At 49.0% G+C, this 141,339-nt stretch overlaps 6 protein-coding genes across 6 annotated transcripts in view; 3 read left to right on the top strand and 3 right to left on the bottom strand.

Annotated features, from left to right (window-relative positions):
- Positions 1-16,739, top strand: part of SLCO2B1 (solute carrier organic anion transporter family member 2B1) — a gene marked incomplete at its 5' end in the record, with an annotated part of 23,418 nt that extends 6,679 nt beyond the window's left edge. The window contains 8 exons of the mRNA XM_088534940.1: positions 943-1,051; positions 5,994-6,158; positions 7,783-7,975; positions 8,781-8,940; positions 13,107-13,276; positions 15,303-15,367; positions 16,047-16,167; positions 16,531-16,739. Of these exons, the coding sequence (XP_088391066.1) occupies positions 943-1,051; positions 5,994-6,158; positions 7,783-7,975; positions 8,781-8,940; positions 13,107-13,276; positions 15,303-15,367; positions 16,047-16,167; positions 16,531-16,705 (1,158 nt within the window). The remainder of the gene's footprint in view (positions 1-942; positions 1,052-5,993; positions 6,159-7,782; positions 7,976-8,780; positions 8,941-13,106; positions 13,277-15,302; positions 15,368-16,046; positions 16,168-16,530) is intronic.
- Positions 16,740-81,132: 64,393 nt separating this feature from the next.
- On the top strand, positions 81,133-82,182 carry TPBGL (trophoblast glycoprotein like). Its single transcript, XM_088534939.1, has one exon. The coding sequence runs from the start codon at positions 81,133-81,135 to the stop codon at positions 82,180-82,182; it is 1,050 nt and encodes a 349-aa protein (XP_088391065.1).
- Positions 82,183-88,689: 6,507 nt separating this feature from the next.
- PGM2L1 (phosphoglucomutase 2 like 1) lies at positions 88,690-116,284 on the bottom strand. The gene is made up of 14 exons (XM_088534915.1): positions 116,089-116,284; positions 106,082-106,249; positions 101,276-101,382; positions 99,439-99,523; positions 98,393-98,476; positions 96,718-96,911; positions 95,585-95,774; positions 95,256-95,350; positions 94,269-94,449; positions 93,764-93,857; positions 92,971-93,100; positions 91,011-91,200; positions 90,296-90,429; positions 88,690-88,820 (listed from the first exon to the last, which is right to left on the bottom strand). The coding sequence occupies exons 1-14, from the start codon at positions 116,197-116,199 to the stop codon at positions 88,718-88,720; spliced, it is 1,866 nt and encodes a 621-aa protein (XP_088391041.1). The 5' UTR covers positions 116,200-116,284; the 3' UTR covers positions 88,690-88,717.
- Positions 116,285-121,841: 5,557 nt separating this feature from the next.
- On the bottom strand, positions 121,842-123,195 carry KCNE3 (potassium voltage-gated channel subfamily E regulatory subunit 3). Its single transcript, XM_088534943.1, has 2 exons — positions 123,133-123,195; positions 121,842-122,169 (listed from the first exon to the last, which is right to left on the bottom strand). The coding sequence occupies exon 2, from the start codon at positions 122,154-122,156 to the stop codon at positions 121,851-121,853; it is 306 nt and encodes a 101-aa protein (XP_088391069.1). The 5' UTR covers positions 122,157-122,169; positions 123,133-123,195; the 3' UTR covers positions 121,842-121,850.
- A 1,311-nt stretch (positions 123,196-124,506) lies between these two features.
- Positions 124,507-127,248, bottom strand: LIPT2 (lipoyl(octanoyl) transferase 2). Its single transcript, XM_088534938.1, has 2 exons — positions 126,780-127,248; positions 124,507-124,760 (listed from the first exon to the last, which is right to left on the bottom strand). The coding sequence occupies exons 1-2, from the start codon at positions 127,246-127,248 to the stop codon at positions 124,507-124,509; spliced, it is 723 nt and encodes a 240-aa protein (XP_088391064.1).
- A 6,465-nt stretch (positions 127,249-133,713) lies between these two features.
- POLD3 (DNA polymerase delta 3, accessory subunit) overlaps positions 133,714-141,339 on the top strand; it is a 22,195-nt gene continuing 14,569 nt past the window's right edge. The window contains exons 1-6 of the mRNA XM_088534941.1: positions 133,714-133,789; positions 134,077-134,132; positions 134,881-134,983; positions 137,383-137,422; positions 138,261-138,393; positions 140,870-141,122. Coding sequence (XP_088391067.1) covers positions 133,730-133,789; positions 134,077-134,132; positions 134,881-134,983; positions 137,383-137,422; positions 138,261-138,393; positions 140,870-141,122 — 645 coding nt within the window. The 5' untranslated portion in view covers positions 133,714-133,729. The remainder of the gene's footprint in view (positions 133,790-134,076; positions 134,133-134,880; positions 134,984-137,382; positions 137,423-138,260; positions 138,394-140,869; positions 141,123-141,339) is intronic.

Below are 141,339 nucleotides of genomic sequence, written 5' to 3'. Positions count from 1 at the left end.
CCGTTGCTGCGCTGAGGGTAACGCATCAGAAATGCCTTTGCTGGCTCCAGCCAACCAGCTGAGAAATTGTTGCGGTTTCCCATGGATCAAATAAAAAAGCATTCCCATCTGGACACTTTCCGCTATTATAGATGTGTAGTAGCAAATCTAATCTAATTAGTACGCTGTATCCAGTGATTCCCTTGGAAGCTCATGGGGCAGGAGATGGATGCACTTCCAGGAAACCCTTCTTCGCTCATCCTCCCTCTTGCTCATGCAGGGACTGGATGCTAAAGCAGTTGGACTCTTGCCCGAGACGCATCCAGCTCCTGATGGAAGCAGGGATGATCTTGGGCATCCCGAGTCTTTCTCTTTCTCCATACTCTGCCTCCCTTTGCCCATCAGCCCTTCTCAGCTTTTTGGCTCAAATTGCACACAAGGTACATCTGGCTGCAGGCATTCACATCCAGGTCTTGCATGTTCCTGAATTAGTAGGTGAAAAGCTGTTGGCACCAGCTGCAGCCCCATTAAAGGAATAACCAGAGCCAGACAGAGCTATGTGACCTCCAGTTCCCATGATCTGAGGAGGAGGAGGAGGAAGAAGGCAGAGTTGCAAGATCTGGTCCTGTCCAGCATCAGGACCAGAGACAGGAGGTCCCATCCCTGCTGCTATTTGGTGGGAGAAAAGGCACAGCAAAAATGCCAAGCCCATGTAGGGGCTACTGGTGAGAGGGACCAAGTCATTGCAGCTTGATGCTCAATGCCCCAAAACTGAGGGGGTAGCATGCACCCCATGCCCCAAAATGGGGTGAATTTAACCCCCATTGGGTGGATTCTGCCCCGAGGTCTCAGCATGTTGCTCCAGATTTTCTCTGCTTGCATCCCCCTGCTCACAGCGACCCAAGGGACCCTTTTCCAGGCTGGGGGGACCATGCAGTGACAGCCTCTCTCATGTGTCCCCAGGTGTCAAGCAGGGAGGAGAAGCACAGCAAGGAGAGCGAGGACGCGTTCAGCCAGCTCCGCTCGAGGTCCGAGCACATGCAGAACATGTCTCTGATCCAGTTCATCAAATGTAAGTCAATGCACGGCCCCACTCGCTGCCCTGGACCCGGGAGGACATTCCTGCTCTTACGCAAATGTCCTGGTTTTGGTAGCAGACCTGGCCATGCACTGTCTTGCTGCACACAGCTGATGCTTCTCATGGCCCTCATCTGAGCAATTCGGTTCAGTTTGTGCAGGATGCACTCAATCCACTTCAATTGGCTTGTTTAGAAGCCATCGGCCTCTGAAAATCATCTCAGGCTGAAGGGAATCAGCTGGGCTTTAATCCGCGAAGGCAGCTGCTAAGGGTTATTTTCAAGGAAATACTCAGCTCTTTGGCAATGACCTAAGAAAAGCGATCCTCTGACATTAACCCGAGTTAAGCTGCAGGTTTTCTATTGCATGGGAATGGATGCAATGGTTGGATGGGATTTCCAGCCAGGATTTGCTCTTTGCTTTGGAAAAAATAGCTAAAAATGAGCTACCTGCTCCTAGGCGAAGACAGATCCTTGTCTCTACCACAGTGCTGAGTTTCAACTGAAGGTTTTCATCAAGCCTGCTGAAGCTGTGCTAATATTTCCTCAATTTTGAGTATTTGTGCCCTAAGAGCCTACAAATGCCCCAGTGTCCATAACTTCTGCCAGCAGCACAATCCCCCTTGAGACACCTGGGAAATGCATTTCCTTCGCCCTCCGTTCCCAAGAAAACACTCCCTGAAACTAGAAACAGGGCGGTAGCTCCTGTGCAATGTTGCAAGCAGAGATAACGTGGGTGAAATCAAAAAACTTCAGTCCTAGCTCATCGAAGGGCCCCATGAGAGAGAGTTTTGCCCCCAGGTTTGTGATCCCCCTTTTTCTTCCTCCCAGTATTCCCAGCTCTATTTTTCCTGTGTTTCTTTATGCACTGGTTTTCCTATGTTTCTTATGGTTTATGAAAACAGCATTTGGAGATTTTCCAAACTGCATCACCTTCGATTTTATACTTTGGGTTGATTTAAAACAAAACATACAAACAAAAAACATTTCCATGCATAGAGGACCTGCTCTGCAAGCACACAGGAGTGTTAGGAGACAGGCAGTGCTATCCCAGCAGAAGATACCAACCAAAGCACTTCCCTTTCCCTCATCTCTTGCAAGAGAAGGAGCAATTGGTTTAATTAGCTCGTTGTTATACCTGTGGCTCTTCTCTGTCTCATGAAAAACAATCTGTTTTTTGGCAAAGGGCTGGAGATGGCAAAGGGCAAGGAGGAGAAGTGGTTTGGACCTCACCTGCTTGCTGGTCCATCTCAAGGAAAGCCATGTACCTGGAGCTACCTGCAGTCTTGGTGTCACCGCTGGGATGGGGAGGGTGATATTTTAACTTTGAAAACTGGTTTCGTGCTTTCACATGGGACATCCAGGATGGCAGGTAGGATGGCCAGAAATTTGAAGGAAAATAAGGAATAACCCACTTGGGAGGAAGGCAGAGAGCCTGGACTGCTTTCCTTCCGGAGCTGATGTCTGGTGAAAAGGCAGTTGCCTCTCTGGACCTGGCTGGAGCCAAGGGGAAATTCCAGGTGTGGAGAAAGCTGCTGCTCAGGCTGTGATTCAGCAAAGGATTGAGGCTGCTCCGTGAGCAGAGTAACAGGGAGAAATGTTTTTAGAGCTTTCTTAAGGGCTTGGCTGAAGCAAGCCTTAAATTACTGAGTTGACCTGGAGGAGAAAGAGACGCTCAGAAACGCTGCTTAGTCACATATTTCAGCTCAAATGATATTTCAGCTCAAATGATGCAAGATGAAATGTGATTATGGAGGAGGAAATGCATCGTGTCGCTTGTTCTGTTGCTTCAGTGCACATGGACATGACGGAGAGCAAAATCCGGCTTCAAGGAATTCCTGCTGGGAACGAACCAGAATGGTTTGGAGTCGTATTCCCTGAGCTGTTTGGTTGTCCCAATGTCTCCCAAAGCTGCCAGCAAGCTTAGAATATTCCTGGGACCAGGTGCAATGAGCACAGGGAGGAGTTTGTGAGGCTGTGGGAAGCGTTCCTCAAGGACAGGAAGAGGTTTTTCCATTCATAGCCACTGGCAATAACAGGATGGAGCTGTGCACACAATAAATATTCAAGCAAAGCTTTGGGGACACTTGCAAACAAAGAGGTCAATAACCTGAGAAGGGAGCAGGCTCCAGGCACTGGAATTATTCAACACCGGGAGAGTCAGAGCATCAGGGGGAAGGATTTTGGCTCTCATCCAGGTGCTCTGGATGACATTGGGCTGCTCCCTGTACTCGCTCCTTCTGGAGCTGCTCAGAGCAATAGAGAAGTGGGATTTAGCTATTTCTCACTCATTTCCATTGCTAATTTCCAGGTGGCTGCCGAAAACACCTGGGAGGATGGTTGGCTTTGCCTGTACGCACTAGGAATTAAGCCATTAAAGGCAATCTTCAAGGCAATTAAAATACTTGGACTTGTCATTTTTCTATGATGCCTAAAGATGCTTTCAAGAATATTTTAAGGTTTTAAGATTTTTGTTCACGAATTGCTTTTAGCTGAGGGAAGGACTTTGGGCTGGTGCTATCAGGAGGGCTGGATTTCTAGTGAGATGGTGATCGCAAAGGACAGCTCATTCACTGCCTCCTGCTGCTTTCTGTCATAGCTTCAGAGTGGGAGCTGACTTGGGGTGGGAGAGGGGGGAACAGTTTGATTGAAAAAGACCAGAAATATCTAGGGGAAACAAATCTCTCCTTGTGAAAGATTTCCAGTGCCTTGTGTTAAATCCAGAATTAACTCTTGCGAGATATTTTGGCAAGCACATTGGGGTTTCCTATTTCCCATTCAGGCTTCCTATTTCTCATTCATTTAGGATAAAAACCAGGCAGGAATATCCTTCAGAAAGCGTCATCTCTGCAGATACTTGAGATCTATATCACCTGCCCTTGGTGAGACCTTGGTCTCATCTAGATGATGTTGCTGTAGTAGGTTTTCTACTGCAGACGTCTCATTGCAGCTCGTTTTCTTGTTTGTTACTGCTGTCCTCCCTGCTTTCTGCCATACCCATATGCTGACTTCCTTCAACTTCATGTCCTGTATTCATGGACCTGTTTAGTGCCCTAAGTTTGATGCTTCCCCCAGCATCCGTGTATATAGCTGTTTGCATAACCCTAAGAGAAGGGTACTGAGCCAAGAAGGTTCAAAGCTTCTTCTCACCGTTGCAGAGGGACCTTTGCTCTTGATGTAGCTTTGTGGCCAGCTAAGTAAAATGCCCAGCTCAGGGTGACTTCCAGACAAGCTGTCCTGGGTGCATTCCCTCAACATGCCTGTGCCAGCGCAGATATAAAGATAGTCCCAATGTTTGGGAATTGCTGAGAATTAGCACTGTTAATTTATGGCCAGCCCTTACATTAATCCCTCCCGTTAATTCCTTATCTCTGCTCCAGCATATGGGCTCATAGCGCTTTCATCTGGGAAACTCATCAGCTGTTTGTATAAAAGTCACCCTTAGCTTCACCCTTTGCTTGCGGGTTGCGAGGCTGAATGAAGAACAAGGGGAAGACAACAGTTCAATGGAGCAGAGGCACAAAGAGAAAGTGGTTTCCAGCTTTGCAGGGGGAGAAAATAGCTTGGAGCAAGGAAACGGCATCATTGCAGCTGGTGGGAGTCAGTGACGGGTGTCTGAATTCCCACGTTGTATCTTTGCTGAGCAGGCTGAAGATGCCTTTTACCAGCTGCTGGGGCATTTTTCCATGTGCTTCTCACCCGTAATCAAAAAATGCACCTGTGTGATGGAAATGAAAAGGACACTGAAATTGCAAATGCAGCAAACAAGGAAATTAACTTTATTTAATTGCTTCCCAGCTACTGCTCGTGTGCATTTTAATAGAAGTCTTGCAGAAAGCTTCAGGGTGAGGGGATGAGAAGCTGCTTTTATTTGGGTGGTGTGTGTTAGTAGTTTTTGCATGCTGTCAGTGCTGATTAATGTAATATACACAAGAGACTGCATCCAAGACACGGTGCCAGCCTCTGCTTCGTCCTACCAAGGCAAATACCTGTCGCTGCAGGGTGAGTTCACATGTTTAACACTGTCATAAAAACATAGTGCAGCCCTCAGGATTTGCCTACGGATAACACAGGATGATGGAGTGTTTTCCATATTACTCTCGGCCATTCCAGTACAGTCCTCACTGTAGAGAGGATGAGATGGATCGTGTTTACAGAGGCTGAAAAAATATCTCAAAGCCCCTTCCCTTTCTCCTAAGGCTTAGCAGGCCCTTGGCAACCCTAAATAAAATTTTTTGGGGTATGGCCTCAAGGTGGGCTGTCAATTTGCTTGGGCTAAGAGGCTTCGTCATTTACCAGCACGCTTCTAAGGGGTTTATTTTTAAGAGTTTTATTTATCTGTATGATTCAGACCTTTCATCCCCTGTCTGGGCACACGTGTGCTTAGAGCTGTACCAGATTTAACGTGCTACAACAGAAAATAAATGTGACCAACCTTAGCTGCAAATCAGAAGAATTGAGAGATAGAGATGCGCTCGGCAGGGATGAGATGCATCCAGAGAAGAGTTATCCTCTGCTCATGCTCACTTTGAGGCTGGATACTCTTCTCATTGAAAACCCTTTTTGTTGCTTCATCTTTTTCAACACCTGGCTTCCGCTGTTAATTCACCATCCCATCTTCAATTCCTGGCACTGATGGGATGAGCTGCCAACTTCTTCACCTCTTTCTCTGCATATTGATAGGGGAGCCTGGGCAGCTTTAACAGGACACCTCACTCCTGGTGCCAGCAGAGATGGAATCTACTTTATGTTTAAGGAATTCCTGTTCCTCTTAGTGCCTGACCAGATTTTCTGGTCTGTGGGGGCAGCGAACATTCTTACAAACTCACCAGGAAAGGATAGCAAAAAAATTCCAGGGAAGTGCAAAGATTTTCCACTTTCCATGGAGCAATAAATTGCTTTTCCCCCCTTCTGTGATTTTCTTCCTTTTCCTTTCAGATTTTCCTGTGGTCTTGCTGAGGAACCTCCGGCATCCTGTCTACCTGCTGGTGGTCTTGTCTCAGGTCAACCTCTCTGCCATGGTGGCTGGTTTAGCGACATTCATGGGGAAGTTCCTGGAAAGACAGTTCTCCCTCACAGCATCTTTTGCCAACATGATCATTGGTAAGTGCTGCTGACACGCTTGGGACTTGCCAGCTTTTGAGCATTTCTTGGAAAATAATCTGGAGGCTACTAAGAAACTCCTTTTCCTCTGGAGCTGCCAGTTTCCTGCTGTCCCCTGGAGGTATGTACTGAACAAGGTCTCTGCCTGAGTGATTTTTCAGGTACTAATTTCCTTCCTTTACATTGCAATCTGAGCTCGCTATAATAAAGCCTTGCAAGACCCGGAGAAATGTTTGTTATATAAAGCTGTTTGCTATAATCAAGGAGAGAACATTATCTTGTGTGAGAGGGAAAAAAAAAGGCATGAAAAACATGCACCTTTTTTTAATAGGAATTAGTCACACTGAGCACTGGGTTAAGGGTCTTGGAAGTGGGACTAGATTATGCCCAGAGGTCCCTTCCAAGCTGAACAATTCTGTGATTCTGTGTTGTAAGAAGCAGGTAGTAAAAAAAAAAGGAAAAACTGCAAAAATGCATGCATACATTTTGCAAGACAAAGAAGACCCATTAGACTTGTTGTGCTAACCTTTTATAAACCCTTCAAAACCCTTGCTATAATTAACTAATTTCTCATAACAGTTAGGCTAATTGCTGGCTGTTGATATCGTTGCAAAGGAAGGATGAAGCTTTAAGCAGTATATGTTCTTGTGAGATTAGACTTCTATTGCTGTAATAGCCATAATGGCTCGATGGGCTGGGATTGCACTGTGTAAATTTATCACGATAATAAAAACACAAAGAATAAAGCTGTACTCTTACAGTAAGTTAGGCGAGTTGAAGAGTTCAGAGGTCTAGGCAATAGATGCAGAAGTATTTGCAATCATTTTAAACAAATAGTGTGCATTCCTCCGAGTAAGGAATTTCTAAAATCTTTAGCAAATCAGATGACAATGAACAGACTGAAAGAAGGGAACAGGCTGGTAAAGCTCTTGTGCAGGCAAAATATAGTCAGAAACCATGAAATCTTTTTTTATTTTTGTTTTGTTTTTGGACACATTATTTCATCAACAGTTTCATTATGCAGAAATAAAGCATCCTCTCCGAGTTTACTTGATATTTTCTCCCATATTCCCTGAAAGATTGCATTTTGAACGATTAACTCTATCTTTTCCATGGGACGTGATGTTTGGATGATTTGGTCCCTAGATCTCCCATTTATCTGTCTAGAATGGGAGCCTGCTTGCAGTGAGATCCTGCAAAACTGCTGGTTTTGCTCTTAGTGTTATTCTGCAAATTTGGTATGCTGCAGATCGTTGGTGCTGAATATTAGGAAACCAACAGCAGATCCTCTGGGCCTTCATTGCAAATGGGCCAATAGTTATTCTCTTTTTCCTGCTCAGAGCTTAGAGGATAAAAATCAAGCTCTAGGTCCAAGCTGTAACTCTTAGCCCTGGGCTGCAAGGCAAAACAAGGCACTTTTGTCTCTGCAGTCTTGACTTGCTCCATCTCCAAAATGGTGTTTTCTTTGCAAGGCTCCTTGAGCTAGTGGTGGATGATGCCAGGAGCTATTTTTTGGGTAAATGAGCTGGCGTTGAGTCCACTCAGAGGCTGATGTAGGAAGCCAGCAGGGAGATCACCATTCTTTTGGGACAGCAGCTCTCTTACTCTTGGTGCCTTCCCCCAGGTGCTGTGAACATCCCCGGGGCCATGGTCGGGATTGTGGTGGGTGGTGCCATCATGAAGCGGTTCCAGATGTCCCTGAGGCAGTGCGGCGCCCTGTGCATCCTCGGCATGTTCCTCTGCGTGGTCCTGGCTTTTCCCCTGCTCTTCCTCGGCTGTCCAACGCAGAAGGTCGCTGGCGTCACCTACAGTGGCAGGTACCAAGAACTCAAGCTATGTGAGGTGACCAACAGTGCATCCTTGTCTCACTTTGTCACCTCCAGTTGGACTCCTCAGAGTCAAGATTGGAGTTTGAAAGTTAGGCAGAATACTCAGAAATTCGGTTATTCCCTTATGAGAAACCATCCCTTATGGTGATAGAACAAGGCTGGAAATGATCATGGTGGGGGAGGTAAATGGTGATTCTGTTGCATTCTTGCTCACTCTAGCTTCATTGACCATGAAACCCAAAGTGAATGCCATTTTGGCACAAACAACACAAGATGAACATTCATCTCAGAAAATGCAGAATATAATTCAGGGACTAATAATCTGGCAAGAAGTCAGCCCTGGGCTAATACCTGGGAGGCAGGAATACTTCCCCACACCACTGGAATGCAGGCAGGACCTTGCCTTCATTTAGGGCTCCATCCAAGCTTCCATAAACCCTTTCAGTCAGATCCTTGAGATTTCAGTGATGTTGGATCAAGCTCATCACCTCTGAGAGCACCGTGTTGCTCTATCCTTAGGACTCCACACTGGGAACTGAAAGATCAATGTGAAGCAAGTGCAACTCCCTCAATCACTTATGGCCAGTCTGCTTTTTCCTGCAGAACAGGGGCTGTGAGGGCTTATAACAGAATTTCTGTGGGTCCCTTAGACGTTACATATGTGGATGGTTCCGTGTTAAGCAATCGAGTGTTTCTCTACTAAAATCTATTCTTATTTTCTGCATAAGATATGTATATCAGCGATGCTCCTATAATACGTACTAATATATTCTCTTATCTCTTTCTGGTACAGCTCTGGATATGAACACCACGCTCTGGAGTGTAACCTTCACTGCAACTGCCCTGAGAAAGCCTACAACCCCATCTGCGGCTCTGATTCTATCGAGTACATCTCGCCGTGCTACGCTGGCTGCGAAGTCATAAATATTGATGCAGTTAAAAACACAGTCCTGGTGAGTCATTCCCCACTGCGCTAGTGTCCTGGCTTGGGTTGGCGAAAGAGGGATGACCAATGCGGTGCTTAAGGCTGTCTCTGAGGCTCTCTGGCATCTTCATGCCCTTCACTCTTAAACTGGGACCTGTAAGGTCTCCTTTCTTGGCTATGGTGGCATAGGAGGACGTGCAGTAACAGAAGGCTGGGCCAGTTGTAGCACCCAGTGTGAGCCAGATCAGCCTCTGTGGATGCCCCTGGTCTTCAAGGGATGCCCACCTACACCAGGCTTCTGCTTTGAACTGCTCCATGGAAAGGGACTGGTGGAAACCAGGCTCTGATATAGGCAGGTTGTGTGAAACAGCAGCAGAAAAGACACAAGTGATAGCTACAGGAGGAGAAATCAGTGTGTGACTTATTTTAGTTATACTGCCTGCCACCATATACATCAGGCATCTATAGGTTATGCATAGGGATGAAAGGAAAGGAGGTAAATCCCACTTTGGGAAACTCAGTTAGCAATTCTGTATGCGCTAGGAAAGCCATGCGCAGATGGACTGTTGTCCCAGTTCACATAGTGTGACATTTAGCACAGTTCCTATCCCAGCTTCCATGGTTTCTATCCCACTCATAGGCCTTCAGATGTGCAGAATAAAATATCACAGCCTTGTTGTGATTTGCATGTCCATAAGCAAGACTGATAAAACCAAGTATCTGCATGAAATTCAGGGGAGAGAGCCTTGATGTAGGCTAGAGAAATGGGCTCCAGTCTTGACTTTCCCTCTGATTAGCAGAGGCCTGGCCAGGTTTATCTAGATGTCCTGTGCTCCTTTTCCTCTGGTTCTTCCTGCTCATGTCCATAATAATCCCAGCAGAGCTGAGTTTTCATAGTGCCAGTTGCCTATTGAGCCTCCAGGCAATACAGCTCTACAAACAAATAAGAAGGAAATTTCTGCCAAGCCAAACACCTAGCTGAAAAATGTTACTGGTTCATTTAGGGTAAGCAGTTTTCCTCTCCGTTCTTGGCACAGGGAGTGATTGTAGTGTGAGACTGGCTCGGCACTCTTCTTAGCAGCATTTTGTTAATTAACAACACTTCATTCTAATAACAATTATGTTTTCTGCCAGAGCTTATTCCCAAAGCTGCCTGTTTGCAGCCTTGCGCCAGCCTCGTGCACGATAGTCTTTTAGCTTAATCAAAGTCGATGCCAGCCCTTTGGCATCCCTCATTCCCAAATCTGACCCATAATTGTGTAATTATTACCTGATGGTGGTAGCTACATGTTACCATAAAACAAGGATTCTCTTTAACTGTGCAATTACTACTTACTAAAGTCAGCGATTGGTCTTAAGTGATTCGCCGACTCGTTCTTTCAATTCCTGCTGGACTTTGACCAGGAAGCTTGTCCAGTTTAAGCTGTGCAAGAGCTGCCACCCAAGGGCTGTATCTCCCTATAAAAAAGCCCATCCCTACGGCAGGGTGCAGCTCATGGAGCCCATTGCATCCCCCAGGAACGCATCCCCCAGGGATGCTGCAGGCAGCGATTCGGCCACAGATGCTGCTCTCTGCTCCTACAGAGCAGCTTATGGGCCCACTTGATAGGCTATGGTTGGTTTTTTGTTTGTTTGTTTGTTTTTCCTGAAGATAAAGGTATAAACCCTGTCCATGGCTGCTCAGCAAGAGGAAACATGTGCATTACACGGGGTGTCTGCCCTGCTGCTAGTTAACCTGGGTAAGGGTGTGCTGCTTTGGCACCATTCAAGACAGCAGTTATCTCAATCTTAGCAGCTGAACTTCATCCCACTCCCACAAAACCTGCAATTTTTGTACTCGGCCTCACTGCAGTCCTTTCCAGGGAAAAGCCCTTTCCGGGTTGTTTAGTGCAATCTCCGTTTTAGTGCTGTCATGAGCAAGTCCTGGACACATGATTTGCTCCTTGCTTTTCCTGATACCCCTCAAATCTTAGTCCCAGGGGCCCAAGTGCAAGACTTGGCCAATTTTGCACAAGAGCAGGAGGTTTAATGCTGACAACTTTTCAGTGCTTTGCCATTTGTTTGGGCTCAGCACGATCTGCTGAAGCAAGGCCCCCATGCACTGGATTCTCCCTGCTTGCAGGCAGCACGCACCCCAAAACTTGGAATGCTGGAAAGTCCCAGCTGCGGAGGAAGAAGGAGAAAATAAATAAATAAAGCAACACACACACAAGCCACTTTCTCTTTTAAGGGAGCAATTACCAAGTATTACTGTCAGGGATGTCTGGCATAGCTGAAAAACAGGAGGTTGGCTGCACGCCAGCCTGCTCCTGCCTGGAAACCGCAACCCTCATTTCGGGGCTCTGCTGGGTTATTTTCTGCTCCTGTCCATGTGATTTGGGACCCCATGGTTTGCCCAGCGCAGGGACCAGCCTGGTGCCACATCAGCATCACAGTGAGGCTGCCCAGACGCTCGGTTAGATGCCACTGGACCACTGCCAGCATCGCGGTGAGTCAGTTCCCCGCAGGGTTTTGCAGCCGGGGAATTGCTCCTGGGCCTGCAATCCTTTGGATTTTGGGGTGAAAGGGACTGAGTTCTCTCTCCTGACTCTAACCCAGGCCCTTTTCCCTGCTTGGCCTCGGCAAATCACTTAAATGTCTCAACTCTGCATCTCTGTGAGAGAGTGTTGGGGGTGATTGCGCAGATCAAGCGAGCGTTTATTTATCTAATTGCATTTTTGTTAACCACTTTGGCCCAAATTCATCTCAATTATCGTAGCCACTTATCTGCAGAAAGGACGGATTGCTCTCTGGAGACCCACTTCTCTCTCAGTGACTGCAGAAGGACCCCAGGCAATGAGTTTGCTTGAGTGCCTTTTCGATGGCTGGAGGAGATAAATCCCAGCCTTAATTTAAAACGTTAAATCCTCTTTCCTAGGGCTGGAAGGAGGCAACGTGTCACCTCTCATTGCAAATCTACCCCTTTGCTCTTTTTGTGGAGAGGTTCCTTATGATTCCCTAAGCGATGATGTAGGAACAAGCCCTTGGGAGACCTTGGATCGATCCTGCTTCTGGGACCTCTTTTTGGTGAATTGTCACCCTGTTGTGAGTCTGTTCCCCTCCAGGATATCTGAGATTGTGCTCTCTATATTTAAAGTTCTGTTCCAGAGACTGAGATTTCTTGTTTAAAAAAAGAGAATTTTGAGAGGAAAATCATATCCTGTGCCCAGGGGCATCCTTTCTTTGCTCAGGTGGTGCCAGCTATTTATGACCTTCTCTCCAAGGTGAAGTTTTGCATTTCCACCCAGGGAAGTGTTTTCTGACTCAATATCTCACTGGATTTTGGCTATGTGAGAGCAGGAGATGGATGTTGTGGCCCAAGCCACAACCCATTTCTCACCCTGTCCTGCCAGGGATTTTTGGGCTTGTCCGTGTAGCAAGCCATGCTCCCATGAGATGTTTTAAACCATTCCCAGATGCAAGGTTCTCCCTGGCCATGGATGGGCTAGCTGGTCCACTTCTAGGTTTGGTTACCAGCCTGGGTAAAGGCGTTCCCAGGGGTCTATCCTGGAGAAGACAGAATCTGGGAACAGGGAGCAGAACCCAACCTGTTCCCCCAGAGATTTCTGCCAAATTGTGTGACAAGATCTTTTCCAACCATAATGATTCTTTGATTCTGTGAGCCATCAAGCTCACATCAGGGTTGGCTGTTCTAACTGCTGCGAGTGAGATTCTTCCAGAGTAGATGGAGACATGCCAAGAATCCAGATTTATGTGAGATGCCGAGGCATCTAGCTGACAGATGATGACATTAAAATAAACCTATGCATAAGCATCCTTAACGCACAATGGATGTGAAACAGAGGACAGAAAACACAAGACGAAGCACAGGAGGAGTAGGAAAGCACTGCTGGGGCTTGCATGGACAAGGCAAGGGTGCATCTGGGTGCTCCTAAAAGTCAAGAGAGCTCAGCCAAGGCATTGCAGTAGCCCATCTCCCCTTCCCTATCGGCTCACACATTTTTTGCATGTGTTTCTTTCTAATTTTTTTTTCTTTTTGGTATTTTCCTTTCTGAAATATCTCATGCTAATCGCTGCTAATTATTTACAAAAAACCCCCAAATGCTCCTCTCCTGCCCCTTACAGCTGGCAAGTCTATGTGGTACCTCCGATGTCTTGGTCAACATGAGCAGCCTCTGGGTTTTGTCTTTCCAGAACTACACCTACTGCAGCTGCATCTCCGAAAATGGCCTTGCAGGCTCCGCCAAACCCGGGACCTGCGGTACCAGCTGCTCCCACCTGCTCCTCCCCTTCGTGGTGTTGTCCTGCGTGGCGGGCATCCTCGCGAGCACGTCCCACACGCCGTCCTTCATGCTCATCCTGCGGTGAGCAGAGCGGAGAGGACACTCCTTTAAGTAGGGTGCACTCCAGAAATGGCATCGAGAGGCTGAGTTTGGGGAAGCGCCGCTGGAATGGGGGTGGAAGGTTGGGTGCAATGGCCAGGTGAGGTTATTGCAACCGACAGGACATGTCCAAGCATGCATGTCCTTGGAACAGGTTGCCCAGAGAGGTTGTGGAGTCTCCTTCTGTGGAGATCTTCCAAACCCGCTTGGACACAGTCCTGTGCCACGTGCTCTAGGTGACCCTGAGTGTGCAGGGGTTGGGCTAGATGCCTCCAGAGGTCCCTTCCAACCTTAATGATTCTGTCATTCTATTCCATCTTCTGGACTAGGCTTCAGGTGGAGCTGTCTCCATACCTCATCCCCTCTCACTGTGCCTCATCCCTCTCTTTGCATTAGAGCAGATGCCCCAGGCTGGGGGGGAAATGCAGAGCATCCAAGCAGGACTTGCTCTTGCAGACCCCACATTAGCAGAGCTCCTGCCAGGCTTAAGCAATAAGGGCTCTTCTAAGACCTCGTTAGCTGCTGCTGCTAACGAGACGTTAACGCCCTATGGAGTTATGCAGCAAATAGAGGTTTCAGGCACCACAGGGCCACCAGCATTGCTCTTGGTGGCACGTGGCCTCTATCAGCAACTTCAGGCAAGGAGCAAGGTGGTTGTCCCCCATGCACGCCACCCACTACGCAACCACCCACCGGTGGGGCTTGCAGGAACCCCTAATTTTTGCCCCCGTTCATGTACATAGCACAAAAATCCTCTTTTGGATCCAGCAGCTGCTCAGTTCCTCTGGCCCACCCACGGCGGATACTTCAGTAATGAGATACGCTATTAATGCCGTGTTAATTTAGCATGGCAGCGTTTTGGCGCTTTGTCATGCAGCTCCACGTTGAGCAGGGAAGTCTAATTGCCTGCCTTCCTCCTGAGAAGTCTCACTTGAGCAGAGCCTCGCTTTTTCCTAAAAAACAGCCTCCGAGGAGGGCATTAAATGGGATTAAGCAGCTGAGGGCCAGCGAGCAGAAAGGGTGCCAAGGCTCTGCCCAGGACTTGGCCAAGCTGGGAAGCTGATCCAAGAGACCAGCCTGGAGCTTCAATAAGCTCAGAGCTCATTGCTCAGGGCTAAGACACCCTTCTGCCTCCCTGCAGGCTCCCCAGATCTGCAAAGGGAATGTCTACCAGTCCGTAAATGGTATTCCCAAGCACCCTTTCTCCATCAGAGCAGCCAAAACAGATGTTTTTGGGGGAAGAGAGGCAGTACAACCTATTTTTACCTTGACCCTAGGTCAAATAGGTTCAATAACTGTTTATGCCGTATTAATTTAACCATGCATACAACAGCAATGAAAGCTGAGCTCTCTGGGGTGTTGTGAGTCTGGGGGTGCTCTACTGCCCTGTCCCACTGCATGTTTCTCCTCTGAGGTAAGAAAGGACCGCAAAATGGTCATCTTCTTGCTACCATTGTGATCTCCATATAGGAATATAGGTACATTTGGGTCATTTTGTGTGACCTTGGCAGGAACCACAGTCTAAAATACTTCAGAAAACTGAAGGGCCAGCAAAAATATACCCTGGGACAGTGCATTGCAAAGAAAAAGCCACTTCCTGAATGGGTAAATCACTTTCCTTTTTCTTTCACAAGCACGCTTTGTATTGCTTGTACTTTGCAGAGCCAGGGGCTCCATTGGCATCTGCCTGTGGTTTACTCATAGGCATTCTTTAAATTAAAAACAGGAAAAAAAAACACGACACTTGGCTGAGCACCTCCCTTCTCCTGCAGAGTTTGGTCGGATTTTAAGGCCAAAAAAAGACTGTGGCAAGCATCTAATGAATGAAACGTCACTGCTTTTGCTGACGTCAGTGGGAAGAGTCTCAGGTCCTTAGCGTTTGGGCAAAGGGGTGGCTTTGTGGCTGAGGTGCCCCAAGGGCTTGCACGGTACCGGGGAGGAAAAACTCTGTCCTTCCTTAAGGGCAAGAAGGACACACTGAGCCCTCTTTGGATTTTGTTTTTTTCAGGAGCGTCCAGCCTGAAGACAAGTCGTTTGCTGTTGGGATGCAGTTCATGTTGCTGAGAGTTTTAGGTAAATTAAGACATATTGAGGAGTCGGGCTGAGGATCGCAGCAGCTGCTGGAGATTGGTGTGGGGCTGATCCCTGTGGAGACCTGGGGCTGCAGAAGAGCTCAGATATGTTTTGGGGAGGCAGGAGGAATCACTGGAGAGTCCAGGATGCTCCTCGCTGCTTCCTCTTGTCTCCCCAGTTGGTTCCAGCTCTCTCTTCAGTCAAATCTACCCTACTCTGGTCTTAAGCAGTGTGACTCTGAGCTGATTTAATTCAACAGTGTAGACAAAGTCACAGACATCATTAAAATCTGCCTGGCTTTTTTGGAGGGCAGCTGTTGGTTGGGTTTGCCTCTGGCATGTTGGAGGCTGCAAATCAGGCCCCATGACCCAACCAGGTATTTTTCACATGGAGGAAATTCATTTTAATCCCAATGTCACTCAAATGTACCACTGCAGCTGTAGGAAGGAGTGTGCCTCCACGGTCCAGGAAGGAAAAGGGCATCATTCCTGGTTTGAGCCATGGTCTTGCATCCAAAATTAGTGAGAAATGAGGAGCTTCTCACCACTGTTCCCCAAAGTGCGCGTTAAACCTGGTTAAGCACCTGGATCTGCTTAGCACATCTTGGAAAATATCCCGGATGGGGCTATCCCTGCAGAGATGCTCCCATGACACATCCCCTCTTCCCCTGTGCTTTCAGCGTGGATGCCCAGCCCGGTCCTGTTTGGCAGCGCCATCGACACCACTTGCATCCTCTGGGAGAAGAAGTGCGACAAGAACGCCGCTTGCAGATACTACGACAACGATCTCTTCAGGCACAGGTAGGGCCTCCAGGAGCCCCCATCACCAGTCCCTTTGGGCTCAAGCTCCTGTGATGGAAACGGGACAGACAGTGGGAACGAGGTATAGGGACAGAGGGCAGTGTGGCATCTTGTGCTCTCCCACGTGCTGAACCCCAGTACATGTCCCTTTTCCATAAGATGGGATCCAGTAACACCATGGAGAAGCCCATCCCAAGCCATTCCAGTTTCTTCTGCTCCTCCTCTACAGCCATTTCTTGAACCATGTTGGATGAGACCCATGGAGCCCATCCCCACATTTGGGGTTTGATGGGTGCCCAGAGACTTGGGCAACTACTGTGCACCCAGGAACTGCCCCTGACTTCTTGTGCTTCCACCCCACAGGTATCTCGGACTCCAGCTTTTCTTCGAAGTGGGAGCTTTGCTGTGCTTCGTGACTGTGTATATCATTCTCAGGCGTCAGGAGAGAGAAGCTCGGAGTGTAGCAGAGACAAAGACAAACCCAGAAAAGGAGAAACTGGCAGGAAAGGCCACAAAGAACCCAGAATCCAAAGTGTGAAAAGATGTGAATGGCACTCCATGTGCCCAGGAGGGAAAGCCAGGTGGATAACCCCTCACTTGAACTGTGAAGGATGGATGCTTGGAGCAGCCGAAGACAGGACTGCATCTAGGTGGGCTCCTTGTAGTCTGCCTGGAGAGTCTTCCTACACACTATCCTACACCTGCATCCATCCAAATGCTGCAGCTGAACGTTTGCATGGATCAGGCCACATACATTAATCTTTGGACACTGCAGTCCTCCGGATTTATATTCCTCTAAGCATTTGTTCCTGCTGACACTCTCAAAGGTGCCATCATCGAGCATTAACCACACAGCTGAATTATTTTTTATTAAATGCTTTTTAATAAATGGTTTTGTACTGTACTCATATGTCTCTATGAGTGATGGACTGTCCTCACCCCCAAATGCCAATTATGTCCTGCTCCTTTCTCTCTCATGGTGTTAGATGGTCTCTCAACTCTTGAAGGCATCGTCCAGCTCCAAGTGACATTGATAGGACTTTTGTCCCATGCTGGGGACCATTGCCCAAAGCAGCTCGCACATCTCAGCTGCTGGGTAGAGGTTGCTTGTTGCAGGAGCTGGATGGTAGGGGACAAGAGTAAAGGAACTGGGGCGGAGGATTAAGGAAGGTGGACACCAAAAAGAGCTGCAGATCCCGTCCAGGAGAAAACAGAGCTGTGGTGCTTTGGCAGCATGGCCCCTTTAGGCAGTAATAATAATCCTCACCTTCAGATTATCCACACTTGCCAAAGGGGGTTACTGAGGCATGTGAGCATTAATCCTCCTTCCCGCTTCCCACCTTGAGAGCAGCAGAACTTTCCCCAGAGCCCCTTTTTCCCGGGCCAGCGAGGTCGGTCCCTCCACAGATTGGGCAACGCTCGCGGCTAATCCATTTGACCGCGGAGCTGGAGGGTTGTGCCGCGCTTCTCCAGGCGGTCGCCACCGGTGGCAGCTCTAATTACGGGCTGAAGGTTGAGCCTGGTTTTATTTCAGCTCAGCTATTTCCTGCATTCCTTCCATCTGGGGGTTCCCGTCCACCCAAGGGCGAAAACGGCAGCGCTGGGCTCGGGCCACCAGCGCAGCACTGCAGCCCATGGGGTAGCTTGGCATCTTTGGCTTTAGAAGGAAAAAGTCCAAATACGCAGAAAAAAGCAGAAATAAACAGCAGGGAATAACCATTAACTCCTTGCACCCTGCCTATAAATCACATATTAAGGGTGTCTACCGTGCACCTCAGTACATTGGTGGAGGCTATAAAGGATGCTGGTCAACTGCCTGAATTGGGTATTTTGCCAGTTTGTTTGCCCAACCGTTTTGAGAAATCAAATTAATTTCCTTTAGGACAAGGGACTAAAAAAAATAATGCAGTGTATTTTGTTTATTGAAGAGGTGTTTAATAGAGAGCTCAGTACTATTCACAGGTACCTACACCGCAAAGTGACTTCTGGCATAGAAGAGCATGTTAAAGGAGACAGACTCGAGAGATGAAGCTAGACCATTCAGACAGAACAAGGAGCATACGGAGTTTTACACAATTTTCAAGTTTTGAAAGGCTATTTCCAAAGCAGACGTGCCAGCAGGTGTGGGATTGCAGAGGGTCTTTGGATGAGATTGGCCATGATGCTCTCAGGGGTCCCCCTGGCTCTCTACAGCCCAGGGATTTGTGAGCAGTTTGCACCTTCTCTGCACTCATCGGCCAAGAAGGGTCCTTCTCAGCAGGGAGCAAGTCCTTGGCTTGCAAAGGGTGTCTTGCAACGTTCAGCACAACCTCAATCCACTGCAGGGTACTTTCCAAACCACAGCAAACTAATAACAACCTAATTTGTTCTGAACATCATGAAAAGCTGAGGGCTGCAAAGTGCTCTGGTAGGAAAAGCCTTTGATTGGGTTAGAGGATGGCTCGGGTAGGAGGAGAGAATCAGAAAGCCTGCAACTTCATCTCATTAGACCAGCCAAGCTCCAAAGTGGCCAAGACCACCACAGTGAGCCCCACAGCAGCCCAGGCTGGGAAGCAGCTAGCAGACAGGGCCACAGCACCAGTGTCTGCATTTCGGGGAGCCAATGCAAAATTTTGGGATGTAAAATTGCTGTTATCACTTTGCTGGTTTCATTGACTGTGTGATGTGCTGCTGGCAATGGCCAGGACAGAGTCAGAGTCCCCTTGCATAGCACAGGGCTCGCAATGCCTCAGAGCGAGACCCTCAGCTGTGTGAACCAAAACCTTCCTGAAAGCCCCCAGATTGCAGCAGCTGCTCTTTAATCCTCATGATTAACAAGCACCCGCTGAAAAAGCAGCCAGTGGGGCTGTTTACAGAAAAGGGAAAGCAGGGAAAAAAAAAAAAAAAAAAAGCCCTTGCACTGCAATTTATCTTGCAAGTTTGTTCACAAACAGCATCATGTGAAAACAAACAGTGGGTTCAACTACCTCCTCAGGATTTGCGTCAGATTTCAGATGTCGGCAAGACTGCAAAGTTCCTCATCCACTCAGCTGCAATGACAGCTGAGCTGCCTGGGTTGGTCCCAGATGCAAAAGCCACCAGGGTATGGACTCTCTCCCAGCACTGCCTGTGCTCCCTGCTGGGGTGAGGACATCTATTTTCCATTTGGAAAACTCCTATTGCATTGTATAGAGATTTTTTTTTCTTGGGTGATGCATTAACCAGTGAAGACTGGGTTCCTCCTTTTCTTATCACCTCTCCATCAGTAGAGGGAACGTAAGGAAAGGAGGGTTTGGAAGGAGTTTCTCCCTCTGTGGTGCATGTAGGCAGGAGGGCTGGAAACCAGGCAAAGGAGAATGTCCCATCAGGAAAACGTGCCCTGCGCTCGTACCCTATGCCAGGTTTTCCCATGGGAGATATTCCCCTGGAAGTAGTTTAGAATAGATTTTACAAACCATTGGAGGAGATGGTCTCTCCGGGGTAAGAGCCATAAATTGCCTCGGGTAGGATGGCAAAGTCCGCCCAGCTCTTGACTCCATTGAGCCTTCAGGCTACAGGGAGGGCAGAGGAGATAAGCTTGAGCAGAGCTAGAAGAGGAGACAAAGCAATTTCCATCTTTAGGGAGGCTCTGCAGGTGCCAGCGCAGCCATGCAAAGTGTGGGGAAGCTGCATGGGAGGCATGGCCCTAGTGAGGGCAAGTAAGCTGGTTATAACAGATGAACTGCAGGAGAAGATCTGCAAAGCTGGGAGCTGCTTTTGCCTCTCTTAAATCACAGAATGATAGAATGACAGAATCATTAAGGTTGGAAGGGACCTCTAGAGGTCATCTAGTCCAACCCCCCTGCACACGCAGGGTCACCTAGAGCACGTGGCACAGGACTGCGTCCAAGAGGGTTTGGAAGATCTCCAGAGAAGGAGACTCCACAACCTCTCTGGGCAGCCTGTAATCACCCTGTTCATGTCAAACGCTCATGGATTCGGCCGTGGTGCACAGCAGCCCTTCGTCATGCTCTGACCCTCTGTCCCCAGAGGCGTCTCCAGCCACCAGCACTCACTGCTGCCCTTCACAGCTGCAGTCCCAACTAATGAACGGAGGTTTCCATCCCTTGCTCTGATGGATCCTCCTCTTCTATTGTCACAGTCCTGAACCTATTTTCTTTTGGCAAATCAAGGCTTACTCTGCCCCATGCATTTTCCTTTGAGTTCCTACACACTTTCTGTACATGACGCACAACATGATCCGTGGCACCCAGGGCACAGTATTAAAGTACCTAAAGAAGCTACCCTCTGCCACCCTCAAACCAGAAATGGATGAGACACTTGAGGAAAGAGTGTCTCTGGCTTCTTCCTATGTCTTCATATATCAGTACTCATTTGGACACAGCTAGGACTTCTCCAGGACTGACTGGAGCAGAACTGTGATGATACTCAATGTTAATACAGCTGGAGGGCAGTTTCCCTCCGCAAAGCCCCATCACTGTTGAACTGATGAAGCCTGAGCACATCTGGCCCTAGGGCAGGGGGTTTGTGTCCAAGGTAGGTGGCTCAGTGAGGGGCCACGTCCAGGAGAGGTGGCTGAGAAGGGGTGAGACCAGATGCAGGGATTACTGAGACACTTGACAGGGTCACACATCAGAGGAAAGGGGAGAGGGAGGAACTTGAAGAGTTGTCCTGGGCCATCTGATTTCCTCAAATCAGACCAAAGCCCATTCCTGATGAACGCATGCCTGATCTGCTCTTAAAAACCCACCAGAGTCCATCCCATCACTGCACTGTTTAATCCTGTCTGTTGCTCCAGAAGAGGTTTTCCTCATTTCAGTCTCTTCTGATGCACTTGAAGCCCGCAGTTCCTTGTCCTACCATGTGATTGTGGATGATCAGGGGCCTGGAACATCTGCCCTATGAGGAGAGGCTGAGGGAGCTGGGCCTGTTCAGCTGGAGAAGAGAAGGCTGAGAGGGGACCTGAGCAGTGTCTAGAAGTACCTCAAGGGAGGCAGTGAGGAGGATGGTGCTGGCCTCTTTTCACTGGTGGCCACCGACAGAACTAGAGGTAATGGCCACAAACTGAAGCACCAAAAGTTCCACAGGAACTTAAGGAAAAATTTCTTGACAGTGAGGGTGCCAGAGCCCTGGAACAGGCTGCCCAGAGAGGTTGTCTCCTTCTCTGGAGATCTTCAAACCCGCTTGGACGCAGTCCTGTGCCACGTGCTCTAGGTGACCCTGCGTGTGCAGGGGGTTGGACTAGATGACCTCTAGAGGTCCCCTCCAACCTTAAGCATTCTATGATTCTCTTTGACTTTTCACTACTGGAAAAGAGGCTTCTTGTCTTCCCTCCAGCTAACCCTTGCTAAGTTAAGCAAGGCCATCTCCATCAGTCTTCCCCAACCATGTTGTGCAGATTTCTGCCTTGGCTTTTTGCCCTCCCCAGGGTTCAGCAGCCTTCCTGGAGCAGGCAAAGGAAAGGCTGAGAGGGAATCCAAGCCCCATCCCCAGCATCCCCTGGCTGGGGGCCAACACTTGCCCTGGCAGTGCGCGTGGCACCTATTCCCAGCCAGCCGGAGGATCCTCGCTTCACTATGGGTTCAAACCTCTGCAAACTGAGGAAAAAAATAATAATACATCTGCAGAATTTGCCAAAGACTCAGTGAATTTGGTTCATCCCTATCTGCATGGGTAGGGAAGGAGCCAGGGCATTTAGAGAGCGGAGAGCTACTTTACAGCTAAGCTCATTCTTCTGGAAAAGAAGAAAGTTAAAGCTTTTAAACACCCTAGCACACCTTTGGTCTATTTATTTCTGCTATTTCCCTCCCTGTAGTGCTCCTGGCCACCTTTCTGCAGCAGTCAAAGCCCAGGTGATTTCTCCTGCTGCTTGCTTTTAAAAAGAAGGCTTTTTGTATGAGGGGTATGAACAGTCCCGTGTGGATTCAGTGACTATTTGCAGAGTACCAACAAAAAAAGCACATCAAAACCTACTGAATATTTCCATTAACATCCGCTTGAGCTGCCCCCAGCGGCCTGAAATCTATTCCCACAAATTGCTCATCAGAGAATCACAGGTTGTAGCTAAAACTAGGAGAATCCCTGTGCCTGGCAATGGGGTAGGATTGCACAAAACAGGGAGGTGGGAGCCCAGGCACAAGTGTGGAAATGAGCAAGGCAAAGAATATATACATATGTATGTATCTATATCTATAGAGATGTTTACATAATTATATTTATGGTAGAAAGACTCAGTGTAGCAACACCTGATAATTTTCCCCAGGGACCTGTGAGGATCAGTCAAGGAATCCCTGAAACACTATCAATTAACCCTCAAACATGAGGTTTCCTAGAGGACCTTAAAAGGGAAAAGGGAGAAGTCAGGGAGATACTGGCCCACTATTTCAGCCTCCATTCACCACCAGGAAGATGCTGAATCAGCTATTAATCTGCATAAAAAGGCTTGGAGAACCATATCATGGATTGTCACAGACAGGTCACATCAAGTCTATTTAATTTCTCCCTTTGGCTGGCCCACCAAATGTGGAGAATTTGGGCCATGACTTGACTTCAGTAAAGATTATGACATTACCGCTTGATTTTCTCATAACTTAATTATCAGCCATAAGAAACACCATGCAGAGAGAAGGAAAAGAAGGGGAAAGAATGTGCTTGACTGGAAAAAAAAATCACTTTGAATGGTTATGGGTAGTTTACTGCCTATCCAAAAGAATTTGTCTAGTAGAATCTCATAAGGGTCTCCTGTCTCTGACATGAATCAATATTTTAAATAATGACTTGGATGATGAGATAAAAAGAAAAAAAAAAGAAAAAGCAGTTAATAAAATTTGTGCCTGAGGTCGCAAGTTCTGCAGATGTCAAGATTAGAATTCAAATCAATCATGATAAATCGGAGAAATGGCTTGAGATCAATACGCTGGAATTCAGTGAAACAAGTGCAAACGACTGTGCTGGAGAGGGAGAGCTCAGATGCAAACCGAGCATCAGTGACACCCTGCCAAGGGAGAAAGCAAATCCTCTCTGAGCAGCACTAAAGGGAAAGCCCCCTTAAAAACCTACTCTGCATTGATCAGGGATATGGTAGTTACCTCCCATACCATGTTGCTGTAAGAAGAAAGATCAGTTATCGTCTAGAAAAAAAAAAAGAAGAGATGAGGTGTTCAATGATGAGCAAACCTGGCAGGCAACATATTCAACACGGACACAGGAAAGGCATCCCCAAGGAATAACTCCTTTTCCTGTGCATCTTGCTGGCAGGTGGAAGCCCTGAAGCCAAGAGTCCATTTGGATGATAAGAGGTACTAAGATTTGATTACTAAGATGGATCTTAGTATTACTTAGAATAACATAAGGGACAGAGAACCTCATACCTCAAAGCAGGCTCTGTTGGCTGGTGAGCAGAAAAGCTTGGTTTGGGGATTTCTGCTATCATCCCTTGCAGTATGTGGAGAGCTCCTGCCTCATACATGGGTGGTTTGACCTGATGTTGTTAGTTGTGCAAGATTTCAGACCCCAAGAAGTGCTACTTCTTGCAAGGCTGGGCTTTACCTGCACAGCAGCAACTGCACCATCAGAGAAGGACTGAGAAAATCATCTCTGTTAACCACTTCCCCAGTGATTCCCCCTATTCCTTCCTTTGTTTCCTGCTCTGAAGCACTGCATGGCATTTGACTGTCTTTTTACAGAGTTGCTTGCATTGCAGTGCTAGTTACCTGGATCAGTTTTTCCTTGCAGATTTGTGGCACCAAACAGCAGAGAACCTGACATTTATAAACCTCTCTTTGCTCAGCTGAACCTCAAAATACATTTGGGGGGAAAAGAAAAAGAATTGATAAGTATCTAAGAGTGGCCACACCATCCATGGGATGCAGCCCCCTTGGGGTGACCTCCCCAGTCCTTTGGCAGAGAGAATGACAGGACATGAGGGATACAGCAGACACCTGAACGCACAAGGACGTGTGAAAAAGCAAAATGTGCTGGGATTTGGCCAAGATGCTTGGTCTTCATCACAAGCGCTTTAAAGCTTGCATCATCCCTTTAAATTAAACTGACATTCAACAAAATTCGCATGCTGCGCTATCTGGAGAAGGTAAGATCCCTTGCACTTTGAGACATAAAACTATGTCCCCACGGTGATGAATTGCATGCATTTTCCTACTAATTTCTGAGCACCTTCCCTTTTCTTTTTTCCAGTTGTTCTTTCTTGAAGGTCCAAGACAAACAGAGCAGAATAAATCAGGAAGTTTTTTTTGTGTTTGAAGACAGGTTGAGTAATGATTACTCATGAAATACGAAATTCATCTTTGGGGCTTAATGTACTTATAATGAAGTTGTGCAAAAGCTTGTTGTTGAAAGTCCTGAAATTACTGGGGCGAGGGGACAACATTCTTTATCCTTCTAACCCGATAAGAGCTGACACTGCGTCATTGAGAATAGTCCCATTTTATCCTAATCTGTTGCTCTCAGGGTGCTGAAGGACAGAAGTGCTCTCAGACAGAGCTGATAAAGGCTGTCATAACATTTTAATCCCCTCTTACCTAGCTTTTCTAGTTAAAATGTCATTTTCTAAGGAGACCAGAACCTGAAATAGTTCCAAGTTCTGCACAGTTACAACTTCCCAAGCCAACAAGAGCATCTGTCTCACCGTTGAAACCTTTTTGCTCTTATTTGCTGTTATATGTGTTAATAAAAAAGGCTTCCCTTTCCACACACCCCACCTCCTACCTCTCATGGTGCAAGGACCAAACTATACATTGACCAATGGATATAGACAAACTGCCTTTGAATATTTTGTGGGAGTTTGTGCACATTTCTAATGGTGGGTAAAAACAGTGGGATTGGGTTTGCATATTCAAGAATAGAATTTATTTGCTCTTGGCCTGATGGGTACCTTGTTCCAAGCACATCTGAAATGCCCACAAATATTTTCAAGTAGATTTTGCATCGGGCAACCCTGGAGGAAAATGGATATTTGGAAGAGGTGGTACCTGTGAGCACAGAGGCTGCCATGGTAGAGGAGTGTATGCAAGGATGCAATAGGAAAGACCTCCACAGCGCAGAGATGGTACCTACACATCCAGGACTCAATGTGGCAGATGTATAGAGAGAAGGATAACCATGGCAGAACCTATGGAGAACCCACACAGAGTTGGAGGAGGGACAAGCGCTGGGGAGGAAGGGTCATGAAAGACAAGGGTAACACTGCTTATCATCTGTTGTGTCCTCTACTAAAAAAAAAAAAAAAAAAAAAAAAAAAGTTTGTCCTTCAAGAGTACAAAAGACACATCTTAAAACCAGTTTGCATCACCAATCAGGAACACTTCAAGAGAGACAGGGAGATCAGGTTGCCCATAGAGGTTGTGGAGTCTTTTTTCTTGGAGATATTCAAAAGCAGTCTGGAAACAGCTGAAGGGATGGGATTCAGCCTTCACATTAAGTCTCCTACATGCAGATGTACATTTGCATTCTCTACGTGAACTGCTGCAGCCCTCTTTAGAGTCTAGAGGGGCAGATACACGTCCAGTTCAGAGACAGGGTCCTAGAATGCTGAAATAATTATGTTCCCACCTACTCCATTCAAACAGAGCATCCCACAGCTTGGATTGCTTGTTAATAAGAGGAGGGGAAAGGATCAATTGACAGCAAAAACAAAGAGATGAAATGTCAAGTGAAGTGGGAAGGGATCTAGGACAAATCAGAGAGCAGCAGGGAAGGTGCAGGATCCCCCTCGACTCCATCTAATGGGGCTCCATCACATACCGGAGCAATGCTGATGAGTTTGGGCATTTTAAAGACGTCCACATCCCCATCAGCCATTGGGTCCCTTTCCCGAGAAGGGACTTTGGTCCCCATCAGGAGACAGCAGCCAGGCTGCTACTGGCAGGTTTTGCTCACCACACACAGGCAACTTCATCTAAAAGCTTTGGAGTGAAAAACTTGGCTCCTCAACTCCTCCATCCGCTCCATAAACTCCAATTTTTATTAGTTACAGGAATGACAACTCATTGCCAGCGCGTCTACGTTGTTTAAGCTGCTCCCTGATGTTCCCAGTCACCGTAGAGAGCAGCTCTACCCTTTGCTTTTTCATTCGAGCATACTCCAGCACAGACTGGAGCGGTCACTGGGGAGCGAAATGAATGCTCTGTGCATGCGGCACGGCTGTCATAACAGAGATACAGATAAATGCTTCTTGCACAATCTAATGCAGCTGGGTAAATCAAACCAAGGAGAAACAGGAACCTTCAGGGAAGACCCAGGCATAAAGTAAAGGAGCTCAGATAAGTAATACAACATGGCCCTGAGGACCCCTGCGTTCAGAGGCCATGGAAACGGATGGGAGGAAGGTGCAAAGGTGCCAGGGGACAAAAGGAGAAAGTAGATGAGCTGGGGCAGGAATTCAGTGTAGCATGTGCACAGACACACAACACAATTCATGTGCATGCATGTGCCAAAGACACCCTTAAAATCCACAGTTCTTAATCTTCATACCAGCTCTAACTTTGGAGAACACCATGATGTGAGGCAGAGAGGACAGTTCAGAGGAGGTGAAATGATTCTGTGACTTTCCTGTGCTCCTCAGCCCCACTGAACACATTTGCACACATTTGCAGCAAGGAGGGGTCCCGGTGACTGTGTGACCTCTACGCTCCCCCAAGCAAGCTGGTTGCATTATTGTACCTGAATCCACACATCAGCCAACAAAGAGCACATTCAGAGAGTCCAGGAGCCTTCAGATATGGGATGCAACATGCCAAGAGCACTCAGGAGACATTGGGAAATCCAAGGAGCATCCACCACTCCTGGTGAACTTCACTGGCCAAAAGCTGAGGTCCTTGGTTAGAAATTGTAGAAACCAAACTCGCAGAAGGACAAAGATAAATATGAACCCTCTGAGCTGTGTGAGCCCTCAACTATGTTATAGGCTCATTAAAGACTCAGAATTTGATCTCGAGCCTTCTCCAAGAGTTCAAAGGGCTCTGTGAATAGAGGAAAGACCTGAATGCTCTGCACTTGGGTTGCAGATCTCTGCAAAGAGCTGTTATTTGTCATGGCTTGTACGGCCCAAACACACTTGCCTTTAATGTTAGCATGGCCAAAGCCAGGGCAAAAATATCTCTTTGTTTGGTGCTAGAGTAAGTAGGCAGCAATGGTATATGATCAGTTGAGACTATAACTAAAATGAAGAAGAAGCAATTTAAGCGAAACCGAGGCAGATTTACAGAAGATTTCTCTATTTATAATTTGCCTGCAGCTCTCAGGACTAAGCAAGAGTTTAATGGTGAAATTTGGTCAAAAGTTAATGAAAAAATCCATGAGAGGGGATAGTTCCATAGCTAGGAACAATGAGGAGCTGCCACTTCTCTGCTAATCACTCTGGTGTCCCTTCACTCCCAAGTCCATCTTTGACTGGTACCTTTGAAGCTATTCAGTAGCATGGACCAGCAAGAAAAGTCTTCTATAGATATATGGGCCTTAGCACTCTTCGGCAGACCCCAGTTCACCTCTCATCACTCATATCACAAGACACGGGCTGCTGCCTGCTCTTTTCAATTGCTTCAGCCTTCAGGAGTGAGGTTATTCAAATACAAGCAAAAAGAAACCTTCAAACAGTAAAAATCCCCCTGCTCACAGCTTCATTGCTCCTTTCTTATATCACCCTTGCTCCAGAGGAGATTCAGACAAGTAATTTCCCACGCCTATGAATCATACTAGTGAAAATAACCCTTTTCAACCTCTCTAGGCTAGTGTATATATAATATTTACACAGCAGGAAAGGAAACCCCAGTGGAAAAAGCTTGTGTGCCTCAGCCAGCAGCGTCACTTATGTACCTGGCTGCATGTGCAGTACCTGATGGATTAAGTAGAACGGCTTCCAAGTGCCCTTGGGAGCTCTCTGCTCCTCCAGGAGAAGGAGTCTGGATGCCAGGAGTGAGGTGGTTCCAATCTCATTGGATGTTCATAAATAGATTCACATGTCCTCTATGCGATATTTTGCCTAGGCAGCTTTAAGTGATCCTAAGTATGAAACATCCTTAAGTTTCCCGAGAAAGCAATCTGCAGGTGGCTTGCAGAAGAAAGACTCAGCAGAGCAGGCAGAAAAGGAATGGAGATCATATTAGTGTCATCCAGCTTGTTTTACAGATAACCAGGAGTAATCAACTTCCCAGGGAAGTGGCAATGCCATCATGGCTCGTAGCTGTAAATAGGAGTAAGAGAAAGTGGTTTTGAGGGCTGGAGGGATAGAGAGGTAAGGGGCAGGACTGGAAGTCTGTCCCTAGCTTCATCACTGCCTCCTTGCCAGTAAATCACTTCACCCTTGGAGGCTCCAGATCCTCCTCTGTGAAGATGGGGATGGTGGTTCCTCTTCAGCCCTGCAGGTGCTAGACCATCCAGGCTTTCTGAAAACTCATCCTTCTCATCCATATACATCAGCCAGGGTGTCCCAAGACCGCGTGGCTGATAACCCCACATGACTTCTAGTCCACTGTGTTTTGTCTGGGTGAAAGTAGGGACCTGCCAGGCTTTCCTCAGCACTACGTATCTCCTTGCAAGTGAGGAGATCTGCAGGAGCTTTTGAGTGCCAATATACCTTGTTGCAACCTAGTGGGAATGATTAAGGACAACTAGAAAGACCTTCTTGCTCTTGCCTACCTTACTGATCTCTTCTAATGCTCCAGTTGCAACAACGGCATCCCAAAAGCCACCACTGGGAAAGAAGACCAGGAGCTCCAGTCTATTAGGCAGTGTGAAAGCACCATTTCTGTAGGAACTGAGGTTCCCAGACTCATCTTCTAGGAAGGAGGCTCAGATGCAGACCCACATAACAGCTGAGGTTGAAAGGAGCCTTTGGAGATCATTGAGTCTGGACTTCCCATTGCTGTGTTGGTGCATTGGGTGCAAGCAGCCAGGACTCCAGAAATCCATCCTCAACCTTTGCCAGGAGCAGCCCGCAACCAAAGAGCCATGCCAATCTTGCCATGAGATTGTTTCCTCTCCTCTTTTGACATTTCTTAGTAACTATTTTATTCTTTCTAGCCTGGAAGCACAAAGTGCAAATAAAAATGTCAGCATGCCTGCCCCAAGAAAAGGTAGATTTATGCAGACTTGTATAGAATAGTATAAATGTGTGCATGCTTCCTGTGAAAGGAGCAATAGCCTTTTCCATCATATAGCACAGCAGTCCTTGCATTTTTCCCCTTCCTCAAATTAGCCAGCCCTGACTCGTTCATGCCATGAAATGCATTCCAAGAGAGCAGTGTTTTACTTGCTTTTTGCTTTCAGAGTAGAAGCTATGGTAGGATACGCATCCTCTAAAACCGACAGGAGATTTTCTGCTTGGTTTTCATCTCCTCTTCCAGATATTTGCCTCTTACCCACCTATCCCTGGATGCCCAGAACTGTGTTTGGGTGGGCTGCTCTGCAGCTCCATTCCCTGGGGTTTCTCACCATATGAGTTGCCCTGGGGTACCGAAACCACCTGCAGAGCTTGAGCATCTGGTATACAAGACATCAGAGAATCCTCTGTTCTTCAAGATGGGCAGCTGGAGACCAGGCAGGATGTCCAAGGGCATCTCAAACACCTCATTAGGCAACTGAATCAATTAGTGTCACTTAAAAGGGAGACCCTGAGGGATAAAAGCTTATGCTTGTTAGTTGCAGTCTTAAAGCAGGTTCAGAAACTAGACTGCAGCCTCTCAGCATTTACCATCTCCCTGAAGCTCCATTTCACTCCAATGCACTTGGATGCTCAGAAATGGTTGTCTGCACTAAATTGCACAGTGTGCATTTGATCTCTAGTAAACCCCTGTGCAACTGCATTTGCTCACTGCCAAAGGCTACGTCTGTTAGTAAATAAAACGAGTCTGGTGGCACAATCTGGCCTGTGCCTGCCTGGCTGGACTCTTCCCTCAATGACTGGCTGCATCCAAACCGCTTTATTGGCTAAGATCTCTGGCCAGTACTCTCCCTCAAACAATCTTTAGGTATGGAGTGGAATCAACACAAAAAAAGTCAAGAATCAGCCAGTGATTAAGCTATCTAGATGATAATGGGTAAACCCTGGAACTCCTGCTAAAGTGGAGAGCTGCGGAGGGGATAGGTTTGAGACTGCGTATTTCACTTCCACATTTTCCTCCCATGACAGGGAGTAAACTAGATCAAGGAAATAAGATTTCTGTAAAAAGAGATGGTGCCATCACACCATGAAACCACCATATGTTTTGTAGCCTCCTAGGACACCTCATCAGCTCCGTTGGGAATTGCCTCCTTTCCAAGCACACAACGGTCTCCCTCTGAATCTGGCAAAACTGGCTCTTTTGGTCAAAATAAAATCAGCAGCAGCCTATGGAGGACATTGCATATCCTGCAATCCATAACATTGCAGGAATACTCATCAGACTAAGTACAGCATAGAAACCTCTCTGCTGCCATGGAACTCCTTGGGCCTATCTACAGTCAAGGAAAGAGCATAGAGATTCCTAGTTGGAATTTGCATCATTTTAAAGCAAGATTCTGTGATGATGACTCACACCCTACATAGCAGAGAAGCTGACCTGCTGCTCCAAAGGCATTCCCAGCATGTAGGGCATGGGTATGGCCTTCTCTCCCACTAGGCAATGTTCCCACATCCATCCCTATCCAAGAATTTAGGAAAAGGAGGATTTCTTGGCGTATTTATTTATGCCTTGTTGTGGCCTGGAGAGGAGGAAGAGAAGAGTAGAGTGCACATAGAGACAACAGGGAATGTTAAAGACTCTCAAGAAAGCTTTGGCACGGCTGTATGAGCTGTTTTCCAACCTTGTGTTAAACAGCTTCTCTTTAAGGAGCCTATAACCATCATTTTTTTCTATTATAAAATGAGGATATGAAAACTCCCAAGAAAGCCATCCTCCTTCCTGCTCAATGTCCTCATTTACCACGGCGGGGGCAGGGAAAAACTCCCTGCAAGTTGCTAGCTGTCTGGTATCTGTCAGTTTGCAAAAGTGCTGGCACAAAGCTCACAGCTGGTGAGTCCCCAGAGAGGACAACTGGGACCTGCTGCATACGTGGACGGCATTTCTGGGGTGCTTTCCGTCTGCTGTCCCATGCTCTGTGCTTAAATACCCCCAGACTTCTTCAGGCACTGAAAGAATAAGTAAATTCAAAAATCCAGAAGCACGGGGTGAATCATGATGTGGCTGACACAATTCAGAGCTTTTTAGTTGCTGCTTTTGATTAAAGAGAGCTGCTGGTTTGTACATGAGAGGTAGTGACTATAGAAACCTGGGAAAGGAAGCGAAGTAGGTAGGAAGATGATGGAAACCAAAACCAAAACCAAACAAGCAAGCAAACAAACAAAAAAACCCACAAAAATGTAAGGTCTAGGAGGAGAAAGACACAAAAGAGAAATCTTATCCGGCTATCAGGAAATAAGGAGGTGGCAGAAGAGGAATGCATGACACTCACTGGGTCTCCGTCTGTGTCTGTTGCTGCCCTTTGGGGCAGAAATACAGGCATTTGTGCTCTCCTGAAGTGAAATATGTCAGGAGAGCATTCAACACCCTAAAGCTCCAAAAATGAAAGCAGAACATCAAGATGAATTAAAACCAGCTTGGGAATTGCTTTTTTTGTTGGATGATAAACCCAGGGGAAAACTTTCCATCAGAACTGATATCACTCTTGGCAGGAAAAAAAAAAAAAAAAGACTCATGATTAAAAGCAGAAAAGACAAAAAGGTCCATGATCAAAAAAGCCAGGAGCTTGCTGTTCAGGGCACCTTGCAACAACCTCATTTGTATCTCCCAGTCCTGCAGCCCTGGCCTGAAGGATGCTGTCCATGGCCAAGTGGAGGTGACCTCCTGCCATGCCATCCAGCACCTCTGGTTGTCCAGGCAAAGCCCAGATCCTCCCTGGAGGATGAGCAGCTCCATTGGCAGCAGCTCCAAGTCCCTGTGGGACCTCACTGAGAAGGGAACTGGCTCTCCTCCTGCAGAATATCTCCCAGGGACACTCCTAGCAGCAAAGAGAGAAGGATGGATGGGAAAATCCAAGCCAGCAGCCTCCAGGGCAATGGCAAAAATAACAAAAAAAAAATAAAAAAGACAAAAATGACAAGAAGATCAAGAGGAATGGTAAAGGACTCATCTTTTGGAAGGAAATCAGTGTCACGCTTTCCCTGGAATTGAGCATTATTCACTCCCATCAAAGCCTGATGTCCTTTGCCAGCATGCAGCTGCAGGTCAAAGCAAACCAATACCACGAGCAGAAGCATCAGAGGGACCCAGACTTGGGCAGGGAGGTGAAGGGGGGTGAGTCCCACTTTGCTCCACTCTGCTTTATCACAGATTTTGGACCATATCCAAGTACCCTGCATTGCTTGGATCAAAAGGGTGTCCATCTAGGGGAAGGCAGCAGCACTACAGATTGCTCTCTGTGTGCCTGCAGGCCGCCATGAGATGTGCAATCTTCTGAGATTTACCTTTTTTCTTCTCTGTTGCCTTTTTATAAATATATAAATATATGATTTCAAAGTGAATCACACAGATTAGGAGCCTGTGTCCAGTGCTCATGGGCAGATGGGTGCAAATATGGATGACAAAGTCAGGAGATTACCTAGGGACAAAGTTAGAAGAGTGCATAGGCTAGAGTGGCTAGCCATCCTGTATAGATTTTTCTACCTCAAGTGACTTTTTAGACCTTGTTAGAAATCCTTAAGTCCAAGCTGGTTGCATCCAGGTGGAAGTTAGAGGCTTTGTGACACTACAAGAATTTTCCTTCTGCTTCCTTGGCCAACGTTTCCACCTTGTCCTTTCTCTTCTTGGCTTCTTTCCTCTGTCAGGTCTCCAGCAAACTCTGAGCAAGTCTCCTCTTTGAATGTAAAAAATATCTGTATTATTGATTAACAGAAAGAAAGAAGGAGAAATCTTGGTGCAAAAGAGGTCGCAAAAGAGCTGTTCGAAGCAGGGTATGTGTCGGGCACAGGTCCAAGTTCTGGTTGCATGTCAGCTATTACACTGGGGATTTCCAGAAATAAAGGGATAAACAGCTTCAGATGGAGACAAAATCTTCAAGCTGGAGCTGTAGAAGGCGTATAAAATGGAGCTGGATATTCCAGGCCCTTTCCGTGCTCTTCACCCTAAATATGTTCCACAGCCTCTGCTAGGTCACTGCAGAGCTCCATCACTCCATCACGGAACTGGGTCCACTGAAACCATCTCAATGTAGAAATAAACCCATTACAAATGTGAAGGTTCCTTATGGAGAAAAGCAACCTCAGACACAACTGAGATGAATTCTTTATACTGGAGGATACTGAGGCTTCTAATGTATTGTGAATGAGCCTGAAGTAGCTTAGTTTGTAAATTTTGACCCTTAGAAATCTTTGTCTTGAGCAAAAGCAGATCAAAGACTTTAGAATTTGGTGCAATCTTTAAGAAAACTTTTTTCTCTCTCTCCAGAATTCTTCAAATATATGGCCCGATTTTCATGACAAACAGCATACCCTATCCACTAATCACCCTTCTCCAGCAGCCTGGCCAATTGCTCATAAACCTTCCAAACTCATTAGTTCCTTCATCACTGACAAAACCTGGGTTCAATGGTTTCCAATGTTTTCTCTTGTGAGCAGAGAATTGACTCTGACCTGTTTCATTTGTACAGCAACCAACTGCTTGTCCCTAGTGTTGCTCTCCTCTGGGTCAGTTGCGTCTCATTCTCTTTAAGTTTTGATAGATGAAAGGGCTCTTGGCATAGATGAATTACACATCACACTTTTGGATAGCCCAGAAGCATCTTAATTGCTTTCCTGTTGTCATACATCCTCAGCCTTTCTGTGACAGCAATGTCCCCAGCGCTGTCACCATGTCCCTATGAGTGAAATTGGTCCTGGAGAATCACAACCCATTTATCTCCCTGATCTTGAAGCATGAAGCCTTGATGAAATTCACACAGTGCCATGATCGCTGTCATCATCTGACTGCACGTGCAGCTTGACTGCAGCTTGGTCCTGTCCATGCAGCAGAAATATCCATCAGGCCATGATGTCCATCAGATTTTGTCGGTCTTCCTTGGGCATGCACACACCATGGACAAGGGAGGAGATGACAGCAGAAGCAACACTTGGCCTCTTCTTCCTTTACAGCCCATGGCTGGACCATTGTGTCTGGTTTCAACATGTCACTTCAAGGACGACTTGAAGAGTCAAATGGGGGAGAATAATCAGAGGCCCAGAAAACATGAGCTGCTGGGAAGGAATAACGGTCAATTAATCTGAAGGAAGAGGAGATACAATAGCTGTCTTCAATTATGTAAAAGGTCATTGCAGAGAAGGAGGCATAAAATGCTCTTGCCGGGACGGGATGAGGAGTCAAGGACTGAAATTACAGCCAGGGACAGTCAGGCTAAGATAGTTCTCCTGGTGATAAGGAGAGTGCAGTCCTGGAGCTGAGTGCTCGTGGAGAAAGGGAGGTTTTAAGGTTTTAAGCCAAAGGTCAGGCAGGGTTGGGAGCTCCCAAGCCTGTTTCTACTCATCAAGTGCATATTCTGGTCTCGCACGTCCCAGATGGCCACAAAGTTTTGCATCCCTCAGAATCCAAGCACAGAGAAGAGGTAGATCCGGTGTCCAGAGCCAGCTCCTGAGGCGGTGCAATGTGATGGGGCACAGGTGCTGTGCCACCTACATGTAGAGGGAAATCTACGAAATCCTCTATATTTGTCTACCAGAAAGTGCAAGAAAACCCCCAAAATGGGGCCTGTCAAGCAGCACCACGCTCTGCCTTGTCCAAGTGGGCTACAAATAGCCTGTGAGCCACCAGTTGAGCACCGTGGTGCATTTTGACATGGTGAAGCTGCAGGATGTATTAGGGGGAGAAAGCTGTGCAGGGGCAGGGAGATGCTGTCAGCTGTAGCTGTGCTCAGTCTGAAATAATGGATCTGTTCCTGAGGTTCACACATTAAAAGGGTGCAGAAATAAATAGGAGAGGCTGCAGGGAAGAGCTGTAAGGATGATTCAGGAGCTGGGGAAGCATGGCATTGCAGCAAGAAATGAAAGGAGTTCTGGCTATGGAGATTATTATATAAAGGTTAAGAGGCTGTTAAATTACTGCCTGTACTTGCCAGCAAAGGCAGAGGAGGTCTGATACATCCACGCAGCTAATGGCTAACAGATAACCAAGGCCAGGAGCTGCAAGTTAAAGCCAGCAACGTTCAAACTGCAAATAAGGTGCGTGTTTTTAACACCGGGAGTAATGAGCCATTAGAGCAGATTGAGGTTGTGGAGATTTTCCATCGCCCGAGGAATTGCACGGCACTCTGGAAACACCCGCATCGCTCTCCTGATGACCCGCGTCAAGCAGCAGGTCACACGCTGATGATCGTAATGGTTCTTTATGGCCTTGAGAAAATTGCTGAGTTTCTGAGCGGGGTAATCGGCAGCAGGGAGCCTCTCCATGCGCCTCCCGTGCTCTGCACTCAGCGGGATGCTCTCTGATCCTGCAGAAGGGTAGCAGGGCATGGTTGTGCTAAGCTCTCTCCTCCTCCAAATTAGAGGGGTTCATCTGTTGGCCTCTTGGGAGCTGTATCTGTGTCACTCTGCTTGGTACCCAGGTGCTATTTGGAGAAGTGCTGCCTGGCGCAGGCAATGCGCTGCTGGATGGGAGCCAGCAATTAGGCTGCCCGGGTAATTGTGGGTTGCTTTCCTGAGAAATTGGTGTAGAAAGCTCCTCTGCCACCCATGTGCATCAGCACTGCGCAAACCTGCAGGAACTGTATCTTTCAGCAGTGCTTCAGTTACTGGCCCTGCTATCCTGAGCATCCTTCCCAACAGGGTTTTGGGTAAAGACAGATGTTGGAAGCAACAAGTGTTGGAAATCCCCCATGGAGGAGGAGGAGGTGGGATCTGCCTCTTCAGGGAAAGCCAAAGGAAGGCCAAGAGGCACAAGGATGAGAGCAGGGAATACCGAAGTCATCCGAACAGGAGAAGTCAACCTGATATGGGGCCATCTCATGTAGGGTGAAGCAGCAGATGGCAGAGGGAGAGATGGTCTCTAGCCTCTCCAAGGGCTCTTTGGAAATGGGATATTGGGTGAGAGAGGCCTTTTCCTTGCTGGAAATACAACAATAATAATCTCTAAAAGAGGAGATTAGTGAGAGTCACACAGCAAATTCCTGATGTGGGTTAGATGAAGAGGGGCTATCTGTCCAGCTGGATGCTTTGGCTGACATCAGTTGCATTATTGACCCACATTTCCACTGATGACATCTCCATTTTCTGTCACTCCAGATGCCTTTTTTTTCCAGTGTCCAAAACCAAAACGGATGGCCCTGCCACAAAAGCCAGAGCACAACTTTGCTTACAAGCTCCCAACCAGCTTTTGATGGCATCCATCATTAATTAAAACAGAGACAAAACCTGCCAAAAAAAAGTCATTAGCAGTTTAGCAGAGGGTCAGAAAACAGGTCATTGACTTGCTTTATCACAGCTCCAAAAATCTCCGAAGAATACAGCACTTTAGATTAACTGTGGGGGGGAAAATGGATTGGAAAATTGCAGTTAAGTTGATGTCATAATTTTGAAAAAAAAGTCAGGTGCTCCGTTTCAGCTGTAGTTTTTCCTGACTTTAATTGGTCTCTCAGTTCCCCTTGGCTGTATTGATAAAATGCTGCCCGTATGAAGACTATAATTAGCACCAGTTTAAAAGGTACAAACTTTTTAAAGAAAAAAATAATATGAACAAGACTGACTGCAAGATTTTTTTTTCTTTTTAATCTTCTGAAAGCTTTGGGTAACAGATCAGTTCTATGAAAGAGTGAGGTCAGATAAACAGGAGAGAAGAGCAAAAGACCATCTCATGATGTCTAATTGCAGACCCTGGAAGAGTTTAGCAGAACCTCTCAGCTAAGACTCATTGGAACTCATTAGCTGGGTTATCGCTTAGCTATGATCTGTGCATAAAAGTGTTGCAGCCCTCACAGATACAGAAACGAACTGAGCTAGGGAAGGAAGGAAGTCCTTCTCATGGCAAATGCAAAGGAAATCGCCCATCCATTGCTCCTTTGGAGGAGTTGTACCTATTAACGGTCCTTTATGAAAGGCCCTTTCCTATCTGGATAACTTGGAGGTTTCTAGTGCCCTACTTACCTTGCTCTTCAGAGACAGCATCTAACCAAGCATAGCTGGATCAAAGTTTCTGATTAAGGTCTCCAAGGACTGAGCAGGTCTTCACGCCCTTGGTGTCTGGAAGATGTGGTGGTACTGGGCACCAGGCGGTGGGGATGTTTGAGGAGCCTATGATGGGAAAAAAGTAGGAGAAATTTCTGGTCTTCTAAGGGTTTGCTTTCTGGTGCATTATAGCCAATTATTCTTCCTTTGACTGCAAGGGAAGGTGTGGGTCTGCAAGCAATGCCATCACTGAAGGACTAGAGCTGTGCAAACCCTTTGCCCCCAACATCAGGCTGATTTCAGCAATGCCACCACTCTCTTCTGGGTGTTTATACCCTTCAGATTGCTGTTCACAGCCACTGGATTGTCCTTTGCCATCATTCACTTGAGCTTTACATATTTAACTCTTTTAATCTTCCACCAATAAATCACTTTCTAGTAACCTTTAATCATTTTCAATGCTGCCCTCAAAAATCCCTTCAGCATGATGACACTCGTCAGCTACTGAGTTAATTAATAGATGGCAAGAGATCTCCTCCAGCGTGAGGCAGTGCTTGCTGGCCAGCAGTCTGGCAAGTGCAAAGGAAAGAGAGAAAATCATATTTAACTGTTTGATCATGCAGCTGCACATGTCCTAGGAAGTCTAAAGACAAAGGGAAGAGCAGAACTCTGCACTTATCTCAGAAGTGGCATGAGCAGATGGACACAGGGCTGTCAGAGAAGACCCAGGATCTATGGGGACCTGTGTCAGGCTAGTCTAGCAGCTGTAGACCAAGGGGATCGTGGTATGATACCTCCAATTTCATGTCTACAACTGGGAGCTACTTTGAGACCCAGGGGGGACATAGCTGCCTATGCACAGGCACCAGTCCTGGCCCTGCAGACTATCCTATCTCCTTTCTTCCCCTGGGAACTGTCTCAGATCCATCCTTAGATGTCAATTTTGGCTCACGATGACCTCGTCTCCTTAGAGCTGAGCTGCTTTGCATCTACTGAAGATGAAGTGCCACAAAGAGAAGTTTCAGGCTATGCTGAGCACAGGGAACAGAGGGTCAGGGCCAAGAGCCTTGTCGGATTTCCCCTGTAATAACTCATCTTTGGAATGATTCCTCTTCTCCCAAGACATACCCACTTTTCCTGTCTTTAGAAAGGAGAGGGAGCTCAGACCAGGATTTTGAAGCATGGTTCAGGAATAAGTGGGTGTCACAACTCTGCGCAAGGCCAGCTACAGGCTAAGGACAGTGGAATGAATATTACTAAGAGGAAGATTTATTAACCTCTTGTTTCCTTTTTTCAGCACTTTCAAAGTCACCTAGGTACTTCTGTATCACTTCCAAAAAAAGTTGCAGGTGCTGATAACATCTGACATGTCTCTGATTTACCGACAAACTGCTGGAGAAAGAAATCAGAGATAAAGGAAGCCAATACAATCAGCTACTTGGTGCAGATAGGTTCCCTGGAGACTCTCTCCAGAGCTCCATGCCCTCCAGGGTAAATCACTCAAGCAGCCTGTCTTGTGTCATGACGCCTTGGGACACTGCTCTGCGACAAACCTTGAGCTAAGCAGTCTTGAGCCTTGCAGGGATTACAGCTGAAACATGAGATTATGGACCTAAAACATGAGTTATATGAGGTCCTTGTGACCCCTGGCAGAACTCCAAGATTCACATGGAAATCTGTAGCCTTCTCCCACATCTCTGCCCAGCGTCTTTGTTCAAGAACCTCACCAGGATCCTTCCAGTTTGCCTGTAACCTCCCATTTCTCCCAGCCCATGACCCAAGGAGCAACCACAGGTCCTAGGTCTGTACCTATCTAGTGCCTTCCCTGGGAGAGAGATGTACATGAGAAAGATTATCTCCTCCTGCCCTCGCTCCAACTCTGCTTCCCATTCCCAGGGAGTCACCTGGAAGGACAAGTGAGATTCAGTGGAGAGCAGGAATAGGCAGATGTGTCAGACCTGCAACATGCCAGGGCTGTGCATGGCTTCACGAGATATCGACAGGGAACCCTGTCAGCTGACAAAATGAGCTTTTTCATCTTCCTGTAGGTTTATTAAGGAAAACTGCCCACGCTTCAGTGGAGGGAACCACTCTAGCAGCTGGTTTTATGGTAAAGCAGATGATGAACAATTGCCAAAATCTCTGACAGCATCTCTGAATCTCTTGCTGCAAGATCCTGACAGTCGTCCCAAAGTTTTTGCCCTCTGTTTTGCACAGGAGATGAAACATATTCGTGCAGATGCTATCCATATGAAAGAAAATGACAGCTGACACCTTGGTAGGCATCAAGTCCTTATGCTTCGTCTGGGGGCTCAGACTAGGAGAGGTAATAATCTTCAAAGATGATATATGAAGTAGTTGTGCTCCTTTGTGGTACAAGATAGATAGACAAGGTAAAAGGACCCACCATCCAAAACAAAGTCCTCAAATTACAGCAGCCAGGAGAAAAGCTCCACGCAGAGGTCAAGCAAGGGTGATTTTGCAGGGGACTGAAAGCAACCGCAGAGTTTGAGTGGGTGTTTTAGTGCAAAAGTGCAGACAAAGCCAAAAGCAGCAGAACAGCAAGGCTGGAAGGCACCAGGGAGCTATGGACAGCCAGAAAAACATTTACGGCGCGGTCTGGAGAGGCTCTGAGAACGAGGCTTTGGGGTTGACAGCTGGCTAGTTGTGGATGTTGTGCAAGGCCATGGCCCTTGGCTATCATTTCATCATTATATGAGCTGAAAGCAAAGGAGGGTTAGGATGTCTCCCACTCCTCATCTGCTGCTGGTCAGACCTTCTTTGCAGGTCACTTCTCCAGCAAGTGGCTCTTTCCAGGGTAGGATCCTCATGGAAGGGCAAAAAAACAAAATGATCCAATTTAAGAGAAATCTAGCCTAGAATCCAGCAGCCTGGATTCCATCACTGGCATGCCCAGTCCTCCCCTCAATATTCCTTCCCCTTAGGAAAAAAGCACCAAAGCAGGTATCGTCTCAGTGGTCACATGGATAACAGGACTGTCTGGGCATATCACACATTGGTGTTATTTTTTTCCAGAGATTTATGCCACCGGAGAAAACCAGTCTCATTCAAAATAGGGCAGGAGTATTTAGGGAAGGCCTGGATACCCTTCTTGAGAGGGGTAAGGCAGGGAAGGTGAAAGCTAGAGGAAGGACTAAGTATCTATTCTGCAGAAGTTAAAGGCTGTGATATGGACATGGCTTGGTGTTCCCAGCAGTTCCCAGCGATTCCCACTTCCATTTGCACCTCTGGACTTATGAGCCTGTTGTGGACCCTGGAGCTCAATGGGAATATCTCTCTGAGGAGAATTAAGGAGGAAAGAGCTATGTCCTCTCTTCCTGGTCCACCCTGGTGACTTCGGAATTGGTTATTTCTCTTTTGTCTGCTTTAACACCAAATGACACTTGGCTCCCCAGGGTCCTCTCCACGTCTGGCTTTCACAGATAATCCCCATTTCCCCCAGAAAAGCAATTGCTTTTATTGCTTTTATTATCGTTCCCTAATTTGACACCAATCCCTCTTCTCTCTCGTGGACAGGATGTTCTCCATCCTCTCACCTACAGCAACTGCTGTGGAATCACTCCTGCCTTTGTACCATGAGCTCTTAGAGGGTGAAGGAAAACCATTCTGGCTTTTTATTGAGAGATAAATTCCATTTGTCCAGACTTATCCCATACCAGGACTACTACACCCTTCCCACAGGATTTTGGGTGGCCAAATTCACTTGGAACTTGGCTTCTCCTGGGGAAAGACTCTTGAGCACTGGCAATTGGACTCTCCTCCATCTCCTTTTTGGTTACTGTCTACCTTGCAAGCACGTCCAAGGCAGACATGCATGCACAACCATTCCCCCTCTCCAGACAGTGTTTGACCAGAGCAAACTATCCGCAGCTTCTGTCACTGAAAAGAGCAGCAGGTCCGTGTGGACTCTACTGTTTGACCGCGATCAATATTTGCAAACAGCTGCACGACATCTCATCTCTTCAACCTGTGAGCTCTTGCAATTGGTGTAATGTCTTGTGGTGGCTTGGATACAGGTTGGGCACTTCCTGGAATTGCTAAATCCACTCCAAAAGAGTCCCCTGGAGCAACACTGAAGCTCAAGGGGGCTGAAAGCCCTGGGGCCAGCAGACCTAATCCACAACCCAAGGGAATCCTCAGCACTTCTACTGCTGGAGGCCAGACAGGATGCTACAGGACAGCTCAATCAACACCATCAGTATCCATACAAGTGAAAGTCGGGATGACTTTCACCAGCAATAAACCCATCTCTGTATTTTGCATGCAGCAAAAAATAGCCCCCCAGACTCTGCTAAACCTTTTTCCCAAACATCTCCCCATCCTTGCTTGGATTTGACCCTCGTGCTAGAAGACGCTCAAAATCACAGCCATGGAGCATTGCAGTGCAGACCGTGCCCTGGCGATGTAACGCCCCTTCCCTCCGGCTTATTAAACACAGCGCTGCTTCAATGCTGAGTTTTGAAGCAGGTGGCTTAATCCTTATCAACAGAGGAAAATTTCATCAAACAAGCAGCAGTGGTGAAATGGAAATGCAAAGATGCATAATTCATAACAGAGCAGGTACGGTTCAATAGGCCCGGCAGAGGCAGGGCCCTCAGCGGCAGCCAGGCTCTGCACCTTCTTTTCCACCCCAAGGATGATGTCAGATTGCCACGGGATTAGGCGGACAGAGGTTTTTTGAAAGCCCTTTGTTCTCCCCAAGGCTCACTGCACATTCAGACTCCTCTGCTCGCAGCCCAGGTACAGGATGAGCTCTGTTCTCGGAGCAACTTGCAGAACCTGCTTGGTATCAGGAAGAAAAGGGCTTATTTACACATAAATGAGAAAGGCAAATCTCCACAATAGACACCAGCAGTGGCAAGGAGCAGTGTGTTATTGGCAATTTTTTTTCCCCTGCTTTGCAAATGCAAAGATAACCCTCCCCTTTCCCCCCATCCTCATCCCTCCCTCATCCCACTGGGCTGGGGATACAGCCCCAGGAACTGGTACTAATCCATGCACGTGCAGTGAGGGCAGCCCATGACAGCCACAAGAGACCTTTATCTACCCATGGGAGAAATTTATCCAGGGATGGGGAAGTGCACGAAGCCCATGGCAGATCCCCCACGCTATGGACATCCTCCTGTGACTGGGAGATATCCCTGCCCAAATCCACCCTGGACATTGCACAGACGTATAAAAACATCTCACTCCTACTTAGGCTTCCAGATCCCTCTCATGGGCTCCCATCTAGTCCTGACATTTACCATTCAAACAGACCAACCGTGTCCTTGTCCTCCTTGCAGGGAAGGGTCCCTGAGCAGGGACGCAAAGGGCCAGGCTTGCAAAGTACGTAGCTTCATTTCAGCACCAAAATGTAAATCCCAAGGGGGATTCAGCATGGAAAACTCCCCACAGACCCATGGGTCCATCCCTCCTACATGTCAGGGAGGAAATAAAAGGGGAATATGAGATGCAATGTCTTAAGCAGGAGACCTTCGACACAACCTCAGGCCTAGCTGCCCGTCCATCCTATATCTCTTTCTGTCTCTCCTGACCAGCCTTGTCCCAATTCCCTGCTGGCAGGGCTCCTTGTAAGCCATTTTCAGCTGCGGACAAAGAGAGCAAGAACAATTTCAAAACCAGCTTCCTCCAGCATGAAAAGTTCTGGCCGATATTCCCCAGCTCCCGCTCCAAGTATGAAAACACCCTTCCAGGTTTTTTCCCACAGCGACCCGAGGGAGGGGAGTTTCTCCCTCCCACGCTCCCATTCATTCCGGACACTCACTGCGGCCGCTGCCAAGGGCAGACGGAGCGCGTGGCGCTGCCGGGAGGGATGGTGGGCTGGAAAGGGGAGGACACAGCGAGCACTGAGCCCGCAAGTGCCTCCAAGTGAGCGCGGTGCAGAATTGCTCCCTGCAGAAGAGTTCTCCGCACAAGAGTACAGAGTTATTTGCTTTCCCCCCTCCTTTTTTCATCGAGAGATGCTTAATTCCTTGGTTGTTATTGAGAAAAGCCTGGTCTTACTTAATCACCTTGCGCCTTTCCAACAGCAGCAGGGGCAGCATTTCCTTAGGGGATGAGCTTGCTCCACAGCAGATTCCTCTTAGCTCTTTCCAGCAGCTGATTCATTGCAGCCTGACCAAATGAGCTGCAAAGAAGTGACCAAGCACACATTTAGCAGCCTTCTGGCAACCAAGCATGCATTTAGCATCCTTCCAAGCGACCAAGCACGTGTTTAGCATCCTTCCATCGGGACATCAGCGCTTGCTGAGGGCTCGAGAGCCCTCTGCTGTCCACCCATCCGGCACCACCAACCCAACCACCCTGGCCAGGGATTGAAGGCAGGGAGGACATGGCTGGTGTCTCGTATTCCAGTGCCTTGGGAGAGGTTCATCAGGATCCTGGCAGAGATCCTGATGCAACAGCCCACTGTTTGCTGTGGCAACCAAAGTGTCCTTCAGTAGGTGCTGAAGGAGATCCATGGTGCTTTAGTAGATACAAGCCTGGCGAGGACTTGGAAAAGACTGGGAAAAGGGAAAGGTGAGGCTTTCCAGTGTTCAGCATGAAACTCCCCAAAACCACTGAGGTCTGGGCAGCTCTTTGTCCCACGCAGCCACCACACTACCTTGTTCAGAGCCTGTCTCAGCCACAAATCATTTGCAAAAACTGTACATTAATCGTGAAAGATGCTCTACAGCAACTAGCTAATGAGCCATTCTGGTCCATCAAACTCATCCCAGACCAGTGCGGATCCCACAGGACATCCCTTTGGACACATCTAAAGCTCTCCTTGAAAAGCACGAAAGATTTTGTGCTTCCAACCTTGCTCCAGTCCCAAGGCTTTCAGGTCTAGGAGTCATCTTCTAATGACAAGTCTCAACTGGGCTACTCTCCATTTTGCATTACTCTAGACATTGTGACAAACAATCTATGGATAGTTAATATATTTATCTATAACACGTGTATTAAATGCACACATTACATATATGAGTGCTGTGGCAGTTACATAATCCACACAACTACTAGAATGAAGTTTATAACATTACGGTGGGTGTATATATATATATATTATATATATTTTTTTTTTTTGCTCATCTACCCTCACACACACAAGCCTTCACCCTATTTTTGTATTATTGCTGTGGTTCTGTTAGTGCTATTGCAAGGCTCCAGCAACAGTGTGCATCTGGAGCGCAGGGCAGCATTTGGCTGGATTCAATAATTCATATCTGCATAAAACCGGCCTAAATGGTCAGAGGGAGGATTAAACACAAAGTCGTCCCCAGAGCCAAAATCGTTTGCTCATGCTGGCTGCGTTACCTTAGCCAGCAATGAGACTTTTACTGTTTGTTTTATTAGTAGTCCATAAAAGCCTCGTTATACAATTCCGCTGGTGATACATTATTTATAGGTGACACCTCCTTATTTGGATTGATTAGCTCCCTTTTTTGGCCTTCTTTTTCTTCTTTTTCTTTTCGGATGCATGAGGTTTCTGCCTCTCCAGAAGCAGGGCTGCTACTCCGCTCCCTGCCTTGCTATTCCTAGGGAGACCTGCGATGGGACAGCCAGTCTCTAGCCCATGGACAGGACACTTCCCCATGCTCTGAGTCCTCAGCATCCACTGGGCCCTTGTGGAATGCAGTGCCTGCTTGTCAGAGGGGATCCCATTCCAGGAATCCTAAAGGCTGATGCTGGATCCAGCAAAGCAGGGACCTGAGTCCAGGTACAGCTCAGAACAGGCAGCAACGGTCCCAAATCCACACGCTTCTGAGCTTGAAGCTTCCTTAGAAATGCAGATCTGCTGACAGTTTTCCTGAACACCCTCAGTTTTTCCTAACTGGCCAAGGACCCCAAGGCTAGGCCACAGCTCCTGAGCCTCTGGAGTCGGCAAAAAACGGGTTGAACTGGGAGGGATTTTGTCCCTTTTGCCTTTCTCCATGGTGCAAATCACATCCTCTGATCTGACCGTGGGTATCCCACGAGCCCCTTTAGAATCCCCTCTCCAGCCTTGCAATAAATATAGTATCGCGTCCTCATGTGCAGGGAGAGGAAGATGGGCAAGTCGCCACACTTCGCCTCCACTGAATCCTGCTGATTAATGCTCAAAAAGCGAAATCTAATGAAACTGGAATGAGGATCTGTTCCTATTTGTATCCTTTAATGGATCGTGATGCCGAGGTGGCTGGTTTCTGCATGTGGAAATGGAGGGCTGCGGTAATGTGACAAGAATTAATGAGACATAACCAGGCTCTCATATAATTAAAAACAGGAATTGCAGGAAAGATGGCTCATGCGAAACAGTGGGCCAGGGTAGGGGAGGGTTGATTAAAACTAGTGACTGGCTACAAATGATTAGATTAAAATCAATTAACTGTAGAGTTGCTGTCTGGCATATGGAAGGATAATTCAGTTACGTAACTGGCAACGGGATTTGCACTTTGCAAATGCTGTTTCAGTAAATCAGACCAAGCCTAGGCAACCTGGTCATTTAACAGGAGGCGCTTTCGATTTCTGATTTTGGGAGGAGGTTTGGTAACATAAAGCAAGGAGGAGCCCACAGCAGCAGCGGATGAAAAGTGAGAAAGTCCAAAGACCTGCAAGACGATGAGATGCCTTTTTTATTTGCAAAGAGGAGCTCTTTTCATTAGTCTTTTAAGGGCCACTTGGATTAAGGCGGCATTAGCGGCATCCGGTGCTGCTCCGCTCCGCAGCCTCCCGGCCTCCCCGGAGCCTGCTGGCTGGTGGTGCCATTAGCGCTAATGCAAGCACATTACCACACTGGAAGGATTCCTGCCTTGCAACAGCCCCGATGACTTCATTTCTTCTCCTCTTTAAGCACAGGCACAAGCAGGGAGATGGAAGTCTGCAGGGCAAAGGCAAGAAACTGCTATTTGGGCAAATGGCTCCAAGGTGGCCTCAGCTCCTGTCCCAACTCTAGGACATTTTGGACGGACAACCAACATTGCAGACAGCCACTTTCAGACCAGAAGTGGTGCATTGCAGCAGGGTTTCCTGATGAGAACACAGATCTGCTCATCTCAGATACAGCTGTACTGAAGTTCAGTTTCTTCATATATGTCTTGCTTTAAGCAGCCTCTTTGCCAGGTGTCAAGCCAAGGTTCTCTGTGACCAGAGAAAAGTCCAGACACATCCCTCACCTCTATCACTCCCCATAGCTGTGATCTGAAACCTGGAAATGGCTACTAAAACATCAGGGTGGTGCAGGACAGATGTTCCAGGGGTACTGGGCAGATGTTCCAGAGGTGCCTGTTTGGGCTCATGTACCTGAGAGTGGAAAGTTCTCAGCCCCACTAACCACAGAGCACCCAGCACGCTTCCTGGAATGTGCCTAATGTCCTGGTGATGAGTTGACTTTGCCCCATCCTTTTCTAGAGGAATTTTTCTCTCACTCTGGTGGAAATACGTGTGTTTTCTGTAGAAATGACGGAAGTAGATTTAGGTCAAAATTTACTATGTATAGAGCAGAGGAACATCTCCTGAGCCATCTGCCATGCACCAAAGCCAAACTCTGCTTAGAGGCTGCTGAGGCTTTAAAAAAAAAAAAAAAAAAAAAAAAAAAAAAAAAAAGGAGATTGACTGGCTTTCATTCAGGGCTTTCAAACCCACTTCTGCTCTTTGCAAGGCTGTTTAAACATGGCCCTACTAAGCTGCTGTCCATCATAAATAAGCTTGCTGTTGATAACAAAGTTAACCCTACGTCTGCCTTACTGCACTAAGAACGATGGCAAAGAGTCCCTTGGTTTGAGTCCCAAAGTTGAACTCAGCTTTGTCAGGGAGAACGAGCAAATTTTCCATTTTCTGCTATACCCTCCAAAAAGATCCTTGGGATATTGCTGTGTCAGATCACAAAACAAGTTTTATTTAAGGAGCCAGCATCTTCTTCACTCATTCTTGCGTTTGATCATTATTCATTAGTGCAAAATTCTTCTTTCAGCTATTCCTCTCGGGCCAACATGTCCGCTTCATCTCTCCATGCTCCATCAATATCCCATCTGTTTCCACATCTCTGCTGAGATTTTTTTCTTCTTGCCCATCCCTCCTTCCCTTAGCTGACATAAAATCACCAGCGTGCACGGAGATACCCCATGCCGTGCACGGGGATGCTCCCCAAAGTGCAGGTGCCCTCCCAGGCCAAGGAATTGCTGCATAAATCCCTCCCCGCTGCATGGCAGGGCTGCAAACACTGCAGGCTTCAGAATAAAATCTCTTTCATTGCAGAGAGATGGATAATCATTTCCCCTCCTGAATGAGATGCAGCAGATTTATCGTCCTGACTCAGCCACCAAGTTTATGCGAAGGAAGTAAGGTCAGGACAGAGTTTATAAACTCTGTCGATACGCCTGCTCTAAGAGGTTTTCTTCTTTCTGACAAAACAGCTCAGCGATGCTGGTTCCTTGTTTGATGCCTTTAATAAAAGCAGAAGGACAAAGATGCCTCAAAATAATTCACTCTCCTGTACTGAATCACGGCAGCAATCCATACTGGGGGACCGTCTGGGTGCTCTCACAGCTGATATTGGAAGATCACTTGGTTCTTCCCAACACAGAAGTCAAATTAAACAATTAACCCAGGCAAAAAATATGTTTTCCTTTCCCTTTTGCAATTCTATACCTCTATTTTTTTTCATGCTCCAAAGCATTTTTAGAAATTTGTCAGGAAGCCAAATCATCTTAAAATTTGTTCTGGTTTTATTTTAAGAGAGGACAATAAGATGTTCTGCTTAGGGACTTTTTTTTTTTTAATTATATTATGCTTAAACTAAAACACTGAAAAGTGTTTCCAAAATGGAAAATGAGCCTGTTCCATTTCAGCATTATATGGGCACTTCGCTCTTGGGATTTTTCCTGAAACTGCAATTTGTTGAAACTAAACATATCCAAGAAATATTAGTCAATGAGCCCAAATTCCCCTACAGGCACAAAATCTTTATGAACATTGGTGATTAGCTCTTTCAAATAACTGTATTTAGATGTTGTTGGCATTGTAATGGAAATAGACTCCGTAGCATCTCCTGCCAGAGATGGCGAAGACCTGGTGAGTCATCTTGTCCCCGTCTCCCTTTTCGGGGACTTTTCCTTCCCCTGGAGAGGAAATAATATAGACTTTGCAGTCTCTTGGTCACCTCCAGGTGGGCAGACTTACTGTGCAGCTTCCTCCCAAGTACATGGTGGTTTGTAGAGAATATATTCACTCTGGACAGGTGTTTGCAGGGTAGAGACTGCTTCTAAAGCCAACTGGCCTTGGACAAGTCAACCAGCTTTGCCCCGGCTGGAGAGTCAAGGAGTAGGTTCCTTTGGGTTGAAGATACTCCAAGAAAGAAATCAAGGGCTTCTTGCAAAGCTCACTGAAGGCAGTGAGAAGACTCCTTTATAACAAGTGGCTTTGGGCTAGACCCCAGTTAGTGTAAGAGCCACCACCAAGGACATCTAGTGTGCTTTCGCTCCCGAGTCACTGGGACATGGACTTCTAGCACGCTTTTGCTTGCAGGTCACTTAGGAGCAGGTTTGTTATTTATAAACATCTCAGAGCAGATTGTGGGGATATAAACGCCTGAAACATCCCCGTTTCTGATGTACACTGAAAATACTCCGGTAGCTCCATGCCCAACAGCTCAGCTGTGGAGAAGCAGAACCTCTCTCCAGATGGTGAGAGCCACTGTCAGCTCAGATAGAGGGATCACACCTGAAATGAAGATGCAAACCGGCATGTGGCAAGGTAGACATCCAAATTATTTGTGATCCATGAGCTCTGTCACTACCTGTGAGCAATAGCCCAGTAATTGCCTGTCATAAACAAACCCCTGCTGCACTTAATTGCGAACCTGGTCTAACATGTTCTGAACGAGGCTGTTGGCAGGGACAAGGGGAGAGGCAGCTGCACAGAAGTACCCACAGGCTGCCTGGGATTGGGGACCTGAAAGAGGTCCCACAGAAGATGCCATTTCCAGGGCTTGGGAAAGTACGGGATGAGCCAGCACTGGTGGCTTTTATTCCTTAACATGAGGGGGTTGGTGAAAGCTCAGCAGAAACTCAGACTCTTGTGAGATTTCTCCCTCTTGTCTCTTTTTCATCTAGGGAGATGGAGAAGCTGAAATAAAGCAAAGTCTGATTCTACTTTTATCCTAGGAATATTTGCAGCTCCTGCAACCAAGATGCTGGGGGGAGTAGAGAGCAGTGACGTCCTACCGTGGCCTCAAGGATACTCTGCAATGTTCAAGAAAGTCCTTAGCCTTTTTGGTCACCTAATGCTACCGATCCCTGCCTCCTGCTGCAATGTTTGACTCTGCACTCTGCCCCGTCTTGGGCACTACTGCAGGTCGTGTCAATCTTCCCAGGAGGACTTGGAAATCTAGAAGAATTTGTCAGAGCAGCAGCAGTGAAAATGATGTGTGTGGCTGCAATGAGGGGGGAGGGTGTGCAGAAGTTGTTGCACCTCCTCCTATCCTAGTTCCTCTCTACAGATGTGTCCTTGTGTGGGTACAGCGGTGGGAAGGGTCATAGTGTGGGGAGCAAGGACCATGCACCTGGCTCCACTGCTGCCTCAGCCTGGGGCTGGATTGAGGCTTCCTCTCCCCCTGAAGGTGCTCTTCTTCTGAGAAGAGACCATTCCTATACCCCATAGGGGAAAATATTTGGAGATGTGTAAGCGGGGAAGCAGGGAAGCAAAGATGGAACTGGTCATGGACATATCTCATCCAAAAGAAGTAGCCACAGCTGCAAAAGTCACCCCGTCACCAGGCAGGTACAGCGCTTGCAGGAAGGCACCCCAATGCTAAGGAAGCCTAAGGCATCCTAAGGAATGCTGTGTTTATGGAGAGATATTCATCTTCCCTCAGCAGATTGACTTGGAAGTGTCTGGAGAACATTGCAAGCCTGCAGGTTCAGGGGCCAGACTGTTCACCATGCATGACTCTTCTTATCACTTTTTTCCTATTTAACGTGGTTGAATAATGAAAAGAATCATTCAAAAGAATTACTGCCGGGTCCTCCCAGGCAGCTGCAGGCTTGCAGGAGGGATGGCGGTCAGATCTCGCAGTGCAAAAGGGGTCACGGGTAGACAGCAGCCAGCCCTAACTCTTCTCTTTTAAGAATGAGTTGGTACTTTGGTACTTCATTTGTACTCTATTGACTGCAGAGCAACTCCCTGTTATGGTAACTCACCAGCCCTTATTTTACACTTCTTATTTACACTCTCCAGTGCTAATGTTATGATACTTAATGGACCGCAAGGCACTATTTCACCTTCTAAATATACACCCCCATAGTACTGCCTGAACTCCCTTCATTATATCACGAGCTGACTGCCGGCATCAATCACAGCTCTGATAAAGAGAAACTGCCCTCGTATCATTTCATAGGCTGTGAAGAGTCCGTGATCTTAGTTGTGTTGGAGCCGGATGAGAGAGGGGGCATGGAACAGAAACCTGCGCTCCATTAAACATATGCAACAATTAATTAGGATTGCAGTAAGTTCCTTCTCATTCTGCAAGTACTACATGGCAAAATACTGCAAATAAAGGAGGAAAACAAGGGAGCAGCTGGGTCTGCATTTTCTGGTGCATTCTGCAGCATAGCCCATTCCCACAGGATTTCTTATCTCAAATGCTGCAACATGTATAATCAAGGAGTTGCTCAGGTTCAAAAATAACTTCCCCAGGAATGCCATAGGTTCTCAGGTCCCATCTCAGGACTTTTGCAAGAAGGGATTCAGAAGATACCAAGGATGCTACTGTGCACAACTTTATGCACAGAAGTGCATGGGAGAAAGCCCAAAGGCTGTTCTCCAGAAGCTCAGGTCATCATCTCCCAAGCTTTGCTGAACTGAGCTCTCCATGACACTGAAGCGATGATGTGGAGAGCAAGGATAGACAAAAAAGGGCTTTAAGCCAATCAGGAGCAGCTCATAGTGGCAAGACAAAAAAAAAACACAGTTGCACCAAAGCTTAGGAAAATCGTCCCTGTGGCAGCATTATAGCTTGGCTTGTGACAACATTGCACCTGCTGTTATGCTGCAATGCAAGATAAGTCTCCAAACAGCAAGAAAAGATGTTCTGCAGAATGAGCATGAGAGAGGAAAGCACATCACGAGATGAGGACCCGATCCTCTTCTGGAAATACATGTTGTACCAGATTCTGGCTTCTGCATGGATCTGCAAGGCCTCCATCAACATCTCACCTGGACTGAGAATGCTAAATGAAAAATTTCTCTTTGAAGTGACTTTTAAAACACCCATCTTCAGTTTGTAGACATGCAATGACAATCAGAATTTAACTTCTTCACCTTCTTGTGCCTGAATTGTTAATGAAAATAAGAAAGCAAACTTTGCTCAGGGTGGATCCGTGGGAACCTGCACTCCAACCCACCTGTACTCCAAATCAAGGAACCACAGAAGTCCTGGGAAGGTCACCACTGCTCAAGCCTGAACAGGTTGTGTCTTATTGTTTACAGTTGAACATGATGATCTTAAAGGTCTTTTCCAACCATAAAGATTCTATGATTCTGCTCACTGCTCTTGCAATAGGTCTTCCCCATCTTTCTTGAAACGCAGCATCAAAAGCAGAGACCTCACTGAACCTCTATCACTATAATTCCACACAGAAGAAGACAACGCTACTTCTTTTGTGGGTCTGGGGCCATAAACTGCTTATCAGGGAGTGACACCTCACATAATACCTGGGACTATTGAGATAGTTCTTAACTTCTTTGTAGTAGGGCAAAATGCAGGAGCAGAGATGTTTCCCAGCTTCTCCCTGACTAACCCTGCTCAGGCATCTCCTTGCCTAATATATGTTTATTGAAAGGTTTGTTGCTGCATAGTCAAATGCACCATGCAGCTAGAAATCTCACTGACATGTTTATGTATTTTGTACTGATAGCTTTTAGCAAATCCGGATCTTTTTTCTTTTTGCCATGTGGAGCCACAAGCATGAACCCCATTTAATATGAGACTTGCAGCAAGGGGATAAGTCTATATCCCACTGTTAAACTCTGATAACAATCACCTCCTCTAAGCTCTGCTTTCCAAAATAATAAAGCCCTTTTCTCCTACAACAGCATGGAGCTTTCTGGCAGCAGACGATCGCTTTAAGGGTGGAAGCTGAGTAAATAGGACCAATTTGTGTCATGGCTGGAGGTTGGTTGCTTTTTTAGCAAACAAATATTAGGAAAGTGCTGCGTGCAAATACAGCATGTAGTCTGCTCCCCTTCTCAACAAACCCACCTGCCCTCACATCCATGGCTGCACCGTGTAAATACTGACAACATGACCCATTTTGAGTAGGTGTCATGATATTTACAGTCAAGTGAAGACAAAGAGGATCTCTCCATAGCACAAGCCATTGATCTATCATTTGCACCTTAGGGAAGCCAGTGAATAGAGGAGAAGCTTACTGTCTCTCTGGGATAGAGGGATCATGGACAGCAAGGGGCCAGGATCATTCCTTGCAGCCCATAAGACAAGACCTTGCATGGCAGGGACATTGTCACTGTAGAAACTTTGCAGTAGAATCGCTAAAAATAGACATAACAGGGAGAAATGGCACACTAGTAGGGCAGAATAACACCCAAAGTCAGGCACAAATTGGTTAAATAATTCAGCATGGTCTGGAACATGGGAATGGCAGAGTGCACAGCCAGAAATAGGAAATCAGGGCTAATAAAGGCAAGTGACAGTGGAAAATTCATTAAGCATTTTTCAGACAAGAACATTTTGCCACTCACAGTGAAAAAAATCAAACTAGAAATGAGGGAAATGTTGTTCTGCAGTTTTTTTTTTTAATAGGAACTATATAAGAGCTGAAGAAACATTTGATTAAAGCCTGGGAGGAAAGCCATAAAGATGGGAGAACACTCTACAGCCCTAATGTCAACTTTCTGGGTCCCAAATCCATCGCTCTAGGTCTTGCCAATGTAAATCCTCCTGTACTGGGGAGTTTGGAGCTGTAATGAACAATTTCTAACCTTGAGGGCAGCTCACAGATGAGAATCTGGGACTGGATACTCCTTCTCCTACAACCGATATTGCTTAGCCAGTTTCTCAAGCCTGTACCAAGTCTTCCCTGCTTGCAAGCAGTTGAAAATTTAGCAGTGCACGAATTTCAGAGCCATCTTGCCCTTCTGGGTGTCCCCACCTGCTCATTGGGTCCTGCCCAACTGAGCTCACTGTAATTTATCGGTGCTCATCTCCCTACATCCCTATGTTGTCCCCTACGCTAATCCTGAATCTAGTGCTGAGCATCGTCACCTGGCCCTGACCTTGAAGCAAAAGTCACATTTTGTCCTTGCATAGCAGCCATCTCCTGCACATCTCAGGTCTCTGCAGGCCTCAATTATTAATGACCAGTCGCTCACGGTAATGCACGGTTTAGAGAGCATAAATCAAGAGCTCCCACGTGCTCCCTCCACCACGAATGGGCCTAATCCAGCACTGCTGGGAACTGGGACAGCCCAGGGAGGGCTTGAGTGCCCCCTTTGATTTTGTGTCATGGTTTAATGGGGGTTAAAAAGGAAGATTTACATCTTTAGAGATGACCAGATACCTCAGGGTAACTTATCTCAAAAAGCTTCTGGTGTTTGTGGTCGCTGACTAAGGTCAAGCTTGGGATATCTGCAAGGGATGTGTGTTCCCACCTCCTCATTGCACCAGAGCCCTTCGCACATCACCCACCACATCCCTTGTTCAGCAGCCCACCATAGCCTAGTGCCATCACATAAGGAGGACTGCACTGCTAAAACCCCCATGTCTATAATTAAAGCCCACCAATTCCACACAGCTTTCCCAGGACATGTTCCCTCTCCAGGCAGGACCAGTTGCACCATTTTCCACTTTCCAGCTGCTTTGGAGGTCTCCAGGCCTGTTGTTTTTCCATCCTGGGCATATCAAGCCCGTGTCCCAATGAATTCACACTGCAACAGGAAAACCCATTGGGATCTGCAACCACAAAACCTTCCTAACAGTAGGAATGGAGCGTCTATAGGACAAAAACAAAACAAAAAGAAAACAAAACAAAACAAAAAAACCCACACATATTTTAAAGCAAGCAACTTGTGCTTCTGTCTGTCTCCCACATCTCACTCTGCAGTATTCAACATGTTGAATACTTTCCCAGCCAAGCCCTGCTTCTACAAAGCTCCTTCTGCACAGGCAGGGCAACTCTTCTCCTTTCTAAAACAGCCCAGGTTCTTCTCATTTCCCATATTCCTATGCTCATTCCTGCTGTTTTGGTTGTCTCCTAAAAACTCCTTTGGCACCGGTGGTCTTTTCCCATCCTCCACTAGAACAAGCATCAGGAAAGCCTGAAATCCCGTGCAGTTGTGCTACAAGGGGGCAGTTTGCACAGGGTGTGCGTAGCTTCTCGGGAGGTGGGCATGGAGGCAGAGTGAAGGTGCCCATCTGTTTGCTTGGAAGCAAAGGACAGGTTTGAAATCCTTCCAATGCAAGACTAACAGATGCCATGAAGGAGCTGACACCATCGCCTGCTTCGGGGCTGCTCTCCTGCCTCCCTGCCGTTAACAAAGCATATGCTCCCCATCCATCCTCGCAACAGGTGAGTGCCCAAGGTGAGCGGCTCATTGAATCTTCTTAATTCTTCAGCAGCCTCAGGGAGCTTCTACTTACAAGCTGAAGCAGCTGTGCACGAGCTGGCTTCTACCCCTTCCTTGCATGTTTATTACAGAGATGCAGTAGCTCTGTCTTGGCCACACGCTGCTGCTTTCCTGCTGGGTGACACTGCCCCAGAAAGGACAACAGATCCTTACTGGAATACATCTCCACTCCTGATTTTCTGCAACAAGGAGATGTGGCTTTTCTCCATATGACAGCTTTGAAACAGGGTAGCAACCCAGGATGAGTCTAGGCAGGCGTATAGGTCCAGAGGGAAGTCACTTAGGTTCAGTGTATGCAGAGACACTTTTCCAGCAAGGTTTGGATAAAGGAATACCATGAAGCAATCGGTTTCTGGCACAGGGTGCTGAGGGGCTTGGGAACTCAGCAACCTTGGGCAATTCTGAGAACAGCTTGGCCATGATACCCTTGCAGAACATCAGCTCCTTTCCTTGGATGAGACACAGGGGACGTGTATTATTTCTTCCTTTATTTGTGCCTCATTTTTTGAGCTCTTCTTGATCTCCCAAAACTTCCACCCCAGTTGCTGCCATGTCTATCACCAAGGAGCCCAAAGAGGCAGCAGCATCCTCACCACTGATGCACATGTGTCTATACTAACCACCTATATGTCACTACTGTCTGCACATCCATTTTCCAGCTCACTCACTCGCTGCTTTGGGGAATTTAGAGGCAGGTCTCACTGCTTTCTTTGGTTTTTTTTTTTTTTTTTTTTTTCCAGGAGCAAAGCACTGGTGCCCCCTGAGGGCAAACTTGTTAAGACCTTCTTAATAAGAAAATCCTCAAGTGCAAAGATCATAGGGATCCACCTCAAAGCGCCAGGGGATTTACTGGCAGACCTTGCAATTATCTGTGCTGCATTTTGTTGGAGGCAAGACTCCCTATATCTGTATCAGATGCTACCGCCATTTCTTCTTCACTTGTCCTCTTCTCACCAAAATATCTTCCTCTGAACTCATAAGTCTATAAATACACTCCCAAATCCTTCATTTAGCAGCAGGAAAGGCCATTTGTGCCACCCTTTCCCTCTCAGTGTCTGCAAACTCCACAGATTTCTTCTGAAATTTAAAATATCAACTACAATGAGGGTCTCCCTGAGAGCCTGGCGTTTGCAGCAAAACACACGTGAATCATCCAGAGTGCTTGCCAGCAGTCTTGTAAGGACAAACCAGAGTGGTCATGAGCTAGAAATGAGAGGTGTTGAGAGGCTGAAATTCAGCTGGGTAAATGCCTGGAGCAGTATCGCAAAGGGACAGAAAAATGGGTTCCCTGCAAGCAATAGCTTCTGCCTCTACCATGAGGGAACTGGAGGAGTCTTCTTATCTCAGCTGTGGCTGTGAACTCCCAGGAGACAACGTCTTGTGGAATAGGGACAAGTGGAAATTTTAATAGGTTGTGTATTTGTTATTGGTGTTGACCAGAGGAAATATCAATTTTCCACCCTTTGGGAAATTCCAACATCTGTCCCTTTCCCCAGGGGAAATGTCAAAATAGAGAAACTCTTCATGGAAGAAGAAGGGCAAGGAAAAAATATTAAGCAATATGAGAAAATCCAGCTTTTGCTTACTTGGCTCTGAATGAAATTGGCATGGTCGGTCCAGAAAAGTCATCAGACTGGAAATGCAAGTGTTTCACAACCCTTGTCTGCCTTCCAGAGTGGACCACATCATCACATGGAGCTCACCACTGTCTCATCAGGACTCTGCCTTGGCTGGTGGGGGAAACAGGAGCGCCAGGCTCCTACAGCTCCTCAAAATCCTCACAGAAAATGTCACTGATAAATGGTAAACCAACCTGAAACAAAACACCGTGATTCACAGAACAGAACTGACTCTGGGTCACCTCAAGGTACAACGAAAACCCTGCTTCTCTTTCCGTGCTGAAAGAGAAAAAAAGCATTTCAGTACCATGTCAAACACGGTGACAACAGGAGGGAATTTCTCCATCTGAAACATGGCAGGGGGGCTCTTCATGCTGAGTTGCTACATGTCTCCAAGACTGCACATGGGCGCAGGCCGTGCTTTATATGTGCAGTCTTTGGTTTGGTAACCCCAGGCTTGCTTATGGATGGTGGTCTGGAGACCTTCCCACCTGAAGGGAACCACACCAAGGGTGCATAATACATCATCTGAGAAGGTCTTTGCCAGGTGGGTCATGGATGTTCATCAGGGATAGCTCCGTGGCCAAGTGTTGGCAGATGGAGCAGCTGTGGCCCTCTCTGAGCAGGGCAGCGGAGAGAAATGAGGCCAGGTGATGAACTCAGCTCTGGTGCATCTATTAACCTCTCCAAGAGGTTAATGTGTGCTCTCATAGTCAAACATGATCTTTGGGCTGGTGACATTTCCACCAAAGAGCGAGGAAATAGGTCACATCCCCTGTTGGACCCCATTAACATGCACAAAGAGCAGAGCTCGAAAATAGCCCTCTCTTGATGCCCCAAGGACATGCCCCTCTTGGTGAGTGACAGGTAAGAGTTGTGGGGAGCTTCGTTAGTTAATGAGGCTGAAAATTGAACTCTCTTCTCTTGCCAAGATTTTAAGTCAATATTCAGAGGCCGGAGCATTCGCAGGGTGAAAACCATTCATCTTTTCTGTAAAGCTGAAACTGGGGAGAAATCATGAGCTAGTTTCTACTGTCTACTCAGTACTCTGAAAGAGAAAGAGGTGGAGTGGGGGAGAGAGAGAGATCTCCCCATAAACCAGGCCCCAAATGGTACAGATGTGTTTAAATAGAAGTAGAACACTACACAGGTCAGAACAGAGAGGCTCTGTCCAACCTTGGCAGCTTCCCTTAACATCAACTAGCTTGAGCAGATTGCCAGCTTCCTGAAGGAGGGAAAAAAATGCAATTACTTTTTTCCTTTTTTTTTTTTCCGCAAACATTTTCAAAGGAAAGGTACCAGGAGGAAGAGGAATTGCTCTCAGCTCTACAACTTGGTGCCTCTTGGCAGTGAAGCTCTGTGCTGGTAGGAACCAGAAAGAAGATGTGCTTCTGCATGCAGCAGGAACCTTGATCAATCAGTTAGGAGGGGAAAAAAGTGTTGGAAGCAAATGGTAAATGTCTGTCTTTGAGCTAGTTCCCTTTGTGAATAGCTATTTGCACACTAAAGAAGGTGGAAATGGGAGCTCTTCATCAGGAGTCGGTGAAGCAGATTCTTCCTGTGGTTGCAATGTTCTTCATGTCTAAGCAATGCTGGGAGGAATTTCCCTGGAGATGCTGCCATAGTGGGGCAGAGCCACACAAACACATAGGGTTTTCTTGTGAGCTGATGTGACCTTGTAAAAACTGTCCTGAACGGAGCTCTACACTGTTCTGGTTTCTTCAAGATGGGAATTAATCCTTCTGTGGAGACAGGGAGCCCCCTTGGACACCTTTGACTTTCAGAAAGGATGGATTGAGAGAGCCAAACAGGCAGTGAAAGAAGCCAGTGAAGTCTGAACGAGCTTGCAGAAGCAACATGTCTGGAAACAAGTGAATAATCCTGGACATCCCTGAGAGTTTGGGGGTTATCTTAGGCCAGTTTACTCCAAGGAAGTGGGCTGAGGGGACTGGTAAGTGCTGGCCACTGCTTGGTGTGGAGGTTTTGATGGCAGCTACCATCGTTGGCCCTATGTGGCACTGCACAGGAGATATTCACCCCCATCCACCTGCCAGAGCTGAGGATGGACCTGGCCCGTGCAATGGCATGGGCCAGCTGATCCTGGGGCTCAACACCATCCAGCATTGGCAATGGTACAGACCTGGAACTAGACATGCCTGGTCATAGAATCATAGAATCATAGAATGCTTAGGGTTGGAAGGGACCTCTAGAGGTCATCTAGTCCAACCCCCTGCACACGCAGGGTCACCTAAAGCACGTGGCACAGGACTGCGTCCAAGCGGGTTTTGAAGATCTCCAGAGAAGGAGACTCCACAACCTCTCTGGGCAGCCTGTTCCAGTGCTCTGGCACCCTCACTGTTAAGAATTTTTTCCTTAAGTTCCTATGGAATTTTTGATACTTCACTTTCCGGCCATTTCCCCTAGTCCTATCAGTGGCCACCACTGAAAAGAGACCAGCACCATCCTCTGCACTCCCTCCCTTGAGGTATTTATATACACTGATTAGATCCCCTCTCAGCCTTCTCTTCTCCAGGCTGAACAGGCCCAGCTCCCTCAGCCTCTCCTCATAGGGCAGATGTTCCAGGCTCCTGATCATCCTCGTAGCCCTGCGCTGGACTCTCTCCAGCAGCTCCACATCCCTCTTGTACTGGGGGGCCCAGAACTGGACACAATACTCCAGATGCGGCCTCACCAGGGCTGAGTAGAGGGGCAGGATCCCCTCCCTCGACCTGTTGGAGACGCTCTTGTTAATGCAGCCCAGGATCCCATTGGCCTTTTTGGCCACGAGGGCACACTGCTGCCTCATGGTCAACTTGTCATCCACCATGACACCCAGGTCTTTCTCCGCAGAGCTGCTCTCCAGAAGGTCGGTCCCCAGCCTGTACTGGTGTCTGGGGTTATTCCTCCCCAGGTGCAGAACCTTGCACTTGGCCTTGTTGAATTGCATGAGGTTTTTCACCGCCCAGTTGTCCATCATCTTCTGTGTGGACATTGCTGTCAACATGGTTAGCTCCTTGCCCCGTTTTTTCAGGGCGCTTTGGGCTCCCTCCCTTTCGGGACAACAGAAGAACTGATGTCTGATCTGTCCAGCAAGTGAGAGATCCCTCAAGGACTTCTGCAGTCGATGCACGTAACACACCACCAAAGAGCACGGTCAAGGCTGCTGGCACTCCATCAGATAGCGAGGATTTTCTACCTGGGTTATCAATAAGTGCAAATAGCTTCTGAAGAGTTCCCCTGTGTGCTGCCTCAGAAACACACCGAGATAGTTAAGCATCAGGAACAGCAACCCGTTATTTCCATGATGCACATCTGGATACTTCAGGTCACATCCATTCATCTCGTAGGTTGCACTATGAATTTCTTGAGAGATTAAGACCAAATTTCTTTGTGTATAACATGACAAAAAATAAATGTCAGTGATCTTTGCCAAAAGTTCTTTGCTCTGCAATTGGAGCTGGGACCACAGTGGATCGTAGGTGGTGGGTTTGGGACACTGTGATGTGAATGTAATAACTTTTTGCTGACTCTCACCTTGCCAAAGCAACTGAGCACTTGACGCTTGGGCAATTTGGGGTGGGCAGCTTAACTACACATCCCAGAGGCAGCAAAGAGCAGAGCAATTTGATAGAATTTGGGCTCACACATTGAATAAAACACACACCCCCTTTACAAACAGACTGGTTGAGGACTCTAGGACCAGGAAATGCCCAGGGATTTAGGTGGAGGTAGTAGAGGAGAAAATCCACTGATGTGGCAGGGATGGGAGAAAATTGCTCGTTCCAGGGGCTGGAAGGATAATGCAATATTGCCAAATCTGGTGTTTCTAGCCCTGCTCTGGCAGCACCCAAAATGCAGCTTCAATCAGCAGCTCAGGGAGTCAGGGCTCTGTTGCAAGAATTGCAGTTATGAGGCCAAAACACGAAAGCCCCAAATTAGAGGTGAGTAAGAATTATTCCTTCACTCTTTTCAGGCTTTTCAGTCCACAGAAGTGTCCCTGGTCACATCAAGACTCCAAACCTCCCCAAGAGCCCAGCGGCTTCTTTCCCCTTCCCTCTCTGAAAGCGGGCAAGGGTCATAAATTAAACTTGAAAATGAAACAAGAAGCATCATTCTGAGCCAAGAACAGCTCCATTGAGAGTGTCAAGTCTGCATTAATTTTTCAGTTATTATAAGGTGCCATCCCAAGTCCTGACCCTTTCCTTCACCACCCCTGGACATAAACCTCCAGCCAGCCCCAGCAGATCCACAGCCACATGCAACCATGTCCTAATAACTCTTAGGAAAATCTCTTCACTTCTCACATGTCTCACTCCCAGTTACTCCTTGAGTAGGGACAGCAACATTGGAACTCTGCCAAGGTGGAATGGGGACAATTCCCAGTTCATCCCTGAAGCAAGAGGCATTGTGTGCACCCACAGTGAGACTAGGCTTGATGCAGGATGGCATCCTTGGAGCACTGCAGAGATGCAGCACAGAGAGCCCCAGGCCACCCAGCGTTTCTGGAGGACACAGGGCTTGATTGGGATGAGCGTCTGCTCATCCCCATCTGCTTTGAGATGGGAAAACTACAGGTAGCTCCATCATGGACAGGTCAACAGCCTGGGGAGAAAAGCCCTTAGGTGTCCCATCAGCACAGAGATTTCCCTCCATTCCTGCAAATCCTTGTGCATCCTCTCTCAAGAATAAAAGGGAGCAGCAGCACCAAGTGCGTTGGCTTTGGATCAGAGGAGAAAAGTGGCGAAATGTCTCTTTAAGCTCATCTGGTGTGAACACATGTTGCGTCCAAAAGGATCTTTACAGAGTCACGTGGATGTAGCAGAGAACAGGATTTATCCCTTCAGCATCCAGCTGGAATATGTGGCTCTTCGACTTTGCTAGAAAAGTTCTTTCTTTTTTTTTTTTTCTTTTTCCTTGACTAACTGCCTAACAGATAGGAAAGAAGTATGTCTAAAAATGGAGACAAGAATTTTCTGCAGCAGGTACATTTGAATGTAATCTACCAGGCCATAAATCAAAATTTAATCTGACACAAAGGTACAACTCCAGCCCCCATCAAATCTCCTTCCTAGGCTACACGTGAACGTGAATAGAAAGGACTCCTTGATTTATCCAGCACGGAGAAGCTGTACCGCGTTTCTTTTAATAGCTGATGCTTTATCTATCAAATCCCCACTCCCCCATGTCTATTCCTGAGCACTTGATTAGAATTTATTGAGATCTACACTTCACCATGAAACAGACCCGCTTCCCATTATGATCCTAATGCACTGGCTTTTATCGAGGGAAGGGCGAATATTTATCAGACCCAAGATATATAGACATCAGAAAAATAAGACATTACCATTTTGAAGCTTTCTTTCATTTCTTTTTTGTGCCACCTTTCTGATAAAGGGAGAGCAGCATCTCTCTATTCCTCTCGTGCAACGGCACTTCTGAAACTTCTGCAAACAAAAACAAGGGGTTGGTTGTAACCAGAGCCCCACTCAATTCCCTGCATTTCATCACTATTGAGGGGGCCTGTGAGAAAGGCCTTGCTGGAGGGGACTTTATCTTCATGACTTACAAAGCCAGTTATTCTCTACTTGGGGCAATTTGCCATTAGAGGGTGACACCTCGGCCAAAGTGCAGGAGTTATCTGGAGGGGGATACAGCTCCCATTTGTCCTTTCAGTTATTCCTCTTTACCCATCTGAGCTGTCGAAGAGATGTACCAAGAGCTCCTCCAAAGCCTGGAGTTTTCCTAACTCAGTTTAGTTGACTTTGGATTCAATTTAGGAGTGAGATATCAGAGCCCATGTACTGCCTGTCCTTGGTGGGATGATGCATGGGCTCTTCTCCTATAGCCATCCATTTCTTTCCCCCACAAATCCCAGCGTGTCCTCTGATTCCTTCAGCTGGCATTCCCGACCCCTGGCCCTGTGCCTTATCCTTCTCCTGCCTTGTCTCCCTCCCACCCAGCCTGTTTCATGGGCAGCATCTTGCAAACGCACTTAATGCCTCCGATGAGATGATTGACTCTCCCTGCTGTGCACCAGGTTGCCTTTGGGTGCCAGGGTCCTGTGTACTTCACTCCCAGGAGGTCCACCATGGATGAAGCTCTTTCATGTTAAAGCAGAGCATATTCTTCCAGTTTCTGAGGCAGTCACCATTGGGACATCACAAGGTAAATTAGCTTGCGGCCTCAGGAGTCCCCCATGTCCCATCCATGTGTTGGAATCCCCCACATGCAGCTGTTATTTCTATTACCCAGCATTTAAGTTCCTCATTAAGACGTGTTAACTCCCATTTAATTCCCTCCCAGGACACCAGCCTCTCATGTTTAATGAAGTCTCTGCAGATCCATCTGGGGGGACTTAACACAAGCCCTCTGGCAGCCGCTCGGGGGGTGATTAACAACGGTCATGGACTCAAGAAAATCAAGTTGGCAGGAGCTGTAAGACTCCCCAGATTAGGAGCTTGGCCTTGATAGCCCTTCTGCAAAGCAGCTCCAAAACCAGGACGGCTCCTGGTCATGGGTGCAATTAGTAGCACCGTGCACCCACCCTGGCTCTTTGCACCCAAAGGGTGAGGACCACTTTTTAGACATTTACTGCCTAAATTCTCAGAAGTACAAAGAAAAACCAGAGAAAACCTTCCAGTCTTTTCCCACTTATTCTGTTCTGCTGTTAAGCAGTTAAATCTTTTTATGCTGTAAAACCTCCCTGAATGGTTCCTAATGCATCTGTCTCAGGAACATAACGGTACCGAGAAAAACTGCCTGTACTACTCACTCAGGTCCATAATCACTAATGCCCTCTGCTGTGTGACTGTCCCTTCCACATCCGCTTCCTGTCAATTAGAGAGCCAGGAAGGAACCAGGGTTCACCGAAAACATCTTCCAGATTCACATTTGCCATTATTTGCAAGGAACACTCTGACAGCATAGGAGCCATCAGCAGAGCATGAAATAATATGACAATAATTCTATGATGCGAGCAAAGATGGCAAAGCCATGGTTGGTTCCTGTGCATTTTTCTGGCACATGAAGTTGGGAAATTCACTGAACAATTCATGGCTGCTTGCAAATAACTTTCCCAGGACCAGAGGCCCACTCTTTATCTCTCTACAAGCACTCCAGGTATTTCTCAATTTTATTCCCTCTTTTTTTATTTTTTCCCATAAAATCTTCCCAGCTGTTCCTTGCTGCACTCCATCGTCTGTGCAGCTGTGCACCTCTCCTCCCGTCCTCCAGCCACAAGTCTCATGGGACATTGGTTCTTTAACATGCAGTGACCTGAATTTTGCCCCGAATGCAGTTTTTAGAGCCTTCCTCCGCAGGAGGAAGATTTGCCACACAACTGCCTCTCCATTTGCACGGAGGTCATTAGACTTTTACAAGCCTAATGGCACCAGCCCAACATCTCAGTGGGGAATGCTGGAGGTCCACCTCACAGCATTATGTTAGGATTGTAAAAACAGCGGTCTTCCCCTCCATAAATCACATTTCTCCGTCTGAAGACAATGAGCAGGAAGGGAAGTTGTTTAATTTTGCAGTGCCTGGCAGCCGGGTCACCTTCCTACAACCACAGCTGTGAACCCAAGTGCAATCATCCCAGCCTTCTCCCTCGTGACCTCCAAGTGTCCTGGCTTGTGCAGGAGCTGTAAATCCTTTCAATCCACTTATCTGCTTCTCCTTCCCCTTCTTTATCTCTCCCTTGTGCAATCCTTGTGCTCCAGGATGAGCAGACACTTGCACTCCTGCTCCCAGGAATCCAGCACTTGCATCACAGCCATCCATCACCTGGTGACACTTCTAGCTCTCCTCCCCCGGTACCCAACAGCCTGACACTTCAGCACACACTCTTCTTGCAGCCATCATCTGTTTTTTAAAGCCTGGCATCGCCCTCTTAAAGACCAGTGATTACTGGGAGAATGTCAAGCAGAAAACAGGTTGAATGGACAGGAACAATTCTAGGCATCACTTGAATGCAGCTGTATCCTCGTTGTATAGGAGAATACAAAGATTTAAGCTACCTACCCCAAATTGTTTTTGGTCTACATAAGACAGTGATGAGATAAGAGAGTTATCTCTGTTCTACAGGTTGGAAACTTGGTCCAGAAAAATTGCAAGGTTTGATTCTGATCACTCAGTACCTCACTGACAGAGCCAGAAATTGAGTCTCCGGGGTCTCCAGACATTGCTTTATACACAACTATCCTTCCTTCGAGTGTCTGAATATGTGTTTCAAGTCCTACCTCAAGATGTCTATGGTTGAACTCTTGGGTCACTCTGACTGACCCACAATTTTACTCCAAGATAATGGAGGAGTCAGAACTAAAACTACAGTTTCTTTGTAGCTGTTCATGTGTAAATCCAAAGGCAAATTGACATTAAATGGGTGTTCTTGCCAAGGCAGGACTCTAACTTCCACACTGGCATGCACAAGGTCCCACATTCACGCACAAACCTCTTGGCTTTGGAGCTGGTAGCTGCCACGCAGCTGCTCCAGCTCCGGGGCTTGTGAACCTTGTGGATCCAACAGAAAGGGATCAGTCCTCTAATCCCAGCTCAGAGATGGACTCATTCCCCTTGCTCTCATTATCCCGGTCTCTCTCCCATCTGGCAGTGTGTGCTCTCCGTCGCTCCCAGATTGGAGCTAGAAGGATGATTTGGCTGCTCTGCTCCCACCAAGCACACCTCGTACAGCTTCACACATGGATGTGCACTGGACAGAAACATAAACTGAGAGCCAGGAGACCAGGAGCACATGAAGAACAAACTAAAGGGCCCTTCCACTTCCCACGCACCAGCATGCGTGCTGGCCAGAGCATTACAAGCCAGCCCATCTGATCATCTTTATAACTTTGCAACTGTCTGCTATTAAAAATCCCCTTTTTGTAGACCTCTGGGGCAAGGAACTTCAAATAACAGTGTGTTCTATAAACACAAATGCATTATCTCTGCTTAGAGATCCTCCAAATTACAGACTGGATGTGATTTGGATATGACAGCATGACACGATGTGATGGAGAAATAGAAGGACATGGTCATGAGCCACACAAATATGGGGCTGCACAGATCAGGGCAGGAGGAGACCTGATGGCCCATGTTTTATGCCTCTTAGTAAGTAGGATATGGTGTAATTCCATGCACGTGCCGAGGGGACAGGAAGGCCTGCCTCAGTTTCCCACCTAGTCACCTCCATAGCTGGAGAGGCTGGAACATCCAGCCTGGGACAGTGGCTTCTTTCCCAGCATATAGGAACCCACAGTATACACACACATCACCCTCTCTCTCTGTGGATGGATCCATCAGATGCGGCAGTTTCATTCCCTGGAGTGCATCCCTTCTTCCCCATCCCTCATTGCAATACAGAGAGCTTTAATTTTTTTTTCCACCTTGCTTGCTTATTCATACCTTAATGGCACTTGATTTTCAGCGGGCTCTTAGAGCCCTTTTCTCAGCACACGCTCTGCAGCGCTGTTAGGCTTTTCAATGCTCCTTTGTTCTTTAAACAACCTTCGCCTGCTTTTCATGCAGAAACATCCAACTTTTCCAGCATTACGCAACTCCTCCAGTTGGTATTACCACCTAGCAGAAAGCGGCTCATCTGGAAGCGAACTGAGAATAGCAACACAAAGTCTCAGGAATATATAAACACGCCGCACCGAGCCCCTGTTGGATGCTGCTCCGAGACGTTTGCATCGGCCGGTGCTCGGTTTGCAGAGATTAGGAAGCTGGCTGAGCAGTAGATCAGCCATTGCCTTCATCAGCCTGAAATTGCTTTCCCCTTGCAAGGATTTCGCAGCACAGCTCAGAGCTATTTAATTTTACAGCACCTCGCTCAGTGCAAGGGTCAGGCAGAGCAGACCTCGATGTGCAGGGAGCCAAGCAGGCGCTTGGGAGAGTCAGGCTGGCAAAGCCCTCCATACCCAAACACTTTCTACATGGACCTTTGCCATTCCGGGTGCAAACAAGACGTCTCCATCTTCCACTCTCTTCCTGGCTGACTTGGAAGAAGCCAATGAATACAGATTTTTTGCCTGAGACATTTGCTTCACAGGGTGCTTAGCAGTTCCCCTAATGCCCAGTGCACCTCCAGCCTTTGCATCCCTCTGCTAAAAGAGGAAATAGCATCTGAGTCCTTTTTGCCACTAAATTAATGGGTTTTTTCACTGACCAGAGCTTTTCCATGCTGGCAAGCGCACTTGTAGCCCTTCATGTGGCTGTTACTCCCTTCCTTGCCAAGACCCTGTTGGTTTGCACGTGACAGTCGTGACAGTGTAGACATACACAGACCAAGTCTGAATTCAGAAACCTCCCGTGGGAGCAGGATTCAGCCCTATATCTGTCTTTGCATGTGGCCACGGGTGTATTGTGCATGGTAGGTGGAGCTGACAGGAGGGATGGAATAACATAAAGATCCTACAGGTGGTCCTGAAGGGCTCGTGTAGACCTTAAAAGCTTACTGCATAAAGCTGTTTCTCAGTGCCCAAACCCAGATATTTTAACTTGTTCTTTAATTTGCTCCAGAAAGCAGTTAGCAAAATTCTTATTATCAATCAGTCTGTGGCATATCCAAAAAGCATCACCAGGAGCTGCACATTAATTGCAAATGCTTTGCTGAATTTGCTGCATGGCAGGACTGAATTTTTCATGCTGAGAGAAGGCATGAATATGCTGTTTGGCATCGTCGATACTTTTCTGCATTGCTAGGAACTTTTCAGAACCACAGAAGCCATTCCTAAGGTATTATCACCTCTCTTGGGCAACATGCATAAATATATCGACTCTGTGTAGAGGTTCCCTCCTGACGATTGCAATTTGTTCTTTAAAATCACATAAGGCATTATGTCCTAGATCTCTGTCAGGGTTCTTTTTGTGTGTGTGGTTTTTTTCCAATAATCTTTTCTTTTAGCTCTTAATGTTTTTCTTCTTACACTTAGTTTTGTCTCCCTGCAATTTTCTTGTAAAGACCAGCTGCTAGCATTTCATAGTACCGTATTACACAGATTTTCTGTGATCTTTATTTAGTTGTGGTGTTGAAAGCTTATTAGTTCAGACAAAGTTCTTTTTAAGAGACCCTCTTTAACAAGGCTTGGATTTTCTTGGTTTGCAGATAATTATGACAAAAGGGAAGGAAAAAATATTAAATAGGAAGGATGGGAAGAAGAAACTTTAGGATATAGAGAGGGAATGATTCAGGTAAAAAGATCTTGTTCTAGTGACAGCTAATTATTAGACAGATATTATATGTTAAATAGTATGGACCTGCAACATCTTCCTGAACATCTGCAGCTGAAGGTACTTCAGCTTTGTAGTTGCTGCTGAAGCTTTCTTGGATGTGTCCTTCCTCCATGCATCAATAAATTGAAATTTGCTTTCAACATTTTGCCTACTATCACCTATCCGTAGGCTCAGAAAAAAATGCCAGGGGTGGTTAATGCACCCACCTTAGCAAGGTCTCCATTTCTGCAGTGTCACATCTCAATGCAGGGAGGACAGCAGCTTTCTCAGGCCATTGCTGCTGTCACACAGCAGCTCCACTGGGATCCCATCCCGGTGATAAATGGGAGCTGCATGAGCTGGTCCAGCGCCCAGAAAGTGCTGGTATCTGTAAGTGTCCACCGAGCTCCCCATCAGCAGAAAAATGCACCTATGCATTTGTCAAATGTGATGCAGGACTAAATAGCCGGATGTCCTAATGATCAGGCTTTAAAAGCAATCTCCTCTGCACAGGGTAAGAGCAGGTTGGACGCCAGCACTGCCACAATATGAGTGAATTTGGAGCCGGCTGACTGGAAGCCACAGCATTTCTAAAGCCCGCGGGTCTGCATTGTCCATAACGGCTCTAACTACAGCGACCTCAACAAGAGGAGCCGTGCATGGGACAGGCATCGTGTTTGTCGACCTAGACAAGATGGAGAGCTGGGCAGAGAGGAACCTCATGAGGTTCAACAAGGACAAGTGCAGGGTCCTGCACGTGGCAGGAATAACCCCAGGCACCAGCACAGATTAGGGGTTGACCTGCTGGAAAGCAGCTCCACAGAGAGGGATTTGGGAGTCCTGGGTGACACCAAGTTGCCCACGAGGCAGCAACGTGCTCTGGTGGCCAAGAAGGCCAATGGGCTCCTGGCTGCAGCAGGAGCGTTGCCAGCGGGCGAGGGAGGGATCCTGCCCCTCTGCTCAGCTCTGGGGAGGCCGCACTGGAGCATTGGGGGCAGCTCTGGGCTCCCCGGGACAAGAGGGACCTGGAGCTGCTGGAGAGGGGCCAGGGCAGAGCCACGAAGATGAGGAAGGGACCGGAGCAGCCATCGTGTGAGGAAGGACTGAGCGAGCGGGGCCTGTCCAGCCTGGAGAGGAGCAGCCTGAGAGGGATCTGACCAACATGGACAAGGACCTGAGGGGAGAGTGCAGGAAGGACAGGGCCAAACTCTCCTGGGTGGTGGCCGGCGCCAGGACAAGGGGTGCTGGGGCCAAGCTGAAGCCCAGGCAGCTCCATGTCCATGTGAGGAAGAACTTCCTTGGTGTGAGGGTGCCGGAGCCCTGGCACAGGCTGCCCAGAGAGGCTGTGGAGTCTCCTGCTCTGGAGATCTCCAACCCGCCTGGATGCGCCCGGGTGCCCCATGCTCTGGGTGTCCCTGCTGGAGCAGAGGAGTTGGACTTGATCATCTCTAGGGGTCCCTTCCAACATTAAGAATTCCGTGATTCTGTGATTCTGTGTGCCCTGACTGGACGTCACATCCTGTGGAGGACAGCAAGCCCTGACAGCTCCAATTTTTCTGCCTTGCTCCTCTGGGAAACCTTAGAGGTGATGCAAAGATGAAATGGGGCAGGATACTCTCAAGGAGCCCCAATGGCCCATGGCGAATCACGTTACTCTTGAAGCAAAGCTGGGATCTGGCATCTGCTAGCCCATGAGATGCACGATTATGGCCATGGTCACACCATCCTCAACTCAGAGCAAGCCACGTCCCTTCTGTTTCCAAACTGCCCTCTGCAAGGCGAAGCTTTGCAGATGCAGGCACTAGCTCTCCTGCAATCTGGACAACTGCGTTCTCCCAAGAATCACAACTGTTGGATTGTCCCAATCTCACCTCTCTTTAATGCACTGGAATTGCTGCATCTCCTTGTCCTGTGGCCTCCCTGTGTCCTGCCCTTTGCCTGTTGGCTCTGGATCTCTCCATCACCGTTGCATGCAGGAGCTATGGTCTTAGTTCTTTCAGCATGGGTAGAGGTAGACCCTGCACACTTCCAGGCAAGCACCTCCCCAACAACTCCTGCTCAGACATCCTGATGCACAGTTGGAGGAAATCCATATTCCTCCTTTGCTTGACCACAGGCTCATTCACTAGCTTGGGAAAAATGAGATGTAGGAGCCATTCCTGCCTCACCCACCACCTTCCCATGTGGCCTTGGATGAATCCCAGGGTCCGAGGAAATACAAATCTGCTCAGCTCAGAGGGCAGTGCCACCTGAAAGCCCTTTAGGACCTGGACCATTGCAATGTGTCTCCCACCAGCCTCTGCTGACGGATGCCTGGACCAGCCCTGGGCAGTGGAACTGCTGGTGGAGGGGCCAGCAGGCCCAGATACCAAGTGGGAGAAGCCATGGAGCATGGCACAGTGCTCAGAGCACACAGCACACATTGGGAGCCATTCACTCTAAAAAAAAAGTTAAATTAGCAACAGCCATTGATCATACTGAGAGGTTAATATGATCCCTCTATGGGTTATTCATGAGATTTTTGAGTAGTTTCCATCTAAATCTTTCTTTTTCAGCTCAGGCTGAGCTAAGATTAGCAATGGCTGAAGGGACTGGAAGTGGGGTGGTGATGAGCAACAGAACAACTCGTTATAGCTGTCACAAGCCTCTGCTCAGCTCAACTTACATGAGCGATGGACTTCAGGAAGCAAGTCCATCTCCCATCCCCTTGTCTGGGCAATGTCCCATGTCCAGATCTTCTGTCTTCAGGTAACTGGTGTCTCTGCTCCATCCTGTGGCCATCCCATCTCAATAGGACCAGGAAGGTGGTTGGAGCTTGTCTGGCCGCTCTCTGAGCATTTGCTCAATGTGGGTCTTGAGCCAGCACTTCCCACGGGCCCCCTTTGGTGGTAGGTGCCAAATCCAAAGCCTGCTCTGAAAAGCAGAAGTGCTGCAAGATCGATCTCTGCTTCCTTCTTCTGACCACGAGACCCCATGACCATTTGGGACATGGAGTCCTTTCCTCAATTCTTGGGAAAATTCTACTTTTTTCTCTCCTGCATTGTCAACCTCTTCTTCATCTCAAGTGCAGCTACAGCCTCCGTTGCCAGAAGAATATCCTCTGAGAAGGTCGTGTTCATGCTCCCTCTTCAGTTGATGGCCCTTCACGGCATAGGGAAAGCTTGAGAAATAAAACTCCATTTAAAGTTAAAACCTAAAACCATCATGCAATGGACAGGAGCTCTCTGCAACCACCAGAGCTTTTCCACCGTGGTGTTAGAGCATGTGGAGAGGATTTCTTGGTGCTCAGAGTATAGCAATGCAGTTACTTCTGTCCTGGGAATGGGCTGCATTTGCCTCCTGTGGGTTAATTCAGAGCAAAGCAATAAATGAGAGACAGAGACAGAATGAGCCAGCAGCTCTTTCCCAGTGTCTCCTTTCTCTTTTGAGGTATTTTCGTCCCTCTCAAAAGATATCCCTTGTGGCAGCACCCAGGCTCCTTGCAGCAGCACTAGCCACTGTGCCTTGTCACTGGCCAGGAATATTTTCCCTGACAGGGATGCGCAGCAATATAATATATCCTAGACAGAAACTATTTTTGGTAAGCAGGAGAATACTGAGGAGCCCGGCAGCCCTGGTATCAGCATGGGGTGCTGTGCAGAAGCAGGACCCGAGCCCAGGGAAACGCTGCTGAGCTCCAAGGACAAGGAGACCCACTAGAAGGGACCCGTTGTCTCCCATCCCATCCGACTGCTTCATCTTCTCCCAGATGGGATGGATGCAGCGAGGGGAGTGATTCCAGGGTGGCCTAATGCAAGAAAGCACAAGAGATCTTGCTTTCCTAGGAAAGCACCTGTAGATTTGTGTTGGAATTGAAGATTAAGTGAACAAGCAGCTGCAGGGGACGATAAATCCATCTGTTTGTGCCATGCCCACCAACCACCACAGCAGCTCGTCTCTTTTTAGTTGCCTCTTTTCCTGTTTAGATGCTGTTTCACCATTTTTCCCCCCAGAAAGGAAGGGGGAAACATATTCAAAACTCTCCCATAAGTCTGGGCACTTGACGGCAGAACTTCTCCTCTTTAAGTAGGGAAAAGGTAGGGCTCATTTCCTACAGCTCGTCACGCTTAGTGTTTTCAGAGCATTATCAGCAGCGCCGTCAGAAGACCTTGGGGATGGATAAGAAGTTGGACTGGACCTCAGAGAGGAGATCTTGAGTCCTGGCTGTGCCACAGGGTGACCCTGGGCACGATTTTAAGCCCAGCTCTTAAAGGCATCACCTCAATTCTGGGAGGAGTCGTTTTAGGACCTTGGCTAGGGTCCTTACATTTAACAAGTCTCATAGTCATCCACATATTTCCCATCTTTGCAGCTTTCCAGGGGGTGAGAAGGTGCCTTTTATCATTGCCTTTGGTTTCTAGCTTCCCATCCTGGCTGTTTTTCCTTTCCAAGTGCTCTTTTTCCCACAGTGTCCCTGTGATGCTCTGGGAATGGCTCGGGCAGGCACTGTCTTCAGGGATTTCATCCTGTATCCTCCACGAGCCCCATTTCAAAGGTCCTTTGCATCCCGTCACCGGTGGCCCCCACTGCTTCCAGACCAAAACAGGACCAAACTCTGGGCCTTTTTGCCCCTCCAAAACTTGGGACATCACAATCGACAGGGTTAGCTGGTCAGGTCGCCAACACTTGAGCCTCTGGCTGCTCAGCCTTACAGGGACCAGCGTGCATTTTCCATCCCTTCCTGTCAATAGGACCCTTAATCCAGACTTTTAAGTCTGTCTAGATTTCTAAATAATTACATGCAGCCTCCCGACTTGCATGAAGTTTGATTTAAACCTTAATTTAATGGTTTATCTGGGAGAGCAGGAAATAAGCCGTCGCTGCCAATTAGGAGCCATCTGCTTTCCCCTAATCTCTTGCAGGCTCCAGCCCAGCTAACAGGAGCTGCCACGGTCGAACAGTCAGCTCTGTGGCTTGCAAACACCCTGTCAGCTCTCCAATGATGGACCTGCAAGGCCCGTTGCTCATCCAAGGTCCCAGGATCTCCAGGGCTGGGAAACTCCTTCCACCTCCAAGGCAATGATGGAGGTGGGAGAAGCCAAGCACCAGCTCGCTGCCCCATGAGAGTGTTGACAAGAGTCTTCTTGTAGAAACAGCTGCTTCTGATGTCCCTCCTCTACCTCTGCCAGTAGCCCAAGGAGAAGATACCAAGGACATGGGGTCCACTCCATGCCTTGGGCAGCTGCAGACCATGCATAGGGTCTCCAGATCTTTGCAGGGCAAAGACCTGCAGGTACCTCGCATTGGCATGAGGGTGTCTTGCAAACAGCAAACCCTCTGTTTCAGACCACTCACTTCCACCCTGGTGGTGCTGGAGCTTTCACAGCATGGTCATGAATTCAGGCCCATCAGGGACAGCAAGGCTGCCATAAAGCACCTGTCCCATGACAGGAAAGGGCTTTCAAGGTGGCTTTCTCCACTCCTATTCCATCTTCATGGCTGGTATCCATCGCTCCTCACCCATCCTTCAGAGGAGGGATGGATCCTGGAAGCCCGGACCTGGCTCTGCTCCCAAGGCAGACAGTCCCAAGCCCTTGATACACTATCAGAGTCAGGCAGTTCTAGCAGCTCTGAAAGCAATAGTAACTCTGAAAATAACCACATCAGGCTTGTTCATCCTCAAAACCTTCTATTTGGAGCAGCAATTTATAAAACCTGTATTTTAGGTCCTGCAGAGAGTTATTTTGGGGCTGTAGGGAGGTATCTGCCCTTGCTGGCTGAGGGCCCCCAAGGAGAGAGCATCTTCCTTGGCTCCTGCCTTGCTGGCAGAATCTCCTCCAGAAGGTGACTCAGACTCAAGCAGAAGGTTTGGGGCTCCCCGTGCTTCTTCCTAGCCTGTGGTTTCAGAGCTGCCTTTGCTTCGATCATCAGAATGGTTCGTTGCAACCTTGATGAGACTTCTTGGGGATATTTTTTATGCCAGCCATTTTAAGAAACAAACAAACAACAACAAAAGAAGGAGCATTTGCCAGATGTCGTCACCTCCCTCATCTGCATTTTCTTCAGCAAAACACTCAGCTGCAGAGTTTCACTGCAGTATCTCCACCACCTCGGATCCAGAATCCAGCTCCGGAATGGCAAAGAAAAGTGCAGCAGGGCAAATACTGGGACATCCTGGGACTCCTCTGTTGGCACCTGGTTTGCATTGCAACCTCATGCCCTGGGTCTGCCCTTGTTTGGGATTCAGGTCATGAGTCCCCTAAAACTGACCTTAAGCCGGCGTTTTACAGAGGTTCGTAAAAGGAATGGGATTAATTGGTCTCCCTGAGTCTTTGCTGGGTTTTGGCAGTGCTGCCAAGCCCGAGTCCTTGATGTTTTACGGCTCCCACTAATGCACCGGTGCTTCCCAAAGCCAACTATTTATGCACATGCCACAGAAGGGAAGGTGGAGGGCCCTGCTGGAGGCTATTTATATTCCTGCTGACCACTGGCCTCTGCTTTTCCCCCAGGCACCTCTCCCAGAGGCCAATAGCAAGAGGTTTCAGGCAGTGCAATCAGCTCTGTTGTCATTCCCTGCTCAGAAACCAGTAGCAGCCCTCCCATAGGAAGAATCTGCCATAAAACCTTGTTTCATGAGCCCAAGTTCATCCCAGTCAAGCTGCTGTCTGCAGTAGTCATTAGTCCTTCCAAATCCAAGGCAAACCCCAAATACCATGAAAAGCCTCTTGCCCACAGGAGATGTAGGACAAATCCAGGATTTTTTCTTTGGAAGATCAAAGCACCAACTGACTCTCCAGCCTGGATTTTGGAAGCAATTGTTATCCTTACCAAGGAATCTCTATGGAGTATCTGGGAAGACTTTGGAGGTTGGGAACTCATAGCCAGGCCTTTAACGTCTAAGTGCTGTGACCAGGATGTGTGACCTTGCTCAGCATCAATAGGGCAATGTGTGGGACCAGCTGGTCCTCTTGCAAGAGACCTTTTGGCCTTAACTGGCCATCCTTGGAGATATGGCCATCAAGCCATGGTTCAAAGTCTGGGGATTAGAGGACTCTTGGGTCTGGTGCTCTTTGCGTGGGGTCTTAGATGAGGGTCCCCTTGTATCTCTACAGGCCACATTTGCCCCGTTCACATTCAGAGCAGGGCTCTCACCATTGATTTCTACGAAACGGAACCTCCATATGGCCATGGCAGCTCATGTTCATTTTACACAGCCCTGGGTTTTCCCATTTATGAAGCCTGAATAATGCAAAACCGGGTCTTCCTGCGGTGTCTCGGCTGCTGGATGACGACAAGGCCCAGAGAAGACTTGATTGTATCTGCTTGGTCTCATAAGTATCGAGAAGAGGAGCTGTGAGACACAGAACAGCAAAGCAGCAAACCTGCACAAGGCCCCGAGTGCTGGCGGTTTATCCAGTTCATTTGTTCCCGGATCATCCAGGCGCTGGACAACAGGGATGAGAATCGGAGCCAGGATTAGGGTTGGGATTACGCAGCCTCCCGTGCCTGCATTTGGGCAACTCTTCTTCCTTCTTTGCTGGGGAACCAGGAAAATGGGGATGGGATTTGCAAATGGAATTGGAAATAATAATTTACGCAGCAGCTTTCTAGCCCTCCTCTGGGCTTCCCTACTGGAGTTGTCTCCTCTGAACCTACCTCTTGCGTCTGTGCCTCTTCTCTATGCTCCAGACAAGCAGTGCCAGGTTGACATTTCCCATTGGAAAAGCCTTCTGCTTCCTCACCATACTCGCTGCTGGCAGAGCTATTGCTACCACAAGGGCTGCACTCGCTGCGCTCTCACCAACCCTGTCCTCCACCCTTGGCATGCCAGGGAGCTGCATATCTGCAGGATGCATTAAACATTACCAAGGCACCGTACACAATCATGGGCAAGCATGTAATTTGTCATGTCTCCGTTATTAATTGCCAATCCTGATATGAGTAATCCCAGCCTTCCCTGCAACCCCCGACTGGGGAAAATTCATAGCTTTTTATTCATTAGAAAAATTAAAAAGAATCACTCTTATTGCCCCATTTAGCGTGGACAGTAGTCAGGGCTGCTGCTGCTAAGTGAGGAGGAACTGAAAATGGAAGGAGGAGAAGTGATGATGGGAAAAGAAGAGGAAAACTGATGATGGAAAGAGAAGAACTAATGATGGAGGAAGGAGAGGAAGAAGTGATGATGGAAAGAAGAAAAGAATTGATGTAAGGAGGAGAGGAAGAACTGATGATGGAAGGAGAAGGAGAACTGATGATGGAAAAAAAGGAGAAGAAAAACTGATGATGGAAGGAAAAGGAGAAGAAGCAATGATGGAGGAGAAGAATTGGTGAAAGAAGGAGAATAACTGATGAGAAGGAAGAGGAGAGCAATAGTTGTTGATAGGAAGAGGAGAGGAAGAAGTGATAATGGAAGAGGAGAAGAAGAACTGGTGGAAAGAGGAGAGGAAGAACTGATTGAAAGAGGAGAGGAAGAACTGATGGGAGGATCTCTCTGCTGCACTCCATGGATTAACGACGGCTCTGGTGAGCAGAAAGGAGATCTCCATCTCCTTCCCAGTGCATCGTCTTGCCAGTGAATCTCCTGCTCCTGCTTTGGCATTTCCAACCCACTGGACACTCTCCAGGGTCACTTTTGTACCAAGACAAGAGATTTAGGTCTCACCCAATGCACTGATATTTCACTAAGGATCACTCCTTTCTTCAGCAAACATCCATAAAATTGACTTTAGTCTTAAAAGCTGAAACGGGAAGGAATAGGAAAGCCCTAGGGACAGGTTGCTCAGAAGTTGGCTGTTCTCATCTCCCCGTTACTCACTTTGTGCACGTGCTAATGGTGGGTGTCACCTTGTTTCCAACAAGTGCTCTCACTTATCCATACGGAGCAGCTCGGTGGCCTGCGGGAATGCAGCAGCCGAAAATTCACGGGGAATGCATGACCGGCTCCGCTTATCATCATTAAATCCTTCAGGAGAGGCTTCGGGAAGGCTCTGCTTGCCCTTCCCCATGTGCTACCTCTAGGGACATAGGCGCAAGGACATTCAGGGATGCAGGAAGACTGGGACAAGCATCAGTGACACTTCCCATCTCGCATCCCTGTAGTTTCCAGACATCCCATGCATGCTATTCCCTCCAGCACCTTTGCATCCTTTCCAGGGTGACCATGGCCTCAGGGACAGGGGACAGTGGTTAATCCCTGCACTCGGGGATTAACCACTCACACCTCGTAGCCACGGGGCTTGCTTTTCCCTGGGGGCTCCTTGCACCCCTCCAAAGCGGTGCAAGACCCCTTGACGTGAAGCCCCCCAAAAAAATCTCTCATCAGCCCCAGCTCAAGAATTAATATTCCCATAGAAAGTCCCATAGAAAAGTCTCTGATGCGAGGAAACGGAGAACTGGGATGAAGACGGTGCCTGACAGGCTATTTTGGGCTTGTTTTTTCTTAATGATGGAGCCAACGATCTATGATGGCGCTGCCGGAAGACTCTGCAGCCGGAGGCACATCGAGCTTTGGAGCCCGAGCGGGTTATTCATTATTTATTGCCTGCGTATTTATAGAGCGCGTGGCGCTTTGCAGGCATCAGGGGAAAGGTCCCTTCTCCTCTGGCTCTGACAGCATAAATAGATGGTTTAACAGCCACGCGGAGCCCCTTGTTTTGTCTGCCCGCTCTCTTTTTGGTTTTATTCCCATCTTTTTATCTGCTAGTGCTGAGCAAGCAGGCCAGAGGGCGCAGAAAGTTTTGCAAAACCCAAAATTGCAAGTGAGGAATCACATGGGACCAAGCAGAGCCTGAAAGGAGCCAGGTCCTTCCCAAGAGACCCTGGCTTCTCCTCCCAAGCAGCTTTGCCTTAAGGGTGGCCAAATAAGACATTCCCAGTGTGGTTTGAGGATTAAATGATCTGTTTGCAGCAGAAAGTCCCATGCTCCCTCCTCCATCCACCCTTCTCTCGCTACCGGCAATTCCCTGCTGTGCTCTGTTCCCGCTCCGAAATCTTGGAGGCAGGAGATTATGCAAGGATTTCTTCATGAAGAAAAAAAAAAAGGAAAGAAAAGGAAAGACAACTTGGCCTTTTTGCACAGAACAGCTTGACTTTGTGCCCAAGAGAAGCTCAGAGGCCAGAAGATAGACGTTTTTTCTTAAATTGCCTGTTATGTCTTGGGATTTTATTCCCGTGTAGATGCACGTGTGAATGGGGGTCATGGTTTTCAGGTCGTTAATTGCCAATTTAAGGCTGGCGAGTGGTGATAATGTTTTCAATGCCTCCTCAGTCTTCTGCTGCTTCATCTCAGGGCTCAACCTGACACGCTTCTTGGCCAGGGTGCAAAATCAGGCAGGAAAATGCTGGCACCAAAGGGGATCCTCGCAACCCCCTGCAGCCAACAGTGTTCTGGGTCGGGTGGGAGTGTTGCCCACCAACCTCAAGGGAAACCCAAGCAAAGTGTCTTCTGGGTCCTCCAGGAGCAGAGCTGCAGGAACAGCCCCGGGTTGAGGTTTTATGGACACCATGGAGCATGGGGAAACCTTCCCTTCCACCAACCCATGGGCACCAACTTTCCCTAGACCTTTGCACCTTCAACACTGCTTGCAGCTTCCCACCAGCGTGCCTGAAGGTCAAACCCCAGACAGGGAGCATCCCTTGGACCAAGCCCTTTGTAAAGAAGTTGGGTGCCCATCTGCCACCAAGGATTTGGATGACAACCACGTCTTTCCCCACACAGATCTTTGCTCAGCACCTCGGTGAGCCCTCGGCAAGCCCAAGAACTGGTCACCTCCAGGGAAGCCAAGGACATTGCACTGGCAGCATCAAAGTGGAAAAAGTGTCCCGATGCCAAGACCATCGAGCTGCAGTAGAGCACCCATCCCATCCATCCTTGGAGAAGCTCCACTCTCCAAGTGTCCTCCTCATGCTAAGGCCACCAAGATGCATTAGAGCATCCATCCTTGGAGAATCTCCACTCTCCGAGCGTCCTCCTCATGCTAAGGCCACCAAGATGCATTAGAGCACCCATCCCATCCACCCTTGGAGAAGCTCCACTCTCCAAGTGTCCTCCTCATACTAAGGCCACCAAGATGCATTAGAGCATCCATGCCATCCATCCTTGGAGATTCTCCCCTCTCCAAAGTCAAAGGACTCAGATCACTTTGAGCTGCAGAGAGACTCGTGCTCTTGCCTTATCTCTGTAGTCACTCACCAACCACGTTTTATGGTCCTTGGAGAGGCAGCCAAGGGGCCCTTCCTCTGCCTCAGCTTTTATGGCCAGTGACCTTCTTCTAGGAGCTATAAGAAAAAGCCTAAAAGGTCCCCAGTGTTTTGGGCCGGGCAGGTAGGTGCTTGCCAGTGCCTGGATGTGGAGAGGTGGTTCTGGCCCACCAGCCACCTCATGTTCCCAAAGTGATATTGATTTGTTAAATATAGCCATGAAGAGTGACAAATTGGGCTTGAAAGTGCCAAGGAGTTAGATAGAAAGGAAAAAAAAAATTGGCACCAGTGAAGGGATGCTGTGCTCAGCACTGGTCTCGTCCCCTTCCTCCAGGTGCTCCGGTGAAATCCAGATACTGAGTGAGATGCTGTCACTTTAAATGGAGGTTTTCCCTAGCCGGAGAGTCCGGAGAGTTTCTGGGAGCGAGCTCAAGCTGCCGGGTCACACAGGGCATCCGCGATGCAGCCGGTGGCTGCAAAATCTGCGATGTTTTGGAAGGAGGTAGAGCAGGGGGGAGCCCATGGAGAAGGCAGCGGGGGGGAATCCACTGGGAGAAGGATACGAGGAAGCATCGGGATGGGGAGGAGGAGAGAGAGGAAGATCGAAGAGGGCAGGGCGAGGACAGACAGGCTGCTTCCATTAGTGAATAATTAATGCTTAATGCAGAAATAAATAGAATAGATCAGGATGGAAAATAAAATAAAATATAAAACAAAACAAAATTAAAATAAGATAAAATAAAATAAAATAAAATAAAATAAAATAAAATAAAATAAAATAAAATAAAATAAAACAAAACAAAATAAAACAAAATAAAACAAAATAAAATAAGGTTCAGTCCTCCAAGGTGCTCTGGCACCATGAAGAGGGGTTGAGCACCCAAACGCTGCTGCCAACCACAGTGCCGTCTCCACTGGCTCTGGATGAGGCTCATCCTGCTTCACTCCGTGCATCCCTCCAGGCTCCGAATATCCCCTGTCGCCCTCCCGGCCACGAATGGGGCTCGACTCCCTCTGCCCCGCAGCCTCAGCAGCCCCCAGCCCTGCAGCGCTTGGCGGGGACAGCGGCGCAACGGACGCAATAACTTTTATTAGGCCAGACGCAATAAAGAGAAAATAAAATCAGGCACCGGGTGAGCGCCGTGTGCCCAGCGCCACTCGGGATTTTTCCAAGACAGGTTAATAAAGGCGCTGGGCTCCCTCCTGCCATCATCTCCGGCCGCACCGGGCGCCCACCGGGACTGGACATCCACGGGAAGGCAGCGGGAAATGCAGCTCTGCTCCTATCCCTGCCACTGAGAAGACGGAGACACTGCTGAGAGTGGGGAAAGACCCTGTCTGCTCCGGGAGGGGACCCGGACCGGGACTGTTCCGATGCCACCCGGATGGACCGGGACCGGGGGCGCTCCCACCCGCCCCGGGAGTTGAAAGGGACCTGGAATGCCCCACCGCCTCCCGAGCTGGACCGGGACCGGGACCAGGACTGCTCCAACCTGCTCTGGGTACTGTCACATTCCCAACCCCAGGGACCAGAATCGGGACCGGGACCGCTCCAACCTGCCCCGCACCGAGGACCGGAACCTCCCCGGCCGCTACCAGGTCTGGAAGGGAGCAGAGACGGGGACAGCTCCGATTCCTTCCGCGCTGGACCAGGACCGGGATCGGGACCGCTCTAACCCCACGCCAGGGCTGGAAAAAGACCGGGACTCCCCCAACGCTTCCCGGGCTGGACCGGGACCGGGACCTCTCCAAAGCGCCCCGGGTACGGGCACATCCCCAACCGCAGGACCGGGATAGCTCCAACTCCCTGCCCCGGGCTGGAAAAGGTCCCAGGACCCCCCGTCCCCCTCCCTCCCCGCCCGGGCCGGACCGGGACCGCCCCCTCGCCCCCCTCCGCCCCTTGCGCTGCCGCCGCTCCGTCCGCTCCGTCCAACGCGGTGCGATCCCCGCCGCGTCCCCCTCCCCGCCCCCGACGGCAGCCCCAACCCGCCTCCTCCTCCTCCTCCTTCCTCCCCGCTCCTCCTCCTCCTCCTCCCCCGCAGCCCGATTTGGGCAGCGGCGCGGGCAGCGCTGCCGGCAGAGCCGCCGGGTGCCGCGCCGGAGGCAGCCGGGCCCCGGGGGGGCAACGCGGCTGGGCCCCCCCCCGAAAAAAAAATCCCACCCCTCTCCATCCAGCCGACACCCCCTCCCCGCTCCCCGCATGCCCGGGCGCGCAGCATGGCCCGCGGCGGCGGTGATGGGCGCTGGCTGCGCTGGCTGGCGCTCGCCCTGCTGCCGCTGGCCGCGGCGCCGCCGGCCTCGTGCCCGTCGCCCTGCTACTGCGTGGCCACCCCGGAGCTGGTGCAGTGCCGCTACGAGCGGCTGCGGGAGCCGCCGCGCGAGCTGCCGGCCGCCGTGCACAACCTGAGCATCGCGGGCAGCGACCTGCGCGTGCTGCGGCGCGCCGCCTTCGCCGCGCGCCCGCTGCGCCAGCTGCGCCTGCTCCGCCTGCGCCACGACAACATCGAGGCCATCGAGGACATGGCGCTGCAAGGGCTGCCGGCGCTGCGCACGCTCGACCTGAGCCACAACCCGCTGCTGGCGGTGGCGGCGGGCGCCTTCGGCGGGGCGCCGCTGCTGCGCACGCTGCAGCTCAACGCGGCGCTGCTGGCGGCGCCGCTCGAGGAGCAGCTCGCCGTGGCGCTGGGCAACCTCAGCCTGCGGCGCCTGGAGCTGGCGGGCAACGCGCTGCAGGCGCTGCCGGCGCTGCTGCTGCCCGCGGGCCTCGAGGAGCTCGACCTGCGCAACAACTCGCTGCAGCGCCTGGGCGCCGCCGAGCTGCGCGGCCTCGAGGCGCCGGCGCTGCGCGGCCTGCGCCTCTCGCTCGCCGCCAACCCGCTGCGCTGCGACTGCGCCCTGCGGCCGCTGCTGGGCTGGCTGCGCGGCCCGGGCGGCGGGCGCGTGGCCGACGGGCGCAGCCTGCGCTGCGCGGGGCCGCCGGCGCTGCGCGGGGCCGCCCTGCTGCGCCTGCGGCCCGACGGGCTGGGCTGCGCGCGCGGCGAGGACGAGGAGGAGGGCGGCGAGCTGGAGACGGCCTCCTACGTCTTCTTCGGCGTCGTGCTCGCCCTCATCGGCGTCGTCTTCCTCATGGTGCTCTACCTGAACCGCCGCGGCATCAAGCGCTGGCTGCACAACCTGCGCGAGGCCTGCCGCGACCAGATGGAGGGCTACCACTACCGCTACGAGCAGGACGCCGACCCGCGCCGCGCCGCCGCCGATGGCCCCTGAGCCCCCCTGCAGGGACGGGACGTCAGCACCGCGCGGCCTTGCGGCCGGGAAGCCTCCGCGCCCTCTTCCCGGCAGCGTTCCCGGCAGGATGGAGCCTTCCCGGGATGGAGCAGCTCGATGCATCCAGCCCCAAGGGCGTTTGGAGGCAGCCGGCGCAGACCCCATCGTCGCCGCTCAGCAGAGCCGCCGGGACCTCCCTGCCGGATCCGCCGGAGCCTGGACATGACTTTGACTGTGACTTTGACCGTCTTTCCTATTAGATTTCTATTCAACGAGCGCCAGCATCAACCCCATTAATCTCCCTAGCCCACTCCGGACGCCAAGACCTGAACCCAAACGGCAGCCAGAGAAGCCCTGTGATTCCCAGGCTCCCTCCCTGTTTTTTCCCCCCATTTTTTGTTTTTTTTTTCTTGGCTGTCTCCCCTGGCGCAGAGCGACGCAGCCCCCGGCAGGCCGCATGCATGAGACCCACTCCGGAGCAGGGCCCCTCGGCACCGCTGAGCCCGTCCGCTCGCCCCCGCGCCTGTCCCCACCGCCTACAGCAAATATAGTGACGGCTGCACCCGCTGGTCTGTCTATTTTCTATAGGGCTCCTTGCAATAATTCCCCCCAGGACACGGGGGTGGCAGAGGGACGCAAGCAGCGCCGGGCTCCGAAAACTCTTTGCAATTCCCGCGTGGGGCTCCGGCTTTGCAGGATCGAGTGGGAATGGGGGGAAGGAGCCGGGACACAGCATCGGGATTGAGAGGTTTCCAACGCGCCTCGGGCTCCTGAGCGTTTCGGGGGTGGATGAGCCCCTGCGAGAGCCAGCGCAGGGCTGCGAAGCGGCACCTTCTGCAGGTTGGTGCTTTAGGAATCGCGGAAATTGGCTGCGATGCTGCAAGTTGGTGGCTTTTGCGACGCGCTGCTCCGAAGCGGCGTCTTGGGGCGCTCGGGGGCAGGCAGGGGGTCCCGGAGGCTCCCGGGTGCCGGCGCGTTGGAGCGCGGTTTCCAAGCGGGTTTATCCCGGTCAGGGCACGGAGGGGATGGAAAACTCCCCCCCGTCCCCGTGGCTCTCAGCGCTGTCTCCAGCAGGGAAAGTTATCCCGGTGGCTCCGTTGTGGAGCAGTCGGAGCGGCACTGGGGACACAGGGGTCCCATGGGACCCCACAGGGACCTGCCGGTGCTGCTGGCAGCCACTGGGACCGCACTGTGCGGATAAAGCCTGGTGGATTCTCAGGTGTCTACAATAGGGTTGTGCTCCTGTGCCGACTGCTCCAGCTGCCGGAGCTTTTCCCCCCTTCTCCCTGTCCAGCCATGAGGCCTCCAGCCTCAGCTCCAGCGAGAGGGGACTTGGGGGACAGCAAGGCCGAGGGCTGTCCCTTTGTCCCCTGTGCCTCCAGAAAATGGGCAAATAGTGTTAAAAAGCCCTCGGCTTCCTCCCCTGCTGTGGAGCGGAAAAATGGTTTTCTGTTTTTGCCCCGTGACATCTTGGGCATTTTCACTCCTGAAACATCCGAGTGTCGGTTTCCTTGCGACCTCCAGTGAGATGCGAGAGGCTGGAGCTGAGACCGCGCAACTTGTGACAGTCGTGTTTGCGGCTGGGGGTTGATGCTCCCGCTGCGCCCGGCCGGGCTATGTCGGTTTTACCCGTTTTCGGGTTTTCCTCAGCACCGTGGGGTCCCTCGTGACCGTCACGGGTGGGAGAGGAGCAGGGGCTGCGGTCCGTTCCCGTGGGGATTTCTTTAAATCCAGGGGAAAAGCGGGAGCCTCCCAGGCTCCAGGGCAGCTCCTGGGGGGACCGGTGGCTGCTGCGGGGATTGGCGCCTTGCTAATTAATTGAGTTGTTAAATTAACGTGTGCAAGGAGAAGGGTGGAAGGTAAATCCTGCGGGATGCAGGACACGCGCCAAGGGTGCAGGACGGTCACCACAGGTGCAGGATTGTCACCGCGGGTGCAGGATTGTCACCGTGGGTACAGGACCGTCACCGGGGCACATCATGGTCCAGGCGAGGCTCGGGGGGACCCTGTCCCCGCTGCGCTCGGGCTCGTGGTGACATCCAGCGCCGGCTGCTGCAATTGCAGACGGAGACGGCCCGGGGACCCCGCGTGCGCCCGAGGCTCCTGCCACCGCCGCTCGTCTCCCTTGTCCCTTGTCCCCATCCCTCCGTGTCCCCACGGCCCTCGCTGCAGGGAGGGGGGGCTCTTGGCCCTGCCACCACCCCAGGAGCAGCTTGTGGGGACCTCGGTTGTGCTCCTGGGGGACCGAAGAAAAGCAAAGCCCAGAGCTGGGCCGAAACCCACCCTTTTCCGGAGGGTTTTGAGGAGGGGCACAGGAACCTTTCCCTGGGTGGGGAGAGGGAAGCGGAGCCGGGGTTGGAGCTGCCGGAGCCAGGCCGGGCACAGGCTGCCCCTCACCGTGCCCAGGGCAGCTCTTCTCCTTCCGAGCTGCATCTCTGGTTGGAGCCCAGGGACCTTCTTCTCTTCCTGCACCTTCATGTCCCTGTTTGGGAAGGTGACAACAGTCTCCGTTAGCCCCAAAAGCCTTCAGGGCAGCTGGGAACGTGTCCTGGGCCGGGAGAGTGGACGCGGAGCAGGGTTTTCCCTCCAGTTCCCGCCTGATGAGAGGGAATAAGGAAGCATTCCCGTACGGGGCGGCTGCCAGAGCCTGGTGTCCCTGTCACTAACTCCCCCTCTCCGGCAGCACCAGGTCCCTCTCAGCCCTGCGCCCTGATCCACCCGTCCCCCGGCTTCGCGGTGGCACCGGCGGCCAATTCGGGTGCATTTGTCCTTAGGGTCCCACCCGGGGCCGTCTTGGAGGGGACATGGCTGGTTTAGCAGGGCTGAACTTCCAAGCAGGCTCCTTGGGAAACCCTGGTGTTCCCAGGGAAACCCAACGTGGATGTCCCCCCTCCAGGTTCCTTTGAAATCCCCACGGGGCTGCGGGGACGGTCCGTGCCAGCCACCCCCTGGCCCTGCAGCCAGGTCCTTTCCCGTTTGTCCCCATTTTCCTGCGCCAGAGACACGTGTGGTCCCTTCTCCGCCAACGTGGGGTCGATCCGACGGCTCCGATCCCGGGTCACACCGCTGGACTAAAGAACACGGAGACGGGATGGATTGCTACTACGAAGAGAACGTTTTATTGATAACACCACTTCATTCGGCTAAATCCACAGCGCAAAACACACAGAAGTACTTCGGAAAAGGGAAAATTCTCACTCCGCGTTTCTAACATGCCCTAGTATTACAGGGGACCAGACGCTGGAGAAGCAGGAGCAGGAGCTACAGCTGGACAAGGACACGGCACCTTCAGCCCCTGGGTACGGAGCTACTTTGGGACACGCAGCGGGAGGAGGACATAAAACCGGCTGCGTGTCGGGAATTCCGGATCGGGATGGGCTCACCAAGGCATCACCAAACACCTCCCGTCTCGTACTCTGGGAATGGAAGAGGAGAAAGGGGCAGGGGGCAGGATGAAATGTTGACAAGGGTAGCTTTCAAATTAAAGGGAGCATCCGATTAATTTGCAATTTTGTTCATCTTTGTTCTTGTTTTTTAAAGAAACGGCATTTAATGCATGACAAAATTGGGCTCAGCCGGGTGAAACAGGCTGAGGAAACCCCTGGTGGGACTAAGGGCTCTCAACCCGGTGTTGGGGGGCCTCCCTGCCCTGGAATCGGTTCTTCCATGTCCAGGTTTGGATCCAGGTTGTCCCGTAAGGCCACGGAGCACAACCCGACCAGGCTAGGGAATAACACGTGCACATGCACTAACCATCCAAAATTAAGGAAACGAGGAAACCGCTCGGGCAGGATCCCAGCTACCACCCAGCTGAGGGAGGCAGAGCAAGCTCAGCACATCAAAAAGGGAAAAAAGACAAAAATTAAATTGATTTTATCAAATGCTAAATAGGAAACGAGTTGGGGGGCTGGTTCCAGTTGAAGGTGCTGACTTGGTGCAGAGAGGCCTCTGCAAAGGCGCGTGCGGATCCGTTCCCTGCCTCCTGCTCCGGCCTCGCCAGCTTTTGTTCTTCTTAGAAAAGCAGCAAAGAACCAACTACGACTGCAAGAAGCTTGTGCACAAAGTCCCAGAAGCTCCAACACTGCAAATAACAAAGTTACGGAGCACTGAAAAGAGAGCAATACAGCTGGGAAGGGAAGGGAGGTAAGGCTGGAGCGGGCAGAAAGGAAATGGGTTCCCCAAACGGAACAGTATAAATATATCAAACAGTTCAAATACAACAGGAGAACAACGGTAGCAGCAGTTTAAAAAACAGCAAGAGCTATTATACCCTAAGAATACATTCAACATGTTGTGCCTGTTCCTGTCCTTCCAAAAGCACTACTGCATCCCTACCAAACTGCTCAGACAAGGGCCTCCACTCCGGGTACTTAACTGCTCATGCATGCTTTTAATGAAGATATTTCACCACGAACGGTGGCCCAACTCAAAATACAGGCATATTTTTGCTCTATGCTGCATTTACAATCCCAGCATATGGATACAGAGCAGCCTCCTAGGGAAAACAGCAGCTTCCTGCTCTTTGCAGGACCTAACGCAGGAGAGCCCAGATGGGGCCTCATCACCCACCTGAAGCTTTTTTGCAGGGTTTAGCTTTGTTCAAAAGCAAGTGTCTTGTTCTGAGCTGTTAGGAGGCTATTTAAAAGCAAAATCATCCAAGGCCTCGAGGCGTCTACCAAGGAAACAAACTGTGAAAGCTCCTTTGCCTCCAGCAGAGCGAGAGCGGGATCCCAACCTGCACTTTCTTGCAGGAACTGAAGGCAAAGCAGCACTTGGCACCCCTTGGTACCCCCTCAAAGCTGTGCTATATCGTAGCACACTCAGAGCTCAAATGCTTTCGTTTTCCCCACTACATCAAATATACAATCAAGGAACAACAGAAAAAAAAGTCTTTTTTTGGCATTAGATACATTTCATTCAATTGCAGAACCACGTGGAAACATCTCTCAAAATAAAAAATAAATAAATAGGGGTGGCAAATAAGAATTTGTGCAACACGCCTTCTGCAGGACACATATACATTCATGTACAGCAAAATACTTAACCACAGTTATAGTGCAAAGCTGCTGTCAGCAAGAAATACCCAGTACCCGCACAGATACGGAAGCCTCGGTGCTCTTGGAAGCCGTCTAGATGCAGTGCTCACACAAGCCCTCTGCACACTCCTCTGGCATCGAGCTGCAAGGGTATAACAAGACGGAGGACAAATTGAAGAGATTTAACCATAGTGGCAAAACAATGTTTTTAAATAAGTGCATTCTTCGCTCTGGAGTCCGGCTGCGTCTGCTGACAGGCGTCCTGATCAGCACTCACCTTGTTCTGGAGGCTTCTGGTTGTAATTTAGTAGCACACGTTCAAAGTGCTGGTCACAGTTAAGCAATAGGCAGTTTTTCTAAATGTGTTGTCTTGGGCAAAAGAGCTTTCACAGCTTTTCTATGCCAAAAGGTTATTTTTTGGGAAAAAAAATAGTAGCATCACTTTCTACTCAAGCAAAGGTAGAAAACAGATAACTGGAAATAGTAAAAAATTGCCCTAAATGATAAACATCAGTAATATTTGTAAACTGCTATTCTAACAGAAATTAGTTTTCAAGGTGGGACAATAAAAGGGGTAAGTAAAAGTAAGTAAAAGGGGTCAGTGTCTCATCTCAGCCCTCTTCCACCTCTTATATGTAAGACCCAAAATTCCAGTCATTAAAAAATAGAAAAAGTCACTGATTGGTGACCGAATTCCCAAAAGCTCTATTAAAAAAAGTCCCAAGTTCCTTCAGGGATGGGAAAAGGTGGACACGAGTGATTCTTGAGCCCACAGTAGGCGGAACAGGGTGTTTAAGCAAGAAACGGGGCAGTTTCTACTCGCCTGGAAGCCCCGTGAAGGCACCGTGTCGTTCCAACACTGGACTGCACGCGGGGCCACTATGGTTGTGCCATCGAGTAAACGTTTTCAGATACACAGAGGAAACCACCATGCACCAAGAGCACCTCGAACAACAGTTATTTATGCGGCTGAAAAAAGTCCTACGGGAACGACTTGCCTGAACAGGAAATCCTAAGCACTGAATTCTACTTCAACGTATTTGTAAATTAAGACCTGTAACAACGACACCCACATTCACGCAGAGCAGCTACAGAGAAGCAGGTAGCTTTTTTTGTCAGTTTGGTGTGCTCACTTCCTTCAAGGAGCATCAGTTTTTAAAGCCTTAGCACACACAAGAGTACTGGGGACTAGAAATTAGCTTAAGAAAGTCCAGTGGTTGCTTTGAGGTGTTTCCTAGGTACTACAGGAGCTCATCCACATTGGTATAATTCGTCTTTTGGTCAAAGAATGCAAAATTCGAGTTAAAGAGTCCCCTCCCTTGCCTTCATTTCTTTGCCCTGTGTTTGTGAGCCTGGGCTTCAGTGAAAAAGCTGACAAAAGAGCTCTGCTTCTCTACAGGTAGAGATGGAGCTGTCTGTTTGCACACACACACACACACGCACTGCACGGAGCCGTGGTCTCGCGAGCGGCCGCGGCGTCACCGCCGGTCACGGGAGCTCTACGCAGAGCGCCAGATCAGTCCGTTCTTGTCGGGCTCCAGGAAATTCCCAATCAAAGCTGCAATGAGTTTCTGAAGTTCCTCTTCAAGGAAGGTTCTGTCACTAGAGAGCAAGCAGAAGACAGAGGGGAGATTAACACCAAGCAGCTGCTCCAGAAGGGCAAGATCAGATGGTGATGGAGCAGCTCTATTAATTTGAATACTGCTGTCAAGGTGGAAAGACTCCAATGTGCTACTGTTTCTCACTGAATGGTTGAGGTTGGAATCCAGTCCAACTCCCTGCTCCAGCAGGGACACCTACCTGTTCAGGAGACATGGACAGTAACAGACACTAGAGGTCTCTCCTCCAGCAGGAAAACACAAACACAAGAACCAGGGGCTGTAAAACTCATGCAGGACAAACCTCTAATGTACAGATTAGAATTGAGAAAAAATTAGCATGAACTACTAATGGGAGTGGTAGATTCCCCATATCCAGCTGAAATAGACTCCAGATGCCCTTTGTTTTAACCACAGCACCAATTATTAGTAATATTGGATGAAGCGCCACAGCCCCAGGGAGGACACTGTTTTACAGGGATCCCTTCCCAGTGGAAGGGCCCAGATGTTTATTTGTATAAAGAGGCACTTGCACAAGGAGCAGCACTGCAGCACACCTGGAAGAGGCACATTCCTGTTCCACCCCGTGCATCTCACCAGGGCAAGTGGGTCTAGTTTTAAGAACGGGCAGGGTTATGTTTTTTTTTTTTTTTTTACCTCTGCTTTTCTCACTTATGGAAGTGGCAATGCATTTCTGCCTTCCAGGTCACCATTTCTTTCTAAAAAGCACCCAAAACCACCACAACAGAACTGACTTTCCCGATGCTCAGCTTTTAAGAGGGAGCAGTATGGAACAACCCGGAGATGTGCTTGCAAGGCCATTACAGGAGGAGTTCAGCCTTTAGGGCAGCTAGAGTGTTTTATGCCTTGAACAACAGAATATTGAAGCATTTCAGACTCATATTTCAAATCATAATTGCTGCTCCTTAGCGCTATTACTGAACTTAAAGGTCACTGTATTCTCCTCTGCTACCAGAACGAAGATCAAAAGCAGCAATGACCCGAAGTATCTCAGATCCTTTCTCTGAGATACTCTCTCCACATCGGGCCTTGCTTGGGCACTTCTTGGGCCGCTTTTTAAGCTGGAGGACAGTGATTCCAGGGGGCTGTTAAAAGGAGAGTGACCTCTATTATCTGTTAACTCAGAGCTACACAGCAGATTCCCAAAGGCAACAGGAATCTGCTGGGATTCAATCCGCTGCCAGCAACAGGACAACTCCCTAACATTTTAATTCCAAGGGAATAATGAAGCACAGTGAGGACAACTCCTGTGTAGCAGCACGTGCTCAGGATTCAATTCCAGCAGGATCCCTTAGGATCAGCAGGTGCATCCCTTTGGCCAGCGGGACAACACTCAGCCAGGGCTCGGGTTTCCAAGGGGCAGCAGAGGAACCTTGTCCTCCGGGGAACCAGCGAGCCCGCCCTGGCCTTCGGGGTTGATGCCACTTTGTGGTGGGGACACGCGGGCCCGTTCCTGACCTCTGCTCGGGCGGCGCGCACATCTCTGCGTAATACTTGATCTTTGGTTCCGTCCCGCTCGTCCGCAGGGTGCCCACACAACCGTTCTGGAAGGTGAACGTGATCATCTGGCTGCTCTTGCTCACCGGCAGCACCTGCATAAAGCCCCAGCAGACACACACGTAGCTTTAAAATAAAACACTTGGCATACACACATTTAAATAAACACACTAAAATCCCACCCATGCATTCTACATCCACTATCCAGGCCTACAAACTGGAACAAGTCATTTTAGCCTAAAAGACAAGCCCATCATCTCTATTGGACTCAATACTTCACTCTGTGGGACTGACTACTGCTCCCAGAGGGATTCCAACATTTGGGAACATGCCAGGAGTTCAGCCTTCAACTTACCAGGCAGTCCTTAAAGCAGAAGATGCAGCCTAACAGTTTGCTTCAAAATGCTGCAACTTCAAGCTGCTGTGGCATCAAATTCACTCAAACTAATAAGGATCACTCATTATTATAGCAAAAAAGGCAATGGGATAACCAGGCCATTTCAAATCCTAAGATTTTTCCCCCAGTAAACACTATTAATCTGTGTGTAACAGAGCAAGCTAAGCTGATACCCCATGTGCTTGACACCATAGCATCTCTCTGTTAGTTCTTGGGGTATTTAACCCTCAAATCTCTTCCAAAAGAGAACATCTCCTGCCAAAATATTTCCCAACTCACCGATTTCTTATTTGGTTGGCTGCTATCGTAGCCAGTGGTAACATCTCGTACGTGTAATATGCTATAATCCCCACAAAACCTGGGGTAAGACTGAGGGCCATCGAAGTTGCGCAGCCTCTCAAACAGCCTTTTGATAGTAGGAGGATCATAGCACAAGAAATAGGAAGTCTTTGTTATATGATATCCGTACCTGCAAGCAGAAGAATATTTTCCGTTACAAGAGTCGGAAGTTTTCTACACGCTTGTTACCTAGAGGAAATCCAGTTTGGGGGAAAAAGCAAAACAAACAGTAAAACGAAATAACAGCGATTTGCACAAGTGTGGGAAGATTCATATGCAAATGTTTGGACTCTGAAGCAGACCTCATTGCATTCTGAAAACATATTGTGGTATTTTTAAGTGCAAAGGTTTTGCCTCCAAAGAAATAAAAGCCAGTGGTTTGACTAAACCATCAGGAAGTCAATATACAGCAGCTTCCACCCCAGCACATCACAAACTGTATTTCAATTTAAATCATCAAAAAATGACTCCAGTAGTTGTGTGTGAGCAGTCACAGCAAGAATTATTTCAATAGTCTTTGAGAAAGCTGTTGTCTAAGTTAAAACTAATGTCACCCTAACATGCCTTAAGCAAGCACTCACGACACAGAGAAACTGTTTTTGCCACTGTGAGGTTTAAGCTGTTCTTTACTATATCCCACCCTCCTGAGAGCCACAGGGACAAGTGACCAGAGGCAAAGCTGCCTCGATAGCTTTTTAGCAGCCGAGCCCAAACCAGGCCACAGCAACACTAATGTATCTTCTGAAGGTCCTACATCCCTGTGCAGCTCTTGGCTTCTTCATCTCTGCGGAGCCTAAGGTGAGTTAACCTGCAGGATTGTTATGTGCATCTACAAGCAGTGTAGGGAAATCCCGTTTACTTTGACATAAGTCATAAAAAGTGATTTTATTTTGCAAAATACCTAAGAAAACTGATTTTACTCACTGATACTCTCGCATTCACACACTTGCTAGTGCCAAGACTCATGTGTCCAAGGCGTGTGTAACACAAACAAGGGACACGGGCTGTCCTAACCCTCAACACCTCTTCTAGATCGATCCTGATCAGTGATGACAAACCGGTTCTGCAAGTATCTTTTACAGAATCCCGGAATGGTTGGGGTTGGCAGGGACCTCTCAGGATCCCCCCGTGCAGCCCCTGCTCCAGCAGGGACACCCAGAGCACGGGGCACCCGGGCGCATCCAGGCGGGTTGGAGATCTCCAGAGCAGGAGACTCCACAGCCTCTCTGGGCAGCCTGTGCCAGGGCTCCGGCACCCTCACACCAAGGAAGTTCTTCCTCACATGGACATGGAGCTGCCTGGGCTTCAGCTTGGCCCCGGCACCCCTTGTCCTGGCACCGGCCACCACCCAGGAGAGTTTGGCCCCGTCCTCCCTGCACTCTCCCTCTAGGTGCATGTCAATAAGAACCCCTCTCCACCCTCTCTTCTCCAGAAGAATATTTTTAATACTTTAGAATATTTTAATAGCTTAGAAATTAGAATAGGTAATATTTTAGAATATTTTTTATGTAAAAGAAACTTCTCTATCCATTAGGACCCAAGAGCCTTTTTGCCTTCATCTTCATTCCCTTCAGCCTGCATAAGTGTCAGGCAGCTGCTCAGAACTGTTTGTGCTCCCACAGCTGCTCCTTCCTGCTGGGCCCGCAGCGCAGGGACCCGCACGGGGGATTTGCTGCAGGGGAGCTGCCATCCTGCAGCTGTCAGAGCCCAGGACCTTATGGTGGCACCAGAGGGAAAGGGCTCTTCATTCCTCTGGGATATACGATCTTCGAGTGGTACCTGCAACACTGGTAGAACCTACATTGAGATAACACCCAAGGGACATACTAAAAACACTTACTAGAGGATTTACAACTCAAAAATGGTGAAGTAGAATGCATTGATGAAAAATACAACTTACGTCTCGTATATCTCGGTGAGTTTCTGTTCTAGGGTTTGGTTCTTGCTTTCCAGGTAAGCTGCCATTTCAGCTATGACCACAGCAGCACTTACTCCATCTTTATCCAACACGGAGGTGCCACACATGAACCCTGGAAGCACAAAGCTCACATACTACTGCAGGCATTTATTCGAGCAAAGGTTCAATCCTCTTTCAAGGTAAGTGAAAATTGGACAAAAAACCTAAGTTCTTTATTACTGCATATGAATTTCCCTCTTCGAAAAAAAAAATCTAATTAATTTAGGGATTATGGGGCTGGGCAGATATTTGCTATTATCTGCTCGGGACAGATAACATCTGCTATCTCTGGGAATCGCTCACGGTGCAGTGCTAAACACAAGCACATGCTTGTTTTCTGCAAGGCCCTGGGCACCCGTAAGGCCATTTAATAGTTAGTCCTCAAGGTGGTAACTGGTTAAAAACAGATCTTAGGTTGATCTCAGTTAAGAGGCTAAGAAGAAACTTAGAAGCTTAAGAAGCTACACAAGTAGTTTATCTCTGGCACCTCGAGACCATCAACTTGTATCTGACTCAGGAAATTGCACAGAAGCAGGATCAGAATGAGAGATTTGATTGAAGCATAATTGCTAATACACCACTTTTATGACAGGAGGCGTGTTGATAACAGCAAATTACTGATACTCGTCAGCAGAAATCAGGTACTTTTTGTTTCTTTTCGCAACTATGACCGCTGCTTTATAGCCACATTCCCCCACATGCCTCTCAACGCTTGAAGTTGTATTAATATACATACCAATAGACTCTTCAAAGGCAAAGAGAACTTCTTTTCCATTATCTAAGAGATCTTTTACTCTACTTCCAATCCATTTAAAACCAGGGAGTGTTTCCTGAAAAGAAAAAAAGGCAGCACTACATAAACGTTCTCCATTCAATTTCAAGCCAAACAAGAAAGCGTGCCTGCTTGGTCAAGTGTAAGCACTGTTCTTCCACCTGTCTTCTGATTTTTCAAGTAAAATCAAAGTTAAAACCTATCAATGAACTGGGCACCTGAAAGGACATTTTGCAATCTTCACATCTTTGTCCCAAAACCCTTAAAAAGCTTTTCATTTGCATAGTAAACCCACCAGTTCCACAAGCTCACATTCTCTCACACAGAAGAATATCTCTTGGGGAATAACCAAGACAAACCCATCTCATTACATTTGATATAAGTCTTAATCTGTGTCACCCATTAGGGCCATCAGATTTTACTCTGCTGAGGAAACAACAATAAATAAATAAATAAATAACACGCTTACTTCAAAGTGGAATCCTTCTTTAAGTGCAATTGCCCTCAAAATCTTCGAGGAGACTGTGGTCGCTAACATGTAAACATCCTTCACATCAGCATTTTGGGCACAGTTTTCCTTCCAGCGAGAAAACATCCACCACCCAAACAAAGCTGCCAGCTCGTTGCCAGTGAACACCTTCCAGCAGCCACTGCAGAGGGGACAGAGAAGAGCAGAGCTTTTGCAGGTCCCCCGGGAGCATCTGTTCCCAGAGAGGTGTTTTCTGCTGTCACTGGAGCAGGAATCTGAGCACACTACGGACAAGCTGCTCTAAAAAGAGAAGCCATGGCACTAACAGGACTCCACACGATCACATCTCGATGACTAACAAGCCCAGTGCAATCTCTTTGCAGGCAAAGATACCACTTACATTTCCTTACTATCAACTTTGGAACAGCTGAGGTTTTTTTTTTAACTTATCAGACACAGGTAGGGCAGCCAAAGGTTTTGGTTTTAGGCAATACCTGTGCTACTGCACGTTACAGACAGTTACTTACACAATGACCAGAATTTGGGCCTGTTAGCAGGAAAGAAAAATAATTTCTATTCAGTACAAAGAAGGTTAAAAAAAAAAACACATCATTAACTACCCCAAGGCAGTATTTCTTTGTCTATTAGAAGCCAATAAGCAGAGACAAGAAGAGCAGTCTTTAACAACCACTCAACATTTCAGTAAAGTTTTATCTGGTTGTTTACTGTGATACTGGTAACTATTTCACCCCATCTTTTCCAGGTTATTAACTGATTTTACTTGAGCTTGAGCTACAAAAAGACTTGAAAAAAAAAAAACTTGAGCTACTACAAAGGATGAGCCTAGCAAGAAAAATATCCCAATAGGTAATTTGCAACAGTAAAGAGTGGTTTTAAAGGGTGGATCTGTCCATCTTGTTGGAACACATAGTGATTTTCACTGCCTTTTCTTCAGGGAGAGATAAAACAAAAGGCCCCATTACTTACTTCTGCTGCTCTGCCACTGCTAACCTATCTGCATCTGGATCAGTGGCCACCACTACTCTAGCATTTTCTTTCTCTGCAAGCCTCAGGGACAGCTCCTGGTGGGAGGAGGGAAAAGAGAGACAAAGTCAGTTAAATCCATAGTCACAGTCCTTACTTATATTATGCAGTAAAAGAAAATCTCGCATGGATTGCCCACTGCATTGACACAGCTGGAAACGAGCTGCTCCCTGTTCTCTGCCCAGCTTTGTTTTTGTCACAGGATCATATCCAAAGAACAGAAAGCCCATGGAAATACAAAAATATATATAATGAAGTACAAACAAAAATACCAGCACAGATTCCCCTTCTTCAGGATTGGGGCATTTGACAGTAGGGAAGTCTGGATCTGGGTCTCTTTGTTCAGGTACTGGAATGGGGGGCTGGAAGCCGAAGGCTTGGAACGCCAAACGCACGTAGTCGTGTCCAACGCCGTGAAACGAGGTATGCACAAACTTCAGGTTTGTTTGCATGTTTATCTCCCTGAAGGAAAAAAAAGGAACATTTTAGTTATCTCACAACACTGTCTTCATGTGGAAAAGCAAATTAAAAAAAAAAAAAAAGACACAATTATATGTTGTCCTGTTGATGTCAGCAGCAATTTCAAAGAAAGAAGTGAAATGGGCTTATTTGGACATTCACTACAAATTGCTGGCTTGAAGCTTCTCCCTGTAGTGGACAGAATATTCACCTTCTACTGAGCTGCTGTAAATCCTCCCAAATGGAACCATTAACTTCTACAACAAACTTGAGCTCTTCTGCCATCCTGAAGATCTTACTCCAACTCTACTCCACCTTCACTGCTCATTCTGCTCCCTATTTTCTTCAGTCCTCCGTAACCATGAATCATTTCATTGCTATTTCACCCTGTAAACCTCACTCCTTTGTTCTGAATCTCAACATTTTATTATTTTGCTTTCCCAGTCCTGAAAACATTCATTTGTGCATCAGGGCTCATAACGGGGTGCATTAGTGTAGCCTGGTGTCCAAAGGCAGTGGCTGGACTTGTGTCTCAAACCAGAAAATTATTGTAGAAATATGATCTGGTCCTAATGATTTAGAGTGACGCACTACAAAATTATGGAATAAAAACAGGGAGATGACTCTAAATTCTGCCCCCAATGAAGAGCACCAAACAACAGCGCAGATGTCCCCGTGCAGGGTGGAGCACCCGACTTTTGAGAACCAAAAGGCAATAATCAAGTCACTGATCCATGGCAATAAGAAGCCCTACGTGTAGGTTGGAAACTATGAAGCCTCTGGAAGGCAACCCAAGGCCTAAACCCAAATCCAAAATGTTTGTGTATGAAAGCACCTTAAATCTTAATATTAAAATCTAAGTTGCATCTCTCAGCACTCGGTTTACTGGGGGCATCTCACAGCTCACTTATCTGTGCTGAAATTATAGTGTTATTTCATACAGTACCTATGGTAACAGATCTTTTTCAGATCTTCCATATAGCAGTCACAAATTTTCTGCAGAGGATCTCGTCTAAGGGGGCTGGTGTCTACCAGATTCTCATTCCAAGAGCCATTCCACGGTTCCACACACTCTTCTATACATTTTATAATTTCCTTATCATGAGGAGATTTGATCTGTGCTCCATTTTCCCAATAAACCTAGGAGAAATTTAAGGAAAACAAAGTAAAAAATTTATTACAAAGATTATTAACTTTGCAAGTTTTTTTAGACAGAAGATTTCATGCGTTTCTGGCTTCTTGAAGTTACACAGAAAAGACCCACAACAAACAGGCTCAGTTCTCAAAAGCCATTTGGGATCACACGGGTTTATGATTTCAATTATGTGACAACTGCTATTCAGGAACACAACCTACTTTTGAAAATGCTGTTTTTCCAGCTATTATGGCTGAAATCATCAGCACATGAGTACCTGGTGCTAGGCAGTCACATCTGACAGTATTGTGCAAAGCACAGTGGGAGAAAAATGTTACTTTCTACATAGCTTCACATGCCTTTAAAAAAAAAAAGAACAACTTGTTTTCAAAACCAGAGCAAGACAGATAAGCAGCAGGCCAAAGCACATTTTTTTCCATAACAACTGTAACCTTTCAACTAGAAGCACTATAAAGCCTAAAAAAAAAGGTCTTTGTTAAAGAATTATCAAGATGTCTATTTTCCTGTAATTCTGTTTCCAATCGCAGGGTCGAGTTCCCAGTGCAGACTTTCTGCTCAGAACAATCCCTCTTTTGCTGACTGCAGCCTTTGATGAAAACCCCAGGCACACGCAGCACCTTTCCAACTACGATTTTGTCATGTTTAGTTAAAACTGTCCAAACCTTCAGAGGTTGTTGAGTTGGGAAATGGTGGAATATGAAAATTTTTGTGTGTATGTGTGAAAGAGAAGAAATAAAAGACACCTTGACAAAAGTAAATGCTTTTTCTATCAAAAGACAGAAATATAAATGAAGCACTCTGAAAAAATGATGTGCCTTGTCTTCTCATTCACTTGCAGAGTTGAAGTTCTTCACAACTTGTTCCACAGAGGACAAGTGCAGTCACCTCCCCATGGGTTACTCACATGCAGTGTAATGTAACTGGTATTTCTTATCACTACCAGCACTCACTGCCTGTTAAACAGCTTCTTCAAGGCCATGTTTAACTTTTAATGCTTAGGTTTTGGTTCAGATCCTCCAAAAGTTTTAAAAAAGGGAGGAATAACCTGTTACAGTAGCTCCTAACCACCATTTGCTAGTACAGATGACTACACTGCTCCAAGCTTTCAAAAGGTGAAGTAGAACTAAGCCACGTGTCCCCCACTGCCCACACAAAACATCTTATAGGGAACACAATTGTAATTTAAAGTTTAATCAATCAACTATTAAATTGTCAGCACTTTCAGCAGTGACCTACTGTGATGACCAATTAATTTATGAAGTTTTTGTTCAGTTTTGATCTCATTTCTAAATTTAAGAAATGGGCATGTTATAGATTGTTTGAGCACTTCTCTACTGGGCTCTGTGGACTGTCACAGCCTGACTCTCCAGACACACAAGCAGTGTCATTTTACATGCCAGTATGAGGAATAAAACACATAATTGAAAAGTCTCCAAAAGGATGTTACTTCAAGCCTGGGACTTGCCTTGTATCCGTTGTCCTCCTTCGGGTTATGGGATGCTGTGATCATCACTCCAGCAACAGCTTTGAGCTCCTGCACCGCATAGGGCTGGATGGGGAAAAAAGCTACATGAATTAAACCACAATGTGGCAGGTGACAAAAGGATAATTAAGCTATTAGGACAGTTTCCACATAGGATGCTCCAAGAGATTTGGCTCTTAATATTTCACCAGCTCATTTGAAAATTGTATACATGACCCTTATCAGTCCCTAAGACACTGAAATTTGTAAGCACAGAATAAAACAGTGGTGCGTTAAGAAGAGCATCTCCAGCAGGTCGAGGGAGGGGATCCTGCCCCTCTGCTCAGCCCTGGTGAGGCCACATCTGGAGTATTGTGTCCAGTTCTGGGCTCCACAGGACAAGAGGGATGTGGAGCTGCTGGAGAGAGTCCAGCGCAGGGCTACAAGGATGATCAGGGGCCTGGAACATCTGCCCTATGAGGAGAGGCTGAGGGAGCTGGGCCTGTTCAGCCTGGAGAAGAGAAGGCTGAGAGGGGACCTGAGCAGTGTCTAGAAGTACCTCAAGGGAGGCAGTGAGGAGGATGGGGCGGCCTCTTTTCAGTGGTGGCCACCGACAGAACTAGAGGTAATGGCCACAAACTGAAACACCAAAAGTTCCACAGGAACTTAAGGAAAAATTTCTTGCCAGTGAGGGTGCCAGAGCGCTGGAACAGGCTGCCCAGAGAGGTTGTGGAGTCTCCTTCTCTGGAGATCTTCAAACCCGCTTGGACGCAGTCCTGTGCCACGTGCTCTAGGTGACCCTGCGTGTGCAGGGGGTTGGACTAGATGACCTCACGAGGTCCCTTCCAACCTTGAGCATTCTGTGATTCTATGATTTGCACACTGAATTTAGTGATTTTTTTTACAGTCTCCTTGAAGAGCCAAGTGGTCCCAACATCCCCTCATTTCAATTTTGGAATTTGAGAAGCGAATTACTAGCTTCCATTTTCAGCAGACTTTCAAGCTCTCCCTTTTTGTTCATCCGTACAAAGGAGGTGCTGCCAACTCACCACGAAGGGCGTGGGGACGTACGTGGAGAAGAAGTAGACGGGCACGTCCTTAGCCAGGAGCACTGCTGCAGTGAGCTGGGCAAGCCTGTCAACAGCAGGAAGAAAACACTGGGTGAGCCCAACTCCCCGCGACAACCGAGGAGCCACGTGGCATTTCCATAACCTTCATTTCTCCTATCTCCTCCTTCCCCACAGTGTTTTTTTTTTTTTTTGGATTACATTAAATTTTGCATCCTACAGCGTGCACTGTCAATACACACAGTTTTAAGCTTACGGTATCTGAGATGAGTTATCGTTTTGCCTGAAGACACAAAACAACATTGTCAATTAGCCAGTGATATTAAAACCACCAGTCACTTTAGAAACAGTTACAGCTCTGCACTTTTAAGTCTTGCTATTAAAATCATTTCTTCCTCCTGAGAAGCAGGCAAATTAATTCCCTTTCAGGTAACAGCTTGATAGGAAGCTGCTCTTTTCAAGGCAGGCATGCACAGCTCAGCAGCTAACACAAAGTCTTGCTCAGAGAGGCAAAACAGATGAGAGGTTACACCAAAGTTTATTTTGCTCACTTACTTTGCAGACAAACATTAATACTTAATTTCTCATTTTACAGGATGAGTCTACTATAACAGTCTACCTTTCAGTTGCTCCGAATTTCACTACAGCACCTATTAAATGTAACCTGAACCACTTAAGAGCTTTCCAGGGCTCTGCTGGTAGCTGGAGCTGCTGAAGTTACTGTCTGGCTTGTGTTTCACAGGTGGCTTATGCCAACGTAGCTATTGGTGACTGCCAGGAGCTCTGCCACCTCCCTCAGCACAGGCACTGGGGCAAGAACCAGGCACCAGAGCTCACACAGACACAGGGAGACCTGGGTGCACCAGCTGATTTGACTGAAAACACTTTTGTGGGGGCTCGATTTGATTTTAACACTTGTGTGGCTATGGGGCAAGCCAAGGAGGTGGGAAAAAAAGCACGTGGTTAAGAACTGCTCTTCTCATGCGAGAAAATTCAAGTTAATTTAAGCTGCATTTTGTGAGAAAAATTAAGAATGCGCCGCTATGAGGTGAGAATTATGAGCTTTGGGAGGCTGGAAAGGGGCATTTCCCCATAACACCTACATTTTACAGCTGTGTACAATCCAAACCGCCTGGATAACAGTACCTGCAAATCCAATATAATGTTTACAACCTTTATACAAAGGCTGGTGGATAACAGGCATATAAAGATCAGACTTGAAAGTCTGACCTCTTGGTTGAACAACCCTCTCTTTCCCCTCCCTGCGAATGTTTCACATCACCCACATTTACATTTCAAGCAGTCCAGTTATGAGATTCCCAGCGTGGAAACACACTGGGATCACAGGTTACCACAGCGAGGACCAAAACATGGGATTACAGCGAGCTGAAGGTAGATGTGCAATACATAGATATATTTAAAAAAAAAAAAAAAAAAGGACAGTGTTAACCACAGTGCATTAACATCACATGAGTTCACAGGAGGTTTTGGAATTCTGAATTTATCTTCAATTCAGATTTTTCTGAATTTCTGAATTTTTGAGGCAAATCAACCTCTCAATGTCTGCCTAATGTTCTTGGGCATTTAGACTGCAAGCTCTTTTTTGCAGTGCCCAGTCTTACACTCCCTCTTTGCAAGACAACAGGCACTGCAAGGCTTCAGACCTTGCAAATCCCCATTATTATTAAAATAGGCTAAAGAGAGGAGAAAAAGCATGCGCGCTTCATGACGTAAAGACATTCTCAGGGAACAGAATTCATATTTGGGTTCAAAGGCACAGTTTAATTTCTAGTCTTGCAAGTGTAATCAATACTCATACTTCTTACTGCTGCAGTTGCTGGTCACCTGACCTCGTGTGTCATATCCAACAACAAAGCCTCTCTGCTTAAAGTCCGAAAAACACCTCTCAAGATACTTGTAGATCCCCTGGGGAAAGAAAGAGAGAAAGAGAAGGGAATAGTGAGCTTTATTATAAAACATACAAATATTAAAAATCATATTTTATACTGAATAACGTAATCTCAATGGTTAGAATACAGAGCAGCAAAGACTTCGGTGATATTCACAGAGCACATTTCTTTTTCCCAAGTGTTCACAGAAAGAAAGAGCAAAGGGAGAAAGAGCTGAGGGAAATAATACAGCATTTCAAAGTGACCAACGGCCTGAACAGAAAGGTAGGAACAGCAAAACTCTCAAGCAGCAGATGTCTGGTTTCATGCTGTAATGTATTGTCGAGTATTCAAACCATCTTTTTTAAAGCACCCATTGGTAAAAGCCTCTTTTAATTACTCACAGCATGCGAGGATGGTACCAGTCAGGGCTCATCTTCATCCTCGTGGTAACCTTGCACAAATCAGGCATCTTTTGAGCAACGGTTTCCAAGCTGCCAGCTCTGCGTTTGCATTAAAGGATGTCACATCTTTATCCCCTTTTTCAAAGCGGGTTTGCTGCTAGAGAAGGGCTGCACCCATGAGCAGTAACACGAGCACAGACACGAGTGGGGTCTTGTGCAGCACCTCTCCAAGGCCAAGGGCACAGAGCAGCTGAGAACGGGCAGGGGCTGGAGCAAGTCAATCTCTACAGGGCGCACAGAAATATGCACCGATGCATAAAAGGGAGAAAAACAAGCAGCCCTGCAGCCACTCGTCCCTCTTTTCCAAATGGGAGATGGGTGTTCTTCAAATAACCCCAGCTTCACCTTCCCTGTGGCCTTCACATTCCCTCCCTTCCTAGATAGGGGCTGTCCAGCAATCCACCATAGTAATTACACAGTACGGAGCAGCATTTTTAAATAAAAGGCTTCGACCACGTTTTCCACGATAATCCGGGAGCAACGGAAAACGCTGCTTCTCGTGGGGGAGCAAACTCACTCCTGAGCAGCAAAGGTCATCCGAGGACTGAACGGTTTTTCCTCCCTTTGCTAAAAGCAGTTTCTGTGAGGCCGTTCTATGGATCGGAGTTGATGTCACCAATATTCATCCACAGTAACAGACAGGGGCCCACAAATGGGGCCACAGAGGAGCAACCCTGGTAGCTCTAGGGTTCTGCACCAATTGCTTTTTCATCCTTTACTTCCAAATGGGAAAAGTCCCAGATTTGGAGCGTTTTTGAGCATGCAGCGACCTCTAATGCCAGCAGCCTTCCATGTCTCCCAGCTTTCTATTTCCTCCTTCCTCAAACACTCTGGTTTTTGCTGTTAAAAACTGCACTGGATTATGCATTAAAATGCATATATTTATACCGCTGCACAATTCAAGGGATATTTTTAAGCAAAATTCACTGTATGCTTAGAACAGATGGCTCTTGCCTACTTCTACTCCCCTGTGTTAACTAATCTTGCTTATTCCCTGTGATTCATTTCAAAAGAAAAAGAAGGGAAATGGTGGGATGCAATGGAGAGATTTTGGAGGGGTGATCAAAGAGGTATCGACAGCTTTATGAAGTCCTGTATTTAGAGCTTTCAACTGCTTTTGAGAAGGCTTTCTGCATCCATGATCATCAGAAGAGTCAAAAGTAACTTCTAGATATTTTAGGCCTTTTGGAATTTGATTCTGCACAGTATCAGTCAATATATAACCATGCAAATGGAAAACACAGCTTGCACTGAAGCATGCATCTTAACTAAGACTTATTTTAAGTAAATATATATATATATTTGATTACATTAACGTCTCTTTTGAACAACCATTTATTCCTGCAGCAGATAAACACTGATTTGGAGAGACAAGGTTACCCCCTTCCAGCTAAGGTTCAGATAAGGACTCTTCTCATGTCATTAGGCTCTGGAAGAAGAGGACTAGAAATACACAAATGAGCAGATTAAAGCTGGTGTGATTTACTTCAGAAACAAGGTTTAATCTGGGTCGCAGAGACTGCTTTTTCCAACTCGATCGGCTGCTTCGATAAACAACTAAAAATAGAAGCTCTACGGGGCGGGCGAGGGAGTCCCGGCCAGTTTGCAGCTCTGGGCGACCTCGGAGGCGCAGGGAGCCGGATCGTGGCGGGATTCCCTGCTGACCACTGCCCTTTTCCCAAGGCTGCCGACGGGCCGCCCGATCCGCACTCCATCACGCCGCCTGGAGACCCGAAACACGGGAGCAGCCGCCAATCTGGGGGCACTTGGGGCACGAGCAGCAACAAATTCAACAGACCACGTTGGCCAAAACGCAAAGGGACCGTTGGAAACAAAATGTTCAAATGCTCCAAAATGCTACTGCTCTTCCTCTAAATGCACGTATAAACGGCAGCTATTGGAACTCCATTTTACCAAGGGACGTTTGGATTGCACTTGTCCAATGTAGGCACTGCTAATACGCCAAACAGCTTTAACAGAGTCCTGGCTGCTCCAGGTTTTAAGCATGCCACTTTGAGCCGACAGAAAACAAATTATTTCATTTTTATCTATTTAGGGACTTATATGAGAGTATTAGCCAGGAAAGAGAGGATTATTACTAGACAGTATTACAATGACAGATTTTAGTAACCCTTCATAAATCATGTAGTAAAACAGGTTTTATCTCAGGGCTGAAGTTTCATTCATAAAAAAATAAGCTGATAAAGTAGATAAGATTTAATAGCTTTATCGTAATGAAAACTTGTTCTTTTTACTGATATTCCAGGTATATTAAATGGTTAAACATATACTGTAGTTCGCTGGACCTTTCATAGACGGGTGTGGGCAGATAAGGTGTTGAGGTATTGTTAATACTCCCCATTCAAGCCAACTTGTATTTGGTTAGTACATTCCTGAGGACAGGAGCAATGGAATATCCATTTCCTAACTCATGCTGCATGTTTTCAGATTAGGTTTTTAATTCTTCTACTCAAGTGCTTTTTCCTTAGCAGTTACTGCAGCAGAGCAAGTGCAGGAGTGTCTATCGAAGTCAAGAATGAGAATTTAACATGAGCACCACCCAAGATAAATCAATGTTATACCTCAAAACGTGACAACAGGAGACCAAGCTCCTTGGGAAAGGATTTAGAAAGCTACCCTGAACAAAACAGCGCTGCAAAGAAGAGCAGAGGGGATTAAGTCTTATAAAATCAAAAAGTTGATTTACTTGGATAATCAACGTGTGTACAACTCACTCATGTTGCTTGAGAGCAAACAGATGGAGATGGGCAAAAGCCAAGTCATCTTCCATCCTCCTTCTACCACACCAGAGCAAAGCCAAGACAGAAGATAGGAGGGTACAAAACATTTGAAGCAGCAAGTCACACAGGATCCCAGAGGGGCTGAGGGTGGAAGGGACCTCTCGGGATCCCCCCGTGCAGCCCCTGCTCCAGCAGGGACACCCGGAGCACGGGGCACCCGGGCGCATCCAGGCGGGTTGGAGATCTCCAGAGCAGGAGACTCCACAGCCTCTCTGGGCAGCCTGTGCCAGGGCTCCGGCACCCTCACACCAAGGAAGTTCTTCCTCACATGGACATGGAGCTTCCAGAAAGTTGTGTTTCTGGTTGTTAAGCAATTTAAACAGCAAGTCAAAGCAAACTAAAAATGGGCTCAAGCAAAGTCAAAACTTCATCCCGCATGAAGAGCCACCTCAGAAAACCTTTTGGAATTTATTCCCAAAACGAAACCACCCGGGTTACAGCACTAGCTGTCGCTGTAATTGTATAGTTATAAGACTAACAACTTGAAGTATAGCTAAACACAAAGATAATTAAAAATACGAATGTGCTACAGTCATTCCCTACTCAACCTGGCAGCAGTGCCACATTCCCTGGACACAACACACAGCTACTGAAATGGGTCAAGAGCCAAGCACCTAAGTTAAAGCTCCAAGATCTCCCTGTGTATATCCAAGTCCGGAGGTCCATCCCAAAGGATTCTGCTATCAACTTGGAAGAACTGGTCCTCAAGAAGGTGAAACAAATGCTTACACTGCTTTCTTAGCAAAGAATTCTAATCCAAACGTGCAATATTAAATCATAAATAAAACACAAATCATCTCTGATGGAGCGATTTGTGTAACATGACAAATTTTTTTGAGATTCACTTCATGTCTTCAATAATTTTTTTTTAGCTCTACTAAAAAAAAAAGCTACAGTGATGCCAGTATGCCTAACAGCAGTACTTTTTTACAGCTATCCAGTCTAGATTATACTGCTCTGCTATTACTGGCAGCCTAGCCCACAAGGAAACTGGTTTAAGCACAGATGATGTGCACAGCTAGTCTATATATTCGTCTCACTTCCTGTTCATTTGTCTGCTAAAACACCCGATACACTTACATGGGGCTATTTTTTTGCATAGCTGTTCACAACAGGAGCTAAAAATGAAAGGCAGTGTTGATTTGGTTGGAAGGTGGGCTTTTGTTCGCTGCTGAATGCTAAAGGTTCTTACGACAGCTAATGATTTCCAATTTCAGAAAAGTAAAATAGGCTTCAGCTACTGGCCCAATTCCAGTTGAAGGGATTGCAATCTGCCTCCCAGAATGTCCAGTGGAACCTGCTCCAGCTACTTAATTTCCTTCTAGTCCTAAAACATCTCATGCTATCACCCGATACTGCCCGAAGGCTGCTGTGGGAAAGCTCCCCAGCTTGTATTTCAGGGAACGTTACACGATCCCAATGGCGAGTGTGGAATCTCTCGGGTTCCCTCCTGCGCCGCTCCGGACCGTACCTGGGTTGACTGGATCACGGTGAGATCGTTGATGTAGCAGAAACCTGCTCCCATGGCCGAGCGGAGCCCGGCGGTCCCGAAGCTCAGCCGGCTGCAGAGGCGATCGCGCAGCTCCTTGTGCTTTCCAGCCTGCAGCAAGCTTTCAATCTGCTCTTTCGTTTTGGGGTTCTGCAAAAGAAGATTGAAGGGCGTCATTCGCTTCTTGAAATCAACAGCTTCCCAGTTTAAACACCAGTGCAAAAAGCTCTTCCCACCCTACAAAATCCTGGTTTACACAAACCGGCCTACATGGTAAGTGTTGTTTGCAAGGCACTTGCTCTTATTTATTTATCCTCATTTATTAAAGATTCAAGAGCTCTTGCAGCCACCGATATCCTGACGAGTTCACCTAGTCATGAACAGACTTTTTGGCAACTGGAAGCCTGTTGTTGAGGGAAGCAGTGACCTGAGAACGGGGTTTCAGAGGCAGGCAGCAAACTCTCCCATTGGAAAACAGACAAAATCCCCAAGTTCAAAGCAGTATTTCTTTCCTCCCCACCCACAGGGAAGCTCTGCAAACAAGCACGGTAAAATAAAGCTGACATTGTAAAACCATAAAGAAAGCTTGTCCTTTTGAGCTGCATTAATCTTTAGCAAGGTGGGTACACACAGGCAAAGCCGGTATTTACCAGAGACTGTCAAACAAACAAACAAGAAAAAAAATGGGTACTTTTCCTGGTCAGAAAAAAAAAAACAGTCATTTTTGACACTTCCACTGCTCACTAAGTACACGGGATCTGAGCAGATTAAAACAAGTTTCCTCTGCAGGTAAGAGGAAAATACTGTGTATAGCATTATAGAATTTTAATAGACATTTTCACTACTGGCCAAAATTGTTCTTTACAGTCATACAGGGAGACTAAACTACTGTTACTGCAGGCCTCATTTTGTGTCATGGGGCTCAGCTCGTTATTAGCGTGTGCACTCAAGACACTTAAAATATATCAAATGAAATAAATATCTAATGAACGTATATTGAAAATTGCATTCACTGACTCGTATTGATAGCAGCATCTTCCAGAAACCGGTACCATAGCTCATCTACACCTTGACTCTTAACAGTCAGGTTTTCATTTGTATTTAGGTGGGTCTCAAGAATTTCGTCAGTAAAACCAGGGAATTAAATAGAATGAGGAAAGTTTGTTTTTAACTCGCCGGTTCTGAAAAGAAGTTTTTAATTTGCCAAGTTCTGAAAGAATGTGGTTAACACATGGCACAGGACACAAGCATGAGGCAAAGAGGATTCCCCAAAGAAGTCGCTGAATTTATTTTTTAAGAATTGGCACCTTTCTGAAGCAAAAAAGGACATCTCCACATCCGCCAAAGCAGCACTCACCTCACTAAAATTACTTTTATTAATTATCTGTGATAACGAGAAACAGTTGCAGTAATGTCAGCCATATTAGCCTGGACATATGTGGGGAGAAGAAAGAAAAATAGTAAGAATATGGATGTCTGTCCTTCTACAACACATCCTAACAGGCAGTAAACACCCACAGGGGCTGTTTGCAAAGAAGTGGATGAACTGGTACAGCGCCTTCTCACAGCTACATTTTGAGGGTTCTGTACAATTATTTGGACCCCAAGAAGTTGGATTCCCTCAACCTACACCCTGTTTGGACAGGACAGTGTTGACAGCCCCTGTGAACACACAGCAGCCAAGGTCAGGCTCGCCAGCAGGGCGGATCCATCGGGAATGCAGTCGATATCCAGCTGTGAAACACAAGGGATCCCGCCGGCTGCTGCAGCCCAGCGAGGCTCTGCCTGGGCATGAGCTTCCCGCAAAGGGGGCTACTCAGAGCGAGCTCCTCAACAAGGCTTCAAAAAGCAGAGCTGAAGGCAAGGGAGAAAAAAACCTGACATTTATAATATAGAGGTCAGCCAGCTCCAGCTCCGGCAGCGCCTCTGGAGCACCGGGAAAGGCGCTCCGCAAGGAGACAGGGGCTGCAGGAGGGCTCGGAAGCGCAGGGAGAGGAGGGTGCATGAGCTACGTCCCCTTTTCATTAGGGAAAACGATGCAAATAGAACAACTCCCCAAATCTCCGAGGATTTCCACTGCTTGACGGCAGATCTTAAATGCTAGAAAATGTGACGTGCAAATTTAAAAATAGATTTTATTGTCCTTGGTGCCTTGAAATAAAAAGGCATTATTATTCAGGCTCTCAAATGGCTCTACAACCAAAGCTGGACATTTCCCATAAGGTAGCTAAAAAAGTCCCAAAATTAAACAAAAATGGTGAGGCACTACGAGTATGAAATCCTGAAAGCCAAAGTCTCTCTTCAGGTTGCTCATAGGAAATCAACCAGCAAACACGGAGTTAAACGGAATAATTTCCTGTTTGTGGCAAGCACATGAAAACCACATTTCACACTATCATAATTAGACACAGAATTTTGCCTTTTTAAAGATCAGATTACACAGCCTCTTCCCTAACTTTTTTAGAGCAGGCAGCGCTGCTTGCCTGCAAGAATGCAGCAACACGTGGGTATTTCACACTTAATGCTCTCATGGATTGCCTCAATCTTGCAAAACATAACTCAGGCATTTATTTTGCTAATTGCAATTTTTGATTGAAGTTACTTAACGCTTCCTAGGAAACAAAAATGAATCACTGAAAATATCATCCAAAAAACGCTCTCATTTCATGCTGTGGGTTATGCATTTGATCGCATTAGAAATCCGACCTCAAGACAGTTTGTGACATGATCCTTACTGCTTCTCTCTGTTGAAGAAAATATTTCTTTAAATTCCTCAGAGTATTTCCTTGAGTTAGGATTTCAAAGCCTGTGGACCAGCTTATCTTCTTATATAAATATCTTAAACACGAAAATAAAAATTATCGTGATAACGTGAGCATTTCAAAAGGCCCAGGGGCAAAGGCTAAAGCATCAAGGTAGTTGTCACTGTCAAAATCCAATCCTAATGTAAATTCTCAAAAATCTGTTTTTTTTTTGTCATTTTTGCTTTAAAGGTCTTTTCCAACCACTATCATTCTATGATGATAAATAAAATAACACACTGAAAGCTTTACACTAGTTCTTATGAAGGTTTATTTTTCAAAGCTGAACAGTTTTAAGTTAAACTCTACGAATAGAGCTATAAAGGAACATTGCTTTGAAAAGAATTTCTTAAGTTGGAAAAGCTGAAACCAGTAGCAGTTAGTTGCGAACTGAATTAGCTTAAAACCATGGGCACTGAAAGGCTAAAGTTCCCTCTCCCAAAAGCTGCCTGGATTAGTGGGATAAACTCCATTAATCACAACCCAGAAGTCTAATGTAAGACAGAGAGAAGTTGGTCAGGAATTATCATGGACATCGTTTCCTTTCAATGCCCTTTAAAATAAAACAAAAAAAGACAGGCCGTTCTGCTTAAAAGAGGGGAGGCTTCAGGAAGTTTCATGTCAAAATGCTCCTTTCTTAGCAAAAAGAGGTTTTGCTCCAAGGCATCCTTGCACCTCCGCTGGCTCCAACACCACAATTCACCCCATGTCCCACGTCTGAGCCTCACACAGCCCTGGTATCCCGAGGAAAAAGAGCACGTGGCAAAGGGCACGTTGTGGGTGCCGGGAGAGCACGAGGAGGACGGGCAACAGAAAAGAGAGGCAAACACCCTGCAGATTTCACTACACTAACCTGTATGGCAGGAGAAAAAGGAAAAAGCAGGGAATATTAAGAGGACAAACAAGAATATTTAGAATACGCCTAATAAATTCCATAGAAAATCAGAGTAATTCAGGTTGGAAGGTTTTTAGTCCAACTTCCTTCTCAATGTAGGACAACTATGAAGCCCAACCAAGGTGCTCAGGGCTCTCCCTAGCTGGATTTTGAAAACGTTCATGGACAGAGGCCACCCAACCTCCCTGGGCCCCATTCCATTGGCTTGCCCCCAGAGGAGCATTTCTCCTTGCATCCAGCCGTGGCAATTGGATAAGCTCCCCTTGGTCCATTCCCTTGGCCTGTCTTGGTCCCTCAGCCCTTTCCACCTGCAAACTTGATGAAAGGCCCCCAGGGCCGTTAAGCTGCTGCTTTAGAGACAACTTGGTGAAGTATTCTTAATTTGCAAGTAGTTTTGAGGCTCGCAATTTGATAGCTGGGAAGTAAAGAGCAACCAGAGGTCAAGCAGTGTTTTCATATCTTATTTCACGTAGCCCGTACTAAGCACGTTCAGAGATTCAGAGAATCACCTCATGCCAACACGGAAAGCACTATTTTGCATTAGCAACAAGCTATAAGGCAGAATACAAGACTGAGCTACAAGATCGAGTAATAAATGCTTCCAATTCACTGTAAAAAGCAGTAGAAGCAAGAAGAATGTGGGAGTCAGACAGACTATTGCATGGGCAAGAGTCTGAAGGTGTAAAAGCACCAGGACTTCCACAGCAGCAGAAGAAACAGCCCTGCAGTGTTTTTTCCCCCAGGGAAATTATGCCACTACCCATTTGGGCAGTATTCAGATAGGTAATACTTTTTCTTTATATTTTTTTTCCAGATTTATCATGTTTGCCTTCTTTAAAGTATAACAATTGGACTTTAGTTCTAAGTCTTCAGCAAGACCTTAGCAAAACTTGCACTGTGAGCCCTCTGAAAGTGGTTATCAAAGTGGTTATAATGGCACTTAAGAAGAGGGAAGCAGATTAAGTTATACCCCAACATCCCCAGCAGGCTTAAATAGCTACTTAGAAAAATCCTTCGGCAGAGGCAGATACGTGACAGAGCTTTGGGGTCGGCTCCTGCGGCAGCCCAAGGCGGCAGCTGGGATCCTGCAGCATCTCCAACACATTCAAGAAGGGCTTGAGGTTTTATTGGAAAGCAGTTGTTATATCCCCTGCCAAATTGAGTGTCACACTCCATTCTCAGTTTGCCAGGACTATATAGTTTTATCCTCATAGCCATAATCAATTTTTTTTTTGGTAACTCATTAGGACAAGGAATCTGAAAAGGACTGTGGGGCTGGCACCAAACGCATTGTCCATGTAGCGTAGTTCTCCATTAATTTCTTTGGCATTAAGTGAATATCTCTCATTGGTTCTTTAATTTCCAGTCACATTAATAATGCCACTTACTAACAGAGCTAGTTGTTCCCAGCCCAAATCCTATCAAAACAGCTGTGAGTTTGCAGCAATCATTTCTGACTTTTACAGGTACTAATTGCATCTGTAGCCTGGAAGAAAAACAAAACAAAACAAAAAAGAAGAGACTAGAAGATGAAAAGCTTATGATTTTTTTTTCTCTCTGGAAGATGGTTTCACAAGGGATGAATTCCAAGGAAATTCAACAACCACCAAGTTTAAGTGCATCAAGCTTTGTCAGCCAGCCTTTTGAATTGGTGCTTTAAAGCTTTTTTGAAATGAAGTCAGGCTCAAAAAGCCAAGTCCACCAAAATACACATTTATAGGAACACCTGAGCAGCAGGAATGTGGCACTGGATGGGGGACAGTTAGTCCACCTTCCAGACCTACCTTAAAACCAGCATCTGCATCAAGTTCTCATCTATTACTTCTCCTAGAAGTTCAAGGTTTTTATTTTCTCTTGTTCAACAAGAGTTTGGTTTCTGGCCAGCAGCTGCACCAATATTTTCCAGTGAGAATCAGCTGGATACCTAGGGAAGAGTCACTCAAGCTGGATACTGCAATGGGAGAGGGAAGCTCCTCAGGGAGCCGCAAGAGCTCTGTATCAGTCATTATTTTGGTAGGGAACCTGCAAGTAAAGGGGACACCAGGTTGAACAAACATTTGGGCACAGTCTGCACCCACAGTGGAGGGACCCACTGCGAGGTAGTTTTGTTTTGCTCCATTCACCTAAGAGGGTTTCCCAGCATTGACACACCAGGGAGAAGTCACAGGCTGCGTATCCCGCATCAGCTGCATCATTCAGCCATTTGGGGGTATTTTAGAGCTTTTTTTTTTAGCATTTTTAAGAGCATATTTAGAGATTTTTCCCTCAGCTCTCTGCTCTTCCTGCTGATTGTTACAACTGTGTCTAGTAAAGAGAACATCTTTCTGCTCCCTTTCACTATACTTGTATATTTGTTATAGATTTTGTAGCTTTTTCTTACATTAAACAAGAAACTCAACCTTCACACATCTCCTCCCTGCCTTTCGCAGGCTGTAGACAGTTTCTGTCTTTCTAAACACGGTGTTACTAGAGCAGGTTCCAGTTCAGGGTAGAAGAGCACTGCTGCTGCTGGAGACAGTTCTCACCCTCTTCCCAAACCGACCCCTTTCTTGCATCACGATGGACATTCACGCAGCTACCTTGAATTTGAGCAGGAATGAGTCAAACTAAGCAGTCTCTCCTCCCCTCCCAGGCCGAGCTGGAGCAGTTCCCTGAATAATTGCATGAATATTTGTGCCAGATCAAGTGGCAAGGGAAGGGGAAGTACGGCTGCAAGGAAGGGTGAGCCTACTTTCTTTCCGTGGCACTCATTAAAATCCACTCATGGAACAAAAACATCTGCTTCTCAGAACAATTTAAAGCCATTAGACTGCCTCAACATGTACAGACCAGCAGTTCAGAACACAGAAGAGCCTGTATCACACCGAATGCTCAAGTGGCATTGATAAAGCAAGTAAAGGGACAGAAGTGACAGACTATCCCTCAAAGCAAGTCTTAATCCTTCAGTCTTATCTGGGATATCTGAAGGTTGCAGTGTGTTAACACAGCACGGGAGCACCCTTCGGAGCCTCTGAGATCCTCACCAGAAAGACAGCACTGCTGTTTATTCATCAACATAAGGCCATAAAGTTGAAGTTTCAAGACTCCATAATCTATTACGACAGGCACTAAGCCACAGCACTCACATTATCAGAGGGCTTCCCATTCCACAGTTTGTTGTTTTGCTCTCAGCAGTCTTGTGGGATTCAATCCACAACAGCCCAGAATCCCTTACTTTAATGCTGCTGTCCTTTGATGTGATAGCTGCAGCGTAACCAAGTCATTTTGAAGGATTTCTTTCCTCATTTGCCCTCATTTCCTGAGCGTTGTTTTCTCCTGTTGTTGTGCTTTAAAGCGCGCTCAGAAAGTTTCTGCATTTGCCAACACTCCCTTGTCTCCGTGCACTCTACCATAACACCGGCAGCCCATGACAAGGGTTTCGTGTATAAACATCCCTCCAGAACATTTTTGTAGGTGGCCACCACGAGGAGCTTGCTCGGCGCACGAGCAGCCCGTCAGCAACAGCGCAGAGAGGATTAACTGGCCGGTCAGGAGCTGTAAACCTCATTTCTACATAGAGACTTACTGAAAGTGAGAGGGCTTCGACTTCACACGGAAACTGCGACTCCTTTCCTTGGTCCCTGGGATTTTGATGAAATGCATCAGGCTCTTAATTGTGCCGCACTCCCTGCACGATGCCACAGCTGGTATGCCAGGATTTGATCCTCAAAATTACCAGTGTTTGATCCTCAAAATTACCCCGAAAGCCTCCCTGGCTGCTCCACACAGCAAGGGCTCAGCTCCTGTGCTGATCATACCTTATTTTCATCCTACTCAGGAGCATGCACCACTGTGTAAAGCCACCAAAGATGGGCAGATAAAATAATTACCAAAACTGGGGTCTGAATCAAACATTTGCTCTATGCAGAAGCAGTTTTGTTGGAAACACAGGCTGCAACACAGCTTTGTGTGCGAGCCAGGCTCCTTTAGAGGGCTCAGGACAGATGTGGGAGTACAATGGAAAAGCTGGAGAGTAAAGGAAAAGGAATTAAAATGAGAAAATACAAAACGAGAACAGAAAAAGGAGAAGCTGCTGTTCTTAGTGGGAAATTTAGTCAGCGTGTCTAAAAAGAGTAAAGCAATCGAGGAGGGAGATGAGCTGGAGTGCCTTCTTTATGCTAGTTGTTAAAATACATTCATGGAGATGGTGGAGACTGGTGGGAAAGCGGAGAAGATCAAGAAGATCATCGTAGGGTCAGGTACCCCCATGTCCTGCATCAGTCATGGTACTAGCAAGGTAACAGGCATTGAAATCTAAATGAATGAAAAGCAGTTTTAATTAGGACTCTCCAAAGGGAGAAAAAACACCCACGGTTTTAAGAATTAATTACAGCAAGCAATTTTCAATTAACTTGGAGGACAAATGCTTCCCAGAACTAAAATATGGTTGTGAACCTCATGTTGAAAGGAGTCAGCCCAAGTCCCTACAGCTAAGGGAGCTGCAGAGGGGAAGGAGAGGCAGCTTCCTGCGAGGCTGTTTGCTAAGCAATAAACCTAGAGACCTCACTCCCTAGGCCCAGGGGGAAATAAAATTTTGGGTTTTTAGGATTCACAAGAGCTCCCTCTGAAATCTAAGTCAGAAGCTCAGGAATCCTTGCAGGAAACGCCACAGAGGGAAGCAAGGCTGCAGAGCTACAAGGAAACTCACTCCTGGGGTCACGTTTAATTGCATAACTTCATTTTTAGAAAGAGCTATGCAAACAATAATATTTCACTAACCCCATTCTAGAACAAAATATTTTCCCTTGGAAAATTTTGAAAAGCAGAAGTTTTCCTAGCTCATTTTTTGACTCAATATATATTTAACTCCTTAATAATACCTTTCTGTGAACATATATATGTATATATATATACACACACATACACATAATCAAGTAAAGTTTATTTGGGTTCAGTCTGGATCTAGCAGTACCAAGTGTGTAATCATGAAGGTTTTTTTCCATTCTTTCCTGCTCCATGCCAACTACTCCCAGATTTTTTCATAGCAACAGCTCCGAGTCCAGAACACGCAGATGACAAGTGTTAATTGGTATAAAAATGAAAATCCAGAACGTATTTTCGAGAAGCAGAAAGCTCACCCAGCAGTCATCATGGAGAGCACGAATTTGCTTATAGCCTAAATTCCAGCTTTCTCATGCTTTGACCCTGGGAGAATGACACTAAAGAGGAAACAGGACAAACACGTTCCTGGCAGCTGATCTGAAGCTCAGCTGAAGCAGAGTATTTAAAAAAATAATGAAAATAAAGCCACACAGAAATCCAAACCACCAGTGCACGAGCTCTGTTGCTTCCCCTCCTCCCAAGATGTTATTTAAAGCACGGACCATGGCGTTTCGAGAAGGCCACAGGAAAGAAAGCTCCTTTCAACAAGGAGTTAAGCAAAGGAGCCTCAGCACCGTGTTATTCTAACGTCCCCAAACTCACTTTGACCAGTTTAGGCAGAGCTAACCAAGCCTGCAGTCCGCTCGATGCTCTGGCAGGGCTGAAATTGAACGGAGCGCAGCAGAGCGTGGGTCTCTGAAGCCCCGTTTATTCCCTTTTTTTAAAGGGGGGAAAGGGAGGGTGAGTGGATTCAGGAAGCTAAGGAAAAGAAAATGACGTCATGCGATTTTAAGCATTTCAAGGCATTAAACAACCGCCCCCTTAAGCCGATCTCCGGGGATGCGCGTGGATAAGGATGCGGCAGCACCAGGGAGCAGGTGCGGCTCCCGGCGGGATCGCATCCCATCGCGTCCATCGTGCCAAGAGGGACACGCGCCTCGTCCTGCCCCATCCCGCGGGCGACGGCGTCTCCGCGCCGAGGCCACCGCGCTGCCCGCGCCAAGGGCCACCTGTCCCCGCGCCAAAGGGACGGACCCGGGGAGGGGGGGATGACGGGACACGGGAGGTGTAAGGTCTCAGAGAGGAGGAAAAACATTAAAGGTTAAATTTTTTTAAAAAAAAGTTAATAAATAAAAAATAAATAAATAAAATGTAAAAATAAATAACAATAAAAATCAAGAAAAAATAGTAATTAATAAAAATAATAATTAATAAATAATAAATAAATAATAAAAATAATAAAGTAAAAATAATTAAATACAAATAAATACAAATAAATAAAAAGTAATTAAAATAATGACGACAAATAAACAAGAATATAAATAAAACAAAAAATAAGAAATAATAAATAATAATAATAAATAATAAATAAATAAAGGGAACAAGAGGGCTGAGGCGCTGTGAGGAACGAGGATGACACCCCCTCCCCGTACCTTGTCCCAGCTCAGCCACTGCCACACCGCCTTGTCGAGCTGCGCGTCGCCCGTGCTGCGGGCCACCAGCACGTTGGAGTTGACATCGCCGCCGGACCCCCGCTCGCCCATGTCGCCGCCGGGGAGGGCGAGCCTCGCCGAGCCGTTGTAGAGGGGGAAGGTAACAGTGGAAGAGATAGCGGCGGTTTCACTCCGTGGCGGCGAGCATCGCCGGGAGGCAGGGGGCGGGCCGCTATTTACCTCAGCGCAACGGTCCCGACGCCGAATAACGGCCGCCAGCAACGGCCGCGGCGCGCGCGCCCCCGCGCCGCCAACGGACCCAGCCCGCGCGCGCCGCCGCGGCCCGACAACAACGCCGGCCCCGCCCCCCGCCGCGGCCTGGCCAATCGCGGCGGCGGAGCCCTGGCCACGCCCCCTAGCGGCACCAGCGCCCCCCCAGGCGCCGGCTCCCCCCAGGACAGGCGCGCGCGGGGCATGCTGGGAAATGTAGTCCGCGCACGGCCCGCGGGCCATAGGGAGCCGCCGCGCATCACGTGGGCTGAGACTACAACTCCCGGCAGCCCTTGCGGGAGCCCGCCTTTTCCTCACTCGTGAGGGGGAGCGGCCGAGCCCGAGGCGGGGCAGCAGGTCTACCTGCCTCAGGGCGCCCCGGCCTCTCCTGTGTTTAAGGCTCCTTCCTCGGCCTCCCCTCTTTAAAATACACGCTCAGAGCTCGTCAAACGTGAGGGCTTCCTGACAAAAACCCCGCAAGGAACTGGGAAGGCAATGAGGTGGGTGTTAAAATGAAAATTCACGTCTTGATTGCTTTAGATCTTGCCTCCTTCCCTTGCCTCCTTCCCAGCTTCTCCTATGTGTTTATGAGATAATTTAAAATTATCCCATCTCCAAATTCCACTCCTAATATCAGGATTTTAGCCACATAGGAGAGCTGGCAATCCTTTAGTTATCAACACTTCTTGCTGATAATTTCCTTCGAGAACAGACTTTTTCTGTGGCAATAGAAACACTCTTATAGGAGATAAATAAGTATCTTTGCTGCTTCATTTGGACGCTGAACAACCGCAGCCTGGAGGGGCTGAAACTCTTCCATGGGGTCTCACAGATGTCCCCAAAGCCACAAAACCTGGCAGATAGGTTTTTATTCCAGACAGTCAGCAATTTGCCCATGATATTCCCGGTCGTTCTTCTGCCCTCGTGGTCTGTGCAATGAGCAGGGGCGAACCCGAACCTCTCCGCTGGCCATTTCCACCTCCTGACTCGGCAGCCCCTCTTTTGTTTTATTTATAGGGGAATTCGGCCTCGTCGCCTCTCGGCGCTCCCCTCGCTGCTGCTAAAACGCATTTTGGAGGTTCCCGTGACCGAGCAATTAATCCGGGGTTTAATCAGCTGCTGCGGTCACGGCCGGCGCGGGGGGTCGGTGTGCCAGGCCCCCGCTCAGCCCTGGCCGTGTCCTTTGCAAACAGGCAACCTTTAATGCAGACCTGGCTATTTTTAATCCTTCTCGTCGATATTAATAGCCCATAGACGGGCTCAGCTCAGCACTTGGCCACCGGGCCACGTGCACGTGCGGAAAAATAGAGAAGCAATGGGTTGCATCTCTGGTTCAGTGTGATGCATGTGGCAGAAATGGGGCGTTGGGGACACTGGAGGAGGTGCTCGACCCAAAGGCAGAGCTTGTGCATCCAGAAGCAGCCCCGTTCCCATGATAACAACCTCCTCTAATTCTGGAAAATCACTTTAAGGCAACACAGGCATTGACCGAGCCGCTATCTCGGAGAAGAGATGATCAAGTTACCTCCGTTCCCACCCCAGAAGAAGATGGGCAGTAATAAATAAGTACTGAAAATAAAATAAAAAACACTCGTGCTTCCATAGGATGCCGTCTCCGGAGGGCTGCACGTGCCCCGGGCCAGCACCATTGTGGGTTTGGGTCCTGTTTCTTGTGGTCGATGAGGAGGCCAAGAAGGGCTGGAAGAGCCCAGGGGACCCTACTGCAGTGTCTTGCCATGGGGACGGTGAGGCTGCACCTCAAATACACCGCTCAGTTTTGGGCCCCTCATTGCAAGGAGGACGTTGAGATGCTGGAGTGTGTCCAGAGAAGAGCAACAAAGCTGGAGCTCAGACCTTGTGAGGAGCAGCTGAGGGATCTGGGGTTATTTAGTGTGGAGAGGAGGATGCTCCAGGGAGACCTTATCTCTCTTCACAACTACCTGACAGGAGGGTGCAGTGAGGCCGATCTCTTCTCCAGAATAGCCACCCATAGGACTAGAGGAAATGGCCTCAAGTTGCGCCTGGGGAGGTTCAGGTTGGATATTAGGAAGAATTTCTGCACGGAAAGAGTAGTCAAGTGGGCTCACTGTCTCTGGCAATGTTAAAGGAATGTGTAGACGAGGCACCTAGGGACATGGTTTAGCAGGATGGTGTTGAAGGGTTTATGGTTGGACTCGATGGTCTCGAAGGGCTCTTCCAAGCAGAATGATTGTGATCTGCGGAACGGAGTGCAGTTGGAGACCTGTAGCTAACAGTGTCCTCCAGGGGTCAGCAATGAGCTGGATGAAGGAACAGTCGCTGTGTCCTCAGCAGGTTCACAGGTGACACAAAACGGAGGAGAGGCCGATACCGCCGAGGGCTGCGGTGCCGTCCAGAGGGACCTGGACAGGCTGGAGAGGTGGGAACAGAGGAACCTCATGAAGTTCAACAGAGAGAAGAGCCAGGTCCTGCACGTAGAGAGGAATAACCCCATGCACCAGCACAGGTTGGGGATGACCTGCTGGAGAGCAGCTCTGGAGAAGGACCTGGGCATCCTGGGGACAACAAGTGACCGTGAGCCTCCAGTGTGCCCTGGTGGCCACGAAGGCCACGAAGGTGTCCTGGGCTGCATGAGGCAGAGCGTGTGAAGGGATGTGATCCTGCCCCTCTGCTCTGCCCTGGGGAGGCCACGTCTGCAGCGCTGGGGTTGGTCCTGGGCTGCCCAGGACCAGAGGGACGTGGAGCTGCTCTAAAGAGTCCAGTGAAGGGCCACGGAGGTGATGGAGGGACGGGGACAGCTCTCCTGCGAGGAGACGCTGGGAGAGATGGACCTGTCCAGCCTGGAGAAGAGAAAACTGAGAGGGGATCTGAGCAGTGAGCACAAATCTTAGGGGAGGGTGTCCAGAGGATGGGGACACACTCCTTGGTGGTGCCTGCGGTAGGACAAGAGGCAACGGGCACAAGCTGAAACACAGGGAGGTCCATGGGAATTTGAGGAAAATCATCTTGCCTGTGAGGGTGCCAGAGCGCTGGGCCAGGTTGCCCAGAGAGGTTGTGGAGTCTCCATGTTTGGTGATACTCAAAATCCACCTGGAAAAAAAAAATCCTTGGAAACGTGTTCTAGGTGACCCTGCTTGTGCAGGGAGGGTGGGATGAGGTGCTTCCCTGAGGTCCCTTCCAACCTCAACCCTTCAGGCCCCCTCAGCCTTCTCCAGGCTGGACAGGTCCATCTCTCCCAGTGTCTCCTCGCAGGAGAGCTGCCCCCGTCCCTCCATCACCTCCGTGGCCCTTCATTGGACTCTTTAGAGCAGCTCCACGTCCCTCTGGTCCTGGGCAGCCCAGCACAGGCCCCAGCACTGCAGACGTGGCCTCCCCAGGGCAGAGCAGAGGGGCAGGATCACATCCCTTCAGCCCAGGACACCACTGGCCTTCGTGGCCACCAAGGCACATGGGAGGCTTATGGTCATTTGTCCCCAGGATGCCCAGGTCCTTCTCCAGAGCTGCTCTCCAGCAGGTCATCCCCAACCTGTGCTGGTGCATGGGGTTGTTCCTCCCTAGGTGCAGGACCTGGCTCTTCTCTCTGTTGATCTTCATGCGGTTCCTCTGTTCCCACCTCTCCAGCCTGTCCAGGTCCCTCTGGACGGCACCGCAGCCCTCACGGGTATCAGCCACTGCTCCCAGTTGTGTCACCTGTGAACCTGCCGAGGGGCCACTCTGTCCCTTCACCCAGGTCATGGATGAAGAGGTTGGACAGACTGGACACCCAGTGCTGGCCCCTGAGGGACACCCCAAGCCTCCAACCAGACTTTGCGCCACTGGTTGCCACCCTCAGCTCTGCCTTTCTGCCAGTTCTCAGGCCACCCCGCTGTCCCCTCGTCCATCCCGCTCTTCCTCAGCTTCCCGATGAGGATGTTATGGGAGATGGCATCAAAAGCCTTCCTGAAGCCAAGGGAGACAAGACCCAGTGCTCTCCCGCATCCACCCAGCCGGTCGTCCCAGCGGGAAGGCCACCGGGCTCATGAGGCCTCCGTCCCCCTCGGTGGCTCCATGCTGGCCTCCCCTGCTCCCCTTCGTATCCTCCTCGCACCGAGGGATGACATCCAGGGTGAGCTGCTCCATTGCTTTTCCAAGGATCGAGTTCCCGGAATCCCACCGTGGCTGTGCAGGGACGCTCGTCCGGCAAATCCCTGCCCAGCCGGGATCTCTCTCCCTTTCCCCATCCTCTATTTTTACAGTTCCCAGGAATAGCAGCCCGCCACGCACTCCGTACCGAAGAGGTCCTCCAGCCCCCGAGGGGACCGGCCAAACCAGCTCCATCCTCGTGCGCTGTCACCCTTAGCCAGGAGCTTTTCCCACATTCCCAGAGCTGGCAATGCCGACAGATCCCGTCGCTTATCGGCTTCCCAGACGGCGACAACCCCGTGGCACCCGTGGCTTATCGGAACAGCTCCCGGAACGGGCGCCGCGCGGCCGCCCGGCTCCCGGCAGGGCAAGGTCAGCCGCTCTGACGGGGCCGCGCGCTTCCCGCGGGACACATGGGGACACGCGGGGACACGGGGACGCTGCACATGGCACCGAGGGCGCTTGGCATGGGGGTTTTCCCCACCGGCCGCTGCTGCTCCGGCTCTTGTTGTGCCAGGACCCCACGGCAGCTGAGACGCAGGGGGAACATGGGAGGGCCCCAGCTCCCCTGTTTCCCATTCCCAACCCTGGACCCCTGTTTCCCATTCCCAACCTGGAGACCCCTGTGCCAACCCACGGCTCGTCCAGCCGGAGCGGACGGGGATTTCGGGCAGCACAACCACCCCGGATGCCCAGGGAAGCGCCGCGGGGCAGGCGGGCACCCGGCCTGAGCCGGCTCTTCCGGCACCTCCGCTTTGTTTGCAGAGAAAAGCTCCCACGGGGCTTTATTTTCTTTTCCCACCGCAGAGCAAACAGGGCGCGGAGCCTCTGGAGCCGCCGCGGTGGCGGCACCGGGGTGCAGAGGTCCCGGCCGGGCGGCAAATCCCGCCGCGAGTCCCGGTGCTCATCCCACCCGGAGCCGCGCGGGCCCTTTGGGAAGCGGGAGGGCTGGGGGAGCCGGACCGGGCCGGTCGCTGCCAACTCGGGGCCGAACGCGGTACAAAAGGGCAAAGCTGCAGCCGGCAGCGCCGGAGCCGCAGGAAGGAAGCAGGAAAGGCTCCGGCATCGGCGTGCCGGGACGCAGGGAACGGGAGGGGGGACGCGCTGCGGGCAGCAACGGCCGCCGGTGCCCGTGTCTCGCTCCAGAGGGGGATGCCGGGCTCCAAAGGTGCATCCCGACTGCTCCCCCGACGGGCCCAGCCATCCCCACGTGCCGAACGGCGCCGGAGCGGGAGGAGCCGCGGAGCCGAACCTTGGGAAACCACCACCTTTAATCCCCGGGGAGAAATCAGGGCCCAGCCCCGGCGTCCCCGAGCCGGGCAGAGCCGGCGGCGGCGTCGTCCCCATCCGTCCCTCTGCCCGGGATGCTCCGGAGATGCCGGCGCGGGGGCTCAGATCATGGACACGCGGTTCTTGATGTAGACGTGGTAGGGGTCGGAGCGCTTGTCCACCCTGCGGGAGCGCGTGTAGCCCAGGATGAGGCTGCCCACGGTGGCGGCGAAGAGCGTCATGACGAAGAGGATGTACATGTAGGCGTTGTCGTGGCGGCCGCCGCGGGCGCCGCGCGCCGCGGGGCCGGTGGCCGCCGGGGACCGCGTGGCCGGGCGCCCGCCGCCGCCGCCGCACAGCGTGTGGTTGAGGGCGCCCAGCACCGCGTGCAGCCCCCCGTGCCAGCCCGTGCCGTTGCCCGCGTCCATGGCCGCGCCGAGCCTGCGGGGAGACGCACGCGGCATCGCACGGGCGCCCGCGGGGTGCAGCCCCCCGTGCAATGGGGTGCAGCACCCCCCAGTGCAATGGGGTGCACCCCGTGGGGTGCAGCCTCCCCGTGCAATGGGATGGAGCGCCATGGTGCAATGGGGTGCACCCCACAGGGTGCAGGCCCCCGCTGCAATGGGGTGCATCCCACCGGGTGCAGCCCCCCACTGCAATGGGGTGCACCCCACGGGGTACAGGCCCCAGTGCAATGGGCTGCAGCCCCGTGGTGCAATGGGGTGCACTCCACCGGCTGCAGCCCCCCGCTGCAATGGGATCATAATGCAATGGGATCCCAGTGCAATGAGGTGCAGACCCCACGGGGTACAGGCCCCAGTGCAGTGGGATGCAGCCCCCCTGTGCAATGGGGTGCAGCCTCCCCATGCAATGGGATGCAGCCCCCCAGTGCAATGGGATCATAATGCAATGGGGTCCCAGTGCAATGAGGTGCAGACCCCACGGGGTGCAGCCCTGCGGTGCAATGGGGTGAAGCCCCCCTCGGTGCAATGGGATGCAGCCCCCCGCTGCAATGGGGTGCACCCCACTGGGTGCAGCTCCCCGCTGCAATGGGGTGCACCCCACGGGGTACAGGCCCCAGTGCAGTGGGATGCAGCCCCCCTGTGCAATGGGGTGCAGCCTCCCCATGCAATGGGATGCAGCCCCCCAGTGCAATGGGATCATAATGCAATGGGGTCCCAGTGCAATGAGGTGCAGACCCCACGGGGTGCAGCCCCGCGGTGCAATGGGGTGCAGCCCCCCCCGTGCAATGGGATGCACCCCACGGGGTGCAGCCCCCCGGGTGCCATGGGGTGCAGCCCCCGCCGCTCCGGGGCTGGCGGGTGTCCCCCCGCGCCGTGACTGCAGCGGGGACGCGCAGGGGCTGGGGGCGGCTGCGGGGCGCGGGGGGTCCCGCTCACTCACCCGCCGGCGGCGCCTCCGTTGCGGCTGCGGCCCGGGCTCCGCCGCGACTGCAGCCTCGCGGCGGCGGCGCCCGCGGCCCCTTCCCGCCCCGCCGGCCCCCGGCTCTGCCCTCGCCGGGGCCGGGCCCCGCTGCCTCCTCCCCCGCGCGCGGCCGGGGCAGCGCCGAGGGTCCCGCTGCCGCCCCGGGGGTTCTGCTGCTGCCCCGGAGCTCCCGCTGCTGCCCCGGGGGTCCCGCTACTGCCCTGGGGCTCCCGCTGCTGCCCCGGGGTTCCCGCTGCTGCCCCGGGGGTCCCGCTGCTGCCCCGGGGCTCCCGCTGCCGCTCCGAGGCTCCCGCTGCCACCTCGGGGGTTCTGCTGCTGTCCCGGGGCTCCCGCTGCCACCCCGGAGCTCCCACTGTCCCCTCGAGGCTCCCACTGCCACCCCGAGGGTCCCACTGCTGCCCCGGGGCTCCCGCTGCTTCCGAGGGTCCCGCTACTGCCCCGGGGGTTCCACTGCCGCCCCGAGGATCCCGCTGCTGCCCCGAGGGTCCCGCTGCTGCTCTGGGGCTCCCGCTGCTGACTTGGGGGTCCCCTTGCGGCCCCGAGGGTCCCACTGCTGCCCCAGGGCTCCCGCTGTCGCTCCCGCTGCTGCCCCGAGGGTCCCACTGCTGCCCCAAGGGTAGTTCCCTTGCGGCCCCAAGGGTCCCACACCTGCCCCAGGGGGTCTCACATCCACCCTGGGGACCCTCCCCGAGGGTCTCTCTACCTCCCCCCCGGGTCCAAATTCACTCGGAGGGTCCTGGACCCTCCAAGGGGGAGTCCCTCAGTCACCACAGGGGTCCCACACCCAGCCCGGGGAACCCCACATGCTCCAGAGCTCCCGGTTTCACCCCACGGTCCCTCTTTCTCCTGTCTTCATAGAGGGCGCCCAGGGGACCAGGAGCAGCCGGACCCAGCGTGTCCCCCCTCACCACCAGGACAGCAGCTCCCACCCCTCTGGAAAACACCCCGGAGCACCGCGGGCGCAGCCGGCGCTTCCACAGCACCAAAACCCTGGAGCGGTGCAAATCCTGGATGCACCGCGATGCCGCAAGCGCCCCGGAGCAGCTGCAATTCCCATCCTCTTGGGCTGGGATTCCTTATTGGGAAACCTGGAATAAGCCACTCCTGGGGCTCCTGGAGCGGGAAAAGCTCCCAGTAACTCTCTCCGCTGCCAAACCTGCAGCGCAGGACACAGCTGGTGAGGGACAGGGAGGGAAGGGACATTTCATCACCCAACCCTGTTTATTCCCAGTCACTGTCCGTTTTTCCCGGCATGGCACGAGGAGCAGCACAAAGTCACAAGGAGCAGCACAGAGTCACCCGCAAAACGTCCCCATCCCAATGGGCCGCAAGCTAGTGCAGCGGCGCCTCTTCCTCCCGCTCCTCCTCCTCGTCGAAGACCAGGGTGCAGTCGAAGACCTCGCGGAAGGAGTCCAGGAAGGGCTCGAGGACGTCGGCCACGGGCACGTGGCGGCCCAGCTCGCGGCTCAGCGACGTGACGCCCTTGCCCTCGAGGCCGCAGGGCACAATGTGCTCGAACCACGAGAGGTCGGTGCAGCAGTTGAGCGCCAGCCCGTGCAACGTGATGGCGTTGCTGCACTGCACGCCTGCGCGGGGGCCCCCCCGTCAGCACCCGGAACCCCAAAATCCAAGAGGGAGCCTGGGCATAGCGGGAAGGGGGGATCCCTCCGTTCCCAGCTTGCCCGGCCCCGCGGTGCAATGGGGTTCTGGGGTGCAGAATTGGGGCTGAGGGTGCAATGGGGCCCTGGGGGGCAGAATTGGGGCTGAGGGTGCAACGGGGCCCTGAGGGTCAGGAGCTGAGGGTGCAATGGGGCCCTGAGGGGCAGGGGCTGAGGGTGCAATGGGGCCCTCGGGGTCAGGAGCTGAGGGTGCAATGGGGTTCTGGGGTGCAGAATTGGGGCTGAGGGTGCAATGGGACCCTGGGGGTCAGGAGCTGAGGGTGCAATGGGGCCCTGGAGTGCAAAATTGGGGCTGAGGGTGCAATGGGACCTTGGGGCGCAGGGGCTGAGGGTGCAATGGGGCCCTGGGGGGCAGAATTTGGGGCTGAGGGTGCAATTAGGCCCTCGGGGTCAGGAGCTGAAGGTGCAATGGGGCCCTGGGGGGCAGAATTGGGGCTGAGGGTGCAATGGGGCCCTGCGGTGCAGGGGCTGAGGGTGCAATGGGGTTCTGGGGTGCAGAATTGGGGCTGAGGGTGCAATGGGACCTTGGGGCGCAGGGGCTGAGGGTGCAATGGGGCCCTGGGGTGCAGAATTGGGGCTGAGGGTGGGAATCGCACTTGGCGGGGGGGGGGTTGCAGCCTGGTTCAATCCCCTCATGTTCCCCCCTCTTTGCAATTGTCCCCTCAGCAGTGCAGCCCCCCAATCCCAGCGCCCCCATGCAACTTCTCCCCACCCCTGGCGCAATAACCCCCCTCCCTCGCTGCAACAGCCCCCCCTTGGTGCAATTTCCCCCCTCCTGCCCCATGCATGCTCCGCCTCGCTGCAATAACCCACCCCCTCCATGCATTCCTCCCCCGACGCAATAACCCCTCCAACCCCGGTGCAATAACCCCCCCTTGGTGCAATATCCCTCAAGCCCAATACAATCCCCCAGCTGGTGCAACAACACCAGCCCCTCTGTCTCGGTGCAATAACCCCCTCAACTCCCCCATGCGCGCTCTGCCCCATTGCAATAACCCGCCTCCTCCATGTAATCCCTCCCCCGGTGCAAGAGACCCCTGTTCCCGGTGCAACACCCCCTGCTTCCCGGTGCAACACCCCCATCCCCGCTGCAATAACCCCCACACTCGGTGCAACCTCCCCCCTTCCCGGTGCAACACCCCCGTTCCCCGCTGCAATAACCTCCCCCGTTCCCGGTGCAATAAGCCCCGTTCCCGGTGCAATAAGTCCCGTTCCCGGTGCAATACGCCCCGTTCCTGCTGCAATAACCCCCCCTCGGTGGAACCTCCCCCTTTCCCGCTGCAATAACCCCCGTTCCCGCTGCAATAACCCCCCAATTCCCGCTGCAATACCCGTTTCCCGATGCTATAACCCCTTTTCCTGCTGCAACACTCCCGTTCCCGCTGCAATAACCCCACCTCAGTGCAACCTCCCCCGTTCCCCGCTGCAACACCCCCCGTTCCCACTGCAACAACCCCCCATTCCCACTGCAATACCAGTTTCCCAGTGCAATACCCCCGTTCCCGGTGTAACACCCCCGTTCCCGCTGCAAAACCTCCCCTCGGTGCAACCTCTCCCGTTCCCGCTGCAATAACCCCCGTTCCCGCTGCAATAACCCCCGTTCCCGCTGCAATAACCTCCCCTCGGTGCAACCTCCCCCGTTCCCGCTGCAATAACCCCCCCTCGGTGCAACCTCTCCCGTTCCCGCTGCAATAACCTCCCCTCGGTGCAACCTCCCCCGTTCCCACTGCAATAACCCCCGTTCCCGGTGTAACACCCCCGTTCCCGCTGCAATAACCCCCCCCTCGGTGCAACCTCCCCCGTTCCCGCTGCAATAACCCCCCCTCGGTGCAACCTCCCCCGTTCCCGCTGCAATAACCCCGTTCCCGCTGCAACACCCCCCGTTCCCGGTGCAATAACCCCCGTTCCCGCCGCTCCCCCCCTCACCGATGGCGCAGACCTTGCTCTCGCCGAGCCACACGCCCGTGTAGGGCGGCGGGAGCGCGCGCGCGGCGCGCAGGCCCAGGCGCGCGCACAGCCGCAGCGCGGCCGCCTGCAGCGCCGCCACGTAGGCGCGGAGCGCGAGGCGGCGGCGCCGCAGGTCGAGCACCGGCAGCGCCAGCAGCTGCCCGGGCCCGTGGAACGTGATGAGGCCCCCGCGCCGCGTGGCCGCCAGCTCCGCGCCCCGCGCGCGCAACCGCGCGGCCGCCGCCGCCGTCGGGGCGCCGCGCAGCCCCCACGCGTACACGGGCGCCGCGGGCTCGCTCAGCACCAGCCCCTCGCCGCTGGTACCGGTGCCGGTACCGGTGCGGGCGGCCCGCGCCGCCGTCACGCAGCGCTCCTGGGCGCGCAGCGCGTCGCCGTAGGGCCGCAGGCCCAGGCGGAGCACCCGGACCGCCGGGCGGGACACGGCCATGGCGGGGCGGAACCGCCGCCGCGGAACCGCCGGGAGGGGGCGCCGGGAGGAGCGGGACGGAGCGGCGGGATCGGGGGTGGGAGGTGGGATTGGAGAGTGGGATGTGGGTTGGGATGTGGGGCTGGGGGTTTGGAGGGTGGGATATGGGCTGGGATGTAGGGATGGGGGGGTTGGAGGGTGGGATATGGGTTGGGATGTGGGGTGGGATATGGATTGGAACGTGTGCATGGGGGGTTTGAGGATGGGATATGGGTTGGGATGTGGGGTAAGGACTTGGAGGGTGGGATATGGGCTGGGATGTAGGGATGGGGGAGTTGGAGGGTGGGATGTGGGTTGGGATGTGGGGTAAGGACTTGGAGGATGGGATATGGGTTAGGATGTGGGGTGGCGGTTGGAGGGTGGGATGTGGGACTGGGGGTTCGAGGGTGGGATGTGGGGCTGGGGGTTTGGAGGGTGGGATATGGGTTGGGATGTGGGGTAAGGACTTGGTGGGATATGGGCTGGGATGTAGGGATGGAGGGGTTGGAGGGTGGGATGTGGGTTGGGATGTGGGGTAAGGACTTGGAGGGTGGGGTATGGGCTGGGATGTAGGGATGGGGGGGTTGGAGAGTGGGATATGGGTTGGGATGTGGGGTGTGGGGTTGGAGGGTGGGATGTGGAGATGGGATGTGGGGATGGGGGCTTGGAGGGTGGGATATGGGACTGGGATGTGGTGTGGGGGATTGGAGGGTGGGATGTGGGGCTGGGAGGTTGCAGGGTGGGATATGGGGCTGGGATGTGGCGTGGGGGTTGGGGAGAGGGGATTGGGAGACGGGGGTGAGATGGGGGCACAGGGGTGACATTAGGGGCTGGGGGGGATATGGGGCTGGGGAATTAGGGGCTGGGGGCAGATGGGGGAATCAGGGAAAGGAGGGGGGTTGGGGGTGGGAATGGGATCAGAGACCGGGGGTGGGATGTGGGGCTGGGGTACTAGGGGCAGGGAGTGGGATTGGGGTCCAGGAATGGGATTAGGGGCAGGGAGTGAGACTGAGTGCCGGGGAGCTGAACCTGGGGTTGTAGGGCCAGGACGTGGGATTAGGGATAGGGTGGGATTGGGGATCAGGGATGGGATTGCAGATGGGAGATTAAGGCTGGGAAGAGGGATTGGGGCTGGGGGATTAAGAATGGGGGTGAATTTGGGGGTCGGGGATGGGATCGAGGCAGGGGTGGGATATAACACTGCGGGATTAGGGATAGGGGAAGAGATATGGGGCTGCGGGATCAGGTCTGGGTGTTCAAGGCCAGGACCCCAGATTGGGAATGAGGGATTAGGGGCATTAAATGGAATTTGGGGCTGGGGGGATTTTGATAGAAGGCTGGACTGGGAGTTTTAGGGCTGGGACATGGGATTGAGCGCTGGGAAATTAGGGTCAGGACATGGGATTTGGGGTGGAATATTAGGGATGAGGGATTAGAGAGTGAGGGATTATGGGCAGGGAATGGGATGTGAGGATGGGGTTTTAGGGCTAAATTTTGGGATTGGGGCTGGGAGATTGGGGCTGTTCTACAGGATTTGGGGATGGGGGATTAGGGCCACGCACAGGAGTAGGGGAATAGGGATACGGGATGGGATATGAGGCCAGGGGCTCAGAATTCCAGGGGGATTAGGGCTGGGACGTGGGATTAGATAGGAGAGACTACGGACAGGAGATGGGATTGGGGACAGGAGGTTTAGGAAGGGAAGGGGACCCTGTCTGGGAACAGAGGCCCAAGGACAAGGGATTAGGGACAAGGAACAGGGATGAGGATTAGGGATAAAGGGACGGAGTTGGGGATGGGGGATTGGGGAGGCAGCGTGGGGGGAACAGGGGATTCAGGACAAGGGAACAGGGCGTTAGGGGATGGGAGGTTGGGAATGGGGATTAGGGCCCTGCTCCCCCTTGTTTCCGTAATTAAAACATGAATCAATCAACGGCGCCAACGGGCAGAGCGGGGCGAGCCGGGTTCCCAGGATGTCGTTGAGGGCATGAAAGGCCCGAGCCGACGTTCCGGAGCAATCGGCGGCAGCAACAAAGTCCGGCTTTTCCTTGTTTTTATGGGGAACGTCCCCGTCTGCATGGGGAGCGCCTGGGAAAAGAAAACAGCGTCCGGATCCCGGGCGAGTTTCCACGCGCGGTGCCGGCGTCCGGCCACGGGGAGGAGGAGGGTTTTTCCAAGGGCTCCTCGGGCTCTCCGTGCGTTACCGCCGGGAGGACATTGTCCCCTTGGGAATCTTTAGAGTTAATGAAACAGCAGCTTAATGGCAGGAAGGGGAAGGGAAGGACACGGCTGCGGAGCAGGTGCCCGAGCGGAGCCCGTGAGCAAATTCCTGTTGACTTTGGCACGGAGAAGAGCCGGGAGCCGAGGCCAGGAGTGGGGCTGATCCCCCTCCTTGCAGGCGCCCTCCAAAATCCATGGGATTTGGGAGCAAGATGAGGCAGGGGGGAATGATCCCACTTAGCTGAGGTGCTGGGTTGGAGCTGAGGCGGAATTTTGCAATTCCGTGGATTATTGGGAGCCGTTCGGCTCGCCGCTCCCGTCCCCCCTCCCAGGGAACATCCATGGGCTCCAAATGACGCCGGGGCCGGCGCGGACGGGAAGGCAAACAAGGAAGCGCAGGTGTCGGCTGCGCAATCGGGAAGTCGTTAGGGAAGCGCTGGCCGTGCCTGGGGACACGGATCCGACCCCGCGCGCGCTTCCGAGCTCGTCCCGCCGCGCTCCGGAGTCCTCCCTTGACCCCAGAGGCCTTCCCAGGAACCTGCCTTTCCTACCCTTCCTTCTCTCTCCTTCTGCACCAAAATCCTCCTTTTTTTCCTCATTTATGTGCTGCTAGTTACCTCCTTGACTCCTTAAAGTTGGTCAAAGTGGGATCACAAAAACACCAAATCCTCGCTTGAAAGAAAACTCCCTGCATTCCTTAAAATGAACGTGCGGTTCCAAGACGTGCCCCATGCAAAACCCTGGAGGGGAAAAGCTGGATTTTCCACGTCAGCCAAGGTCAGAAAGGCGAGAGCAGGAAGCTTAAAGGAGGAAAACACAAGATGAGGGGGATAAAAAGATGAGGGAGGTGTTGAGACCTGCAGCCTCCTGCCGTAAATCAGGCACAAAAGTGGAGCCGGGAGCAAAATATCCCAGTGAAACGGAGAAAGGAGGGAAGGAGAGGGCAAGGGAAAGCGCCGGGGGCGGCAGGAGGAAGAGGATGCGTTTGGGTTTGTTATGGCAAAAACAAGCTGTCACCAGCCACGCACTCGCCTGCGTCACGTTTATTTAAGTCCTGGTTTATTTGCCCTTTCCTTCCCTTAACCCCCCTGCTAGGTAGAAAACAAATTGATGCATTCCCAGGAAAACGGGTTCGTCCTGGAGCGGCTCCGCTCCGGAGCGAGGTCGTCCCCGGCACGCGCGGCCGGAGCTCCGGCTGCTGGGGCTCCCTCCTTGGGAATGTTTTCGGAATGGAATAGGGATATCAGTAAATAAGATGAAGCCGCCAATGCCAACTCCTAACGCAGCTCAATGCGGGGCATCCTGGTGATGCTTTCCCAATGGAAAGCACGAATCCAGCTGCCACGGAAAAGAATAACAAGCCATGGAACCAAATGGAGCTGTGTGCAATGCAGCTCTCCCCTGTGCTAGCAGTTTTGGCCTAATTTTGGCCTTTCTTGTACCAATTCTGTCCCTCGCGAGGTTAGCAGCATGCTCATTCCCATTGGTTTTGTGATCCTAACTCTTCCCGTCATGTTTCTGCGTATTTGAGTGGGGAACTACGGATCTGACTCACCCATCACACCGGTTTCCTACCGAAAGGACCCCGTTAACTCTGCCTTGTTATCCCTAATTCATCCTGGTGTGAGAAAGGAGGACGGTCAGACTCTGGATCTCATTACGAACCGTTCTTACAACTTCCATTTCATAACTGAAATCCACTTTTATCCAAGTGGGATGCACTTCCTGTCCAATCTTGGATCCTCATAAACCTTGATAGATGCCGCTGAGAAACTCCAAAACAAGAGAGGTGCCAGTAGCTAGAAGAGATTTGGAGAGACTAAATTAACTATATTTGGTATTGGGACCCCTCAGCCCTCACTCATATAGCATTAATTAAGACTTTTATTATTATTATTAGAAATGAAAGTCCTCCTTTCAATAAAAGTCAGATGTTTGCTAGCAATCTACAATGAGTTTCCAGATATTCTACCCATTTTTTGTTTCTTTTCACAAACACATTGTGAAATGACTGTTAGGATGAGTCCTCAGGCTGTTTCTGCTGGTGGTTTGGCCTGTGAGCAGCTGTAAGTACAATTGATTTTGTTATTAATAAGTGATGGTTGAAAAAATCTTGTATAATTTGAGAATAAAGATCAGGAGTCGGGATAGTGGCGATCTACGCCTGGAAATACTGAAGGCTCCTTGGACAAATCACCACCTCTCTGTGTCTCAGTGTCTTCATCTTTAAAACAGGGATAACACTCATCTATTTCTTTGTGTTTCGAGTACTTACTATTTGTAAAATAGTGCCAGGGTACAAAGGAGTATTCAAATGCTATACAAAAGTCACTATTATCAGGCCTTTTAAGAGAAGATTATTTTAAGCTCATATGCACTGCCTTAAGCAGATAGAAGTTTAGGATGTTTAAACATCACTTTAAATGCAGGCAAATCCTAGGTACGTGCTCTTCAGCAGTCCTTAGTTTGTCACATTAGGAGAATATTTCCCATTTCTATTTTTTCTCCTTTTAAAGTTATTCGATGCATTTTAATTGTGGAAGGTGTTTTAACAAATGTTACCATCCAAGGCCCATGAGCATTCAGCATTCAGCTGCTGTCTTAAGTTGCCACAATGTTATAAAGCCCTCGCATCGCTGCTGATGGCTGTGATATTTATATGGGAATCAGTGTATTTAGCCCATGAAGTTCACAAATGGAGCGGGCAGGCGTTGGTCCTTCTCCTTCTCCAACCATTAATGTAATGTTCGACCTTAGGGACGTCTCATAACTTACCCCAGGTCCCCAAGGATCCATCTCCGTGGCCCAATGTTGGGAGCTTAAGTGATTCTGCCAGTTACTTTATCACATCTCTGTTTATTTTACTTTCTCTGTCAGAAAAAACAAAACAAAACAAAAAAAAAAAGTAAAAGAAGGACCTTAATATTACACTTCGGTGCTCAGGTTGGACATTGTAGTTTTTATTTCTTTGCTTATCAGCTGCAGCGTTTCAAGCTCCATGGGGCAGTAGCATTTTTGCTCAAGGACTTAATTCATGAGATGAAACTATTTAATAATATATATATTTTTTATTTTACCAGTCCCCCAAATGTCCTGAGATCTTACGTAACTCACTCCAAACCTAATTTAAGCAAAACAGTAACATTTCAGTGACCCCTGCAGTGGAGGGGAGCCCCTTTTTGAGTCATAAAAGTGCTATTTTCAGCTCGGCGCCGAGACCCACCTGAAAATGCTGGGGCAGAGGAAATACGCACCGGTTCCCTGGCACAAACAGGTCTCAAAGCAGCACCAGATGCCAGAGAGTTACTTATTTTGCACTGCAAAAATAAAAATATAGAAAAAATGAAATTAAAAAAGCTGCCAAGGCGATAAGGGGATGGCCTGGGGCCATGCTGCGCACTTGCAAAGGTTAAAAAAAAAAAAAAAAAAAAAAAGTAAAATTAGTAATAAAATTAGGTTTTAAAAAAGCTTAAAACCACCTCCTACATTGTTAATTGAAAATGTAAATTAACATTTGGGAAGTGCCGGTTAAAAAAAAAAAGAAGAAAGTGTAGGATGTTTTGGGAATGGGCTTGAGGAGTGGGCAAAGACTGGGACACTGCTTCACCAAACTAGTGTCACCGGCACATCTGGAATTGAGCGTTCCGGTGTTGTTTCACCTTAAAAAAAAAATAAAAGAAAAGAAAGAAAGAAAAAAGGGGAAAGGAGGGAAAAAGGGAAAACAAAAAAGAGGAGAAACAGGCATGTGGTGACTGGGAACATGAGGGCAGATAAACTTAAAATAAGGAACAATAAGGATTAAGAGACTTGATGAAGGTTTAATACAGAAATGAATTGTCCGGGGGAGGGAGGAGGCTTCATTTTGTCCTGTAGTTTACACCCAAAAAGGGGCTTAAAATCAAATTAAATGAGGATTTTTAATTCCGGAAGGAAACAGGGCTTCCAGGCAGAGTGTAGCCACCACAGCGGCAGCGCGGTGAGATCCTGGGCGGATTTGGAAGGTTAATATCCATTAAAACGCCCTAAAACGCCCTAAAACGCCCCAAAACCGCCGCGCGGCGCCCCTCCCTGACAGGAACGGGGGAGGGGCGCCGCGCGGCGGCGCCATTTTGTCCGCGCGTGGCCACCGTCGCGCGGCCCCCGCGGGTTGCTATGGCGGCGGGCGGGCCGCGGCGGCGCTGATCGCGCGGGAAAGGGCCCCGGGAAAGGCCGGGAAGGGCCTCCCGGCCGCTCCGCCTCCGCCATGGAGGACGAGCTCTACCTGGAGAACATCGACGAGTTCGTCACCGACCAGAACCGCATCGTGAGTCCGGGCCGGTGAGGGGGACAGGTTGGGGCGGGGGGGGGGTATGTTGGGGTGGACGGAGGGGAACGGCCTAACGGGCGCTGTGCGCATGCGCACTGCCCCCCCCTTTAGGACGTGGGTTTTATGGGAGAAGTTGACTTATTTATCAAAAAAAAAAAAAAAAAAAAAAAGCGGAGGGGGGCAAAATTTGGGAGGTTTCATGAGTGAAAAGCATGAGGTTTTTCTCACTAAAGTTTACTTATCCCCCCCTTTGTGTGTCTCCCCCCTTGATTTATTTGTTACAGGTAACGTACAAATGGCTAAGTTACACCCTGGGAGTTCACGTCAACCAGGCCAAGCAGTAGGTATCGCCCCACAAACCCTTTTGTCATGGGCAAAGCCTTAATTATTTGCTGTTTTCACACTTACAGTGAACATATTAAAAAAATAAAGGCCCTTTGGGTATATTTAAAGCCTTACACACCGTCTCAGATATTGTTGGTGATGTTATTTAACCCGCCTCACACGCTCCTCCCAGAGGCAGCACTTGCCTTGACTTTAATGAGTGTTGTGTTTCAGAGAAAATCTGATTAGCGCTCTCTGATTACCCTGCTGCTTAATGTGGGCCCTATTATAAATAGGTGTTTCTCAGGCTTGGTAATGAGGGTAGCTAAATATTTGAAATATGAAAGTCAGCTGTTTTGTCAGAATATTTTTACCTCTCCGAATTTTACAAAAAGTGTAACCTTCTGTCTGTGTTTTTCGAGGAATAGAAATTATTGAAATCATTTCACTTTGTTTTATAGAATCCCTTGAAGGTTAATGTTATTACACTGAAGGACCCAGAGGCTGTTTCTACACAGCCAGGTCACTTTAAGCATGAGGCCTGTGACTATCTAAGCTTTTGAAGTGCCGTAACACTTGAGGAAGGTGTCAAGGTTCCATTTAACGCAGCTATTTTAACAAGGATTAATTTATGCAATTTTTTTCCGTGTCAGACTGGTTTTGCTCATCTGCTTATCTCCAGCGTAGCCTTAAGCTACGCTGAAGGGGTGCTGCTGGGCTCTGTCTCTTTTCTGCAGTTAACACTGGTGTCTTTTGTTGTGCAGGATGTTGTACGATTACGTCGAAAGGAAACGAAAGGAGAATTCGGGAGCTCAGCTTCACGTCACCTATTTAGTAGCAGGAAATCTGATTCAGAATGGACATACGGTGAGTGCTTTGTTTCTCGAGGTGTCTGTGAGCTCTTTTGTTCATGTTTTTCCATTTTTGTTTTGTAATCAGGGCTCAAAAGCTGAAGAACTTGCTGTCTTTTTCCAGGAACAGGCAGGATGTCTTGCGTGCCTGTAGGAAAGACAATTCCACCTCTGTCTGAAAACACAAATGCCAATAAGATCAATTGATTATGATATGACAATACACTGTTGAATAACACATCAGGGTTTTATTTAATTGATTTAAATCCTTTCCCCAGTTATTCTTCAATCCTATCTTTGTTACTAAAGAGGCAGTTTCAGAAAACAGTCTGAAAGGGCCCTTGTGAAGTCAGCTAATCTGTCTGCTAGGATGTGCAAACTTATTATGTTTTTAGAAACCTTGTCATTCAATTAAAGTATCTTACTACCTACTACAAGTTTTCTAGTCTGGTATATGAGAGAAATTTACCGTTGTCAATCGTATTTTGTGTTTAAAATGAATTCATTTATTAAGCAAAGTTGTTGCTAGATGTAAAGAACACTGTTGTTTGCAGTCACTGCTTGTCAGATTGTCCAAAATGTCATCTGAAATTTCAAACAGGTCCCCCAAGGGGTTTGGAAAGAAGAGAGGCAAGTTAAATGCCTTTGCTCTCCTGGGGATTTAATAACCAAGCACTAAATGCCTTTGATATTCAGCTGGGTGTCTGCCTGGGTCTTTAGATACCCAAATATCTCATACAGTGCAGTCCATAGCCTTCATTTGGAGTTAGTATCTTGGTGTGTAATTGGCCTGTGGTTGTAATTGTAAAGATTAGTTTTCTTATTCTTAAATAATAAGTCAGTCCATATGTATAGAATGTTCTCTTTACATCTCCAAATTACCCTGGGACTGAAGGTAATTATTTATTGCATTAGTTCTGGACAATGAAATATATTTGTTTGCTGCTACACAGATGCTGTTAGGCTTGAAACCTGGAGGTTTCCAATTATTTCCTTTGGAAATAACAAGGTAGACAGTCTTGTTGATGAACTTTTGTTTAGTTGGTTTCATTTTGTTTTTACTTTGTTTTTAACTTGCCGTAATGTATTTAAAGCAAATAAATTAATAAAAAAAAGTCCTGACCTAAGTTACAGTTATTTTTAACTTCAATCTTAGCAATTTCTGTGTTCTTTTTAATAAGAAAGACCTACAAAACTGAACAATAAAAGTCTGGCTTTTTTTTTTCTCCTGCTTTTAAAGCTCTTATTTTTGAATGCCACATTATATTTTAAAGCATGCAGTCTGAGTGGCTGCTAAGAGAACTGACCTACAGTGGCAGTTGGTTTTTAGGGGCAGAGATGAAACAATGCAGAGGTCAGGAATAACTGCATGGGAAGAGCTTAAAGCTCTCCAGACCTCAGTGTCTAACCAGTAGCCCAGGTGGCTGGGAGGAAAGTTGAAATCCTGGAGATGTTTCTAGAAGACCTTTGGGCGTTTGGAATAACAGACAGGTAATATTTGGCCTAAGTGAATTACTGGGGAGGAGATAAATGCAAAGGCTTCCGAGCAAGCCCTGTTTCTTTGAGTTCCTGTTGTTAATCCTGCACTACTGGCTACTGACAGTAGGTGTAGCCCCAAGGCTGTGGATTCAACTGCAGGATTCATCTGAAAGGAGATGCTAAAAGAAAGTTGTCACAAATGTTTCTTGAGCCTTGGGAACACTTTGTTTTTCTCCTCATTATATTTTTTGTCCTGCTCAGTGAGGCACTGAGGCACCTGATCCTTCTGAACTCTTTTGGATTGGCTCCATTTTCTTACTGTTGATGGTCTGTGGTAGCACTGAAACCCCATGTTAACGGATGGAGGTTTTCCAGCCTGTCTGTTCAGATCCTCTCCATATCAGCTGCAACCTGTTGAATACCATAGATCAGATGCAGTCCTTGAAGACTGAAGAAATTGTGTTCTTTGGAAACAGATAATGTTCCTGGAAACCTTCGTTTCTCATTTTTAAAATTAATGCTTAATTTCTCATCGTCTTGCTTCTCTGATAGTCCTGTCTGTGTTTAAGATTCACAGGCAATCTAAAATGTATATGGCTGGTGTGGGCTGGCACATTGAATTTCAAGCTTTTCCTGTTATTATTCTTATTTTCACCTCCCAGTGTCAGAAATAGAATACTTCTTTAGTGCTGTAGTCCTCTGTGTCACCCTAGAAAAGACAGGTTTAAAAACTAATAGCTGATGATTGTTCAAAGATATTGGCACAATTCTGTGCAGCTATAAAACTGCATCTATAACCTGTAAACTATTGTTCAATAGATCATTCAAAATACCAGTCTTATGTAGATCTTTAAAAATTTTAAGATTGAAGTCATTTTGATTAAGATTGAAATTATTTTTGTAAATAATAACACGCTTTTTTCTCTTCTTCTTTAGTGCCACAAGGTTGCAGTAGTGAGAGAGGATCAGCTGGAAGGTAAGCAGATCCTGAAAATCCTGCTTTTTGGAAACCTTTTTTCTTTGAAAGATCTGCAAAGCGAGTGAAGTTCAGAACTTGCCATCTCATGGAAAGGCCAAATCAAATCACTGAGTTCAGCTGCATGCTCCTTGTACTAGCTTTTTCTTAAAACTTTGAAAATGTGAGCCAGCATCTGTGCAACTTCACAAATGTGGGATCTGGGCCTGATTTTTATGTTGCATATTTCAGTCAGTGACAGTTGTTATCCACCTTCCTACCACTGACAGGCAGCTCTTCCTTAAAGATTTTAGAAATTTTAAATAAATCTCTAGCTTTTCATAAGTGTAGTAGATTGTCAGGCAGCGTAACTACTATGTCACGTTTGCTGAATTATGTGTGCTGTGTAATGTTCTATTTTGCTTTGGAGAGGAAGATTGTTCATGTTTTTTGTATTAGAAGACAGGCCAAAGGTATGACTTACATTTGGAAGAGGCTGAAGTTTGTGATGGAAGTAGAGCTGCATAGTCTAGGACTGGCCCCAAGAAGTTATTACTGTGTGTATTTTTACAGTGCCTAGAAACTCTGTCTGAGAGCAGCGCTCTGTGCAAAGAACAATATAAGCAGTGATCTAAGAAATGCTAAAACAGCCCTTGTGGCAAGGGGGTTACAGTTTAAATAGCATAAAACAGACAAAACATCAACTTGGGCAGACTGCTCCAGAAGACACTGGGACAGTATTGGTTGGTGCTGTGAATTTTTTTCTTTTTCTGCCATCTTTGGTAGAGTGTAGTGTTAAAGTTGCCACCTGCCTGCAAAACCTGTGCTCACAAAGGGCTTCCTTCTCCTTCCCCACCAGCAATGAAGGCGAAACTAGCCACGCTGGCCAGCGTGCACGTCTACAGCATTCAGAAAGCCTTGCTCAAGGACAGCGGGCCGCTCTACAACACGGATTATGATATTGTCAAAACAAACCTGCACAACTGCAGCAAGTAAGTTGCATCTTGCCTTTCGTCTTGCACGGGGTGATTTGGGGCTGGTGACGTGTTGCTGCGTCGCACACCCGAGCAGCAGAAACCAAGAGGGGCCAAATAATCGTGGACCTTCAGAAGGTTAGAGAAAGAGACCTTCTAGGTCATGGCAGACCAGACCCTGGGCAGATGCACTACGTGGCTCTCTCATAACCTCATCTGTTTCCAGCTTTTATTTGCCTTGCTACTCCAACTGGCAAATTGTTCCAAACCCTGTGTTCAGATGGCTAGATTTTTTTTTTCTCTTTTCTGGGCTATACATAATTATGACCAGTTTAATCCATTTTTCTATCACACAAGAAGAGGAGACTGAAACCGTCTTATAAAAATACAAAGTGGTTTGTTCAGTAAACAGCTAACCCAAGTCTTCTGTTTTATGAGATTGCTCTTTCATGCCCTGAGCTCTTTCTCTGAAGATGCACATGCAGAAAGATCCTGCAAGGTAAGACAAGAGTCTGGAGCACAGAGGGAAGATGCAGAATACATAGAGTGACACAAATATCTTTTGTGGTTGACCTAGAGGAAGATTATCCTAGAATTAAGGGGGACCTCAGTCTCCAGAGCTCATTGGCTCTTCTGGATGGTGACATTCAGCTGTGGCCACCACTAGTGCAATTGTAACATCTGTCTGAGTGGCCTGAGATCATCAAGCAGCTGTGGAGCAGAGACACCTCATCTGGTCCCCGAGCCTGTTGCTGTCCCCATTGTACCACTGTTACATGTTTTATGCCCCCTCTCTTTTCATAGAGATATTTAGACCAGGACAGCTTCAGCACCTGCAGTGCCACAACCAGTCTGGTTTCAAAGGGGGATCCCCCCAGTGTAGAATTGGAAGACAGGAATTTAACTGTCTTCAAAATGCTCACAAGAAAATGATTGAGACAAGGTGCTGGATGCTGCATTTTGTAGGTGAATGTCAATAACCCAGTAAGTGCCAGAAAACTCTTATTTTGGAGAAGATTTATGTCATTATATTTGACTGTAATTTTGGCCTTGTTCCAATCACTGTTTACCCAAGGGTACCCCTGCGTGGTGATGTTTGTGCTGTGGAGGAGTCTTGGCTTCCAGGTTTATACATCCAGAAGCTTTAGACAATTTGGACTCCAAAATCCCATTTGAGAAGACTGGCTTTGAATTCCTGCTTGGCTTTGGAGCAGAATTTCCCAGGCAAATTAAGAAAAACTCAGTTTCTTCGTTTGCAGCCTGGCCGAAACTAAATTCGGAGTGATCATGTGTATTACTCACCCCTTGAATTGTGTCAGCCGCATGAATCATCTTTTCTGCTTGGGACCAGATTGCTGGTGTACCCACAAAAACACTTAACAGAGGTTTGACAGCGTGCAAAAAATAGTGTTATTGGTAATCTGGAGGCTTGGTGGCGTTGCTCTCGAGTGTTTGTGGAGTGGGAGCCAAAGCCATCTAGATTTTGGTGTTAATTGCATTGAAACCAGCTTAAAAGCAGCAGTATTTTCCTCTCTATCTTCTTTCCTTCCTTTAAAGGTTTGAATGTCAAGAGATTTCTGGTGCAGCCTAGAAATGCTGCAGCGATGCTGGTGTTTACTAACACGTCTCAGCTGCTGCTCCGTGTCGAGGCAGATGGGAACGGTGCACGTGAGCTGCTAATGTGGTGGCACAGGAATGAATTGGCAGAAAAATGGCTTATTTATGCAAATAAAAATACACCTGGTATTGCAGTGGGTTGGGAGGCACGAGTCTGTGCTTCTTGCAGGGTTTCTGCAGGAAATCGGGAAAGCCTGGCCTGTGATTTGCACAGTGAGGAACAAAATTCAGTTATTTGGGGTATATTTGGTAACTGTGAGCAAATCAGTTGGTACTTATATCTCAGTATCCCCAAATAATGACATTTCAAGCTGTTGCCAGCTGGGACGCCTCTCTGTCTACTAGTAATTGCACAGAAATGACTTTATATAATTAAGCCTCTGAACGTCCTGGCGATTTAAGTAAAACTCAACTGAAACCAAAGTATTTACCTGCTTGGAGAGACCGCGACCGCTCGCTGTGGCAACAGTGGGTACTGTCGGAGCGTCCCCATGTTATGAGTGTTTTGGATCATCCCATGGCAATACTATTCATGCCGCGAGCTCTAGCGAGCGTAACCAGTTTAGGAATAAAATGCAGCTCGCTCCATCCCCACCCTGGGTGTGGAAACGGGCTTTGCTTTTTCCCCTTGCTCCCCGCCGTGACATGGGAACGGCTTGTCGTGCATTCGAGTGCTCCGGCTCTTGCTGACAGGTTCAGCTGATCCTTTCAGTAGCCATCCCCATCCTCCTCGCTCTGTGCCAGCTTTTCCGTCCTGTCCCTCGCACGAATTAAATTGCTCCTTTTCCCATAACAGGAGAACACAGAAGGCGATGAGAACACCGAGGTGAGAAATAAGAAGTTCGATGGACAGTTAAATTCTCCCTCTATTTCCCAGGTTTAGTGCCATCCACTGCGCCGCCGCGGTGCTCCGGGCGCCGGCCGAGCCTCCTCCCGCGCAGGCCGAGCCGCAGGCGCCCGCCGTCCCCAGCGCCACCGCGGCGCCCGCGCTCAACGGGCACGGCCCGGCGGCGGCCAAGCAGCCCTCGCAGCAGCCTAAGGGCATCATGGGGATGTTCGCAGCAAAAGCGGCCGCCAAACCCCCCAGCACGACGAAGGAACCGAAAGCAGAGGCGAAGGAGGCCCCGGGTGTAAGTTACCTCAGCCCCTTGGCTTAACTGATTTATTGAACCGTTCTTGCTTCGCTTCTGTTCAGCTTGAATCACCTTGAGCTGCAGTAGCCTCAGTAGCTGCTGGTTTTAGACTTGCTCTGGCTCTAGCTGCGTGTTGCATCTCTGAGCAGGCTGCCCGGAGAGGCTGTGGAGTCTCCTGCTCTGGAGATCTCCAACCCGCCTGGATGCGCCCGGG

Source organism: Tinamus guttatus, unplaced genomic scaffold (assembly GCF_059628265.1).
Source record: "Tinamus guttatus ecotype Peru unplaced genomic scaffold, ASM5962826v1 Tinamus_guttatus_pri_ptg000602l, whole genome shotgun sequence".
Classification (NCBI taxonomy): Eukaryota; Metazoa; Chordata; class Aves; order Tinamiformes; family Tinamidae; genus Tinamus; species Tinamus guttatus.
Note: the sequence above shows the minus strand (reverse complement) of the source record. Positions and strands in the feature narration are given on the sequence as shown.

Excerpts from the sequence above, each read along its gene's own strand:
- TPBGL (XM_088534939.1), top strand. The coding sequence starts at position 81,133 with ATGGCCCGCGGCGGCGGTGATGGGCGCTGGCTGCGCTGGCTGGCGCTC.
- PGM2L1 (XM_088534915.1), bottom strand. The coding sequence starts at position 116,199 with ATGGGCGAGCGGGGGTCCGGCGGCGATGTCAACTCCAACGTGCTGGTG. Across the intron at positions 106,250-116,088 it reads AGTGGCTGAGCTGGGACAAG|AACCCCAAAACGAAAGAGCA; the intron begins GTACGGGGAGGG and ends CTTCTTTTGCAG. Across the intron at positions 93,101-93,763 it reads TGCCTTTGAAGAGTCTATTG|GGTTCATGTGTGGCACCTCC; the intron begins GTATGTATATTA and ends TTGTGCTTCCAG.
- KCNE3 (XM_088534943.1), bottom strand. The coding sequence starts at position 122,156 with ATGGACGCGGGCAACGGCACGGGCTGGCACGGGGGGCTGCACGCGGTG.
- LIPT2 (XM_088534938.1), bottom strand. The coding sequence starts at position 127,248 with ATGGCCGTGTCCCGCCCGGCGGTCCGGGTGCTCCGCCTGGGCCTGCGG. Across the intron at positions 124,761-126,779 it reads GAGCAAGGTCTGCGCCATCG|GCGTGCAGTGCAGCAACGCC; the intron begins GTGAGGGGGGGA and ends GCCCCCGCGCAG.